The sequence below is a fragment of the Lipophrys pholis genome (assembly GCF_963383615.2).
Source record: "Lipophrys pholis genome assembly, chromosome: 1".
Classification (NCBI taxonomy): domain Eukaryota; kingdom Metazoa; phylum Chordata; class Actinopteri; order Blenniiformes; family Blenniidae; genus Lipophrys; species Lipophrys pholis.
This window is the reverse complement of record NC_137635.1, coordinates 39,570,154-39,685,959: the sequence shown is the minus strand read 5'-3', so window position 1 is coordinate 39,685,959 and position 115,806 is coordinate 39,570,154. Positions and strand designations below refer to the sequence as shown.

The window sequence follows — 115,806 nt, the reverse complement described above, 5'->3', positions numbered from 1 at the left end:
GCGTCCAAGTGCAAGGTCAGCTGACAGAGTTATAAATACCGTGGGGAACATGAGCGCATGTTGTCGCTCTAAGCCCTCCCAGAGTCTAAGAAGAGTTGAGAAAAAGTCAGGCATCTTGTCGTAGAGTTGTTAAAAACAAATTAATTTCACCCTCTTTCATTCCCGTAGTTAATCCAGGACTTTCTAAGCACAGTAAACGCAACAACTCCCTCACGCAGGTATATTACCTACCTACCTACCTATCTATCTATCTATCTATCTATCTATCTATCCATCTATCTATTACTACGGCTTTTCGATGTTCTCCTTGGTTGCTCGGTGGACTTGGGGGCTTATCTATGTGGAATTTGCATGTTCTCCCTGTGTGCCAGGTTGTCTTTGCCCATGTGTCCTCAAGCAATCCAACAAACACTTGAGTATAACAAGATTGGTGACAACAAATTGGGTCATCAGTGTGTGTGTGTGTGTGTGTGTGCGCGTGTGTGTGTGTGTGCGCGCGTGTGTGAGAGAGAGAGAGATAGCGAGAGAGAGAGGCGGGATTTAAAATCAATGAATGGATGGAGGTGGGGATAAATGAAATTCAGAAGAGTGTCTTGTACCTAACAATATGACTGTAAATCATGTTTACTGCTGTTAGAAGAGCAGTAATTGTAATAATTTCAGTTATTGTTTCATTCATATCAAAACGACTTGAATAAATCCACACAGACAGCTATATTCCTATTCGTAACTCGTGTCAATATTTGACACTTTTAAACAGATATTACTATCAAATCAAGTCTTCGAGAGGAGCCAAGTGTAGTTGTCAGTGTTTTCTACAGGACCTCATGATAAACGGTTGTGAAGGCAGCACGATGTGGTGAAGCAGTGGTTTGCTGTCTGTTTCAGATTGAGAATGTCAGGATACTAAATTAGGTTACATCTTTCCGATGTAGAGGTTAAATATTTTTCCTGTGCATGGGTGGGTTTCCGCCAAATGACATGATGGGGCAAAACAAAAAGGTGAATTCAATATTCAAAGATACTTCTGCCTACGTTTAAATTGTGGTCAAACAATAGCGGGCAGCTATTTTCTAAGTCATGGGAAACAAGTAGGCTGATAGATATGCACAGCTGCCAGAAAATTGCTCAAAGTTTTGCAAAGTTATGATGATTTTAAATGTAGATAAAACATTTCAATAAACATACATTAGTCTTGTCATATTTTTCAATGAATGTGAGATGAGGGTTCTCTGTCCTTACTGTATTTCTGCCTATGATTATAGTCCGCATGTCTCCAGATACATTTTAATTGCACATTAAAGCAAAAAGTATTGTTCTCAATGTTTCATATTCATATCCTGACTGTCAAGATTTTGGTGATAGTACTGAATGTGAAAAACATTCCTAAAGTAGTATTTGTTGAGACAAGAGGGATACCAGGACAACTTCGCCCATCTTTGTAGACGTTTTAACATTTCAGTGACACATTTCAATTTCAGCCCTATGAGTTTGAGGAATGTTGTTTTCTTTTTTTCTTTTTACACCTTCCTGCCTTCTGTTTCCAACATGCCTTTGACCTCACATATCACGGGCTCTGAATCAGCGCTACCAGGCACAGGCTCTGTTGACAAGGCCTGTTTAGTGTATGGCATCAATATTAGAAATGGGGGCTCTAAATAGTGACTTCACGTACACATCTTTTGTGGTCGGTTATGATGTAGCGATTGGAGACCAATAATCTCGTACCAGTAACAATACACACATAAAGTAAGATAGCCTCATGAATAAACTAAGACACGATTTCTTCCCCACAGAGTTAATATATATAACACCATCACCATCTAATTTAATTTTAATGCTATCAAGCAACTGGTAATTATTCTGAAAAAATAGATGCAATCAAATCACGTTTGAATTTGATTTAATCTACACAAGTTTGAAATGAAACAATTTCTCAATGCAGGTCATTCGACACTCGACCAAACTTGTGACTTCGCACGTGCGTGTGGCTTTCCTGCAAACAGTTAGCGGCTGGGAGAAGTTTCTTAAGGGCTGTCGAAAGCAACAAGTGTGTGTGTGTGTGTGTGTGTGTGTGTGTGTGTGTGTGTGTGTGTGTGTGTGTGTGTGTGTGTGTGTGTGTGTGTGTGTGTGTGTGTGTGTGTGTGTGTGTGTGTGTGTGTGTGTGTGTGTGTGTTGCAAAGGGCTCAACTCTGCGGAAGGCTTACCTGCACTTGTCAGTGTTCTCACTACTTCCTGTCTCGCCACAACGGCCACATTAATCCGTCTTACGCTCAACACACGGCGAGGCAAACAGGGTGTCTGTGCTTGCCAATGAATGAGTCAACAAATCAGGAACTCAGTGCTCTTTAATGAGCGCCCAAAAAGTTCCTGGATAAATTGTGAGTCATTACCAAAGTAGCATGTGCTGAAAAAGTGAATGTAGTTGTTGATAGGATCATTAAAAACAGACCCGTGTACAGTACAGTAAACAGACAAACGTCACCACATGTTGTTCATCTAGCCCTTTCTGGATCAACTCGGCAGAATGACCCTGTAATCCACTTACCACACACTGTATTTGTTAGTTTTTGGTCTTTCTTCAGACAAAGTGTTTCTGTTCTGCCACTAATTATGCATGGGTAATTTTTGTGTTCTTTTCTATGCACCGTTTTAAAAAGCCCACAGATCTGCAATATTTAGGTGTTTTACCTGTTGAATTATTCTAAATGAAAGATCTTACAAACACTTTGCAACTAACAGGTCATTTATTGACATTAAGATGTAAGATGTAAGAAAGGGTTTCAGGCAGACAACGACACAAATTATTATCTTTAGAATTTGAGAAACAGACACACTCTCGAAGCAAATCGCCCCTTTGACAATAAAACTGCAGCTCCACATCTAAATTATGGTTGTTCAGGTGGCTATGGCAACAAAGCAGTCTATTTCTATAATGTTTCCACTCTAGATGTTTTTTCCCCTGTGGTTATCTTTAGTCGCCCAAGTTGCTGTCAGTTCTTCATATATCCTAGTTTCTCTTAAAGGAAGGGATATTTCATGGCCTGAGTGGCAAGAGACACAACTTAGTCATTCCACAGTGCAGACCTAGAAGATAATGAAACATCAGATTTCCTGCTTTGCTTGTTGAGAGGATGAAAAGACTTGATTAATCGCCCTGCCAGTTGCCTATATCATTGCTTCACATTCTCGGTTTTACTGCTGCACAAGAGCAGATAAGCTGGAGCAGATGTGGAACCGCATGCAAAAAAAAAAAATCAACGAGCTCGCAGGGTGTTTAGTCCATTTTGAAGAATAAGTGTCACCCTTTGTGTGCGCGTGTGCGATCGTGTCTACGTGTGGCTGTCGGGCTTTAGGAAGTTTTTTGATTCCTGCCATGGTTATACTGACATGGCCTTTTTTTGGGATGATTGTGTGTTGCTTTTGGCCACAGACATTGCCCGAAAATTGAATTAAAGACTTCATTTCACAGTTTTCATACAGTATCTCTGCAGTTTTGATGTCCATAGGAAGCGGTTTTACACATCTCAAAGGCCTCTTGTGTTTTTCTCTGGAGCTTTGCCAAGAACCCGACAGTTTTGTGATTTTCAGGAATGATGACTCTTTTTCTCTCTACTAGCTGATTATATTTCAGTGAGCCACAACCAAATTTTCTTTGCTCTTATCACCTGATTACACACCCGAGAGTGACAGCTCAGCGTTTTTGTTTCACATTACAGTTTATGTTGCAGCCTGTGCTGATGGCAGACAGATTACATCCGCGTATCTTGGTGCTACACAAAGTTACTGTGTAAAATAGAAGCTACGCAAGCACAGGGAGAACATGCCAACTCTGACAGTCATGGACCCTGGATGATTACTATGCGAAAGTCAAATTCACTGCATCTCTGAAAGTATGATAGAACCAGGATTATTAAGGACGCTAGAAGTGTTACTTAAAAAATATATATATATTTTCCTTGTCCTCCAGGAAAAGGCCACAGCAAGTGAAACACTGATGGTAGGCTGCATTGATTCACTTTTTAGAATCGCCATTTAAAACACACCAACACTCTCCGAATACATGAAGAGTGTCTGGCTCGGCGTGTCTCATACATTTTGTTTGCACAGTTTTACTTTCTGCTGGGCCCGCCTAAAGAATGTCGTGCATGTCAGGAAAACAACACTTTGTGGGTCCTCTCAGCCAACGCTGGAACAAATTCACTGCTGTTCCTCTCTCCTGCTCGACTGGCTAAATAGGCTATACTATGTGTTAACAAGAGCTCCCCCACCCCCTCTTATGGACTCTTTTGACCTGGGTGGGTGGGTGGCGGTGTGTGTGGGGGGTGGGGGGGATGGACGCAGACGAAAATCAACGTGCCTGTCCCAAAACACGATCCAGGCACATGGTTGCCTGACAGGGATCAAAGGTCACGTCAGTAAAATATGACTCTCAAACTAGCTTGGTCTTCGCAGACGTGAAGCCTGAAGGTGAAAGAGGGGTGCATTCATCTCGCATGAACCAACAGCCTGCACTTGAATTTGAGGAGTAGCACACGCATGTCAGAGGAAAACCCTTTCAGACCTGCGGGAGCAACTGAACGACACCGCTGTGGAAAAAAACCCTCACATTTAAAAAAAAAAACAACAACAAAAAGATAAAAACAAACAGAACGTATGCACACGGATAATGAAGCTTGCTGACCAAGTGAAAAACACCTGACTCTTTTATTATTAGCACAAAGTTCAGTGTGACTTTTCAGCCACTGGTGATGAAAGGTAGTCTGCCCATGTGAGCGAAACAGCGTGACCTTTGAACTGCTCCTGAGCGCCGTGTGTGCGAGGCTTGTTGAGAAATATATCTTTAAGCTGCAGGTGGTATGTGTAATGATTGCTGAACTTCAGTGGACCCTGAGGATCCAGTATGTAATTTGCACTGATAGGAAGAAGTCAACAGTTCAGAGGACATTTTACTCGCTCGCTCTCTACATTTCTTGCGTCTGGATTTCAGTCGGGTTACATGGCGCAGGCGTGAAAATAAACTCCAGTAGATGTAAACTATGAGTTCATGAAGTGATTGACAACTTGTTTTTTTTTTTTGTTTTTTTATGTAGTTGAGTGTTTATTTTTAAGTGATTTTTAAATGTTTTTTGTTCAGAATACTCCAAAACTGGGAAAAACTGTCTGCCGTCTCATAACCAGATGGCATGTAGGCCCAGAAGGTCACTTTGAGTTGGCTTGCAGCTTGTTAAAAAGCACACATTTTCACACAATAAAGTCACTGTGAGAAAAGTATAAAGAAGTCTTAGATAAATGATCATTGTCAGACTGGCATAATGTTGTCAAGTAAAGCATTGTTGACTCTCTCTGAAATTTTTAATAACTGCTCCTTATTGGTTTTTTTTTATCTGTTTTATGTGGCATATTGGAGTAAAAGATAAGTTTCATAACACAGTAGAATAAAAGTACAAGTTGTTCCTCCAGCATCAAACATGAACCCTGCTCCTCATGCTCTTCATGGTTCTTCATGGCTCTTCATTCCTCTCATATCAGTGGTTTCTGCAGGCTCGCTCAGCACCCAAGAAGCCATAGAAAGCAGCAAGCTTTTATTGAGTGTTGAATTGGCTCATCAAGTTTCATGTCAATGCTTCGTGCGGTCACCTTTAAACATCATATATGAATATTCATATTGATTTATGATTTATATCATTTTTAGCTGAACACGTTAACCTCTACTGCAGTCAGGGCTTTTTCTTGTTGTTGTTATGGGTCCGCAGAGAACTTGAGCATTGAAAGGAATTCAAAGCATTGCGTTTCCATTCTGGTTCAGCTGAGCCGACGTGTCCTCATACAGCCCGAGCTCATTCCCAGGATGTCAAATACTGCTGTTATGTCAAAGCAGCTGGCGTCTCGGTGATGTGCACAGCGTGCCCTTTGGCATCGGCGAAGGGAGCAAAAGAGCAAGGCAGGTGAGGTGCAAGAGTAAAAAGGGAGAAATGCTACATGGGGAGGTCTAGGGTAGTCGAAGAGTTCAAATACAAAATCTATACTGAGGAAGCTGCTGCACGTGTCACTCTGTCAGCATATGGACTTAAAAGGGTAAAAGCACAAGTAATGTACTTCTCCTCCCTCAAACTGTGACTTTTGCCTAAATCTGAAACATAAGTGCATTTCTCTGAGAAGCCTGCTGCTTTGACAAAGCAACAGTATTGGTTGCCTTGGGAGGAAGACCAGGTGGTTTCGTACTGAAACAACAGAATAGGTAGCTTTCCACTGACCCCAAAAATGACATATGGGTGTCTTCAACTCCCCCTAAAGGACCAACACATCCTGGAAACCTAAACAAAGGAGCAGGTCATTTCCCAAACTCACATATGGATATGATCATTGGAAAATATTAGCAACAGACCCAGGACCTTCTCATTTTCCCGTCATGGCAACAATAGTGAACATTGTGAAATTTTTAGAGTTTCGTTCTGCCTCACTTGGAGAAGCAAAATCACAGTCTGAGTAGAAAATTATATTGTTTACTACTCAAATTAGTACGTGTGGGACGTGCATCCAGTCAGGGACAAGGCGTCACAACTCAAATAAATCACTTTGATTTGCAGGCACATGTAAGATCAGATAAATCATTATTGACTTTTGCTTTGGGACACAAACAGTGGCCTCCTGCATAAAAGTGGTGTATGTATCCACTACTGATATGCAAATCAATAAAACAATCCATTTCCTGTTTTAGATTAACTCACGTTTTAAAAGACTGATATATTCACTCCGGTTATTTTTGGTAAATGCTTTTTTAGACACAAAGGAAATTTGTTAGACTATTTTCAGGACCGGTTCTCTACCAGCTGACAAGAATTGCTTTTTCTTCTGCTTCTCACTGAAATGGGAACTACATCTGTTTGAAAAGGAAAATTACAAAATGCCCCACACAGTTTCATTAAATTCAGGTCAGAGTCCAAGGTGCTTGTGGTGAATGTAAAAGCAGTCTCTCAATGTCATTTTGAGACATAAATTGAATTGCATTCAAAATTCTTTTAGCTCACTGTGCGTTTGCACAACACAACTTTCAGTATTGTGTTGGTATCAACAAGCTGTTCATCTTCTCATTTCATTATGAGAATATGCCCCAAAACATGTGTTTGAGGTTAATTAGTGACTCTAATTCATTCATACATGTGAATTACTCTATGATGAAACTGCAAGAAAAACACAAACAATTAAAAAATGAAATACAATTTAAAAAAAAAAATCTGTTAGGTGGAATAAAACAGTTATCAAAATGAAATTAATTGTCTGTGCGTGCATGTATATATACAACTGCCTGTTTGTTTTGCTCATATTTGATTTCAAGCATAAATATGAATTTGGGATGTTTTAAGCTGAAAGGCTGGCCCAGCGGTGAGAGCATAGAACTCAGATCAAATATGTGAAGTTGACATCCGCTGAAGTAGAATTCCACCACCATGAACTCCAGCTGCTCCCCGCACGTCAAATCAGTGAACTGAGTCCAGTTGTTTTCTGGTGAGGTCAGACTGCATAAACAAAGGTTGCGTAATAAATTCATAAACAAGAAAACACCGTACAGAGTGTTGTATAACTCAAGTTAATTAAGTGTGACAAATCATCAACTTCACATTTTTGTATCTGTGCACAATGAGTTCTTCAGTACATTTGCTGGAGCAAAATAAAACCACTTTGGCAATGATCTTTCGCACTGACTAAAATACTAAATCTAATTCTTTGTCTAATATTATTGCGCCGTCATCTTAGGACAGCGATTCATGTCCTCGTGGTCAAACTTTGAATAAATGCTCGGAGGGTACAGATGAATGCTGGCTTTGTTACAAACCTAAAAAAATGCATCCTTGGTCGTGCAAGCCAGTCATGTACATGGAGGAGATGACCTTTCCTCTTATACATTGAGTCATATGCAGTGTGACGCGTGTCTATCTGAGGACTTCTGAGGACAACTCACTCTGGCCAGTATGAATAAGGAACGCACCGTCCAAACTATATGAGGTCTGTTTTTATTTCATGTTTCGAACCATGAGTCTTTGTGTTTTTCATTTCTGAAATTTCATTTTGTCTGCTTTGGATTATATTGTCCAAGGAAGCCCTTGGTGACCCATCTGAGCGCGCGGACTCTATGAATGATTGTGATTATCATGAAACAGAGAGTGGAAAACACATCAGTGGCCGATTCATACTCCAGGAAAGAGCTTCGCAGTGGGGGGGGGAAAGAACGCAGACCAGCCTGACTGTATGGAATGTGAGGCAATAAATGCTCAGCGTCAATGTAAACACATATTGCATCACTTAGCCGCTCAGTGCATGTTATCTGTGGAAAAGTACTAGGGTACGCTGTGTCACTATGGCAGATTCCCCTGTTGTTTTACAGCAAAGCCTCGGGGAGGAGGAGTATGGGGGAAGGGCTGCACAGAAACAAGAGGTGATCTGTGAGTGTTTGTGCGAGTGAGACGGCGTACGGTTGCATGTGTGTGTGTTAGAAAAGGAGTGAAGTTATTGATACGTCCCCAGGAGCTTTTGGTACGCTTCATTTTTGGAAATGAACCTTGATTATTGAGAAGCCTTATTGAGATTTTGTGGAGGGAAATATAAAGGTGGAATGATGTCTTTCATCGCTGAAAGTGCCCTCAGACTAATAACAGGGCAATAGGAGGAGACAGTTGTTGTACAAGGCAGCTCCCAGAGGCCCACTGAAATACCTTCACAAGCGGGTCATCTTCTACTTGCAGACCCAGAGCAAGCCTTACGATAATGCACAGCGTTACTTTTCATTGGATCATATTGTATAACTTTCTCTTACTTTTTTTTTTTAGTTTTAGTTCAGTTTGCTTGTTTTGGATTTTTTAAATTTGTGTCAATAATGACAAAACTTGAAACCACTGCTTGACAACTCTCATATGAAGTCATACACTCTGATGGAATGTATCTCTTTGCCTATTAAAAGTAGACCATGTTCCCAATAAGTGCACAAGTCTCCTGATTGACGCTTTTATTTATGGAATCTGGCAAATATGGGAAAATTGCGACACCATATTTAATCCCAGTTCCCACAAAACAAGTGACAAGAGATGTTTAGCAGTTTTTGTGTCACATTGGAGGATAGTAGCACCAAATCGTGTTTGAGATGCATCAACTTGACTTCATAATATCTAACAGCAGACAAGTTAGAAATAAATCATATTTGTGTTTAAAATCATTTTAAAGCTTTAAATCATCAATTATAAGTGATTTTTGGTTATTTTGACCAAAGATTCCTACTGTTTTCAAAAATGAATGTACGGTGGAAAAACGTTGTTAATTTCTGCGTGAAACCACTGAATTACCCTTTAAAATGTCTCTAGATATAAACTTTTCTGATTTCAAATATTTTGCCGAGTGTCCCATAAAGGGTTAAAGATACTTCAAGGAGAATTAGAGGTCACTTGCACTGCGGCACATGTACGTTGATCATTTTTCCACCACACTGCATGACCACGTTGTCTTTATCTGGAACAAAGATGGCAAAGTCTCAGAAGTCAAATGTGTCACGTTTGATGTCAGGAGGGCTTTTGAGAAAGAAGTTTTCTGAAATGCGTTCGATATTATACCCAACAACAAACAAATGTCGCCTTGCAACCAACGCGTTTCCTATTTTTAAACATCTGGCACATCAGCATGACATGGACAGGTTTAGATTTTCCTCTGCATACTTCCCAAACATTGCAGTGAAAACAACAACCCAAAACAAGAACATCAGTGAAATATTAAGAGCAACTCCTGATAATGCGCCGCTGTTGTTGGTTGCTGGTTTTTTGTTCATGCTTATGTTCATTTGTTGGTAGGTTTTGTCAGTATGAAATTATTGTTGAGAATTTAAAACACGAGTGCTACTAAAATAAGCCAGAGCAAAGATTAAGATTAGATTAGAAGTTCAATTTATAAATGTCTGGATCTCTTCATAAAGACTCTATACATGTCTTTGATTACGTAACTAAAGATGGAGGAACCTTTGCTGTGTAAACTGTTGCATCATATTCATGCTCAATAATAACGTCCATTTAGTTTATAGCCACTCATACACATTCGGTAAAAAGAATGTCTTGGTGAGAATCAAACACGAGTTATTAGAGATAAAGTCACTGGTTAAAAAGTACAACTTTAATGTGTTTGTGTGACGTGTGGGGCGATGTTGAATGGCTGAGTCGAAGCCGGAAACCCCTACATTCAGGAGGGTTAGGGTTAGTGACACCTCCTTACATCTCAAAGTAGGTTATTGTACTCCCTGCAGGCTATTTACTCAGAGGATAGTTCGGCTCTACCTGCTCTGTGAAAAGTTCAACTGAGTGCATGTGGACCCACCCTTATTTGTTTGCAGCTCCAGTGAGGCAACGACCTCTTTGAAACCGGTTGGAATGTTTACGTGTGAACATTTCTGTAAAGAATTTACACAAAAAGGTTTAACATTTGGCCGACATTTAGTGCTTTTTTTTTTTTTTTATTTCCTTAAAGTCACAAAATCCCAAAATGGGAACGCACATATCAGATAAGAGATAAGCTACAAGAATCTTCTGATTGTGACTTTGAGGTTCCCAGATAAGACTCAAGCTGAAGACGCTAACGTTGTTAGTTGCAGTCTGGATGCCCGCTGCAGATGCTGACGGTCCCGTCATCTGACCAGCGCATTGATTAGCAGCTAATTTGGATGTTATGTGTGAATAAGACGTCTCGCAGTCCACAAAGAAGCATAAGACTCATCTCATCTCATGATGCACTACATTTAGGTCGTATTATGTGACCGCACAAGTATGATTCATTTGACATAATAGGTTGACCCAGTCAACTTAATTATTCGTTTTAGATTCATATAAACATTGAGTTACGTGATGTTCCAGAGTTGTTGATATTTTTGACAAAGTGCTTTCATCAAGTCTTTTTGCAGGATGTTTATGCCCTTTTGACATTTGTCGTTCTGCTTTCTGTTGAAGTCCCTGCGGAACTAAACTCTAACCTTATGAATACAATATATTTCTAAGTGAAATGTAAATAGCTGTTGAGGATGCAAGTGCTGTATGAAGAGCATTGAAAACAAAATGTTTAAAAAATTTGAATAGTCTGCAGTAGAAAGAGGTTTGATTTCCCAGTCATTGCTGATTAAGAAGATATGAGTAAATGAACGCTTCTTAAAAGTAAAGAAAGTTGTTTAGTTGCCGAAACACATACACATACTTCCAGCAAAGCTGCACTCAAGTGTAAGTCCGGGGGCATTGGCCTGTCACCAGAAATCACATGGGATCCATTCATGCAACCGACTCTCAGTTCCAGATGACGCATTGAAATTACATATTTTGTTTAGCTTGACGTCATTTTCTGTCGTTAAAAATACAAACCGTAAAAGCATATATTACTCTAAAACAAATACTTTGTAAAGGAGGGGTCTTGCGGTACAAACAAAAGGATATGCATTGTAAAAGTAAATAAATACAAATGTGTAAAATGAGTTTTTCCAAGGCACACAACCGCAGGACCTTTCAACTATTTACTTTTTCACCTTTTTTTTTTTTTTTACTCCACACATGCACACACACACACACACACACACACACACACACACACACACACACACACACACACACACACACACACACACACACACACACACACACACACACACACACACACACACACACACACACACACACACACAGTAATAAGGAGTTTATGAAATAATGAAACTCGCATTGATTCACAATTGACCTGTCCACAGCAACCTTATGTCCTCTTGTTGGATGTATCACATTCCTACTCTTACGCTCCTCGTCTGACAGACCTTCCCCTTGTATGCTTTTCTGTGGAAATCGCTGTCAGCTTTACAAATGGCAAGCAGAAAGAAAGCATTCCATGCACGTTCATGCCACAGATACGCCCCAGACCTTGTATGAACACGAACCATACAGGAGCCATGCATGCTCGTAATTTGCAAGCTATCAAGTGGCGCTCATTAGATGCCTCCCAGAGATCAGCCGATCGGCATGCTAATGGTGGACAAGTACATCATTAGAGCTTGTCTCTTAGTTACCCCTGTGGAGATCAACCGCTGTGTAATCTCAGAGCTGTTCAATTACCCAATGCTATTGTAACTGATTTAACTTCTAAATCATACATGACTTCTAAGAATTACAAATTCCTCCCCCCTCCACCTCAAAGAGTGTTCTGGCTCAAAGCATGATGGAAATATGAAGATCCTTCTGGTCTTCAGCCTTTTGCATTTACCACTTATCACACTTTACAAAGGAAAACATATCAGAGAGCAGGCCATGCAATGATACATCTGTAGTGAAAGTATTCAAAACCCAGGTTAATGTGTAACCCTTGTGTGTTTCTGACAGATGGGCTTTTGAAATGTTTTACCTGATGCCCAGAAACCAGAAAAAGTGATTTTCCCCAGTAGTACTGGTGTGCCCCTGCCTGCAGGGTCAAGTGGGGATTCACGTGGCTCGGTCGTGTCTGACAGCTAAAATATATGTGCTGTTAGGTTTAGGAATGCTGGTCCAACATGGGGGGAAAGGGGAGTGTCACTCACTGAGAGCAGATGTTATGCTTTTAATCATCCTTATTGCGCTGAAGCTTTTGATGTTTTAGTACTTGAATTCCAACTTTCATACCAAATGCCATTATGTTTTTCTTTCTTCGCTCGGATGAAAGGGGAAAACACAGTGGAAGAAACTGAAAACAGATACCATCTGCATGATTTATCGATAAATTATTCCGACATGTTCGTGAAAGTAAATCTGTTGTTTTGCTTTATTTATCTTTGTTTTTGAGTGTGCTAAAAGATTAGCTGTTGTTTTGGGAAAAGATCGGATCAGATTGCAAAACTACTCGGCGCAATTCGTGGCAAGCATAGGTTCTCTCATACATCTGGGGAAAAAGTGATGTGAAGAACAAACACGTGAGGAGACATTTATATCACTTCCTTCAAAATATGAGTGCAACTGATTGGGTCGGAGGGGGTTTCTGAGGTCAACTTAGTCTTTTTTTTCTTTTTCTAACCTATCTGCTTTGTTAACTCCATAACTTTTACAACCACTCGAGGATGGCCCCTGTCCTGCAAGTGTTTAATGACTGACAAACACCTCCAAACATTAACAACCACTTTATCAACCGTTTAAAAAAAGCAAAAACAAAGGAAAAGTTCAGCATGTGGCTGAGCTTCAACGGTATGTTTCTATTTGCCAATTCAAAAGACTTCATTAATGTGAGGCTGATATAACAGAATTCATATTTGGCCGTGAGTGTTGGGCCATTAAAATGTTTCCCAAAATAAAAATACAGGTTTGTCACTTGAGTATGCAACACAAACCAACCCAACACAATTCAGTACAATATTAAACAATCCAATGCTATACAATTTGAAATATTATATTATATTATATTATATTATATTATATTATATTATATTATATTATATTATATTATATTATATTATATTATATTATATTATATTATATTATATTATATTATATTATATTATATATAACATAGAATTAAGGCACAAATAGAATATAGAGATAAAATCAGAAAAGAGATAAAAGACTAAATAGGTAATAAAATAACATGACAAACATACTGAAAGAAAAAATCTAACTGAAATTAACAAATAAAAAAATGAATACATGATTAAATAAATACCTTTGGTCAATCAAAAGTGAAGCTGAAAATGTTAGTTTTATGTTTGTTTGTTTTTTAATATTCTTAATAAGTCTCGTTAGTTTATAGCACTTTTGGGCAATCCAACAAGAAAGCATTAAATATTATTCCATTTCCAGCAACAACAAATGTTGAAATGTTGCAGAGGAATGAGTGACAAAACCAAAGATAAACATATGAAGGTCAGTAAGAAATACAAATATTGACCAAGTAAACCTGTAGGAGTTGTTCAAAATATGCTTTAAGCAAGCATAAGTGCCATTATCTTATAGCTTGTTTTCATTCTGCTCTTTAAGCTGCTCTTGTCTTTTATGAATGTCATCATATACACGCATCACAAAATCATTCATACAGTTACAGTTTGGTCGAAGTCAGTGTTTTAGACCTCACTGCAAAACTGTAAGCCAAAGCAAACTGTGAATTTGGATTCATAAATACTTATTCTGCAACTTAGATAAAGTCTTTTTGAGTTTACTTTTAAATTAATTGTGTTTTCATCTGATTTCTTGCTGCTTAAAAGTTTCTTAGTTGTTTGCCCTTGACTTGACTTTTTGCTTTGTTTTCACTCTGTTCAATTTATTTCCTGCTCTCACCGACGGCTAAACAAGACAGCAAAGCTATTCTTAATCCCCGGTAAAGCAATGTACAAATTACATTGACTGTTGTCATCATTAGGTGCTTGTTTCAATCAGGTGTGCACTATTGCTGCGCACTCTCTTGCATATTGTGTAATAAGCTGTAAACAAGCTGTAATAATCCTTCCAGGGGCCGCTGTGTTTCCGACTGATATGTACTCAGTTAGCCTTGTGTCAACTTTGGCTCACATTCCCACCGTTCAAGGTCAGGCTATACACTGAGGTGGTGATTCCAGTTTGAGTAGTGCAATCTGAAACATGACACTGTGAGCAAAGAAGTTTGCCTTGCAGGCTGGAATGAGATATTTTTGTAAAAAAAAAAAAACTAAACTGAAATATTAACATATAACAAGAAAGAAAGAAAGAAAGAAAGAAAGAAAGAAAGAAAGAAAGAAAGAAAGAAAGAGAAAGAAAGAACCCAATCATGTGAGTGTGGCCTCTTTTTTTTTTTTGCACAAGGGTCAAAGGATAGAATTCCAGGTCATCTCTTTGGTTTCACAAGACTCACCACGGCACAGCCACAAGTGTAACCTGAGCTAGAGGTAAACAACTGCTGCACAAGGGAGCAGCGAGGAGGTGTGAAAGAGGGCAGAGCGGTACACCAGACACATCAGCGAGGTTGTTTGGGACTGCCGTCTCCGCTCTGTACTTGACACCTGCAAGGCGACAGACTTCCAGGACATCTCAGTGTCCACCGGCTGGATCAATTTGCGCCAAGGTGTGGTTGTAACAGGTTGCTAAAGACAAGAGGGTATTAAGCAATGTGGGATCCACATGGCTGTTTAGCTGGTGATCAGTTATGAAATGAAGGACAGGATCATTCCATAACACTTTCCCTAAAACCTCAAAGTGTGTTTGCAAAGCACTCTTCTCCTACAGGGTGTGGCAGGAAGCCACTGTGGTAACGTCATGATGCTGCTTTTGGCAGTAACTTGGCAGAAAGCGATTACTATTCTGAAATTAGAAAGACTGAGCCGTTGTGGCGGTAATTTCTGTCTGTCCCGTTAACTAAGCTTTTCTTCTGGACAGTAACTTTTACACTAAACTCCTGTTTGTCAGTGTGGGAGCAGTTCAGTTATCCTGAACTTACTCAGTGTGTCCGACAGTGACATAAATCCAAAGTATCAGCGGTGCATTAGCAGGATATATCAAACAACAAAATATTACCTTAATAAGACGTGTCTCCTGCCTTTTGCACATTTATTTCAGCTGAATTGTTACTGCTTTGTCTAGTTGTTATTTGTCCGATAATCCACCGCTTATTGTTAATATGCACATCGCAGAGCATCTTCCTCCCTATGGCTGGTTCAGTCATTACAGCGACCAACACTATAATGATTAAGCAGGTGGGCATTATCAGGATAGGCCAAGGTGTGGGGTGTAATTTAAAGTAACACATGAATTACTCTAGGTTTTTTTGCAGTAACTCGTGATGAATCTTGACAGGCAAGCTTTTAACTAGCCTGTAACAATTGTAATGGAAACGTTTTTTGTTTTTTTTATCATTTATTTATAAGTTATGTCTGGAAATGGGGCACTTCTTTCAAAGGAACCTCTTTGGCTCCTGTGACCTGATGATCCTGATCCAGATCAAACAGTTCATGCACAGTTCACAGTCACAGTCCACAGGAGATCCGGGTGGATTGAGAGATCACATTCCTCCGTCAGGAACACAGGAGAGGGTGGAAACCGTCACACAGGGTGAAAACACATTTTGAGTTATAGGCTTCACCAGCACTCACGCTGGCTGAATATACATTGTGAAATTACCTAAGGGTTAAGTCACTACGGGAAAAACATTTCAGTATGGCTCGCTATTTCACAACGTGAAGAAGTAACGAGAGGGACGGAGGATGCGGAAAAAGTCAAAAGAGGGTAGGAAATCTGAATCTGAGAAAAACAAATTTTTATGAGACCTCCCCAAAGACTAGCTGGAGTCAAAATGTACTAAACATGCAGACCCACTCCCGAGTCTGGGAGAGGATCTGCTCAATCTTTTTTTTTTCTCTCTCACAACAGGAATTGGTTCATACTACCAAGTGAGCAAACGCCCCTGAATCCATGTTACTACGGCCGGCCTGGTCCCTGGTGCATTGAGCGCAACAGTTCAGAGAGTAAAATTGACAAAGTGATTGTATTTTATTAATTGTCCTCAGGACTGCAGGAACAGCGGGTATCCGCGTTTTAACCTTTAATGAGATATTCAGAGTTCACCGCTGACGTACACAGTGATGTGGACATCGCGCCTTTCAGAGAAAATGCAATTTATAGTACTGTGAGATCACATTAAAAATATTGCTGCGGAGCCATGTTTAGGTGATACGTGTTGATGTGTTCAATTAGATCCATATCTGCCTTTAGTGGCTTTTATATGAACAAAGAAAATGCAATTTCCCACAAAGCTCTTGACCTCTTAGCGAGCCAGAGCTCCTGGTGAGACAAAGGTAGATTACACTGAACAGGCACTAGGAGATGGTAAGCATTGTTATGAGTCTCACTTCATTTGTCACCTGAAATTATCAGAACAAACAGCTTTTTGACAAAACCATGAACGATAAGATGTTTCTGGGTTTGTGCAAATGTAATTAACAACACAGTATATTAACACATTGGAAGTGAAAGCCAATGCAATGTCTAATATTCCACATGTTTATTTTATTTAATCGAAGTCCTATATTGTAAATCGTCTTCATTTTTTGGTGCAGTCCCAAAGCGCTTTACATCATTAATCACATTCACCCACTCTCACACACACACACACACACACACACACACACACACACACACACACACACACACACACACACACACACACACACACACACACACACACACACACACACACACACACACACACACATTCACACACCAATGGAGGCTGCTGCGATCCATTCTAGCAGCTTCTAGTACCTTCACTGGTCCCCTGGGGATTTTAAATTATTATTTTTTTTAAATTACTTATTAGTTTTTCAAGCAGCACGTTGGATTGCACTCTCATACTCGTCTGACTGATGGTGTGAATATGTTCCAGATCACACTCGCAGGTCCTCCGCAGCTTGCCCAACATTCCAAAGATGAAATATAAAACGTATGGTGAAGCAAGCTGCAATTAGTTTTCATTTCCTTTCTCTTGGCTTGAAAATACTCTTGTTTTAATTTATCTGGGTTTTTTTAACGCTGCCTTCTGTTTGAATTTCATTGCCAGAGTTTTGATTTTGGCTTTTAAGTAACAATTAATCATTCATTTTAGTTTTTGATGCTATCTTCTGTCTTCACCTTGATTTCCATTGCTTGTGTTCTGATGTTAACTATTAAAATACCATAACTGTGTTCAGTCACGTTGTCTTGTTTTTATATAGGAGATTTTATTATGATCATTCTTAGTTATTTATTTATTTTTCTATATATATTGGAATATATATCTCTTTACAATATAATGTACTGTAAAGAGAATTACAGGGATGGATGGGTGACTTGTCCGGGTGTATCCTGCCCTTGCCCATAGTAAGCTGGGATCGGCACCAGCGCTCTGCGACCCTGCGCAGGATAAAGCTGTAAAGAAGACGTATGGATGGAGGTACACAGGAGTTTTTGTTGAATATTTCAATATGACTTATTAGTACCTCGCTGGCACTGATTCAAAGTAAAGTTTAGCTCAATGTATTCACAATGTGACGATATTAATCCAACATATGTTACAAGAAATACAATTTATTTTTGTAAAAACATTTGGGCACAACACACATGGAGACTAAAAACACCAATAAGATTCCACAGAAACATTTTCCTTTGGTTTTTGTTATTGATATTGTGACGTGCTTCTCTTCTGAACATGTTTTTTGTTCTTTCTCCCTGGAGATTTCTGTGAATGAGCATGGAAGGAGGATTCCAGCGCGCGGCCAGGTTTACAACCTAAAGTGATTTTTATCTCAGATGAGGGGCAGATACACGGGAAATCTCGACGGCTCAAAGCAATGAAACAATGCAACAGAACTGCTGGGATCAAAACTCATGGCAAGAGTAGAACAAAGACCAGGATATAAACACATAAAGCGTGTACAAACATGGACACCATTATTAACGCATTTAGCCAAAACACAACATCATGAAACATGTGTAACAAAACCAAAACTATGAAGACAGTGAACCATGATAAGATTACACATAATCTCATAATGAAAATAAAAGATAAAATTAGGGATGAGAACCACAGACCGACCTGCTCAGGAACAGGTACAAATCTATTTATTTGTCTTCCAGACACGTTTTACACTCAAATCTTACCTGCAGTTTTGGGTCACATTCTTGTTACATTTCTAACAAATGTGAGTAAAACAGTATCAATGCAGCAGTTTGGAGTCGTTTCAACCCATTTCCATAGGGACTTCAGCATATCACCAGAACATCCATCCATTCCACTTCATCCAACCGTGGGTGGACTGAAGTCGATCCTGGTTATCTGTGTGAGAGAGGCTCGTACATCCTGGACGGGTCATCAGTCCATCACAGGACAAACACAACCAGACACAGACACATATTCACACCATTTTTGCGTCACCAGCCAAACAAATATGCTTGCCTTTGCATTTTGAGAGGAAGCAGGAAAACATGCAAACTCCACAAACTTAACACGTGTGAAACAAACATGAGATATAGCACGTCTAAAAACTGCTAATAATCCCTCACAGATTTTATTGCAAACAGTCGTTTGTCATCATGTACAAACTAAAAGGCCACTAGAAGTTTTAAATGTATCATGACGACAACTTTATTTGTTAGAAGTTTCAAAAGGCATTTTACTGTTATTGTTTTTCACACACATTTTGCGTATTTCCTCAGTTACACTAATCCATGAGAGGTTTTTATTCCGTTAAAACATGCAAGTCAAGCAAAAATGGTTTATCTAATTTAAGATCACATTCAACTTCCTCTGAATTCCTTCAGAAACACATGGGCACTGCAAGAAACATTGACCTACTGAATCTAAATCCTATTCTTAAGATTTTCCTGAAGAGGTTTTTGGCCTTCATCCATTTTCTTGTAGAAATGTATGGCTTTTCATGGGTTTATGCATTCCACTATGTTCACTAGCTATTCACTGAACTACTCCAGATTGTAATTGAAACTATTCTGTTGAGTCATCATCTGATCCTGAACTGTGAGTAAGCATGTTTAAGCAGTAAAATTCTCAGGAAGTAAAACACCCGACCAAAGATCTTACTTAAAACATCCAACATTGTTCCTGAGAGCCACGGAGCCATATTGTGCAGGTTTCATATTGTGCTGCACAGGCCAGCAGTGGTTGCAAACCTGACGTCAGCAAACCCCTTTGGGGCCGCCAGAGATCATAGTAGCAACATTAATTCACTATTAGAGTTTCATATGTCCCAGAAAACCATAATAAAACACTGACAGGAGGAACGGTTGGGTGTCGGTGTAAGGCTTGGCAAATCAGAGGTGGAAGAGGAGATTCCCACAATGTACTGGAGGCAATACAGCGCTGTTCCATTGGGGAAACAAAGAACTGGACTACAGGTAATCGGTGCCAATTTGTCCACATGAGTGTCTCCTAAAGACATCTGGCCCACTTAGAGAATCTGTTCTACCAGGAATTTAAACCCAAACTAATGCCTCACTTTCACTTTTTTTGTCCCATGAGCAACCTCTTTTGTTTCGCGTGTTGCCAGATAATGCCTTGTTAATGTTTTGTTAATTACTGTTGCAGGTTTATTTATGAAGATGAAGGAATATGAAATACTCATCTAACTCTCATTAAACTTATTTTTTTAAAGAACTCCATGTTAAAACACCAAATCAAGCTTTTTTTTCCAGAGATCTCTTTAACGTGAACAGAAAGCTGATGGCCGCGTCATAACCAGATTGAAACGGCCTCCATAAATTAAGCCTTGATCAAAGATGGGTTTTTTCAAGGAGAGCACTTGTGTGTGTGGCCCTGGGAATAGATTTTTAAAAAAAATTTTGTATAGTCTTTAAAGTGTGAAAACCAAATCTCCCTGACACTTTCACTTCATAACGAGGTCAGCCATTTTCATTAATCACCCCTCATAGTGACCCAACAGCTTTGTCATCCAAACTAGTTGGGGGTATTGCTTTACATGAGTTCCATCCCCGACCTGTCACTGCGAGTGTCACGCTGCGTGTGTGTGGTCACATAATGTGATATCTCCACCGGCTCTGCAAAAGCAGCGCGAGAGACCGCCAGCGCAGCAGCAGCCACTTTGATTTTCCGTAGATGGATGAATCACTCTCGAATGAACACTTAGTGACCCACGGCTTAAAGGCTAAGATTAGCCCTGGCAACAGAAGCTCTCTGGGGTCCATAATCGATGTTCAGGGCTGAACACCATGCTGTTTACCTCTGCGCTCACCCCTAGTCATCCTATAGAAGTCACAGCGGGTACAAAACAACCAGGGACACAAACGTGGAAACACAGAGCGAAAAAAGGAAACTGCACATTTCATTTTCTTTCTTGCTGAGAGTTTTATAAAGAACACACACACACACACACACACACACACACACACACACACACACACACACACACACACACACACACGACTGTGGGCTGATTATGAAGGGGGCCACCAGCTTTTTATTTGCTCAAATTAGCCAGAAGATAGTCCCAAACTAACTGCACTCACATGTGTACTTTACAAAGTATGTCACAATGATGGCCTATGTTTTCAAATTCACCATAACTAACTTTGAAAACAGGAGAAGACGTTGGTCTCTTTATGCACGCTGGGGTCTGCTACCGCATATCATTACTGCTTTATGCCTCAAGCACGCACGATGACAGGTTTCATCTGTCATCTCTTATTCTGTTTCAGCAGGTATGCAAACAAGTCTTCATTTCAATAAGCCTGAATTTGATCTCCTTCACTTGTCATCTCAAACGGATTCAGCATGAATGTAACATCTTACCATTCTTTGCACAATAAGCGTGAAGCTTTTCGTGAAAGTTTAGACCAAAATAAAAAGCGTGTGTACTCACTGCTTCGTGTTGTTATCATCCTGTACCCGCCTGCTTGTCCTCTGAGTGACACTCACATGTTCCTTGTAAAATTGAATCAGATGGGAACATTGCGTACACACTGTGCCAGTTTGAATCTAAGTGCTATCAGCTTAGCATGACTCCACTGGAAAAGCACCTGCACAGTATCTAAAAATTATACAGCTCGGGTTTTAATAGGCGAGAAAACAAACACATTCAGAAGTGAGCTGCAAATAGAGGAAATGCTAAAAGTAACATGGATTGCTGGATAGCTATAATTCAGTGCAACTCTCTCCCGGTGTGTAAAACAGTCGTGTCTGGAAAAGCTGTGGAGAGGCTGTGTGCTGCTACCTCAACTATCTATCACAATTCATATAAATGAGCTCAAACTAATTTTCAGTGCATGTGTCTCTGAAGTGTCCTTCACCTTTCTTTCTTTCTTTCTTTCTTTTTGTGTCAAATTTAGGTACAGTAAGAAAAATCAGTTACAAAGAGTTTTATTTGATCTAAGACTGGTTGTATTAGTAAATAGCTATTTACTGTAAAGTAACCTTGCTTTGACTCGTCAATCTACATCTAGAGAAGATAGTAACAATGCAGCAGTCATTCACATGTAGACCACATCAAACTGATGTTAGAGGAAATTTCTGCAAATGCGTTCAGTCAGTCCCACAAGGTTTTGTGCTTAAAGGCAATTTTCATGCTGTAATGTCACAGAAACTAGAGAAGCAATAAGACGTTAACCGCACCACATGGTAGATGGGGAAGTTCATCGACCCTCACCTTTTCTCTCGGGCGTCTTGCGTATTTCACAACAGGATGACGTTAGCAACCACTTGACTCAACTCAATTAATTTGATTCGGTCCCCTGCAACAAAGGGGGCTTTTATATCAGAGTATATCTTAAAATACTTTGAGTGTGAAAATTAAATCAGAAAAACTGAATTCATGCTTACAGTCAACTGACAACCCGGTCAGCTGACAGTTTTTTTTTTTCTTTTCAACTAAACTAATTTAATAAAATCCCCTGTGGGCCAATCGTTCCACTAAACAGATCTTTCTTCTAATCGAACTAACGTCCCCCCTCGTTCCGGTGTCCTGCTTTCAATCGCACACTGCATATAAAGTAATTAGAACAATTAAGAAGTCAACAAATGTTTGGTTTGATTAGTAAATACACGTTAATTTTTATTTTCAGGATGTTAGAGTTTAATTAATATGATGAAAGGATAAGAAATGCATCCCTAAATGAGAGGAGGTGAATTATTAAGGCATATTAAATTCATCTTCAGCTTCACTGATGCCAGCAGACCGGATCAAAACAACAAATTAATTTCAGACGACAATACGGCAAAACAACCAAAGCGTAATTACAGACCTGAGTTACGAAAGTTGAAAAACATCCTGATAATATTTATAGACACAAACAAATAGAATTTGCCAAAACAAAGACAAAACAAGAAGCGAAAACAAAAAAAAACCAAAAAAAAAAAAAACGGAAAAACAAAAAGCTCCAACCGTAAAACCGTGAAACGTTACCAAGTCCAGTATTCAATCGCAAATTGTGTCATATTTCCATGTTCATTCTTAAATACAAGTTGAACACTATTCAGAGGTTTTTCTTTTCCCAGGGTGATCATATCAGTGTGAAATTTGGGTTTTTCAATTTGTGGTTACATTTTTCACACTGAAGCCGCTCAGATAAAAATGACCTTTCTGTGTGGAGATTGCATGAAACTGGTGTGGGTCACTGTGTTTGCCTTGTGATGGACTGGCGGTCTGTTCAGGATGTATTAATTTATTATTAATTTATGTTTGAGAAATTGGCTTGGAGGTGTGGTCGACTGCATGTTCTGCCAGGGGTTTATTCCTGTTTCTTTGGTTTCCTTGCACAGTCCAGAAGCACCCACTTGATGTTTGTTGATGACTCTGAAATTGCCTGTGGTGTGAATGTGAAGGTGTTTGCCCTGCGATTCCCTGGTGACCTGTCTGATGGATTGGTGACCAGAATCAGCCCTTAACTTCACTCACTGTGAACAGGGATTGGCTCCAGTCCCCTGAATCCCTGAACTGGATGAAGCACTGTAGAAGATGGATGGACAGAGGGTCGAACTGGTGTGTACCTGTGTGGCTGGTCGGAGCTGCTCAGGCTGAGGTGCAAAATTATGAGCTTTGATAAAGTTACCTGATATTAGATTTATTTATTTTGTTCATATGAAAGATTCATATGAAATGTACCCTGCTATGTTGAAGAAAATACATTTTTAAAATCAACTTTAAATGCATCGAGGGCTCTTCTTTTCACCTGAATGAAAAAGAACATTTTGCAAAATAAACACATTTTGGTACAATGTACTGGAACATCTTATTCTGAACTGAACTCTCTCTCCATTGCTAAATCATTGGTTGTCACACACACACACACACACACACACACACACACACACACACACACACACACACACACACACACACACACACACACACACACACACACACACACACACACACACACACACACACACACTTCTGTGTCCCTTGTTTGGACTACAAGTGCTGCCAAACAATACTCCATTCATTTCCTAATGTGTCCTTTTTGACTTGTGGACATAAGCAATAGCAACAAGACTAATAATTAATTTGGACTCGGTGCTCACAGTACCTGTTTGGACAGGATAAATTGTACCTCCAGTCAGCAGCAACACCCAAAGTGAAGAAGGAGGCGCGACCATTCAAAACTGCTAAAACTCATTTCATTGTTTGAAGCTTCAGACTATCTCAGAAAAACTCCTGTGGTAGTTGTCCCCACTTATTCAACCTGTAACTCCTCTCTCCTACAAACAGCAACGCTCGAAATACACAAATAAGGCTGGAATATTTACGTCGACAGGATTAGAGTTTCACATTCAACCTAGTGAAGAAGCAGATGTTGTGTGCAGGAGATTAAATAATAATGTTTCAGTTCCAGCTGTTTCAGAGCAGAGGCAATCGCGGGAGCACTAAACGTCTGTGTGTTTGGAACAGAGACACCTTGGACTTTCCATGTCTCATGATTAGAACCATGTGTCTGCCACGTGGAGGCCTCACTGTATTTGTTTAAGAATAAGGTGAAAAGGATTTCTCTGGTTATTTGAGGGCAGATATTAAAGGAACGCTTTGAGATCCACATTCGACATAGTAATGCTGCATATTTCTGTGTTCAGCAGGAACATGCATGCGTTGCAGGGCTGTATTTACCTCACAGTGTCCATTCACGGCAAATAAAAATAGGGATAGATAATCGGACTCACGCTCAAGCAAACCGTTTCTTTATTCCTTTTTTTAAATATCAAAAAAAATCTTTACTCGCTAAACTTTTGGTTGTTTTCTTTTCTTTTCAGTGTCATACACTCAAAATCACATTACTCCAGAAAACCCCCTTTTTTAGCACATGCTCCTTCAAATAAACCAAACTGAGTACAATTTGGGAGATTGTAAGGCTTATTTCTTCACTGAAGGCTTAGTTTTCAATGTTGTCCCGTCAGAAAAATGAAATGCCTCACTGGGAAGTAGACTGGAGCTGGTTCCCGCTCACCTTCAGCGCAATGCAGCGACACCAGGCACTGTCTGTCTGTGTTTAAATAACTCAACATCCGCAGTTTAGCTGGCTGTGTGTTTGGCAGACTCCAGCCAAGCATCCATAATCAACATCTGTGCGCATGACAGAGGATTCTGGCAAGGAAGAAAAGGAGCAGAAAGCTTTAAAAGAAAGGCTTTGCTTTGAGGTTTCAAGATGAGACATGGTAAACAGACAGTTGGAGAGTTGCTGGAGTCTTTACTGGTTGTTTTTTTTATTTATTTTCCAGGTGAAAAACTAAAGGACATGGCTATGTAACACACCTTGGAGAAAACTGTTTTTGCTTTCGCTGCAATGAAGTGAATAAAGTTATATATCCTCTCTACATTATAAATACAGAGACAGTGAGCAATGCAGCAGGAACTTGGTGTACTATATATGTATTTACTTAATTTATTCATGTATTTTTCAGGTGAAGGACACTGCTTTCTGAGCTTCATCAAACCTGGTTATTACCATTTCAATCGCCTGTGTAAATGTTTCTAAACTGAATTTTCCTTTGCAAAAAAGCAAACATCATGTTTTAATCACACGCCGATCACAAACACATAATATTTAACTGTGTGTGTGTGTGTGTGTGTGTGTGTGTGCTTGTGTGTGTGTGTGAGATGCACAAGATGGAGAAATTAGCATTCATGTTTAATCCTGGCCAATATGGAAGAGGAGACCTCGTTACCATGGAGTTGCTGATCTGCTGCATGCAGAAAACCGTCCAGGTGTTAGAGGAGGTTAGTAGAGTCTGAATAAATGATAGTTACCAACAAACCGAGCTGCTCATCACGATGGGAGTTAATCAAGCCAATACAGCAGACACAGTTAGACTACGAGATCCATCTGGCCTGCATAAGCGTGTGTGTTTGTGTCCATGTGAGCATTTCTGTCCAATGATCTTTGTGAGGACCAGTTGATAGTTTGGGGACATTTTGAATGGTGCTACAACTCCTTGAATTGAAAGATTTGAAAGACTAAAATTTGGCTCTGGTTTGAGTTTAGATGAAGCAGCTCATGATGATGCTCAATGTGCAATGGACAAGGACTCATTCTACAAAGTATCAAAAGAATGACAAGCTTTTCTGCTTCTGGTCCAGGTATTTACAACCATTACTTTCAAATTTTACTATTTAAATGTATTTCTTTCTTTCTTTATTTTTTGAAACATTGTCAAATATGAAAAGCTCCAGGCCTTGTTCATGAGGTCTTAATACTTTTCCAAAGACATCATATAAAGACAGATGAATGAAACCAGTGTTCTGGAATGAATCTTTCTTTAGCCCCATTATGAGGGTTGTTAGGTTGCCAGTCCAACACAGAAAAAACAGAGACACACAATGATACTGTGACTTTATTTTAAAAAAAAAACAAAAAAAAAACAAAACAATGGATGAGTCACCTGATACATCCATTGCAAACAGGGAGAACATGCAACCTCAACATGAAAGGCCTCTCAATCCTGAGTCCACAGGACTGCTAACCACCATTATGCTCCAATGAAAATGATAAATTTAGAGATTCCCACCATGAATTTACCACGTGAGGCATATTGAAGAGATTTATCTTAAACAAAGCCAATCAACTGAACCTCCAGATATTCTCTGCGGTGACAGTGTGGGTCATATAAACCCCGTCACCACAGCACCTTGAGGCCAGATGTGTGTCATGATCCACTTAAGTCATTTACTTAAGTCTCTACCTGTTAAGTAGCTTTACATTTGTTATACTTGAGGAAGAGCCGTGAAATCTGTCTGTTCATCTTCCTGTGAAGTGAAGACATGACCACACTCCTCCTGAGGCTACAGTCCATGGTCTTCATGGTTATAATAAACTACTTGTTCTGTTTTGATGGGGAGAAAATAAACTACCCTGTAATGTGTGACTATTAGAACGAAGGAGGTACCATCATGAGAAATAGCTTGGCGGTGTGGGAGGTATCTAATAATGGCGCTATCTCCAGACACCCTGGGACAGGAAGCCATGGCTTTTGGTTTCAGTGTTGTGGTTACCTCGGCTAAAACAAAACATGTATTTTCAGTAGATCCAGAGAGTACATTACTGCAATGCCATAACAGCTATAACTGTTACGGCTCCGTTCTGGCTTGGCAGCTCAGTGGGTCACTGTTAGTCTCTCTCTGCGATGTGTTGTTGTCCTTGAGTGGATGGAAAGGTCTTTTTTTTTTCTTTCTTTTTTTTTTTCAATCTGAAAGGCACCGCTTCAAGAGGAAAAGCTCTACTGGCCTACATGGGACTCGAACAGCCTGAGAGTTTAGAAAAGGTGAGGGGGCACATCTGCTGGTCATACAGATGACAAATTCTACTTCAGGAAGTAAACAAAGTTCTGAGATTTTTGAGTTTTACACAAACATTCAGGAAAATGGCCTAAAGTCGAAATATTTTTGAAACCCAGAAAATGTGGAAATTTCCCAAATAAAAAAATTCCCCCGAGCAGCATTACTTTTGGTTGTGATTTTGTGTAGTGTGTGTGTGTGTTGGGGGGGGGGGGGGGGGGTAGTGTGGACAGGAAGCAGCTATCTACTGTTTACAGGAGAGAATTTAATTAGTAGCATGTACTTTTATCAAACATCAAAGCAAAAATACACAACAGTTCACGACATTCAAATAATAACTCATGGAAAGATACATTGGCTGTAAGAAAGTACTTTTTTAATCTATTCAAACATTTAGTAGTTTCCTTGTAGAAGTGTAGTGTAACGGGACAATGTGTTTGGTGGGGAAATCTTTTCACCTTTAGGACAAACGTTTCACATATCCATGTATAAAGGAGGAATATTTATCGTTAAATTTGTTTCAAAAGCACAACAATATAACTTCCACTTACATCTTGTTAAATCAGGATTAGACCTCTGGAGTTTGATAACAAGTGTATATCCCAACCACATTCTGGACTTCCAGGAAAACATTGAATCCAGAATGTAACAGGGGAACAGAAAATATTTTCACTGCAGTATCGTTTCCAGTTTGATTCAGTACTCATTTACTGACTTTCCTGTGATGTCTGGCAGCTTCTATTTGCTGATTGCAGCAGTTTTGAGGAGTTTGGATTTGCACCAGATCCAATACTGGACTGAAGACGAGGGAAGCTCTCGAGTTAAGTGCTGATCCACTGATGCGCTTCATCAGTCCAAATGTTGAGCTGTTGCCCAGGACCATAAAAATTCTAATTCTAATTCTAAATGGGTTTTATTGAAGCCCATCCTCATATTTTATAGGAAATTGGCTAAAACACATATACAGTGTAAAATCGGTGCTATAGGTGTTATGTAAAGACATCTACAGCGTGTTCTGATTCAGGCAAGCGAGCAGGCATCCATATGGTAGTGTCGAGGATAGAGGACTTGAGCTCAGCTTATATACATTTCTAAACTGTTCTTAAAGCTGGCTGAACCTAAATTGTACAGAAGGTCAAAGATCAGATCTTAGTGACATCATTAGTCGCTGCAGTTTGCATATGTTGAGCGATGAGCCTTCTCTCCTCTGTCTAAGACGTGCTGATGTACATGACGGTGTGACTCTTCTCTTCACACTGAACGGACAAAGCTTCACTTGATCAGACGATGTAACGTAAACATATTGAAGTGCCAGGCTGAGCGTTTGTGCAGTGCTGACAGCACAGGTCATTAGACAAATAGGAGATAAAAGAGAACCAACACTGTACGTGTTGGTGAGACTGGACACGGCAGTTGAGTGTGTCCACTCATTAAGATAACCCCATTATGGAATTAGTGTTGGTGAGAAGTGAGGCTTGAAGGAAGTGCCTCCCTCTGTTGGACTGTTTCAGTGCTTTTTTTAATGCTTTTATTTAATCCATGATGAATCTTTGCCCGATGTAATGTAGCACCAGTATTGTCACATCAGTTATTTTTGGGTATAATACGTTTTATGATTCATTCATTCATTCATTCATTCAGGTTGAATTTGGTATTAGAAAGCCTGTTATACACCGTCACCACCATAGAAAAATCAATAAATCACACATCTTTTTAAGCTCATTATTTATCCACGATTTCCTTATACACTGATTAGATTCTGGTTTCCCAGCTGACACGGACAATGGTCCAGTTTCTTTCAGTTCGTATTGCAAACCAAGGGGACATTTTGCCACACCCCGATGAGAACACTCTTCTACATTTGAAATGTTTCCTCTATTTTCCAAATGATGTTGTTACTTAGGTGACATTGTAAGTTACCAAGGCCACCGCAGCATCTTCCATTTGAAATGTGATCATTTAGTTTTGTTTTCATTACACAACCATACTTTTTTTTTTTTTTATTCTAAACCTGAAAAGCTTTTACTAAATTGTTAAAGCTTTGTGTTTCCGTAATATTTGCAATCATATTGTCTTTACACTCTTCTTGCTCTACACTCGTCTTGCTGACGTTGATCGTTTGAGCTACAGGTTTAAATGAAACAGTAGAAAAGTACTATGGCCTCTGTTTCCCTCTAGTGGCCACATCTAACCACTGAACTTTGACAATAAACACTTTCCCTTTACCTAAAACCATTTTTAGGGGTTTCACTTACATTTGCAATGTAGCTACTATGAGGTCTTTGTACGTTGCATTAATAACGTTCTTTTATTTCAAGAAAAGTCCATAAACGGCCCCATCCATGGAGTTTCAGCGTTACATGAGTGGTTAATATATTATATATTATATTAAGTTAATATGTGTAGCTGAAAGAAAAACAAGGATAATGATAATTTACTCTTATTGAAACATTAGTCACATCTTCATTTCAGTCTTTTTCTCCCTGAATATGAAAACATACTTTACTCTGCATCTTTTAGTGAAGGAAGGATTATGAAGATTATGTCACATTAAAAAAAGAATAGAAAAGAATAGAAAAGAATAAATAAGACAGAACTGGTTGAACACGTCAGATAATTATGTCAGATAATATGTCAGAATTAAATTGAATTTCTTCACCTCGTATTATCAATTTTGATCATTTTTGATAGGAATATAGATCTGTGAGTGTTGTTGTAGTACTACACACCTAAAATGTTTTATGTTTTAAATGGCCCTTCATGGCTCCAGCGCAACACACTATGGAGATTAAACTACACAATTATAATGCTTTTATTAAATTCTGTATTTCTTTAATTTTATTTTAAACAACAACGCCTGTCATTATTACCTGCTGTTTCTATAAAATAAAACGTCTGTTAGTGTGGATGATAATGTGGAGAAAAACACGCACCGAGAATATTTTCAAGTGCCAAAACAAAAACAGCTGACGAACATTCACAGGTACAGATACTAAGATTGTTGCTGCGTAGATATGTACAGGTTTATTCAAAATGTGTCGCTGTATGAAACTTGTGACAAATTAGATGCAAGCAGCAAAATGAGCTCGACTTTATTCTGAGGTATTAGTCTGCATCTGATGTTATTCTGATGTTTCAAAGTCCAAACAAAAGATGGACAGCTCCCTGGTGCTGCACTTTCATATATCACCAGATGGTGGCGCGCTCTTTGAGAGAATATTGTGTGTGTTTGTTATGAAAAATAAAAATACTTGTTGGGTGTAACGTAAATGTGGGAGGTCAAAAATACTTGTTCTACGCAGTCTGCATACTGAGATTGACAAAAAAAAACCCACCTAAACCGAGGTGGATCCAGATTCTTGAGAACTTTGCCTGCTTGAAGTGTCTCCACTCCTGCTGTCAGCAGGCATGTTAGGACAGGAGCGAGCACTCTCAGGTATGCTCCCCTCTCACTGTTATTCTTCTTTAGTAATTTATTTTTTTCATCCCTGAGGCTGCACATTTCTGCCTCAGTTGCTGCGACGTGTATTTTTTGGTTTTCACTTATTATATTAGCTCACACCTTTCTTCACGCTTTCATACTTCAAAAATTAAATCAGTCTTAATATTTTGGATCTAAATCAACTTTTCACTAAGTCTAAAGTATGTTGTTAGGGTTTATTCTTGAAGTTTGTTTTGTGTCTATAGCAAGGCAGTCCCATACAATTATTACAGAAACTGATGAAAGATTATGGTGCTTGTGTGAGGATTATGTGTCTTGGCTCTTGAATTGGGGACTTAAGAAACATAGAGAAGGTGAGTTAGGGACTTTATTTTCTCCTTTGGACTGACACACTAGCATATAGTTGCCAGCATAGTAACTTGCTGTGACTCAACTTTCACATTAGGACCTCAAACTTTTCTTTGGCTTATTATTTCGTTGTTTGTATGAAAACATGATATCTAAAGGAGGCTTTTTAACTCCATTCTGGCTCTTGGGTTTATTATCCACAAATCTGCTGTTTTGTTTGTTTCTACAAGCCTAAAGGCTGTTCATTATAGAGTGCATGAAAAGTTTATTATTCTAAACTATATTAAATACCTGACATACATACTGTACATCTTTTATGTACAACTCAGAGTCACAGTGGGCTGCAGCCGACCTCAGCTTTTTAAACAGAGTCAGATAGTAAGACACTCACATTCACACCTATTGGCAATTTAGAGTCTCCAAGTAACCTGAAACACTAGAGGGAGAACATGCAAACTAATGTTAAAGAACCTTACACAAAACATATACATTTGAAAAATATCATGACTTTTGTTTTAGTGTGTTTAACAGGTACAGGAGCATCTGATATTTTTTTAGAAAATAAGAAAACAATTTAAAAAGAGGGCAGATACCTGACAGATGTAAGCTACTGTCAGGCAGACCGCCGCAGTGCATCTAGATTTAAGACATCAACACACACAGTCTGTGACAGACAGTGCACAACATCATAACCAAGATGTCCCTGATTTCATGTTCATCTCGAGAGCAGCTGTGCAAAAACCCTAAGACATTTGCACATTCAACAGTTCAGTTCCAAAAAAGCAGCTAAAGGAACGTACGTGTGGTATTGTGATTAGATCTGATAGATGTTTCTGCGCAGGAAGCATTTCTATGAGTGGTTTGAGTTCACGTGTACCTCAGACAGGAGAGTCGTTGTTTTCAATATTACAGTTTTTCAGAATAAAGGTCGTAAGCTTTTTGTTATGTGCATGCTATAAATAACTACATTGTGTAATATCATCTTGCACATCGTTTTCATACACAGTGCACTAGATAAAGTATTATGTTTGGGATGCAGTGGCAAATAGTATCGTATCTGAGTGTAAAGTAGAAGTGTTTTGCATTGTGATGATTTCACAATTTTCTAAACGCCACACAAGCAACTCTTATCTCCTGTGTTATTTTGGGTTTGACAGTAATCTATTATTTTTGTTTTGAAGTTACTCACATGCATACATTACCTGACCAAACAGCCTCTATTGGCGCTCACTACAAGGAAGGAACCACTCTTGCACCCTGCATGTTGTTGATGCCCACAATTTACACAATCTTAAGTTCTTCCCTTTGCTGGACCTTCTTCCTGGACGTAGGATGGACACATATCTAACACTCGACACCAGAGTAGCACAGCAACTTCAACATTACAACTGTTGCATTATCTGTTTTTTCATTCGTGTCTTTGTGTCTTCTTTGTCCCCCCTCATTTTGTGATTTGAATATAAAGTAAGTGCAGTTCTGGACTCACACCATTCGCGTTCGTGTTGGTTTTTTTCTGCCTGCGTTTTGTGTGTTTTGATCATAGAGTTCACAGTTTTATCTTGGGTTCTTGTTCATATAAAGGCACCATGCTGATCTTTCTTTTGAGATAGAATTTTGAGGAGGTGTGGAGCGAAAATATCTTGTAGATGATTGTTTTGTATCCCTTCAGAGTTTGACAGATTTGCAGTATTGTTATGAAGAACGAATTAAGTAATTTTTTGTTGTATATTTACAAAAGACTGAACAAAAGCATTTTATATCAGTTTTTGTATTTTCTGTAATCCGTTCGATATAGAAAAATAAACACTAATGCTGTAAAATCCTCCTTTCATACATAAACGTGACAATGATTTTATTTCACAAAACACAAAACACTAAACAAAAGCAGGTGATTATAAATTCAGTGCAGATTTACACTAAAATCAGCATTATTGTAAAAACCTTAGTAAAAAACAGAAAAACATATTCTGAGCTGCATGGGAAAGAGTCTTAGCTCTTCCTATTTGGTCTTTATACTAAAACTGGAGTTGATAAGGAGCAAACTGAAATTCAAATACATGTTTCATTGTTTGATATCTCATTTCTAATTACTATAAAAAAAATTGGTAAAAATTTAGATTTATGGGTTATTGTTGTGGTTATGATTTACAATAGCAACTGTAACTTCCTGTAAAAATGCAGCGCAGTATCCCGTTTCAGCACATCCTGTCTAGAATAGATTTTGCTTTTAGAGCTTGTATATTGAAAAAAAAAAAAGAGAGAGAGAAAGAAAAGCACTGGCGTTGACAACATGAAGATGTCAGTAGCTTGATGACAGATACTAACATACACCAACCTCGACACCTGCGAAATACACACGCTGTTAAACATGAAACACAATTTGCAATCGCCTCCTCGTTTTATCGGCAGCAGCCGGCCGATGCTCGTCCTACACGTAGTCCCTGCCTGACTGCCCTGCGGAGCTGGATGCTGGGTACCGTGGCTGTTTCCCTCCGGCTTTAGTGTGAGAGCTGCAGCACAGGAAGCAGCCTCCTATGACAATGAGAACGGCGGCCCCCCAGCCGACATACAGGGCCTTCCCAAACTCATACCTGTGAATGATAGACAGATCCGGTTCTCACTTAGGGGACATTTATTTTTCCAGCTTTCCAATGTCACCACACTGCAACATTTACTTCAGTCAACACAAACTAAGTCAAGAATCAAGCACAGGACTGAACAAATTAAAGGATTAGTCAGGGATTTGGGGTTTCATGCCTTTTTTTGTTCACAACAGTTAGATCACAGATTGGGAACCTAGATTATGGTGAGGATCACAAATATATCAGCCTCTCTACCCAAGGGCCAAATTATAATGAAGACCCTAACTAATATGAGAATTTGAGCTACTGCTTAAGCAAAATGAGCGAGGTAAAACAAATATTGAATCAAAACTATCTTTGATCTTTTATTGTTTCCTGTCATCAAATGCATTGCCCGGTATCCAAGACTGCATAATTACAAAAGATAACTTGTGTCCCTTCACTGCGGTAGAGGAAGTGGTGTAGCTCAAGAGCAGTGTGGTATTCACACTAAATGACGGAGGAGGACCTTCTCACCTGGAGTTAGTTGGGGTAAACGGGTTGTAGAAGTCCTGTGCTATTCTGTGGCCGTACCAAGATGTTCCCACCAGGGCGAGCAAACCTATTGACACAATACGATCCAAGAAGAAGACTGATTTACTGAGCAGATCGAAGATGGACATTCTAATGCAACTTCTCTTGATTGACATTCAGGAAATGAGGATCTGAAGTGAAGTAATTTACCAGCTATGATGAGGATAACTCCTCCACTCAGAGCCACTTTGTCCTTCTGCTCCGGTGCCTCTGCCATGCAGGTGGTGCATCTCATGCCCACCACCGCCACCATAATGGAAATGAAGCACAGCAAGATGGAGGAACACATGAGCCCTCGTGCACCCTGCACCATCCCTGAAGACGAAAAGAAATACAGCATCAGTGATGTATGTTTCATTTAATGCCGCAAGGAATCGATTTATTTGTTTTTATTATTGACCTTCAAAAGTAAACCAGTTGGAATCCGTCCAAAACTCTTCAGGATCCTTCATCTCGATTCTTTTTCTACTATACTTTCAGATCTTGTGAATTGCTGTCACATATCTTCATATTCAAAGACAGAGTTCTAATACAAGCTTGATTTCTAACAGCAGTTTCACCAACAAATCATCAAGCAAGAAATCTTTTACATAGTTTGTGTCATGTTATGATTTTCACTGCAAGTCTCCTTGTGTACAATCGGTACATAATAGGCGGGAATGTAGAAAACATGAGTCACACTGAGCTGGCATGTACCCCAAATGTTCTTCTTTAATCTGCTATGATTGTTTTGGCCTATAGAAACCTAAAATATTTACATTTCAGTGACTTGACTAATACCCAGTGTTAAAGGGATGTGAAGCTGGTTTTTATTTCTGTTCTATTTCTGTGTATTTCTCTTTGATCTTGCAGCTGCTGGAATTTGACCAACATGTCTGTGCATGCTAGAGGTCCTACAAGAAGAGAAGGGCCTCCTTAATGTCTCAGAACACTTGAATGACCATGGTACCAAACATATCCTATCTTTAACATCGTGTAAATCTATTATTCAAACACGTAACACAAGTGACCTTATACACTTTCTCTGTTTAACAAATTCTAATGTTGCGAGTTTGCATCCTTATTGTTAGGTTTTTTGCAGAAGAAGTACTTGATTTCAGACACAATACCACCAATAATCCCACCATCCTCAGTCGAAGAAGGTTTTGTTTTGATGAGTGTAAGCATCAGTAAATGATATGAGATGTTACCTGGTAGTTGGAGGAGTGAATCATATACTTTGCACTGAATCTGACCGGTGCTCTGTGACACGCAGCTCTTCCAGAGCCCTTCATACATCGCCTGAGCTGTGATGATGTTGTCTCCCGCGTAGGATGAAGCTTTCCACTCCACCATAGCTGTGGATGCTATCGTGCCAATGAAGCCAAAGAAGGCCAGCGTGAAACCAAGAAGCTGTAGCCCAGAATTTGCCATTCTTTAAATCCTCAAAATGAAAAAAATATTCTTAAAAAAAAAAACAATTTTAAATCCACAATAACAAAAAGGAAGAAAAGGGTTTTCTGTGTGTGTGTTACTTGATGCTGTTCCCAGTAAATTTCTCTCTCACAACAACAAAAAAAAAAAGGTGTGTACCATTGCATCCTCAGGGAGTAACCTGGAGAAGAGGGTGGATCCAGAAATGCCACCAGCACAGGTATTAGTCAGGGGCAGCAGGGCGACACCTTGTGGACAGTAAAGTATCCTGCAGTGAATTCAACTTTCTAGACGAGCAGTATTTAATCCAAGGAAATATACAAACGTCCGGGCAATATCGCCTAACACAGCATGCAATCTGTAATTTCTAATATTTAAGTTCATATGGAGTACAGGTTTAACAAAAATGAACTATTTTTACATTCACTGCTTATGACAATTATTCGTTGTAACCGTAATGTGTTGTAATGGAAATTGTAGCAGTTTTTCAGAGAAATTTAATAAAGCAATGATATCAAATCAGACTGTTACTGTTAACAGTGGCTGAGTTGCCTTCTCTAAAAAGCACTGTCTCTTTGATTTGTTAGTTTTGATTTGGTAAACAGTGACTTAACGCTCACTGACTCAAACTAACACGAGAATTGAACTTAAAACCTTTTTATATGTTTGTGAATTGCAAGAGCAAATTAAAAGCTGCAATATTTCTTTCAGTTTGTTTCTTCTTAGGTGAGTTTCAAGAATGTCCTCCTTATCACGGGAGTCACTTTTTTTCAGTCGTGAGCAAATGAAACCATGGCAAGAGTGGGCCACTGAGCAAAGGTTTTGTCTTGCCTAATTTGGGCTTGTTGTCATTTGCACTTTGCATCGGCCGGCGTGTAGATGCACAAGGATCCCTGCAACACAAAGGTATGTTTGGCTCTGTCTGATTCAATGCGTAGTGTGGTTGTTTTAAATGTGTCCTTTCACTAAAGATAATCCTCCGACTCAGACAGACGTGTCACTCCTGAACAGATTCATTAAGGGTTTCTTTTTTCTTGTTTTTGATAGTCAAAACATGGAGAAGGATCTGAGGCTGAGTCTGGTAATGGTGCTGCTTCTCTGTCACAGTGGACGCTCAGAGCAGCAGACCTTTTGTCCATACAGGTGTCAGTGTTTCACTCCCAGCCAGGTCCTCTGTGCTGATGAACGGATGACCTCTTTACCCAGGAATATGTCTCGGGAGGTCAAGGACTTCATCCTCATGACATCATCTGTGGCATACCTGTTTGCTCGTAGTCTGGAAGAGAGCCCCCAACTCACCAAGCTCATATTCCTAAATAATGCACTGCGGAGTGTCCACGCCCAGGCGTTAGAGCATCTACCGGAGCTGCAGGAACTGGAGATCAGCGGCAATCCCTGGCTCGAGCACTTGTTTCTGGGAACTTTTTCAAACCAGGGAAACTTAACTAGGCTGTTGCTCAATTTCAACCGGTTCAAAACAGTGCTTCCAGGTATGTTTGACTCTCTGAGACAGCTGGAAATTCTGCAAATGAAGAGCAACATCATGTTAAGTCTGCCTCCATTTCTGTTCCTGAACCTTAACAAGCTGCGTGTCCTCGATTTGTCCCAAAACAAACTTGAAGAGGTTGAGAGGGAGACTTTTTGTGGTCTTGCGAAGCTGGAGATGTTGAAAGTAAACAACAATCTCATCAGCAACCTTAAATCTGACACATTCTACAATGTTTCCCAGCTAAAAGAGCTTCACCTGGAGGGGAACAGGTTGACACAACTGGCTGATGACATCTTCTCTGTGTTAACCAACCTGCAGGCGCTGAACCTCCGTGGAAACCTTCTCACAAGTTTCAGTGATAAAGTGTTTGGCTCTGAGCCCTCAGATTTGAAGGAACTGAACCTCAAAGGGAACAGACTGATTGAGCTGTCCCCTCTAAGTAGTCTGACCTCGCTGACTGACCTTATCTTGTCCTCTAATCGGCTCTTCAATCTCACCGAAGACGTTTTTAAAAATGTCACAGCCCTGGAGAACCTGGATCTGTCTGAAAACCAGCTCACCTCATTGCCCACAAACCTGTTCAGAGACTTATTTCGCATCACAGCACTCCATCTACACAACAACAACCTGAGCTCCTTGGACGCCAAACTGTTTGAGGACCAGATGCTCATTCAGCAGCTCTTCTTGTCAAACAATCAGCTAGAAACTCTCCCACTGGGCCTTTTTGACCTTTTCGCCACGCAGCACACGATGAGGCTCCATGGGAACCCCTGGAAATGTGACTGCCACATGTGGTACATGCATGACTGGGTACAGAGAAACAGCCAGGACATAGAGATGCTGGACAGGATGCTGTGCGAGAGTCCACCGTTTTTGCAGAAACGGACAGTGGTTTCCGTTGACAGGGACCAACTTGTATGTCATTTACCTAAAGAAGGAATTCCTGACCTGAACGCCTGCAGCCTGCAAGCATCCAACAACACAGTGATCATCAAGTGTAAAACACATGAATGTTCCCCAGTGACGGTGAAGGTGCAGTTTCTGGAAGAGGACGGCACCGTTACCGAGCATATTTTGAAAAAAAACTCAAATTATTCTCAATGTAGCAACAAAGAGATATTAGAAAGTCCGTAGTTTTAACAGTTTAAAAGACTTTGCACTGTGTGCAGACTCTTTCTTCATACTGCGGGTCACATTATATGTTCTGACCGTCACAGTCAATACTGTAAACAAACCTCTCACTCACCAGCTGATAACCAGTATGCGTGGATGCTGCTCAGTGATAAGAAAGGTGGATGAACCTTTAATTTGAAAGCTTCAAGGTTCAACTCACTAACTTGTAACATCCTTTCCCTTCTAACTAAAGCAAAGAGAATCATATATACAGTAGTGTGTGTTTTGCCTTTCTCCGGCGTTCACCTCTGGAAGACTCTCCCCGCACTGACCGACCATCATTGTCTTGTCGAGTGACGGATGAGGAAATGCTTTTCAGCTTCCATAAAGTTTTGGGACAACATTACATAATCTATTAGTTTGAACATTTTCAGCTTTCAGCTGTAACTGTGTCTTGTTCTGCCAGTTTCATCTGAAGTGCTGTTGTAGTTTCAGCGTTGGATTCCCCTACTTGTACACATGTGGTGCTTATCATTCCTCTCATATGTAAGATTTCTTTTTTATTTCTTTTCATTCTGTTTATTTTATTTCAAATCTTTTCAGTCAAAATCTGTTAAATTTCACCATAAAGGAATAATAAGATTGTTTTTTGGTATTTAACCTCAACAAATACAATATTGTAAATATCTTGCTTGTTCTTGGGTTTTCTCTGGACACTAGTTTCTTTCCAATAAATCAATCAATCAATCAATCAATCTTTCTGAAGCACTGTTGCAAACAACAAATGAGACATTAAAATGAACAAACAAACAAATAAATATTGTTTTTTAAAAAGTGTATGCCTTTAATGTTTGTTTAAATATGTTCATTTTCTGTGCTGCCCTATGGAATGACTAAAAGGGTTGAAGAGCGGTGGACTCTACAAAATGATAAACCCAATTCCAATAATTGTGTTTATCATTGGTCTTACTTGTTTCAGGTAAGACCATTTCGAGATCTATGAACCAATAACGGTAGTTTCAAATCAATTCTGAATGTAAGACTTTAAAATTGCTTGTGCAATGGTCCCCTGAATTTTTGTTCAGCTGCAGCTGGTGATATGTTTTTCCTTGTAAGCTGAGTCCTTCAGAAGATTTATAGATACAATATTTGGAAATGTCCATCATTTTCTGCCCTGCAATAATTATGTACTTTAAGCTCAATAGCGATTACAGGGTTATTCTGCACCTGTGTACACCGTAACTTGTACCTGTTCATAGCATATATCCTAATGTTTTGCTTTGGTAAACACAGTATAAAATAACTGTAAAAAGGTACTTTATATTCCTCTGAGAATATACACAAAGTACCAATCCTTAAATCTAGTTTTTGCATTAAACAACACGTGTATGTTTTTCTACTGCATTTGGCATAGATGCATTACTCTGATTTATTTGTGATGAAGAAGCTGTTGAAACGCCACATCATCGAAGAGCGTGGGGTTTTGTTCTGGACTAACTAGTCCTTCTCTGATCACCCGACTGCTCCTGAATGCTGTGAGGGAGGATAAAGAGCGAGGGAGGAGGGCAGCCTCCGCACAACAAGGCACACAGATGGCTACACCTTGAATACAGCACTCTAACCCATGGTTAATAAGGGTCAAATGCCAGGGGGTCAATCGGGTCCTCGTTTAGAGGTGAATGACATCGCAATTCGCCGGACAAAAAGTGGTGGCTGCCTTATTTCTAAAGATTGGAGGCATGGCCTTTAACTGTAGGTAATCCTCACTTGACTGAAACTATGGCGTGAACAGGACATTTAACGTTTAGTGTATGGGGCTGTTACCTAATGAGCAGCAAGAGATATGGATGTTATTAAACCCGTGTCTTCATTCAGTGAACATGTCGGGCTTAGTATGACTAATTTATAGCAGCTTAGCAATGGGATGGGTCACAGTTAATAGTAGGAACATCAGCAGAAAAACACTGAGGGAATTCTTGAGGAAACATGCATGTCTGCGGGACTTCATGATTCAAATTTAATTTAAGTTGTTGCTATAATTTAATGTTATCATTAAAAAATTAAAGCAACTGAAAGGCAGTGCAAACAAAATGTTTCTCACTATTGCTTTGCAGGGAAATGTTTCTTCAAATTTTTAAACTTACAGGTATATTGAATTACCAAAACTGATCATTGCCAATGAAACCTGGACGATATATCCATACAGTGGAAGTAGAAGTCCTGAGATTTTGATGACAACAGCAATAATTGGAACAGTATATATATAGTTCTAATTAATGAAATCATTGAGATTTGGGAGGCTGATTTGCCCCATTATAGAGGTAAAATGTAGACCCAGACTTTACTAGTAAACTGTCTAGGTCCTGGAATTGTTTGTTACATCACTCCTTAGCCATGTGCCTCCACCTGCTTTATCTCAGCAGGAATTAGATCATCAGGTTTAACATGAATGTTGCTCCTCATAAAGACAAAGCTGCACCTTGATCATGTTTTTCACTGTATTGTTCCTTTTTGTTTTAGAAAAAGAAGTTTTTGTATGAAAATGGCTGAACGTTGCACCAAACACAATGACGAGGCAAAATTAATAGATTCAGGTTGCAGAACCAGAGTGAGTTTAATGTTTATTGTCATCATATTGTCATCTTTTGAATCAGCAGTACAAATTAGGTAAAAATAATTATCCTTCAATACAAAAAAAGCTTTGACTATATAGTGAAAAAAGGAATGATTAAATATAAAACATCTATAAATTTAAACTCGACAAATATGGTACGATGCTACAACAGTCTTTTTTGGATAATATTGTACTATAAGAACGACTGAAATTGTTCAATTGTAGTGCAGGACTTCAGAGGCAAAAGATGTTAGGGCGCCAGAGTAAATATATTTTGCTCAGAAAGAAAACAGGGGTACTTTAATGTTGAGTCTGGTTTTGTTTAGTTTGAACATGTTTCATGAGTATTTTCTTTCCAGAATTTATCAGTGATTTTTGACATTTTACCTGCAGTGTTACATGTTCTAGGTTTTGTACTGACTTAAGAACTTAAGGGGATAATAGAGTCATCATCGACATCAAATCACCTGTCAGCATCCAACACTGCCGATTACTCTCATCGCCGCTGCAAACTTACAACAGCAGTGACTGAGTGAAGTCCTGGGAGGCTGACTGAAAAGCCTCCACGGTCAGATCCCGTCTCTATATCCCACTTAGCGGGCAGTGGGAACCACGCTCCACACGGCAGCTCTTTAACGTCGCACAGGAAAAAGAAACCGAGGGGAGGAGACATTATCTGCTGGTACACACAATGTCCAAGTCAACACAAAGCACTGGGGGGTTTCCCACAGAGTTTAGACCGGCCACTGAGGAGGGAGGTGACCAGGGCAGGCCAGGGTGCTCAGGACAAAGAGTGGAGGTCATCTGAGGCTCGATGCCTCAGGCGGGAATTCAAGAGGAGAATTTTTGATCCAAAAATGTTTACTAACGCCACATCGAGGCTGCGGCATCTCTTATTTAATTTCTAATGTTATTGCAGTGTAATCATTCAGTTGGGGGGTGGTGAGTTCAGTCTTCAGGAAAGACAACCATTTAGAAACCTTGTTTACTTGTTCTTTCCAAATTTAACACACAAAGTTTTGTTCTTCTTTCAGCATTAGTTAAATGAGTTCATTCAGTCATGAAATATAACCAAGACCCGTTTCTATTAGGTGGGCAGGTGTCTATTAGGTCCCCTCTCTTGGCCTATGAGAGGGGGACACACATCCTCCATGATACGATGACCCAAACATCTCAAGAACACAAATAGTCCTTTTAGCACACTCAAAATGCGAATCTTACTTACAAACAAGGGTCAATATTTACCCCTCAGTGCACGCAGACCCCTGTATGGAGGCCAAATTGGTGTTGCGGACCAAATTAGGAACAGCTGACCTGATGTGAGTGTTAAGTGGACAAGGAGATGTCACCAAAATGGTAATCTTTTGGCATACTGGTACACTGCCCTTTGTCTTGTCTGTCCCTATAGAAGGATAACAAGAGGCTATAAGCTCCTTATCATCACATTACAATTGTCAAGGATGAATCAGGAACTATGGCCCTCTGGACCCTGCTCTCAAAAACACGATGCTTGTTTTGTGTGCAGCGTCCCAGATGGAGAGGTTTTATCATGCACGCATGCAGCCCCACATTGTATATTCCTACTCCATCTCGAGTGTCCCCACAAAACTTTGCAGTTTGTTGCTTCCTAACAATTAAAATACCTCCCACACTCTGGTCTTCCCGCAGCACAAGTACGTTCTTGAGAGGCTGTTGTTTCACAATAGAAAGACAGGACAAAGCAATGTCGGAGCGTGTTTCACAAACTTTGACTTTATTAAGCTGAGCATCATCATTCATGTAGTTTTTGATAAACACAGCCATTTCACTTTCTTTTCGTGTTTGATCATGGCTCCAGATCACTGATTAAAGTAAATGTTGACACGCTTAAATTCAGACCGAATAGGGACTCTTTCATAACGATGCAAAACCTGTACAAATACCAATATGTTGACACAAGTTCTGATTGCTACAACAGCAAACATGCATATCAGTATTTCTCCAACTCTCGAGAAAATAAGCAATTAAACAGTGAATCACCAATATAATCTGAGTTTGGTGTATTGTGATCATTTGTTCCTTGATTGAAAATGAGTATCCAGTGGCAAGGCAAGACATTTTCTCCTGCTGATAGCAGCAAAACAGTTTCCTTTATAACATAGAAGTCTCAGCTGATAACTATCTGACACAGACACAACCACATTCACACCTGCATGCAATCTTGGACGACACCTTTTAAACTCACATGTATGCATGTTTTAGGACTGTGTGAGGAAAAACCAGACGAAACCATTTTCTCATATAAAAACTCACAAAATTGATCAAAATTGACATCATGACAATATTGATTGAAACACAATGAAGAAACAAAATGAATCAGATGATGAACAACTCGCAAGCAACAGTTTGCCTTATTATGTTAAATCTCTGTGGAAGTAAAGATTACAGTGAGTGCAGTCATAAAGTTGGCCTCAATTTCATCACTTTTCAGCTCCTCACAGCACACACATCTCCAGAGAGGTGTGAGAGCTTTCTTGGGGGGGGGGGGGGGTTGCTGGTCAAAAGATTGAGTTTAAATGGGATCATCCACATGTTTGGATGTCTTGTTTGTAGGGACACTCACAGTGAAAATGTATCTTAATGGTTTGGTTCATGAGCCCGAGACATAAGGCCAAGAAACTGAGGAAACAAGCCCCTCCCACCTCTTCCCACCATCCAGGACAACGTCCCCTTTGAAGAAGTGCGGATTCGTGATGTAAAGTCAAAGTTACACTATTTTAACAGTCACACCACCATTACTATGTGTGGATCCAAAGTCATAAATTTCCCACCTCCAGTGTTAAGAGTGTCACGCTAGTCCTAAATTCACCCCCCGGAAACTTCACTTCCCCTGCCATGTTGTTGAGTTTTTCAAAAACAACCAGCTAAATCAAAAAGGGATGAATTGGAGTGAACGGACAAAGAGTATTGTTCATTCACTATTGATATTGAGTGCATAATCTATTCATTAGCCTTGATGTGAACCACCACTCACTACTTCCTCCCCCCATCAAGCACCATAACAACCTGAAGAACAATACGGAGGCGATTCATCCACAGAGGTGGAGGCGGCGGAGGTTTCCGGTGTCTACAGGCAGGGAACCTGTCACTGTTGCTACTGAGATTGTGAGGGGAGGCCATCAATCATGAAGCGTTGCAAAGGGGCAGGTCCAACCCTGCTTCATGTTTACCATTCATTGCTTTGGGAAAAATACTTTGGGAGTCAAAGTGGGGTTTTGATGAGGGAGGGGCAGCAACTGTGTTAAAAACAGGCAACGCCATGAAGGAAAGCACACACCAGCACAACTGTTCCATCAGCAGGAACTGCTCCATCCAAATCCACTCCAGGTTGTCCATCATGTATGTACCTGTCAATACTTCACAGCTCCTCTTATCTGAAGAGCACTGTCCAGAGTGAAGAGTTCTCAAAAAGCCTTAAGGACCAGGACCTCTGGGAGCGGCCAACAATAAGCCTTCTTTAGTGCACTGAAAGTGACAGCATGGTCCTCCCCCCTCGCAGCTATTAAACCTCTTCCTGGATAAACAAGGGGAAGGCCTTTTATGAAGATGGAGAGGGTCACAAAGAGAGGAGCCATTGAGCCACCGAGGGGCCCGTCTTTGTTTTTGTCTTTCGGAGGATCTTCTCAAAGAATGCTCTGATGGGAGGGAGAGCTCTATTTTCGTCTTTTATTTCTCTTTACTGCCAGTCTTCACTCAGCTGTGCCAAAACAGAGATGTAAACTTCATTGACTGTATCATTCCTACAAAGTGTGGCATTTTAATATCTTCCCAAGTGACATAAAAAGGATTTGATCGTCATTTTGACACAGAGATTTAGATTTGATTGGGTTTTTGTTTTGCCCTTTGGAAAGGTTGAACTATGCAAAGCGCAGAAACATAATAGAGTTTAATATTAAGCTCTGCTTGCAAACAAGCCACCGCTTCATATATTGTGCTATGGACTTATTCCTTAAATTCTATGAATATGAAATCAGAAACAACCGAGTGGTCACAGTGTTTGCCTCCGGAGGTGCCACTGTTGAATGCTGTCAAAGTGGGGCCCTGTCTTTTGGTGATGGGCTGCCAGGTCTGTTGATGGGTTGCCAGATTTAGGACAACATGCTGTTGGAGCTGCGTTGTCTCCGGAGAGTGAATGAGGGGCACCTGTGACCTCTGGTCACGCTCAGCTTGTGGCCCACTGTGTGGGCGCGATGCTCCGGACACACGCTGGGACTGTCAGCGCTTCAACTGTCTTCTAAACGCACAACGACTGGGCCGGCTCTGCTGGGCTGCCACTAATCAGCTCAAGGTTTTATTGTTGCAAGTGAACTCTCGCATCGTCACATCATTTTATATCACATTAATAGTGGCCTTTGTCACAAGGTAGAATCAATGAGCAATCGCCAAGAATTTGCTGCAAAACAAAATCACCACGCGCTTAATCCTTAATAACATGATGACAGACTCCGAACAAGAATAGTCCCCATTTTGTCCCGTCAGTCGGTTTACTATCATGCAGTATACATTTTCCCAAGATTGCACTGGCAGCATGTCTTTTGGGCTCAAGACGACCTCTCAGGTCAGGTCAGTAGTACTTATTTACTTGCTAGAAAATATATTTCCCTTCCGCAGCAAAAGAACTGATCAAGTGTGGACACGGCACACAGAAGGGTCGCTATATTTAGATGGCTGCTCTCCACAAGTCTGACGTGAAGTCAGGTTGTAACTTATACATGTTAACATGTTTTTGCATTTTCACTGTTGCATTACTACATTCATTACAAGCGGGGGAAAAGAAATTACTCTGAGTAGTAAGTAATGTTTTGTAGAGAGGAAATAACAAAGGAACCAATGTGGCAAAAATTGTGGTAAACATTATAAAACATTTTATTCATCTGAAAAAAAATACAGTGATCTTCAAGTTTGTCAAGCATTGTCTTGGCCCAAAGAGGCAAAATAATTGTCCCATACAAATAAAAAAAAAAGAAAAAAGAAAATCATATAAGCAAAGAGAAAATCTCATATAAAATCCATATAAAAAAACACAAATGTGTCTAAACATTTCAGTCAGAAAGATTTTGAAAAACATTTACAAAATGTACAAAAATACTCTTTATTTGTGTGATAGTCCTTTTTTTTTGTTGTTTTTTTTGTGTCAGTCTACTCAGTGCAGTTCCTCCCTACCAGGGTCTCCACACCGAGTCTGAGGTGACAGCCGGTGCAACAGGTGACACGTGATGACTGTTCTGTGCAGTCAGAGGTGCAAGAGCTGCACTAGGAACCAGAAAAGCAAACTGTCCATCAGGCGTTGGCACCACCTGGAAGCCACTGTACAGTTTCATCGCCTCTGGGGAGACGTGCATTGGGGAGCCACTTTTACAAGGCATCTGTGGGACTGAAGCAGCCGGGAGCTGAGTGCCGGTGTGCCCGAGTCCCAGCGTACCAGGAGGAGGTCCGTACAAGTTGACAGCGCTGATTTGGGTCACACAGGCTGCCAGGTGGCTGAGGAGGCGAGTCCTCACCTCAGTGTTCATGCCTTCACATGTGGAGAGAAAACGGGTGACTTCTCCCACACATTCACTGAACCCAGCTCTGTATTTACCCAGGATGGAAGGGTCTGCGTTCACAGCGGCTGAAGAAGAGAACAGAAATACTTAAGTACAAAACGTCACAAAATAAAAACGTGAAATTGGATATGTCATTACTGAGCAGATAGTCTGGAACACTGATTTTAGTGATTCACCCACGTTAACTCAACAGCTGTGGGTGGGCTATAAATCCTGGAGATCCATCTGAACATGTTAACCGTCTAAAGTTACACATCCTGGAGTCATTGCAGGCAACATGGTCAATCCAGAAAGGGGAGTTGCATACCAGTCATCTGGAGTCGCTGCAGGTTCCTGAGGTGCTTCACAGTCATCTCCAGGATGTCAGCCTTCTCAAGTTTGGAGTGTCTCGAGCTCTAAAAAGAGGGGAAAAAGACATGTAAGTCGGGGTAAATCTTCATTAGACCCTATGCATGCAGTGCCCGGGGATCAGAGCATCATCTCCTTACATCTTTTTTGAGTGCGTCCAGGATGAGAGTCTTCAGCTGACCCAGACTCTCATTGATGCGTGCACGTCTCCGCTTTTCCATAATTGGTTTTGACGACTTGATAGAAGAAGAAAAGAAGAAAGAAAAAAACACCAATAAAAATGATTTTCATTACATTTAAAATAAGGAAAACGGATGAATAATTTTGAAACGATAACTTACTTTTCTAGCCTCTGTCAGAGTCCGGGGTTTTTCAGGCGTGGACTCGCTGCTCGCCGGGGTCGCAGCCACAACGGACGGTGAAGTTCTTCCTGAAGTACCGGCTGGCATCTTCAGGTCGGCACGTGGTATCAGAGCAGCGCTGGAGAATAAATCTTTACCAGGAAATAAGTGATATAAATCCACTTTATGGAGGTCTTCCTTCTCCTGGCGTGCCGACTTGCGGGTGACAAATGTCAGGCGTGACTAGTGCGTGCGGGCCGGGTTGACTCACTGGATGCTCACGTTTCCAGCGCCTCGGCCTTTATTTATAGAGCCTCAACCTGCACGCGAGCGGCTCGTGTGCGGGTTCCCCCGGTAACCTCAGTCCGTCCAATGGGCGCGCGGCACACGGTGCCCGGGAGGCGGCGGGCTCGTGCGCCCAGCCGCTCCCATTGGCTACCTGTCAGGATGCTTAAAGACTTTTACAGAAACGAGTTAGTCCCAAGTTTAAATATTTGAAGACTGGCTGCAAAAGAGCGAGCCTCCTGTTGATGACAGCACGAGCCCAATCTGAAATCATAAACACATACTTTTAAAACAAAAAGGTCATATAATGAACCATAGGTTGAATACTTAATTCACCCAGTAGACTTTTGGTTTTGTTGAAAATCACTCACATTTTAAAATTACATAAAATTACCAAATTGTAATAACGTGCATGTTTTCAGTCACCCGTCATCTCAGATCAACCTGCTGTCTCTGTATCATGTTTTTATCATTTTGCAAGCCACAAGTTGAAAATGTTTCAATATCTTCAGGAAGGTTCACAAAAGAACATTGTACAACTCACAGTTTGAAAATAAACACGTTACAACAGCGCAAGGTCAATAAACATAGTGCAGGGTATCAGAATATCAAAATATACAAATATTTCATGGAGGAAGATTTTCACAACTATTTACATTTTCTCTAATACATACAATGATGTTGCAAAGTCATACAGAAGTCAATAATATTATGCAGTGGTGTGGAGTCATAGAGACCACAATAATATACAATAATATATAGTGATGTACACTCACAAACAGCAATGCACAGAATAAACAGTCATAAATAGTACTGTGCATTATTGTGAATTAGCACAGTACTGTGCTGTACAGTTCCACATTGCACACAGGTGAGAGCAACAGAGATACTTGAGGCATAGGATTTTGTTAAAGAAGATTTAACTTTGTCACAATAGGCCTATTTTACCATTTTTATAATTCACTTCAACTTAAAATAACATGGATTTGTACTGTGTGACAAAACACTTACATTGTTCCCGTTTCTCCAACAAAACATTTTGATGAGATGTGTTTCGGAGTTTTATATAAATTATAAGACCTAATTCTTCTACTAATTTTTATGACACAGTAAATTCTAATTTTACTGTCACTGAAATATTTTACCTGTTAGCAGCAAATTCTGAGCAAAAAAAGTAAGATTGGAACAAATATTCAAAAGTCATTTTGATATTAAAAACAATCACTAAGGTTTGGTGACAGATTATAACTGAGGACAAATCAAACAGAAAAATAGTTTGACTTTTGAGGGGTTCCAAGTTTTAAATAATTTCAATTTTATCTGCTTTTTCCAGATTTTGGCAAATAAAAACTAAAATACTAGCGTTCGACTTGAATTTGTGTTGAATAAAGTAGAGTTTTGGTCAATCATCAACCAGATAACATTTATGTCGTGACTTAGATTTTTGTTTTAACTTTACAATATGTGAGACTGATTTCCTAATCATTTGCTTTCTATCTCAAGCGTTTTATTGTGATGTACCTCGCAGGTTCCATTATCACCGTGTGTAACGTGATTCCACTGAGATATTTATTGGGAAACGTCTCTGTCTGCAGCATGTTTATCGTCAGACGGCCCGATCCTCCTTGATAGACTTCAAACAGTCTTTGTAAAGCCTTTAAATCCACAGAGGTGAAATGACCCCAGAAGCAGGTCAGCGTTTGCATCCATGACTTCCCCTCTTCATCTTTGTCCAAACAGACAAATTATAGGTAACACTGGTTTCTCCAGCCAAGACAATATTATACCAAATTAAATTGACTCCTCATATAATTATTCATAATGTTTTTGGGTGAAGAAGTAAATAGCAGTGTAATTTATTTAAATAAATTATGGTTATTTATTCAAGGGCTTCCATACAACACATATCTTGGCAAATTTCTTGCAGTTCGTGTAGAATTTGTTTAAGATTTACGTTAGTTAACATAACCTAATGCATACAAACTGGAGACACCCATTTCAATTGAATTCACTTAACTCAAAAAAGTATTGTTGTAGTAATAACTCATGATTTCTTCAAGATTTTGACGAATATTTTAAACATGATTTGTAAGACAGGTTAAATCTGTCAAGAAAAAAGATTTACTTATTACAAAACCTCAGCAAAACTGAGTTATTTCAATAGTTCAAATACCTTGATACAGAGAGTCAACCAAACCATACCAAGGAGAAACAGCAATATTTTTGGAACAAGACTAAAATGATCAACTTATTAAAACTGGTTCATGGAAGTGAAAGCCTTGAGACATTTAAATGTGGTTACCGAGTTACATCGGGTGTCAGAGCAGGTTGTCCCTCCAGGGGTCACTGGTTTGACCATTCATCTCTCAGTGTGGACTTTATCCGTGGGAATATCATGCTTTTATGATTATTTACTATCCGTTAGCCTGTGTTTTTCCCACAAGCAAAAACAAAGTCGTGAATTGTTGTTGAAATCCACAGACATGTATCCTGAATGCTCTGAAGAAACAAGCCTTTTGTTACCTTTGAATGTGTTTAAGTCACAGTGCCCATCTAAGACTCATCGACGGCTCTGCTGGGCTCACATTAAGCGCTCTGTTAATTGTCCAACTAGATGCTTTTACGAGATGCCACCTAAATGGGCCTGCGGTTCTGCACACAGCAGATGAGAGGGTTTCTGGAGGAGAGGCCGTCGTGCGATGATAAATTACGTCCTATCAGTTCTGTTTTCAGTGAGCCTGCTGCTCTGCCACAAACAGCCCTTTATTGTGCAAATGGTGGCGTAGACATGAGGTTTATAGCGCAGTCCTGATCCGTATCAGTGTGGGAAACCTGGGATGGGACGTTCTAGAAATCACAGGAACAGTTAGAAAACTGCCAAAATTCAACATGTGAGAAGTAACGACAAGCTGAAGAAGACATGTATTATTATTTATTCATTCTCTGAGGGTAAGTTGTTGGCAACATTCCACTTTTTTCCCCAAGAAATTGTTTAAATAGTTCAGATTGATGTTACTTATCATAAAAAAAATGGTTAAAATTAACTTCAACTGATTTATGACGTGGCTGCTTTAAAAATGCTCATTCATTCCTGTAGTTTGCTCTGTGCACACGTATCGAAGGTCCATAAACTCTGAATGATAATTCGAAACAGATACCAAATGCAGTCCTTATAGACCCCTTTTTCTCAAACAAATGTTTGAGGTTATTTGTTTCTTTTTGTGACCGTCAGGTTTAGTTTATCAGACATATCTTATTTTATTATTCAAACAAAAACTTTATCAAGCAGAATTAGGTTTTGAGAAATTTACTTCTGAAAGAAAGCCAGGTTGGCTATAACCTCAAACGAACCTCACAGGAAGTTGATAAAATAGGATTGAAAGTGGAGATGTTATTACAAAAGTGATGTTGCAGAAAAAAAATACTAAGATTAGGTTGTTAAAACAAATAAAGAATAATGTCTCTATATAAAGGATATCGAGAAGAAAAATACCCTTTACCTCATGGTGACAGGAGTATTTGACTTGAAAATGAAGGTGAACGTTAACTGCTTTCAACAAATCTAGAAATCCTTTCCCAGACAAATAATAATAACAAATACAGTTTAAATGATTTATTTTGCAAATGCATTCACCCATAATAAACATGCATACAGGGAAAATAATCAATATGGGAAAATAATCAATCTGTTTATCTTCACCATCTCATGCAGCATGTCCTTTATTTGAAACATAAAGTCACAATCTTTGCTTTTGAAGTTATGGAAGATTGAACAATTGTAATGCACATGCCAGAATACTATTACAGCCCAAATATTCAAAAAGAAAAACCGGAGTCTTATTCATGTGGACATATTCATTTTTGTACAGCTGGGTTCTTGTGTTAACAACTTGTAACACCTGGGCCTTCCAAAAGACACATGAATCATCAGTGTTTATTATTATTTAGTCATTAATTATGACATACATTGTAAGATAATAATATTCCTGAAAACGGTTTTGTGAGGCAACTTGCTGTGAAGAGTAAAATATTAGAAAGAGTAAATATATAATGTAATGCTGAGAATAAAGTTAAAAAGTAAAAAAAAAATAAAAATCAGTATAGAGAATGTTGATTTAAAGTGGCCTCTGTTATTAATTTCATGCTCTGGGTATTTTCCATTCATTATGAGCCATCAGGAACAGCCTCATTTAACTCACACTTTCACCTGAACTGAAAGCTGCATGTCTCTGCTTCCTCCGTCACCACCGTGCAGGCAGCAAAGTGACCATCCTCATCATCAAATACTGCAAAGATTCCCTTTCAACTACTGGTATGAAAACATCTCAGGCCAGGAGGGGAGGGCACGGACAGAAGGGATCACTTAAACATCTCATCCAGCGCTCCGCTCGTTCCCCGTCCCTCCTCCCTTTGAATCACCCCCTTAAAAAGGAAAGGGGGGCCCTCCCTTAGCAACTCCCAGCCCCCGGCTCTGCCCGCCTTTTGTCCCCCTCCCAAACAGCAGTTTCTGCTCCAGAAGCCTTAGACAAGGCCTCCATTAATTGCAGGCCTGTGTGGAATACACGTGGGACAATGGGTCCAACAGAGTGTCCGGCCCCCAGACAAGGCTGGAAACAAGTGGTACAGGAATCCTGCAGAATAGACTCGTCCTGGCTGATGTCACTGAATACATTTACCTACCTCAGAGCACATTCACTCCGTGCTTTGTTTTATTTGGACAAAAAAAAGAAGGGGTAGGGGGAGGCAGCAGTTTCAATGGAGAAGAGGAGCTGGTGGCTCAAGGATGGGGAAATAACTGGTTGTCATGGTGATGTGCTGAATCAAAAATATGGTCGAATTTAGCAGAGGCAGAGATGTAAAAAGGGTGGAGGGCATTAGATTAAACCCTGCGCGAGATAAGAGAAGGCTGAAAACAGAGGTTTAGTTTTTTGAGTGCATTGAGTCCTGTTTATACGGCAATAAAGAGCGGATAAAGGAGCCAGAGATTAGTAGACTCATCTAGGCTCATGTTTGTCAACAACAACCTGAGCAGTTTCAAGTCAGCTTATTCCAAGTCAGTAAACCAGCCTCAAAGTTGATGCTCAGCTATGGCAAGTGAGGCTGCGGAGGAAAAGGGGGCACCATAGCAACTGGTATTTCAGAATAACAACCTGCCATCTGTCACCGAACCTAGTGGGTTCCTTCTTAAAAATACCCACCATTTAGATCTTCATCTCAGAGGCAAAGGCAATGAGATTGAAGTCTTATTGAACTCTGGGTCTCCTCCTTTGAAAAGGAAACCCAGTCATCGCCTTATCCCTCATCAAAATGAAAAACGCTTTTAGAGATGCTAAGGGAGGCCTCACATTTAATTTTTAAAACCCAGACATGAAAGTGTTCCTTAAACCACATTCAGCAGTGAAAACTCTTTAAAGCACTAGTTAGCATGTAGATTATATGCATTTCAGTGCATTGTCAAAGTATCTAAGTGTATTTACATGTTAATATGTTCAGGGATACTATCGTCTTGAAAAGGTATGGGGGGTAGTTTAGTGAACTGTGTATTTTCTCTCTTTGCACCATGGGAATGTGATTTCTTTGTGCCATCATGGTTCAAACACATTCCTGTAAGGCCATGGATATTATGAGCATTGATTCCCTGCAGCAAAACAACCTCTGAACCTGCTGCTCCTGGCTGGAAAAGACATTCTTGTCAATAAATATGCTGTAAAGTTAACTTAGCGAGAGGTTAAACCATACAGTTTTTTACTAGCAGATTCATTCACCTACATTCACAGTAAACTAAAAGCCTCCTTCAGACTGATGCACAGCTGTTTGACGCTTATCCTCATCCAAGGCGAGTCCATATCCATGAGGGTGTTTGTGTTGGGATTTATGAATGTGAAGATGCCCCATTCTTGCCACTCAAGATGACTCACAAGACCAGCATTTTGGCCACTTATGCTGTGAAAGCAGCCTGGGGGATGCCCTTTCAGCACTCGAGGACCTCTGGCTGAGTCCCCTTCACACAGCAGATCAGCCTCACTTGGGAAAAAGTCTCTGCTCTTTACAGAGGGAGCTGTCCTGAGGGATGGCGCGCTCCTCGTCCCAGGGCCTCCCTCCTTCACCTGCCGGCTTAGCGCTCATCACTTATGCACATAATCCCTGGTTAGTGCATGTGATCCACCAGCCCGGGCCCAGGCCCCTGGCCCCCGAGCCTCCCCTGCTTACATGCTTGCTGGGTGGCTCCTGGGTGACCATGGCAACTCTCATCTTCTCATGACAGTTAGGCTTCAGTCATAGCTCTAAGTCCCTCCTCAGTCACCGTACGTCTTTTTCTGGCCACTGTTTTCTGTGTTCCAAAGCCCTCCACTGTTTGTGTGTTGTATCTATGGCTCTGTGCCCCACTTTTCTCCTCTTTTGGGTGTTCCCATGCTTTGGTTCAGCTGAGCTTGAGAAGCCAGCCATAGCTCTGCAACAGTGCAGCATCTTCAGCGGCTATGGAAGCGCATCCACACTATTCAAATCCTAACTTAAAGACTTCTGGATTGACCATCTCTGTAATTGAAGACCTGACCTCATTTTATTGTGAGTCTGATCTGTAAACCGAGATTGTAAGATACACTTGTGCACTTCTTTTCAGGTTGGTCACTGCAGGCTTCTGAGTGCGGCTCATGTTACTCCTGTGCAACCCCACAGCAGCAACCTTTAGTTAGTTTAAAGCGTTGAGTATCGCACAGAGCCTCAGGGGACCGTGATAGAGGCAATCTGGAAATGTTGTGTGGCCCCACACTAACAAGTGTCACAGTGATCCGAACCGGTCCTCCCCCTGTGTGAACGCCATGTGAGAGGCGGCTCCATCCATGCCCCTGCCACCTCTGCACAAGGCCCTCCATTGACTTCTAACCTGATGAGGGACCACAAGAGACAAAGAGCCATGGGGCGGGGTCCGTCCCTCCGACAAGCCTGTGAACAAACGTTAACACGGCTGCAACTGTCCACCCCCTGAATCACTGAATTTATTGACCAACCACAGAGCCCATTCAGGCCTGGAAGGTCTGATAAAGGAAGGGGGGGCCAGGATGCCACGAAGGCCCAGAGAAGGAGACCATGCTTAGGGGACAGGAGGGAGGAGAAGGCTTTGTGACCGTCTGGTGGGTCACAGACCTTTTACCAGACGTGGTTGGCTTTGTGTCATCTGTAAAATGAGGCCGGCCGTAAGTGAGCATCAGGTTGGCCTTGTGTCCCGTATATTTATCAAGACGAGGTCTTTATGAGTGTCCAAAACCTTTTGTACATACAGAAAGCAGGAGTAGCGGTTTACAACTAACCAAGAAAATGCTCAAATGTGCCAAAAGAACAGCTAATGGCGAAAAAAGAAAAAAAAAAAAAAGCATCACAATGTCACTATTCAAAATGTCCTGAGCAGGCCTGCCATGTCAAGCAATGAAACAGTAAACTGGCTGTGTGCACAGGACCAAATCTTGAAAGTACACAACTCAGACAAAAAACATGCAGATAAAAGAGAGAGGAGAAAACGTCTAAAATGCTTGAAATAGCACACGCCTGAGAGCAAGCTTGAGAAAATCTTTTTGAGCGAGTAGCTAGCTGTGAGGAAGAAAGACTGTGTGTTTTAGCTTCTTTATGTCTTTCCACCACTCTCCATCTGTTCCTCTACTGATACAAAAGGAATACAGCGGAGAGTACACAAAAACCCATATTGCTTTGTGGAGAGGCAACACTATCCACGAAACTACATCGCAAACACCGATCGAAAGCAAGACATCGCGGCTCTGTACACATGGGTGTTTACTAAAAAGATGATCCGTACAAGTCACGGAGACACACATGAATTCATGATGCCTCCTCATCCTCATCATGAATATTCCCAAAAAGGCTCTTCCCTGATCTGTGGGAGATTCTTTTCTCTCTGGTACAAGCAAAGACCCCATTCCCTCATTCACAGTCCCCCCTAAATCCACCCATTCACTGCCTATAGGCCCTGATCTCCACATGAAATGATACCCCTCTTTCTCCTCCACTCTCGCGCCTTTAAGCACCCATATGCCAGGCAGCGAGGAGGCTGGGAAAGCCCATAATTGATCAGTAAGTCTTGGCTGAAAGAGTGTGACCAGGGTCAGCCCCCCACGAAGCACGCAAGAGTGGCTTAATATACAGATTTATTAGGAAATGTAATGGAACTTTTGCTGAGCAAACAGAAAATGGATTTTCACATTTCTTCCCACATTGAAACAATAAAAGTGACTAAGATTATTACATTTTCAGTTAAAAAAAAAATTACAGTAATCATCATTTATTAGAAATTCAATTTTGTAAAATTGACTAGAAAAATATGTTTATGACAGAGCTACATAAGAAATATAAAAATCTGACATTTTAATCAAATTTTTCACAGTAAAATGTCAACGATTGACATTGAGCGGTTAATTAATCAGTTTTGCAACGTACCTGTTGTGATGTTGAATTCTATCATTATTGCTATTTCTAAATTACACTTGAAACTTGAAAACAGGGCACATGTATTTTCAGACGCATTCAGGGGACACTGAACTTATTCATTTTGGTTTCCTCTCACACAAATTCAGACGCACTAAAAAAAAATAAAATGGGACAGGCTCATTTCAACTTCTCTCTTCCACAGGAAGAAATTTTAACCAAAGCTACTCCACAAACACAAACGAATGCAGCAGTAAAAATGTTTTGTCATAAAAACAGTATGAGGTGAGCTCAGTAAATTTGACAACACCCGATTCCCATGTTTCTTTGAATTCATACGACATACGACATCGTCTTACTGTTACAGCAGCAACTAAACTGAGTGATTAGAAACAGCAGATTGGATGAAAAAACCAGCCTCGCTTGAATCAGAAACACTTCAACTACTGGGTAGCCTGATTTTACACGTTCAGGGAATCATACTGTGCTGCAGTGGTTTTCTTTATTCCCTGTAGACCTCCCAGCTACCTTGAAGAAACACTATGGACATCCATCAGTGATCTCCGATTTGCCAGAAATATTATAGTGAAGCCAAATGCTTGCAGACACATATTCTAGAACACATTTTATAATGGTTTCCTTTGATGAAGAAGAGGGTCCCCAAGAGGGTCCTGAACCCCAGGATGGTGAGTTTCGTGTAGCAGGTGCATCTTGTATATTCAGTAATATTCTTGTAATATTATGTCTTTTTTGGTGCATTATATTCTCATTTTTCTACTTGTACGTTAAAAAAAGAAGAAGGATTGAATCATCTCAAGTCTGCAGATCAATGTGAAGCACCTTATTAGTAAGAAGCATTTAATGTGGATCAGGATCATGAGGCAGCAAGACAATGAAATAGAGGTATTTGTAATCATTTGCACACTTCCAGTCCTGGCATAATGCTAACTTAGCAGGTTAAAAAAAATAAAGAAATATCGAGAAAAGGCAAACTTTTTTCTGGTACGTGCTACTGCTGCGTGACGCAAGAGTAGGGACAAACTTCAATCTAATTGAAGTGCATTTATTCGTTGTTGTGAAGGGAATCGGTACGGTCTGGTCCCCCACAAGTGTGGGCGGCTCACCGTTTGTACAGTGGAAGTCCTCCGCTTCAGGAGGACTCACCGGAGTCTGAGGGCTTTTAGCTGTAAATGCATCCTCTGAACCGCCGTCATTTCAGTAATCAACCTGCAATGAAACTTTGTTTGTGGGGACTTGTCAAAGCGGGTCTGACACGCAGGTCTGTGGTTCAATGGCGTAGGTGGTGGTGGAGGGTTTGGGGGGCCAGTCAGCATCTTCCTGCAGCTTCAGAGCCAGCTGCCTGTAGCGCACTCGTGGGGGTCGATTTCTGCGACAAAACACCCAAGAGAGGCAGGACGCAGCCCAGCGGTCATTGGCCTCCTGGAAACACATTAAGTATGAAATTCAGAAAGAAAGAACAAATCTCACTAGGAAATTTACTTTTTTTTTTTTTTTTTTAAGAATAGAAAGTGAGCAACACAACTTATTTGTTTAATTAATTATTTGACAAATGACAGAAATGTCCAGAAAAACCATACTTGAAATGTAGCATATTATTTAAAAACTATTTATTTAGTCATTTTTATTGTGTTTGTAATAATACAGAAAAGTGATGCATGCAACTATAGTGAAGTTCATACAACACTGAGGATTTTATTGATGAGAGAGGAAAAGTATAGGGGTGAGAAAACAACGTGTTCAAAAAACTCAGTAGAAATTAGTTTCTCTGTTTTTGACAGCTTATGACACAAGAAACAGATCTGTGGGACACATGCAAAGAAGCAGGAGACTCGGGGTTAGAGAAGACGCATCCATATCCAGACAGTGAGAGCAAACAAAAGCAAAGCATAGTCAAAAGCTTCCCAACCTGCAGTGTACCAGCAAAGGGGGACTCAGTTGGGCGAGTTGCCCCTTGAAACCTGCCTCTGAAAACTAGCCTCCACAAGATGTTGTCAAGGATCAAAATCTGTCAGCAGATCATGAAGATTGAGTTACAGGTGTTGGAAAGTTTCCAAAAAATTTGATGTTGATTTTCTCCCTCGGGAGCTTGGATTCAATATGAAACAATTGAATTCATGCAAATCATTTCACAAATGGAAAAAGGAGATGAGCAATAGAAAGAATGCAGTGTGCTGTACCTCCAGCGTGAGAGACACGGCTGCGTTGCCAATGACAATGATGACCAGCGTAACACGCCAGTCGTGGGGAACGCACACAATCTGTAGGGAAGAGCCGGCAACGCAACACTCAACATCACATCTGCTTCAACTTGCTTCCTAAATATCTACATCCAACAGCGAAGCTGCAGCACGAAGAGAATCTGAATAACATGAGTTTACCTCCAGGAAGCTGTCGATGGCGGGAACAGGATAGAGCAGGATGAAGAGGAGGAACGAGTACAGAGCAATGCAGGACAGCATGAATGGCCCTCAGGAAGCAAAAATACACATTTGACCTTTTAAAAGGGAAAGTTCATTTCACCTGTGAGACTATCAGGTTTAAAAGTGCAACAAGAAATTTACACCAGAGAGTGTAAACAAGAAACATCGACTGGATATGCTAATTACTTCTAAAAGAAAAAACAGATGCATGAAAACAATTATGAAAAGTCTTAAAGCCTAAAGTCTATAAAAATGACTGGAATTCAGTTTATACTTTTTTTGATATATAGTTATTAGACTAAATGAAGGGTCACGGAGACATTAAAGCAGAGCTTCAGCGGGACTAAAGACATCTCACAGTTCTTATAGCTCGGCTGTCTGAAGGGTTTTCCTTTGGAGAAGATGATGGCCACAGCCAGGTACTGGAAGGAGGAGACGTAGAAGAGGGTGGTGTTCTCGTAGTTCTTAATATTTTTGTGGTTGTGGCTGGTTGTTACATTTGCTGAGTAAGAGCCACTCGAACTGGAAACATTACAGGCACTGCAGGGAAAGAGAAAAAGGTTGTTTTACTCTAAATGAGCCTTTATAAAGAAAATGATCTTGAATATATCAAATGAATCCGGTAAATGACATGTACACATTGCTAATTACATTTTCAAAAGGTCTTTGGAAATGTATTGAAATAACTTGTATGAATAACTTATTACAGCTGGCAAGGGAAACAAAATGTATTAGACCTTTTAAATGAAAAGCTCCAAAAGAAAGTTTCTGACAACAATTAAGAATGTTTCAAAACATTTATTTGTGTCTTCTGTCTATAAAACTGTAACTGTAAATGTGCTTCATCCATATTCTTGGAGAAATTCACCATAAAGCCTGATTGTTACGGCTCTGTTGGCTCGTGTGTTTCTGGTCAATTTGTGGCTTTTCAAGTTGTGAACTGGAGCCAGTTTGTGTTCATTTGTGTGTTTGCTTCTGTGTTCCAGTTCAAACTTGTATGTATTTAAAGTTCACCTTATTTGAATAAATGTGTAAAAATTATGTTATAGCTTCAGATACAAGTGAAGGGATTCATTTCTGGAAATAGGTCTGAAAAAAGTGGGGCTGTGTAATTTTGTGCGTCTTATATTCAGCTCCTGGTGTTCTACTATTCTTATGTTCAGGGTTGTCTATAATTCATAAGAATATCATAAACACTGCCCTGAAAATCATGGCTGCTCTCTATTTATACATCTACATTATGAGTGATTTCTATGTTGCATGTTCTATCTATTTTCTATGTTATTTTGTGCACTTTTTTTTATAGATCCTCACAGGAGCAGCACCTGTAATTTCATTCTATTACCCATATAATGACAAAGTCTTATCTAACTGATGTGTTGATCGGTTTTGCAAGAAGATGGTGTAAAATGAGCTTTGACTCACTCAGACTGGGGTGTCCATATCTCGTACCAGCCTTGCTGTCGCACCAAGAAGAAGGCCAGGGCCTGGAAGACGAGGCAGGTGAGGATCTGTGTCAGAACTGAAAAGAGGAGAGGACCCGAGATCAAACCGGACGGTGGGCGACGCAGCACAAGCTCCTTCCACGCTGGATTCAGACTCACTGAAAACAGAAAAATGCAGTTTTTAATGAGCTGCTCCCCAGTCTTTGTAGATCTGTAATTGGTCAGCTCCTGATTCCAAAACTCAAAACACTCCTCAAAGTAAAGTAGACTCACTTGTAAAGGCGATGATGAGAATGATGGCGATGTCGATGAAGAGAAACTGGAAGTCTCCCAAGTTGCTAAGAATCTAAAATATCAGAAAAAGTTGCAGCGGATGATTAACAGCTCAACATTATCATACATCTAAAAGACTCAGTGAACGTCACTATGTCACTGACTCACTACGTCACTAGATTGTAACACAAAACTAAAAACATGCACATTTTAAAAATTGGAGACAGACTCACACTCCATTGGTACTTTGCTTATCTTGCACAACTGTTGCATGAACTGTATCAAAAATGTGCCAGAGGCCCACCTTCATGGTGCACAAAACTCACTGGAGATTCACCAGACAAAATTCCTAATTTCAAGGTCTTCCAACAGACGCACAAATTTTAGGCAACAGTTATGCAAGATGATCAAAAATCCTTGATTGAATAAACATTGGGTCTCTTCCAAATCCAGCAATTCTTTTTTTCCTCTCAATGAGCGTCAAAGCAAAGCAAATCATAAAAGAATGGCGGAGGCCGCTGTACGGGAAGAATGACTTGGTTGAAGACCAAACTGACCTGCTGACAACTAACCCCTCATCCCATCTAATTCACAGAAGCTAAATTGAGAAGGATTTAGGAAGGTTTGAGAAATCTGTGATAACAAGCAAGTTATTTTACACCAGCAAATGTAGGAATGTATTTTAGAAACCTCATTGCAAAATGTGTCCATCCAGTGAGAATAAGCTTTACCCTCTCGAAATCAAATCTAACACACAATCAGCCTTTTCTGTGCACCTCTTGACCTTCTGACACTAAGGTGATAACTACGTCGGTATGGGATCTTCCTTCTACTCGCTGACACCCAAATGTTTACTCAGCAGGCGACCAAAAGAAGGGGAAAAAAAAAGGAGCGGCTTTGGCTTTACCGAGTAGAGCAGAGTGACGGAGATGTACTGGATGATGCTGTAGAGCGCCATGAACTTAAAGACGCAGAATGACGTTATGAGTGCAGCTCGTCCCTCCCTTTGGAAAGAGAGAGAAGGATTGAAGCGCCAGCTCAAGTTGTGTTGTGTTGGGTTAAACTGCTGTGATAAAGTTGGCAAACTCTAATTTTCAAAGCCGGGTGTGGCAAACATACAAACGAGATCGAATCCGGCCTACGTACTTTTACTCATTTAGTTATTGTGGGCCTCCGACTAAGATTAGTGAACATAGCGAGGCACAGATATGAAACCGTCGCTTGTATTGAGATGCTGCGGTGAACATGATCTACGTTTTCCTAGCAAAATAGTAGAGCCATCAAAGTCATACTGCGAGGGTGAGTTTATGAAACTGTGAATGCTCAATGAGATTGACCTTCAGTCATACTTTAATCGAAGGGAAACATTTGAGGTTTAACATTATTTATAGGTCATTATTCTATCATTTTAGTGGTCCGACAGAACCGAGATCAAATTGTTCTGTATGTGGCCCCTGGACTAAAATGAGTTTGTTTTGTTTTTATGAAAGAGGATCGGGTGTCTTTTCTACCTGATGAGGTTGGGGACACACGAGATGTTTGAGGTTGAGGAGGTGAAGGGTGAGGCGACCGAGGCCTCCAGCTCAGACAGAGAAATCCCACTGTGAGCTCGCTTCAGAGCCTGAAAGAGGAGAAAAGGAGCACCGCTGCCTAAGTCATTTATTTCAAGACAAAAGAGATGCATTCTCAAATCTACAGAGGTTGATTTCTAAAGCTTACACGTGCAAAACAGGAAGGGCAAGAAGTGAAAACGGATCCATTTTAGTTTTGACTCACGGGTCAGGGCTTTAATAAGTTCAAAAAATTGTTTTTTTCCAAATTACAGGATCATTTTTCTCCTGCGGGACAAGGCTCTGCTTGTTTACCTCCTCAAGTATTTGACTGTTTAAGTGCTTGAGTCCTTTTCACAGCCACTACTGGCACTTTAAAGCCACTTGAAGGTTATTTGCATAAAAATAAATAAAAAATACCGGAACACTTTTTATAGTGACCCCTATTTTAGTGACCGCAGAGTCCAGTGTTTACAAATGACTGAAACTGACAATCTGAAACCTGAAAAAAGCGTGATAAAAGAGGGGTTAGGATATGTGCAACACATACTTACTCCACAGTCATTAGCACCATCACCACACATCCCAACAGTGTAACTAGAGGGTAAACAAAACATGTGACAGTCTTTGATGTGCATGGATGTCACTGATAACGATGCTATAATTGAACTGCAACAGATGGAGAAAATAGAGGGGAGACTGACTCGATGCTCTGCAGGACTTCCACCAGCTGAGTCTTCTGGTCTGGAGCCATGCGAGCAAACACGGAGGCTGAAAGCGCGAGCTGTGGCGCCCCCGTGTGGGTGGGCAAGGAATTACAGCAGTGGGAAGCAAAACCATCAGTGCAGAAGCTTGTTAAATTAGTCAATTCGACTCGCTGATGTAGTAGTAAACCTAATACAAAGTGGAACATGTTGGCCTGTACCTTTTGGATCAGCTGTGGAAAGTGCTCGGTGATCACCGCAAAAGCTTTACCATTCACGGCAAAGTGATATGTCCCGTCCTCCACATTTATCTCCACAGTCTGTGAGAAACAAAACGCACGTTAACAAGATAACTGTTATGCGTGACTTATCTAATGACATTGACTCACTTCACTGATTCATGCATTAAACAAACTGCTGGAGTCTCTATGAAAATGAGGGACAAACATCTTCAGATGTGCTTGAACATGCATGTATCATTAAAGTAAGCTGAGTAGTCGGACAGTATTGAGAGCATTATTTCGACATGTCATAGTCTGCATCTTCACTAAATCACACTCTGTGGTTCCCATATGATAATGGATCAGTTTACACTTTCTAAGGCCAAGAAATGCTTCATAACGGGGACGTCGATCCCAAGTGTCAGACGACCTTGCTCAGGTGTCAGAATTAAAGCAAAACGTAAATAATTACTAAAATATTTCAGAAGAAGTAATCATTTAGATTCACAGTAGACTCAAGCTGAGAGAGCAGTAAGACGCAGCAGTGAAAGCTGGGCATCGTCCGGTAACAATACTATTTATTAGTATTAAGAGTGTTAATAGTCGTGATAAACCAGGAGTGCTGACCTCTGCATATTGTAATTGGACTAATTTCCCTTTAGAAAGTTTAACTGTTTCATAATAACACACTGATTTGACTAGTATGACTTAGTCAGAATCACAGTGATCTGAACAAAAACATGTGGCCAGCTCTGTGTTACGGGTTACAACTACTACACTTTGACTCTTCTCTCGTTCTCTTTTACCTGATCATCTTGGCCAAGCTGTGCAGCATTTTCAGTGTACTGCCAGGTGATACTTGCAGGCTGGGAGTCTTTGGGAGGCACAGCGTCAGCGATAATGACCTTCTCATGTGGACGGATCATCCCACAGTCACGAGCCACCGATATCGCCGTCAGCATGTTGTCGCCTTGCAAATCATACAATTGGGATAAGCATAAGAAGGTACAGAGAGGGATAATGTTCTGCACATCAGTAAAGCCATTCACTGAGCCTGGTCACCTGTAACCATCAACGTGCGGATGTTCGCTCGTCGTAATTCGCATAAAACGCCGGCAGTCTCCTCTTTTATTTTGTTTTGCATGATGACCAATCCAAGAAACTCCATGTTGGTTTCTATCAGCTCCCTGAAGGACAGAAAACACACATTTCTCAGTTTTTTGCGGCCATTTGTGATAAATGCTTAAAAAAACGCAGGTTTCTGACCATCGGTGAACAAAACAATTATCATTCACTTCGTCATTCTCCCTCCTCCACATTTCCTATAGTCAATGATTTCTTACATTTATCAGAATCACAACAAATCCAGAAACAAACAGGAAGATGTGGTTTTAAACAAACTTGTGATTAGGACAAGATAACCATATTAGTCGTCAATATTGACTTCCTACTCACAATCACACACTGAGATTAAACTTTCTTGCACCGGGTGGGTTTGATTTTGTAACTAGTTCAGTCTGGGTGTACCGATCACAGGAAGACAATGAGAGACATCAGCAAACTCAGATTTTATGTCTTTTTTTTTTTTTTAAGTGATATACATCTTGTGTGGTGTTATCTGTGGACCCAGACGTACCTGCTGAGGCTTTGCACTCTGTGCCAGGAGAGCTTAGACTCCAGCTGCCGATGTGCCAGGGCAATGACCCTGAAGCCCTGCCTGGTGTAGGTCTCTAGTGTCTCTGTGAAACTCTGCGGCACTGCAGAGGGGGACAGAGTCTTCTCAATCTGGCCTTTTTACATGAACTCAGAAAAGAATATTACAAAATGTCCTCCCAAAACCTTTTAAGTGTAGAAAAAGTGTCCCACCTGTTTGCTGTTTGCAGAGACTGGCCACAACCTCTGGTGCCCCTTTCAAGAAGGCGTCCATGTGTTTCTCCCCCAACCTCCGGACCACCACACTCATCCTCTGCTGCGCCGACGAGAAGGGAAACTGTCGCACGATGCCGATCTCATGCGACTGATGCAAAAAGATTTTATATAAATGACGAGAGAGTTTAACAGCTGTTTCCTGTGTACTTGCATAATCACTGCATTTTAAATGTACACCTGTAACATTAGAAATCATGCTTTAATACCAAAGAACAACTTACTGATAATTCAGAGAGCTCCTGCAACAGAAAGAATTGCATGTAATCATACTTCTGAGACAAGGAGAGCCATATGCGTAAAGACTGTGATCACAAACTGATGGTGTGGAGGGTCACAGTACCACGTTTTGAGGTAGTGCGTTGTCTTGCGTTGTTTGAGGGATGCTGTGGTTTGGAGGACGTACAACTGTGGGCATTATGGGGTTGTGGAGGGCAGTTTCCTCCTCTGTGGGCTCCTCTAAGCTCTGAACAATAACAACATAGAACAGCTTCTAAATATTACTTTGAGTCATCCAGTAGCTTCCCAGTTCCACTAAAAGTACATCCATCGTGAAGTATTTGTTGTACCAACATGATGCTGTAGATCTTTGCTTACCCAGCCTGTAGCGCTGAACATCTTGAGGTCCAAAGGGTCTCCAGAGATCTCTCCTTCTATCTTGGTCAACGAGTGGCAGGTTGCCATGCAGGCTACAAACGTTGTGTTCACCAAACTATGTTTAGCTGTCTCAGACTCTGGTGAACAAAAGCTGCGATGGAAAAGGAAGATCTGCCTCAAACACTTCATCTTTTGACACTAAAAGTATGAGGTGTTTTTTTATTGTATCGAGCAACAGTTTTCAAAGAAAACACTCAGGATTACTTAGGATAACTATATACAGTATTCTGTAGATACTTCTCTCATCTCTTTACATTGGAACATCTTACATAATCTATAACTTCCAAGTAAAGAAACTGTCTGGAATGCAAATAAAGGGGAAAGCTACAAAAATATATACCTCAAGTATTAGAAATAAAAAGAAAAAAACTGCTGCCTCCAGATCTTTGGTGGTGTTTGTGGTTGGTGCCAGGAAACTGATCTTCAGAAGTTTCTAAATGATCAACAAAAGAATTGTGACCTCCCACCTGCCACCTTCAGCCCTTTGAATCCCCCACAGGTCCAAACCATCCTCGGTGAGAGTCCCTGTCTGAAGGACAGAAACGAACGAGTAACTGCAGTAAACATCACAGAGTGAGAACGAGGCTCACATGCCAAATCAAGTAATCTGACCGGTCAGTCTCCAGTCATTACTGTGGTAACCTCCTAAAAACTTCACTTTTGAACTTGTGAGATTTCAGTCACATCAACGTGAACTTGATAAAAATGTAATGTCACAAATTGTGCAACAAGCAGCTTCGCTAAATGCTTTAGAATTACCAAAAGCACATCTCGGTTTCCACTATAGACTGTATAATATCTTCTCCAAGTGAATTTGTACGATCGTATCAACATATGGGGAAGAATGGGACTGTAACTAGAAGCAAGAAGCACCTTTGGAAAATAAATAATAATGTATTAAAGTCAGTATTTCTGGTAATCTTTGACATATCCTAGAGGGACTTGTTAGATGAAAAATAACTTCACTTTTTTTTATGTAGAAAACATGCCCTTCATATCAATAAATAGTTACTGAATTAAATGATTCAAAACATCTAATACAGAAATTTGAAAGAAATTGTCTATTATTTTAGAGCCATTTATGGAAGTGGATATAAATGATGTGAGACAAAAATACTTATTTTTTAGATATTCAAGATGTCAAATCCATATTTTCTTAAAATCTCCCATCCATCAAATATTTATCATGAATATAATTCATTTTAGTGTTTTTTGTTTTTTTTATTAAATAACAACAATGACAAAAAAATAAATAAAATCAAAACGGCAAATAAAGTTTTAATCATTAATATATTGGATATTTACAGATTTTAACGTTTATTACAGTTTTTTGAAGTTTACATTTTTTCCACAATCACAGAAGAGTATGGTCCTTTTCTCAGTGCCGTAATGATCTAGTAAGTAAAAATAGACTAGGAATTACAACATTTGTGAAGTGACAGCCTGTCTTACAAAAAACTTTGTAGTAGATTGTAGAAACAAGGTTAAATACATAGTTGGATGTATTTTACATGAAGTGTGACATAATACGCTGTACTTTGAAACTTACAAACACAAATCCAGCGCACACAATGTGTTTCCTGTGTGTGGGCTTACCTTGTCAAAACAAAATAGGTTCAGTTGGCCACATATGTTGATCCTCTGAGGGCTGATGCAAAAGATTCCGACATTCTTCAGACGCCGCTGTGCGTACACTATCCCGGCTGTCATGGCTGCCGGTAAGGCGGGGGGAATGGTGATGGTGATGATGTCCAGGGATTCAATAACGATGGTTTTAGCTGGAACCTGGACAAGTTGAAGAAACAACCATCAACTGGTGATATTCAACGGATTCACACCATTTCCATCTGCTCTTCATGAGTGGGGTTACCTTGTTCATGATACTGAGGACGATGGTGTAGATGAAGCCAATCATTGCCACGCCAACCAGACACAACAGGAACAGGTAGGCGTCGCGGTACAGTTTGAAGTCAGTGGGTTTAGGGTAAAGTATGGAGCGCACGAGTTGGCCCTTCTCCGTGCAAAACCCTGTATGATGTGAAATGTGAGTTATATTGAAGTGCGGAAGCTGCATCAGTCTGTATTGTACAGTTAAAACTGAATCCCACATCAGCCACTAGATGGTCCTCCTTCCCTCTTTGTCCTTCTGTCTCACCTGTTCGAACCACAACAGCCTTCACCATTTCCCCAGCGTAGAAGCGGGTCTGGATGACATTAGTCCCACAGAACAGAGTGTGTTTCTTGTGCTCCTCCATGTTATATTCCACAGCTGCATCCTCGCCAACACAGGGCAGGCTGATTTTGGTCACTGGCACACTCTCTCCTGGAAACCAAAAGAAAATGAAGAAACCTTCATTAGAAGCCAAATCTGAAAATTTTAAGTATTAAACTCTGTGCGCTCCCATGGAGCAGGAAATTTGCAGTCTGTCTGGTAATTACCAAATTGTTGTAAAAGCTTAACTCATACTGAAATACAGCTTTACACCATGCATGTGGTGATTCTAGAGTGACGTCTTGTGAAATCTACAATAGAGTTAAAAATTTTCATTTGACGTACAATGCGCTTCACAAGGGCCGATCATATCTCCGTTAAAAATGTCCGATTGGATGAACTCTATCATTCGGGATGGCTTATGTCACCCTGACCCATTTTCTTAGTTAAGCTGCTATATGTTTAGCATGCTTGGAGACTATCTTTCTTGCCTTTACTGGCGTCTCTGCTCTCTCCTTACTCTAAGTCAGTGCTGTGTGTTAATAACTTCACGTTTCCAGGGTTTCTGGCAAGTTGTGTTGCCCTGTTGTTTTAAGGATATGAAACATCTTCTTTTGTCCTTCAAAGCTGGACGTGATATGATTTTGCCCTTTTCCCACAAATATCAGTGAATTACAAGTGCACTTCATCAGTCACAGGGTTAAAAGCCATATGAAAGAAAATAATACTTTATACAGTGGGTCTATGGACTGATTGTTCATCATTTTATCTCTTCATCAGTGCCAAATGTTTATCAAAGAATTATCATGCAAGTATTTCTCCGTCAAATTCTCTCCTTCTCTCTTCCCGTGAAAGTGTCAAATGTTTGAGGACTCATGCTGCACTTTAGAGCCATTAATTCTGCATCCACAGAAAATGTACAGAATATGAGTTTCTCAGGATGACTCCTTTGAACCAACAGTGGTGTTGGCGAACAACAGCAGCTCTAACTGCTTCCTAAAGTGCAGTATTGTATAGAACAGCATGACTAGCTGCTGGAAATGTAAACCTAGTCTTCAAATCTCCCTATTTTCAGCAAAAATCTGATCTAATTTTGTATGTAAACTTTCCAAACAAACTTTGAAATGAGATACTGAAATTTAACTCAAGTAGCCGTGACAGTACTGTCAAAACTTCAAATAAAGTAAAATACTCTTCTTAAAAACTACTCAAATTATTTCTTTTAAATCACATTTAATTGCAATGTCAATAGCTGGGATTCACTTTTATTTAAGTGTTCTACCATATTAGTCCAAATATAACAGAAGTCCTTTTCTCAGAATAAAGGTCTGAAAAAAGTTTGGTCATCTTATATTTATAGTCTAATATTCAGCTCCTGGTGGTTTTATGACAATTTCTTGACCACACCAATGGACGGGCCCGCAGAAACAAGAGGACACCAAACTGAGCTCGCTTAACAATGAGTGATCATCCTGAGATGACAAACCTCCTATACCTACAGGAATATTGTTGTAGTTAACCAGCAGTTAACCACCATACTTTTTCCCAAAATGTAGTTTATAAAAAATTTTAATTTTAATATGTCTCTAAAGAAGAAAAATCTGCAGGGAATCTGAAATTAGTCAAACTTGGTAAAACCTTTTTCACTGTGGAGGAGCTCTGTGGAAGTCGGAAAGAGGTCTCACCTGTCAGCATGCTCTCGTTTACAATGCAGGTCCCCTGGACTAGTATGGCGTCGCAGGGCATTATCGTCCCATTGGCCGGGATGGTGATGACATCACCAGGCACAAGCTCTGTGGACATGGCCTCTTCAAAATCTGAGATTAAAAGAGAGAGTAAACTCTATGACACACTACACTCTCTCTAAATCTAGCCGTGGGGCACAAACAATGTGAAAGATTTACAGGAGAATTAAAAGAAAACATAACATCTGATGCAGTAAGACCTAAAATATATCACACCACCAACACAGCTTTCAGTGATGCGATCACTGCAGCTTTGAATTACAGTCAGGACTTGTTACCTGTATTTCCTCTGCACACTGTGACCCGGACCACGCTGTGAGCTGCCACCATGTCATGGAGCATGACATATTGCTGAAACAGAAAGGAGAACCATGTTTCTGGGAGCACACAACTAAATGCCACGAGGCAATCAAAGGCACTCTGGTACACGAATGACTAAAAGAAATTCTATCCTCAGAAAAAGACCACAATACCCCCTCCTCCCCTAACCCTTTTTTCCTGAAGCTTCAATATGACTCACCTTCTTAATGGTGTATAATGAGGTAGCAATCGAAATGACTGACATGAAAACGATGGCACTAGCGTAATAGTAGTAGTCCCCAGCAGACCACAGAATAACACTGAAGAGCTGGAAGATGTAAAAAGGGTTCAAGACCTGACGAAATAAGAAAAGAATAGACAGAAAGCATGAGAAAGAGCATTATTGATTTTACTGTTACAAGATAAGAGCGAGAGCTCGTAACTCACTTCCTTTATGAGTAGCTTGAACACAGATGGCACTCGTACCGCGATCTCATTCTCCCCAAAAAACATCCTCCTGAACAAAAACAAAGTCAAACGCAATTAAGCAGGTCTATCGTGTACGTCAATGCTTAGTTTATTATTACAAACTATTGTGTCCAGGGTGCAATGCGTGGACAAAGCCTCCAAGAGTGTTCCCTCCCACTCCTGTTAATTTACTTTGGCCCTTACCTCATAGTGATTAAAGCTACTTCACCAGCAGACCAATAAAAACTAATAAATTAAATGTATGGAGTCACATGGCCGTGTCGTGGTTTTTACTCGCGACTATGAATAATTCCAAGACTAAGGGCAGCAATAAAGTTATGAAATCATCATTTTAACTGGCTCCTTTTTCTCATTTTCATCTGACTTTCTCTCTTTTTTATGCAACCCAGCCTTCAGCATGTACCTGAAGTCCTGCAGAGCTTTAGGAAGCCCGGAGCCGTGGTCAGAATGCACACTTGCACAGCTCATATTCAAATCCTCCAGGCCTCTGGAAAAAGCAGCACAAAATCATTTACGCTGCAGGTGAGCACAGCAGCACGCACACATAAAGTTTAAGATTCATACTGTGCAGACTAGTCTATGGTTTATATTTAGAGTACATAAATGTCTCTAAACTACTGAAAGCACATTGATTTTTCAGCAAACTCTTACTTATACAATTCAAAGTTCTGTATCACATCATTCCAGTAGTATTTAGTGCTGTGGTGGGTGAAGTAGTGGATCTAAGAGGGGGAGAGGAGATGGAGACATGCTTCAAAATCAGCCCATCACTGAGCTACACTCATTCCTAAACGTCACTTCATATATGAGATAAAAGTGATTTAGATGTTTAGATGTTGAAAACATAAAGAAAGAGGTCAATGCAATTTGTCATGAAGGGTACCTGAACATGCTGCCTGTGAAGAAACTTCTCATGTGCAGCATTGACGCTGAGGTCTCCATCTCCATTTGGCAGCTGAGTTTTGGATAGAAGATCCACATCATCGAAGGGTTTCTTCCCGGGAGCCAACATGACATGTGCTTTGGCTCGAAACCACTGCTTGAATTCATCCTGTCACAAAAATATACAGACCCGAGTCAAGAACCAGTCCAATGTGTGACATATTGGAGGCCTGATCTGCCGTCCTCCTACCGTGGACCTGAGCAGCAGCGTCTGTGCCTCCCTCAGAGAGGTGAGTGTGCAGGTTCCCTTGACTCCCCACTCGGGCAGCCAGTAGAACAGAAGCAGCAGGAGGCCACCGGAGCAGACCGCCCCAACGCCCACCAGGATCCTCTTCCACAGACAGGGCCGGTACCCCCACACCTCCTGCACACACAGCGCACAACACACGGCACACTGCAGTGACGATTACTTATATTGTCATTTGGAAAATCTTAGGTAGAACCCTTTCACCACGTGTGTAAATATTAGTGCTGCCCACGTGTCTGTAAGTGCAACAGGGCATTGCGCAGGTCACTAAGCAAAAAAAACAACAACTGTGAAAGAGTGCAATATGTGAGCAATCTCATTAACAACAATTCCTGTGTTTCCAGAATAGAAGAGACACTCCAGACACATTGACCTTTGTTGGGATGGGGTTTATTACTCTCTACTTCACTTCTTCACTTTCCCCTTTCAGCTCTTCTGTAACAATGAGCCGACCAAAGAAAAGACAATTTGACAGTCAGTGCCAAGTCCTTAATGGGAAGTGGACAGCAAAATATTTTTTCACTGAAATCCAATCAACAGCTGTGTGTCTGTAATACCCAGGAACTGATGGAACTGCAATCTGACGCCATCTTAAAAGGAGAAGTTCGGCTTCACATAACGAAATCATGTTTCCAAACCTCCAGAGGACGACACAGAAGGTGCTGCTGTTGGTTTAGCTCAACCAACATCTACATCAACAAATCCTGTCACAGATCTAAGTTCACAGACCAGCACGTCAGATCTATCCTGAGAACTGCCACAAAGAACCTGAATCCAGACTTCTGGAAAAGTCCAATAAAGTACAATAACCCTAAAATATTCATGCTTTGCTACCTATCAAAGTCTAAAACCATCAAAAAGCCTGCCCATTCCTGCGTTATCAAATTATATGATATTGAAATCTTCAATCTTGGTCACTGTGAATTGGTTTCTTACAAAGTTTTTTTTTTCTTTCAGCGTTTTGCACCTGAGTTTCATATAGCAATTGTTATTGTTGTTCTATAATGTGTTGCCAGCATTGACCTGACGATAGACTGGAGATGGAGATTAGCTGTAGCTACAATCTTGCATGTCTCCATGTGTATGTACATTAATATGCACTGTTGCTGTCATAAAGAAAGAAAATCCTCTATCTGATTTGTTGAACCATATTTTAGCAGCTTTTGAATGTGTTTTGACTGTTTTCTGAAGTATGTTTACACCAGTGGTAAAGCAGCTTTTTGGCTTTAGGTTGGGGCTGACATGTAACTGGATTGTAGAGTTTAGACTGGTGTGTGACTATTGTTTTGATTGGCTTTTGAAATGGATTTGAAACTGACACCAAAAGTGCTCATTTCTCATGCTGAAACATGAGAAAACATTTCCACACTCATGCATTTGCATAAACATGACTCAGCCCATTAATAATGAGCAAGCTGCATATTTACTGTTATTATTCATCCTGGACAACAGCCAATCACAAATGGGCTGTCACTCATTTATCCAGCGGGAACTCATAAAGCAAAATGTTCATTGAGCACACGATGATAAAATGTTCATCATCACATCAGAAAACCGAGAAAGACAAACAGCGAAATTTACCATCTCGTCCTCCAGGCCCTCGTTGATGATCTTCACTTCGGTTGTTTCCATTCTGTCTGAAATGCAACAACTGCAAAGAAATAAAAGAAAACATTTTATTGACAAAACACCGAACATGTGTCTTGTTTGCCGATTGTTTTCTTTTTCAACTTAAATGGGGAATTGCCAATCTGTCAGGACAGTAAATATGCTGCAACTTCAATCTCGGTTAAAAAACGTAAACACCGTTTTAAGGCTTCTTCAATACAAGGCCCAAACAGAATCGCAATACAGAATTTCCTGTATTTTCCTCAATGAAACAACCTTTAAATATGTTTGTCTCGCTTTATATTTAATGCCCACTAACACGCAACCGCTGCCATGCAAGGTGCACTTCAGTCACAAAGAATCCTGTGGCACCTGGTCGTGGCAAGTCTGGGGTTGCGACTGGAAGATGATCCCTCGTACCGAGAGAAATGAGACCCAGCTGCTCCGTAAATAAAGATCTGCTTTTCTAGTTAGATGAACTGAGCGCCAATGTCCTTGTTTCTGGTGATAATTGAGAATGCATTTACCTTGATTTAAAGAGTTATTCCACCATTGTAGAGGAATCAGGCTCAAGCTACAAACAGATGCTATATCCATTAGACGAGATCGGATCCCTTCGTCCTCTGAACCTGAGAGCACACTAAACCGTATGATCAACAGGCAGATTTATTGCCACAGAGTTGATTTTTTTATTAAATGTGAGCATATAGAGTTAAGCAGCTATTAAGGTCCCGACAGGTACAACACATGGAAACCTAAACCTCAAAACACAATAAACTGCACAATCCCAGCACGATTGATTAACAGCTGTGCTGACAGATTTATTATTTAAAACCAACAGGATCACTGCTTTTAATAAAATTGACAATGGCTTTTAGTTGTTAGCAATTATTCTGTGCAAATAGGTCACAATACATGGAAACCTTTGCCCTGGCACACATGTTCAATAAATAGTCATACTTCCTGCAGTAATGTTAAGACTATCTGCCCTGACCTCTCAATAAACAGGCCTGTAAACACAGTCTCAGCCATCTTTGAGATAAGATGTGTTGTTTTCCAACTTGGCAAATGAACTTTATAGTCGATTCATTTAAATGAACACCAACACACAAAAAAAGACTAATTGAAAATAAATAAAAATAAAAATACAGATGTGAGGAATTAGAACACGAAGTGTGAAAAAGTTTGGGACGCTGCAGATAAAGTAAATGAAAACAGGATGCAGTGATTTGTAATTGTCATAAAGACACATTTCATTCACAACACTGCACAGATGATTCGTCTGTAGAGAGTAAATCATTTAAGCAAATTATGAAAAAAAAAAAAAGAAAGTTTGTGTCTTATGGCATTTATAGATCTCAAAACAGTGGAGCAACTATAATAAATAGTCATGTGAAAGAATTAAGACACCCTATGAAAGCCTCTGTGTTTCCTTTTTTTTCCATATCTGGACATACATATTTAATATCAATTCTAACAATACTGAAAATTTGCAGCCTCGTAGATAAACAATTGTAACTGAAGATAATACTGTTTAAAACTTTCTGTAAAATGTATTAAAAAGGAAAACAATTTCTGGTGAGGAACAAATTAGGACACCCCCACATTTATTCCCACCTAAAATGGCTAAAATCACACACAGTTGTATCACGTCAGGTGCACATGAAGAGAACATCGTTACTGATTATTTTAAAGGAGGCTCGTCTTATCTAAAGCTCAGAAATGAACACCATTGCTTATGAGCTGCCAAGTGAAAAGATCTCAAAGCAATTTGAAATCATCCATTTCACTGTACAGAAAATAGTCTACAAGTGAAGGACATTAAAAACAGCTGCCAACATGCTCAGGTGTGGCTGTCCAAGCAGGTTCACCCTGAGAGCAGACCGCAAGATGCTGCAAGTCGTCTCTGAAAACCTTATGATGTCTTCATGGGACCGACAGCAGGCCCTTGCTCCTGTTGGTGTGAAAGTGCGTGCCTTTCCTCGGAGCCATGTCAGAAAGAAACCTTAGAGAAACATGAAGGTCAGACTGAAGTTTGCCAGAGAGAACGTAGACAAAGACCTGGACTTCTGGAATAATGTTCTTTGGACAGATGAGTCTAAAATTTAATTTGGGCGTAAACCAAACACAGTATTCCAGGAATAGAACCTCATACCAACTGCGAAGCATGGAGGTGGAAACATGGTGTGGGGATGTTTTGCTGCTACAGGACCTGTAGCCATTGCAAGAATGTTTCAGTGTTGTTAAAAATTACATCAAATATTAATATGTTTAAAAAGAAAAATACACAGGCTTTCATAGGGTGTCCTATTTTTTTCACATGACAGTAATTGCAAGAGTATTTTTATGGGCAGCACAAAAATCTGTGAAATATCTGGGTATTTTTGAGATGAAAGATCGGCGAAAGTAAATATAGGGTGTGTACCGGACAATGTGCTTTACTGAAGATCTGCATGGAATCCACAAATACACATGAAAGCTTTATCATCCAAAAAAGTTTGTTAGACGCAGACGCAGTCCAAAACCAGGATCTCTGATGTTGACGGATGCCTCCACCTCTGTAAAAGATCATCAATCCTGAAAAGTAGAATAACTAATAATAATCCTGTCTAAACAGATCTATTTGGGAGCTCATAGAAAAAAAATCGGACTTAACATGCATCTTTGTCCAAACTTTTTTGAGATATGGCCCTGCCATTACATCAAAAAAAAACAAAAAAAAAAACTGTCTCATGTGAAACAGATTATATTAATTCAGCATATTTGAAAAGACACTTGAGACACAAGGCTCGTTCACACTGCAGGGAAATCCGAACCAATTCTGATTTTTGCTCACAGTGAGCCATATCCGACTTGTTTTGAGGCCGTGTGAAAGCGTCAATTCCGATTTTTCCACACCAGACCCAGGCCTCATTCATACGTGGTACCAATTCTGATATTTTTCTATTATGCAACTGACGTCACGGATCATTGCCGGAGGAAGCGGCACCGCCAAAATGTTAAAAGCTGTGCTCTCTTTTAACCTCACTCTCCTTCTTCTTTCCCTCGTCATTTTGTCTAGATCCTGTCGGCTCATATTTACCAACCACTTGAAAACTGATCTACCGGGGCTGACCAGCGTTGCCAGATATGGCGGGTATCCCCCAGTAACTTTGTTTATTTCGTGCATTTGTGTGTTTATGGCATGTTCTTTATGACACATATTTGGGCTGGTTTTTTTTTTAGGTGTGTGGTTTTTCCGTTGTTTGGGCTGAAAACAGTGAGTCACATGTGGCAACCCTGGTGCCGACCTGCATGTCGTCCATATTTACGTCTGTCAACTGCGCATGCGCTCTGGTGCCCGAACCCATGGGGTTCGATCACGTTCACACGGCAGTGTGACAGAGGTCACGTTTGAAATGTAACGTGAAGGATCATGCAAAAAAGACGGATACCGGCGAAAAATCTGAATTGAGCATCAAGACCTGCAGTGTGAGCGTAGCCTCAACAACTTCTCCGTGAGAACTGTGTACTCCGATAAAATCAGATTTCATCACAGTGAGCATCTCTAAATATCACAGAGTGGCAATTCTCCTGCATAACAAAGGTTAGCGGGCCAGTGGAGGGAGACAATAAACTAAAGAAGCAAAGAAAAAGTGAAATCCGTCAAATCTGAAACTCTGTGGAAAGCAGTAATGTTGAGGAGCGGTCAAATCAATCCGGACTTCATCCAGACTGCACGGCAGGAATTAACACCAGCTGATCAAACAACATAACACTGCTGCACATTGTTGCATAAGAATCCAGGTTTAAAAAGTGAAATGTTTTTTAAACACTTAACGTAATGCCCAGACTCCTTTTCTATGAAGCAAACTCTCTAAATAAATCAATTTCTCGAAAGTCACCACACCACCAGAATATCCCAGCTTAAAGTCCAGTCTGTGTGGAGTTCGCATGTTCTCCATTTGCATGCCCCCCGTTGCCTCACCAGATTGACAAAAAAAACTTTGAGGTGAAGTAATCACATTAATAAATAGCTGCAAGCATGAGAGTATGTGACATCCCCACGCTGGACAAAAACTCAATGAGAAGCTCTGTGGGGGAGGAGATTCATCCATCTGTGCTAGGCATGGTCTAATGCCATGTCAAATCCTACACCGTGCTCACCTCGACAAAAGTCGACAGAATTTATAGGAACCTCAATCCCACCTGTGACCGGTGTCATCAAGGCCCTGCCATCCAGACCCACACAGTCATTACGTACATATTCTACAGAAATATTTACCTCGATGTCGGCATGCACTGGCGCTCCACTTAATCCAACAGCACTAACTGCCCGGTCAGGAATCGTACTGCCCACTCTGTCAGCTCCAGCAACCCACACAACCCTGACTTGGATAAAATGGTATAGAAGATCATCAGATTGAGCTTTATTTGTTTATTGCAGTCCAAACTGAGGTCCAGTGTGAGCAATGCCTGTAAACGACCGTCATGGTCAACAACAGGAGCATCTGCAGGAACAAGAACTCATCCAACCACAGCACCACATGAGCTCCCTCCTTCCTGCCGCCGTCAAACTCTATTCCTCCCTGGGAGAGGTCATTTCACCGGTCAGCTTCTTCCAGGTGTATATAGTGTTTTTAATCATTTTATTCTATCTGATGAAAATGTGCTTACACTCGCAAATTCTGCTTTATATTGTTTATGACTGAGAACCTCTGATCACCAGTCGTCACACCTGCAGACAACTTGAAAATCACAGTATAGTACTTACAAAGCTAACTATGTTATTGTCCCACTTCCGCATCCGCTGGACTCATGTCAGACACTTAGCTGATCATCATCATGCATGTAAACAGAATACCATTCACATTATTTATACAGCTCAGTGTACGCTGTACTATTACAGTCTACATTTACAACAACTACAGTCTGCATTGTTGTAGTTGTTCTTTACATAATACTGCTGTAATCTTCTCCAGATTGAACTTCTTTATCTTATCTTATATTTGAACTGCAATGATTCCAGGATTTCCCAAATTGGGATCAACGAAAGGCATGTTGCTTTGTTAAAAGAAAAGCTTTCGATTATATAAATAAAACCATGATCTTTGTGACTTCATGCATTCACATAGAAACAACTCCCAAATGAGTCATCTTGACTTTGCCTGATGATAAGATAAGAGAGAAACAAATTCCAATTCACATCGCACAATAATCAAGATGAAAAACAATAAGGAAACGAACTATCCACTACAGTCCTTCATCCTTCAGTGTCATTACTCCAGAGGCGACAGGCTTGAAATGAGAAAAACGAGGAAACTTAACTTTTCTATCAGAGTGAGACTCAAAGACAGAATAACCTTAGAATGTGACCAATACGCAGCTATAATTCGTCTTAACAAGATAACTGCTTCAAATTTCGAAAAGCTGCTTTAAATTAAATAACCTTTAAAAAAACCAAAATGCTGCCTGGAGAAGGAGGCTTGACAGATGTTGCTTATTGAGCTACAACGTTACAATCTTTAAAAGCTCAACCTGCACCGGAATCTAAAGTACATTCACAAACCACACTGGATAACAGTAACAAAGCAGTATGCGTTACTGTTGGAGCTTTTATGCCAATAGGAAAGTACACAGCTCACGCAATTCTGTCTGTAGTCGCACTTTGTAACTTTGACCAAGTAAACAAAAACTTATTCAGCAGTTTCACAAGTCGCGCTCCGACTGAGAAACACGTCAGACACGGGCAGTAAACACGCACACATGTCTGTACCGCGAACTCACCGACGTCTCCTGTCCTGAGTGTGATCAGCGTGTCAGTCGTCGCATGCTCTGCAGTGAGACTGAAACGTTGATGCCCTCTGCAGCCTGTACACGCGGACGATCCTGCAGCGTGCGTCCGAGGCGCGAGGAGCGAGCCGCGCCGCGCGCAGTGGACAGGACACTCCGAGTCCCGACCCGGCCCGGATCGGGTTGGATCGGCCCATTCACAAGGAAGTGGGGAAAAACAGGATGTGAGGTCATCACTGGACATCGTGTTTGGGCCCAATGTCTGCGAGTTACAACACATCTGAGCGTGAACTCCACGTAACTACTGCCTCTCCAGCCTCCCATCAGCTGCACGATCGTGTATTTTACTCATGGCATGCTTCAAGATATCAATAAATAGTCTTTTTTTTTTTTGAAGAAAACTATAAAAGTAGTTTGATACTGTAAAAACTGCAAAACAACTGTTGTGGATTCTTCTGAACAGAAGACATTCTGGGAACATTGCAGTGGAGAGGATGTAGGACTCCGACTGTGATATAGATATATATATATATATATATATATATATATATATATATACACTAATAGACCAAATCATGCACAGCAGTTTAGTTCTGAGGTCTGCAACCAGTGGCTCTGGAGCCTCATGTGGCTCTTTGGCCTTAACCAAGTCTATAACGCTTTAAAAAAAAAAATAAAAAAAAAAAGCACAATTAAAATGGCAAAAATGCGGGAAAAAATTGTATAAACCACAAAAAAAAAATAATGCTGGAAAAACCCTGCTAAAGCAGCTTAAAAAAAAACTAAATGACTAGGATTTCTAAACGGGAATATAAATTGAAAAAACACACAAAACTACTTTTATAAAAAGAGCCAAAAATGCTTAGAAATGCTTAAATGTCAAAATTGTATCGAAACTGCTGAAAATGTAAGGAAATGGATTCCTGAATTGTAACAGAAACTTCATAAATGCAATGTAAGACACACTTTTCATATCTAACTCTAGATGAAACCTTAAGAGCTGCATAAGCCACATTTTAAAGGTAAAACATGTTTTGTGGCTCCAGTTAAATTTGATTTGGTGGAAAGTCACAAAAATGGCTCTTTTGGGTACAGACACCTTGCCTTGTCCATCCATTGAGAGTCATTTGAAATTGGGTGTCACTTCAACATGTGGACACGTGGAAGTGGGGAATCAAACCTGCAATTATTCGATTGGGAGACGTAAACTGTGTTTAGTGGCCCCAGTTGAAATTGATTTGGTAGAAAATCACAACAATGGCTCATTTGGTGATAAAGGTTGCAGACGTCTGTGGTAGGGTCAGTGATGATTTAGGAGATGAAAAAATGTCTTGCACAAGTGTTTAACCTGATGTCAGAGGCATGTTGAGTTGTGGTGCTGCCATTGATTTACAGTGATACTCCTTCAACTTTACCACATTTTGTCGCATTACAGCCTTTACTCCGATTCCCCAGAATAAAATCCAGTGCAACACACAATCTTCATCCAAATGAACATCTCTGGCAGGACTTGACAAGGGCTGTTCACAGACGATCATTTGTGGTTGTAATGTGACAAAATGTGGTAAAGTTCAATGGCTATGGATACTTTCACAAGCCAGTGTAGCTCAGACACACGAGAAGTAATCCTGGGTTAACATCATCACATAGTATGTTGGAACAAAACACTAGAAGACAGCTGGTTTGATTTCAACAAAATATTTATCTTTGTGTTTGAAAAATGTATCTTTTCATAACAGTGTCTTCAGTTTTTGACAAAACTGAAAGTGAAAACAAATAATTTGTACATTTGCTAAATAAAAAGTGGAGGTACACAATCCAGTCAAATTCAAAGTTACATCACTTAAAACACTGTTCAAAAATTATTATAGTACTAGTTCCATCCCAAATACTTTAATACAATTAAACCGCATGAGCAGATATATGGTTTGTATACAGTTATACACACTTTCCCCAATTAGTTGTTAGTTTCCACTTCTTCAGCTGCAACCTGGGATGAGTCATCTGCTTTGCCTTTTCCTAAAAGAAACAAATCATTTACTTTTCATGTTCACTGGGAGGATTCCTCCCATAGTCCAAGAACATGCATTTGAGATAATCGGTGACCTTAAATTGTGAATAGGTGTTGAATGTGAGCAGCATGAAGTGGCAGAGAAAAAGGATGGACGTTTTATTTAGAGGTTTTTCTTAAGCGGAGATGGAAAAACCAAAACATCAGTTCCTCGTACAGCAGCAGACGACTGATGGAAGGAAAACAAGCAGCAATCCTCAGCGGAGTGTGGTGTTGTCAATATATGCAATAGAAATACCTCCACGGAGAAGTACCTGACGTAATGTCTGTTCTGTGCAATATTATTCACATACATGTCATAATATTAAATGAGTGGACAATGCTTCTCTGTATTGTTTTAAACAACAGTGTTCATTTACAAACGAAAGTCAAAATGACCTTTGTACCAAAGAGTTAAAAATATAAACAGATGACTGATCATCTGAAATGTGGATGTTTGACCTTCACTCATTATCTTGTTCCAGGCTACCTGGAGTACCCAGTACCCCCAAACAACAAGTTAATTGACTTGAACATGCAAGTCAACTTGTGTAAGGAAGCATGTGCATCTGACGTGCAGCAAAAAAACCAACAAAACTGTAGTAAGTTGTTTTTTTTAAAGCACCAAGCAGACAGGATGAGTTGGCACATTGCTTCTGAATGTTACTCTGTACATGAAACAAATACTAATTATCAGTTCATTATTTTCTTGGTGACATTTGTTGAAAAGGCTGTAATGCAATATTTATCTGAGTGGCCTGATAATGTATCTTCAGCACACATTACATTTACCTGTGGAAGTACAGCTGCCTCTTTGTGGTCAGATCACACAACCATTTTCATTTTGTTCACGATTCAGTTATTCTTAAACTCTCTGTGTTCAAGCGTTACCTCTTTTTCTGGCTTTGCCACCACGCTTCTTTCCGTTCACCTTCGAACCTGCAGATTGACCAGAAGAGCGTTAACTCACAGCAGGGACTTTGGGAGTTATTCAGGAACTCTATCAAATATTCCCATACTTTTCTTTTCCGCTGGGGGAGTTTTCGCCTTCACTTTCGCCTCACTTTTGATGTTTGCTTTGGCGATCTTCATCGGCTTATCAAGAACAACTTTTCCATTTAACGTCAGGGCTTTAGTCAGGTCCATATTTGAGGCAAGTTCTACATAAGCATGTTTTCTGTAGGAGCAGAAAGTAACTCTTTAGTGGTTGTACCATGTTGTACTTTGTTTGGCAGCGCTCAAAAATCCACGAGCCTAATGCAGATTGAAACTGGACCATAAAGAACAGACACACTTACTTGGACCGGTCCAATCGGATATCTTGAAAGAGGAGACTCTGGTTCATTAGGAAAGTTGCTAGAGAATTTTTGATTTCTTCAAATTGTTTTGAGTTGTTGAGGTTGCCAACAAAGAGAGAGAATTCTGTTAGAAAAACAAACAACAAGGTAAATGAATGAAGACGACACTTCTGCATACATCAAGACACTTCACTGGACAGATTATTCAGCAGCCTGTTGTAATACGAGTCCATATCACGATTGACCACGTCACCTGTCTTTAATGGGGAGGTCTCGGCTGCAGAGTCTGCTCTCTGTTTTCCAATCACTGCAGGAGACAGGAAATGTGTTCTCATATTGGTCCAAAGCAGGTCTGGTGAATGTTCAGGGTCTCATATAGGTATCCTGGTGTTATGCCATGTTCTGGATCAAACCAGCACAAGGGCCTCAGATACCAGAAGAGCTTGCCGGAGGAAGCTCTCCTTGACAATCTATACCACGGGGCCATGGAAAAGCAGCTGCAAATGCGATGCAATAATAAGGAGCGAAGTAAAGGCATCGAAACGCTTTGGGTGGAACTGCAGCTTGACATCGATGTTAGCCGGAGTAAAACCAGTGAGTTGCAGTTGCAGTGGTTGCATGTGCAGGTTGGTATAGAAAAACATATCATTTTTGTCTCTATTCCAGAAAATAAATTTGTCTTTATAAAAGATTTAGTAGGCAAACCTTTTTCTAAATGTTCGCCTTTATATTTGGACCAATACAGCAATTTAATTCAAGCATTTTAATTCATGGGACAACTTTGTGGGGTTTGCATTGAGTTTTTCAATATTATTTTACTTAATCGTATAAAGTTGTTATTATTATACTTGTGATGTTTATACTTTTTGAAAAGTAGCAATAATCTCACTATTATTTCTGCATTTTCCAAGATAAATCAGACGTTTACTGCCTGAAATATAATGGAGACACTTTAAGTTCCAAACCTGGCAACCTCTGAACTTTCAGTTTTCACAAAAATGATTCAATCCAATCAGTCTGTCGTAATACGAGTTCCTACCGTTCTTGGTGATTTTAGTTTTTTTGGGTGGTGGAGTCTTGGGTGCAGAGTCTGCTTTCCGTTTTCCAGTCACTGAAACAGAAAGAAAAATGTGTTATTTGATAGGATCCAACTAGTTATTAACATATATTATTATATTCTGTAGGGTTTTTTTGGTCACAAAAATAATAATTAGTGCTGTCACAATTAACGTGTTAATTTAATTTTATTGAAACGTTTAACTCCTGAAAATATTTTTTACGGAATTAACGCAGTTTTGTTTACTTCCGTTTTTTTTGGGGGGGGGTTAACTCCCTTACCGGGGCTGTGGCACGTGCAGCGTCTATAGGCGCAGCGCCGTGACTATAGAGCAGCAAAATACCGAGTGAAATAATATTAAGGCAGAAAGTTTCACTTTAAAAAGTTACCTGATGGCTGATTGAGAAAGTGAAAGACATTAGTTTTACTTTGTAAAGTCTACTTTAACGAGAATAGAAGTAATTCTGCAGCCAAACAGCAGGTTGCCATGTTGGCTGACCAGCAGCCACCAAACTGCTAAAGCCGGAGGAAATACAGGTCAAATATTAATTTCTCCTTTCTCTTTCCCTGGCACTCCTATATACTGTACGTGTGCGCTCGCGTGTACGTGCCATCGCTCTCTCTCGCGTGCGTGTGTATTACAGTTTATTAATGCCACTTTTTTCACGTAATAAGTTTACAACTTTGTTCCTAGAAACAAATTTTCAAAGTGGTGGACCTGCACTCCCAGACCTATGTTAGATGTTTGTTAAATTTTTTTTAATGTTTTTATTATTTTGCTAATCTTGGAGAGAAACACATTCACGCAAAGCTAAAAGGACGTTATAAACATAGTCTTTGAATTTAAATATAGTCACTGTGTGTTGAGTCAACATAAATTCTGTGGTTTTCCCTGAATAAATATCTATTACGAGCTTCGATCTTCAGTAGAAAAGCAATGCGATTAATCGCAATTAATTACAGGATATTGTGCAATTAATAAAAAATTATTTATCGATTGAGAGCACTAATAATACTTTCATTTATCATAAATCTTTAAAAACATGTACAAAGTGGTTTAACGTGAAAGCAGACAAACAAAATAAACTGAGCTGACAGAACTGAACTGAACTGAACTAAAAAATACAGAGAATCTTTATCTGCAGCTTCTCAAACTGGTCAGAGTAATTTGATCTGTATGCATCTATTATATTTCTAAGCACCATTATCAGAGTTGTCAGTATGGGCCTATGTAAGATGTATATCATCTCAAACTACATCAATTCATGTTATTGCTGCTTTAAATGTTCATTTTATTCACATTTCAGTCCATGTTGAGCTCTATAATGTGACATTCATGTCCCAACCAATGTGAAGATTTACCTTCTTCACCACATTTTTCTCCAGAGTTTCCTTTGCTCACTCTTGAGCTTCCAACCGGTCCGGCAGAAACTTTTTTGGCCTTAGCTTTTGCGAACGCTACAATCACTTTGCCGCCATCGATCTCGCAGTCCTCCATGGCTTCTTTGGCAGCTTTGCAAGTTTCTTCACTCTCAAACTCTACAAAACCGAACCTGATGAGAACAAAATGGACGCCAGATATCATAAGAAAACAATAGTCTTAATGGGTGAAGTGAAAACCTTCTGCTACCAACCTCTTTGAAAGTCCTGTCTCTCTATCTATGGTGACTCTCGCACTGAGGGCCCCTTCAAACGCACTTTGAAGCGTCTCTGCAGTCGTCTTCTCAGCCAGATTCATCACAATCAGTGTTGTTGTCAGCACTAAGCAGCAACATTAAAACAAATCATGAATATAAAACATTTAGATGACACCTAAATGCTGACTGAACTTATTTTGGGCTGATACCGGTTGCTTCCTCTGGCTTCGGTTTGTCACAGAACTGCACTTTGACTTTGGTCCGGCAGATTGTAATGCTCTGTGATGACTTCAAGGCTTTTGCGGCTTCATCCACAGCTGCAAACTCAACAAATGCAAACCTGCAGAGAATTAAAGGATTTTTTATTTTTAATATCCATGGCTTCATTTTGCTGAAGAAAAAAAAAAGGGGGGGGGGGGGTGAATTCAGGAAGATGTACTTACATTCCTGGTCTGAATCTGCTCTGACGTATCCGGACACTAACGGCCTCCGGAAAGACTTTCTTAAGGTGTTTTTCTTTTACCTTGGCAGTCAAATTGCTCACAAGTAAAGTGTTAGTTGACGTGGCTCCAGCTGCAAATATTGCAATAAAAAAACATGTATTACTTTTGAAAAAACAGAACTCTTGGTTAAATTTCTTAGTTTTCAATAAGAAACAAAAGAAAACCATCACTGAACTGACTTACCTTTCGTATCAACCTTCCCTGTAGAGTCTTTCGGCATCTTTGATTCTCCCACAGTGTCCACGATCAGAACCCGACCGTTGATCTTCACTCCTTGTTTCCTCTGTAGGACTTTCTTAGCAACAGATTTATTTTTAAATTCCAAGAAAGCAATTCTGTCAAATAGAAGAAAATTGACTTTACTACATATTCAAAAGACTTGTCACATATACAGTAAATAAGACATGTTTTGATTGTGAAGTTCTCACCCCTGACTTGGACTTTCTCCTCCACCAGGAAAACGAACTTCGATGGCCTTGTGGAAAAGTTTCAGGATGCTCTTTTTTGTTGCCTTGTACGGGACGTTTTTCAGAAACAAACATCTGCCATTTCTGGCTGCAAAAGTCAAACAAACTCCTTAACATTTTTTTGTACAATAACATGTTTGTTTTTTTTCAAAAATCCAATTTATGGGAACAAAATAATTGTCAACAGCGCATTATGTAAAATCCAAATTCTCAATTAAAAATAAATCCTATTTTACCTTTTTTGCCCACAGCAGGAACTTTCGCCTTCGGTTTGGCTGCACTTTTGCCGATCGCTTTGGCGATCTTTATCGGCCTGTCAAGAAAGACTTCTCCATCTAACGTCAGGGCTTTAGTCAGGTCCATTTCTGAGGCAAAATCTACAAAAGCAAATTTTCTACAACAGCAGACAAATCACTCTTTAGTTGTTTTGCGCAGCAACAGCAGCACTTACAAATCCCAAAGAGAAGGGTAGAGAGAACTGAACTGGAAAAACACTCACTTGTACCGGTTTAACTGGACGTCCTGAAACACCAGGCTTTGGCTCATCAGGTAATTTTCTAGTGAGCTTTTGACTTCTTCAGATGTTTTGGAGTCGTTCAGGTTGCCGATAAAGACACGAAAACCTTAAGCAATAAACACAGAAAATGATTGAAGACAACATGACAAGACAGATTATTTACCCATGCATTATAATACGAGTTCACACCATCCCTGATGACTTTGGCTGTCTATTGATGTAGTATTGACATCTTCAGAGTCAATTTTTCTGAATCTTCTGAATATTAACTCTTTCACACATGCTTACCTGCTGTCTCCTTGGGAGTCATCTGGTCACTTTCCTTTTCAGCATCTTCACTCTTTTTTTGCTTTTTCCTTTTGCGGGTTACAGCCACTGTGGGAGCACTTTGATTGTCGTCAACAACGGCATCCATTTGAGATCCTAAAAGTGAAAAGTCATTACGACCACCATTCGGGATTATACTGACACGTATAGGAAATTGTTATTTTTGTATTACCTTGTTTGTTTCCTTGCTCTTCCACCACTTTTGTTCCTTCAGTATGAGTGAGAGCTTCTTCTGTAGACCCAACTGCAGTACCTGAAGAGGTCGTCTCAGTCTGTTTTTCTGTAATAAACAATAATCAAAGACACTGTTTAAGACAAGTATTGTGAACCACCATTTTATTTAATAAACATGAATATCCATACCACTTTCCACGGTTTCCGCTGCAGCCACCTGATCGCTGGAATGGATTTTCTCTTCTGTGTGAACATCTCCTCCTTCGACACTATTCTTCTCCCATGACGTTCTTACAGTTGGAGCATTTCCTTTTACTTCAATGTCCATCTGAGGATCTACAGAGAAATGTTTACAGTAACTACAAAGTTTGGAGGTTCTGTTGTAGGTTAACTGTTTTTTTTTTTTTAATTGCCCATAGGTGTTAGTGTGAGTGTGTGTCTGTGCGGTGATGGACTGGCTCAGCTGTAAACAACTCATTTAGATAATGTGGTATAGTAGATGGATGGATAATACAGTCTGTGTTTTCTGCACCTTGTTCATTTTGGTCCTTCGCTGTCACTCCTGTTTCTTCACTTGAGGAGACAGTCTCAGCCTGATCTTCTGAAACAATAATTGGTTAACTTAAAGTGCCAGGAAAAACCTTTAATTTGATCACACATTACTAGACAATGCACCAAAGAGCACAACCAAAATCAGTAGGTTATGCTGCAAGTTAGTGAAACAGGTTGATTGAGAATCTGAGGACAACTAAAGATGTTGAATCATTTAGATGAACATTAGATAAAAATAATATTGCCTATGGAGCTGTTAGTTTACCTTTAATTATCTCAGTCATTGCTAATAAACAATACTTCATTTCCAGTGCACTTATAGATTATCTTTGATTGTCCTTACTCTTGTCTTTCAATAAACTTGCCAATCAATTACTTACTCACAAAAACTCAAACTTTTCTATTTGAGCAAACAAACTTAATATTGATTCATTTTGTGAGGTATATATATATATATATATGTATATATATATATATATATGGAGAGAGATGAAAAATAACAGCCCACATGGAAATAAAAGAGAGTTCGGTCATCTGTAAAGCGCTTAACTGCTTCAGTGTTATTACTGTAATGAAGTGACAGAGCACTGTTCATTCTAAATAACCAGCTGTTAAGAGGAAAACACTTGCCAGGGTTTACGTCGGCCTCCTCGGTCACTTTAATTTGCCTTTTTCTCAATCTTGGAGCCTAGAAGGAAAACAGTAAGAAAACATGACTACATGAGCCTGCTTATGACTTCAAATAAAGCTTGATTTGTTTCTGCTAAGAAAATATGAACCCAATCCTTGACACGTGTGCAATAACGTTTAGAAAAAGGTAAAAATGACATGTTTTAGGACCTTTGAGTAAAAGTAAACGGTCAGCAGCTAACAAACAGTTAGCTTATTGGTTTTACAGCAAGTAAGAACAAATGAAGAAAATCCTCAGACAAAACTCTTGAAACGCGTGTCATCCGGATTGATACAGATGTCGTTTAAAGTGGTTGTCGCGTCTGTATTTACCATGTTTAGAGTGAAACAATCTCCGGATAAAACGTGTTTTCAGGCAACGACACGCACATGCCACTAAATCGGTACTGCCCATGCGCGTCTTGGACTACGGAGGCCCACAAGGAGCAAAAAGCTTCAGGTGTGTTTATGCGATTCAAAGACGTCAGCTTACCACACTCACTTCTCGGATCTTCCGTGTAATTCCATGGACACACGTCGGGGTAATTAATGACTTACATTTTTCTGTGTTTCACACAAAAGGTTTTTGGGTATGTTTCATTCGACCACTAATTAATCGTATAGGTTGTTTTGTTTTTTTTACAGCTAGCTTTGTGGCCAATCAGAATTAGCTCAACTTAACTCTTGAGTTGGTCACATTTTGCTTCAGCCGCATTATTGCAGCTCTTCAAATATCGAAAGTAAAATTAAAAAAAATTAAAAATACTGCGTATCCGTTCTCCAAGATGTGCTGAGCTTCGTTACATTGACCTGGTATCTTATAATATGTTAAACCCCCCCCGGTGAAGTGTAACTGGACGGTCCAAAGGTCCACCATCCACACACACAGGCTGTAAACAAGTCCAACATGAGCTGACCATTGCTTGTCTCGTGCTGATGTGAGGGCCAAGAACACCGATACCGCCACGATGGGGAGCCAGCGCAATGGTTTCAAGAGAGAAGGCTTCGTTTTGTCAGTGGACGTCGGGACGTCGTCAATCAGAGGTCACGTCTACGACAAGGAGGCGAAAGTCCGAGGATCATGCACGAGCAAGGTACCGATGTCTCTCAGGTTTTGATCAGTGAACACATCAGTGCCTGTCCAGCACTCAGGGTTTTTTTTTTTATGTATGGGACGACTTGTGTTGATGCTTGTCCTCAGATCGTTGCGTTGTATCCAGAGGTAGGACATGTGGAGATTGACCCAGATGCACTATGGAGAGGCTTTATCTCTGTGGTCAAGGGAGCAGTGCAAGGTACATCTACTCCTGCATGTCATCTAGTATCTCACAACCTTCTCACCATTCAGTATTCCTTTTATTTATTTCACTGTGCTTTTACTCTTGTTTACAATATGTGTTTTAAACTTTTAGTGGGAACACTGTTCACCCCAATGCAGGTGATTGAGTCTGACCTCATGGTTTGGTTTTCAACAAAGAATAAACAATGAGCGATCTGTTCTTATGCTGAACTTCACTACAATAGTGATCATTTCTATCCAGCAGCTTTCCAATAAGTAACTTCCTTAAGTAGCACTTCACGCTCATATTTTATTTATTGTTTTAAAAGTATAAATGCAACTGTGAGTTGAATTTGAAGGCGTATCTCATGCAGGTGTTGTTTTACATGCAGTAATAATGTGTTGGATGTTGTTTTGGTGAAGTGGTCAGCACTGTGGCCTCACAGTGAGGGAAGCCTTGGTTTGAGTCTGGGCTTGCAGATCTTTCTCTGAGGAGTGTTCATGTTCTTCTCTGTGGATTTTCCAGTTTCTTCTTACTGAAAACATGCATCTGAGGATAATCGATTACTGTAAAAAAAAAAAAAGTCCCGTATTAGTGAATGTGAGTGTGTGTATTTGTCACTCTGATTGTGTTTGTCCTGTGATGGTCTGTCCGCTCCTCCAGGGGGAAAGCAGTATAGATGACGGATGACTGGTTACATGTATTGGTCACAGTACATTAGGCACCATTTATGTTTCTGGTATTGAAAAAAAAACTTCCTACGAAATATAAAACAGTTTTCTTTGATTCACCAATTTTGTTTGTGATGAGTCGTGTTTTTTTTTATAAAGGTATAATCCACTGTTAATCAAAGTACAGTTATTAGTTCTTAATTTGTCAAAACAAAATATAAAACATTTGATTGCATCTGATGGTACATGATACACAAACTGATTAATGTGCAACAATTACGTTATTATTTTGTATTAATTATACTATAACATTTATGTGCAATTACATTATTATAGAAATCATAACATTCTGACTTACAGTTGTAAACCATTTCAACAGTTTTCTTTATTATCTACCTTTTACTCCACTTTTTTATGATATCATAAATCATTTGTAAATGCTTACAATTAGTTAAAATAAAATAGTTTGACAGATTCCATATATGAGGAGCAATGTCAGTGTTCATTTACAAAACTGAACCTGAACTAACCAGGCTCAGACACCGACAGTCATGTATTGCGTTGCCGGTATATACCATCATAATGTGTGGCTTCTTCTTTTTACCTGCAATTGACAGAGTAATTACCGAGTATTAAAACAACAATTCTATACCTCTGATCATAAATTATAGCTTGATTGCCTGAAACTGTTAAAGTCACAAAAGTTTTATTAGAATTCGTCACCATTTATTTACCAATATCACTTTAATATGTTGCACACTTTGCCTCTGTGTCTTTCGACTATATTTTATGTTGACGAGGAACTTGTATTGCAGATGCTGGAGTACAAATGCGCCAGATCGAAGCCCTCGGCATCTCCACCCAACGCAGCACCTTCACAACATGGGACCGGTAAACAATGAACATTCATATTTCTTTCTCTGATCTGAAAACCACTGCATTATTAAACAAAACCATGTTGTATTGTTCTTGAGGTTTATTTGTGTCTTTTTTTTTTTGTCTTTGGTAGGAGAACTGGAGTTCCTTTTCATAATTTCATCACCTGGCAGGACCAGAGGGCTGCAGACTTGGTGAAATCCTGGAACAGATCCTGCACCATGAAGGTCAGGCGGCGCTCTTTCACACTGTTTTTTTGTTTTTTTTAATTCAGTTTGTGTATGTTGATGTTGTGTTTTATGTCAATCTCAGGCAATTCATGGCGTGATGAAGGTTGCCTACTTCCTGACGCGGCAGAAGCGATCCCTTGCCGCGAGCCTCATCGTCTTCTCCACTCAACACGTGACGTTTCGCCTCGTCTGGGCCCTGACACACTACCAGCAGGTGTGTGGATATGAACTCCCCGGTCTGACAGCAGCTGTGATGGAGATTGACCTGCTTGATAAACGCACAGGACAGCGTTCGCTGGTGTGAGCCGCGGTGTTAAACGCTGCTGTCGCTGCCGCCTGAGTGACTCGGAACAACAAAGAGCTAAAAGCACAAGAGGAGTGGTTTCACTTCATAGCAGAATTTATGTAGTTTACATATACAATTTCATATTCCACAAATGATTGTCACCACCTCATAATTACTATATTATCTTACCTTGTGATTGATTAAGTGGAGAAAAAATTCTTTAAATTTCAAGGTGATTTGAGACATTTACTATTGTAAATATTGCATATTGTATCACCTTTACTTGTCTTCATAAACAAAATAATTAGATTGATGAGACTTGAATCGTGTTGTATTGATACTAGATTACAGCAGGAAGAGGCCGTGTCATGTTCCTGTTTTTTTCAGGTTCATGAAGCCATCGATGAGGGGAACTGCTGCTTTGGAACAATTGACACCTGGCTCCTGTTTAGGCTAACCAAAGGTGCGTTTGGTTTCGCCTTCCTCTGAGTCGTATGCCCTTTAAATCTGTGCAGCAATGTGTGTTTTGTTCCATGAATTGCATTTCATACAGCGTGTTACAGGATTTTAAGACAGAAACTTCTTTGTCTGTCTGATCCTGTTGCATCATCGACCGGCTGAGAAGTTTTGAAAGGGTTTGAGCAAACTCAAGTGGGAGGGCTGGCTGGAAAAAACGTCCCAACTGCTTGTACATATTTTCTTGATTTTATTTTTTATTTTTCAAACAATGTATTTATCATTTGTCTTATAATTGTTGTAGGACAAGTCCACGCCACAGATTACTCCAATGCCAGTGCAACTGGAATATTCGACTCCTATCAGGTGCGGTGTTTATTCTTGTTTGGCTATCTCTCCGTGTTTGGTTTGACTTTTTGTGTCTGTCTGTGTTTTTCATGTCCCTGTAATGTGACTGTTTCACAGATGTGTTGGAGTGGCTTTCTCTGCTCTCTTGTGTCTCTGCCTCTCTCTATTTTCCCCGAAGTAGAAAATACAGGGTGAGTCAAGTATTTCCCACAGATTACAACACATTATGTATCATGTCTGTCCTAGCAGATTTTTCTAAAAATTTCATGAATGTGTTAAGATTAGTTTTATTCCTGTTACTAGAGAGAGTCCATCCTCTGCTCACATGAGCTCATTTGCAGAGATAAATATTGGATATTGAGAGTATGCGACGTATCAATATATTTTTATACTTATTAAAGTCATTGCAAGATTTCCATGCTACATAAACATCTATGTAATAATATAAATAATGATAATAATGTACTGAAACACCTTTCCTGACTTTTTATAGCTGCTCACTTACGATGACGGCACCCTGATAGTAACCTCCCATGCACTCAGAGTTTTGAATTAAGACCCATGGATAGTGTCAGTATGGATGTTTGCATTTACTCTAGACCACTAAGTAAGAATGTTATATGATGCTTCTTCTGTGGTTTCTCCCTCGCGCCATAACAGCCATGACTTTGGCTCCACCGACCCATCCATCTTTGGCATGCCGATTCCCATCAGATCTGTGGTGAGTTATCAGGGTGGAGGTCTGACTCAATCTGTTATCTGTGTGGTCGCAATAAAAAAACCATTCATTTGAACCTTTTGACTTGTTGATGCCAGCGTGTCACAGCCATTATGTTGTAAAAAGGAGATTTTAGTTGGTTATTGAGTTAATGAACAATAGGTAATGTGTTTTTTTTTATTATTATTAGAATTTGCACTCTACTCTTTGCTGTAAATGCATTAAAATGACATACTTTCACGAACTGACAAAACTTGTAACTGTTACATATTGAAAACACATTTTGTGCTACTTAAACATGGTAGATTATTATGAAGGAGCTCCTTTGTCTCTGCTGTAGATGGCAGACCAGCAGGCAGCCATGTTTGGAGAGTGCTGCTTTAATGTGGGGGATGTAAAGATCACCATGGGAACAGGCACCTTCATGGATATAAACACGGGGAGCAAACCGCATACATCCGTAGCAGGTGAGTGAGCCACGCCACTATTCATACATGTCCACATCTGTCCAGTACAGATTCCTCACGATCTCTCATGGCAGGTCTGTACCCGGTGGTGGGCTGGAAGATCGGCTCTGAGGTGGTTTACCTGGCAGAGGGCAACGCAGCAGACACAGGCACAGCCATCAAATGGGCGCAGGAGTTGGGTGAGTGACGGCATGCATGAGTGAATCAGTTGTTTTAAATTGGTTTTGGTGCCATGTATGATACTGGTGAAACATTATGAAGCAGATCCATACAAACTCTTGGGTTTGAAGAAATGTCATGCTGGTCACAGGATTTATTATCTATCAGCCGCACATTTTTTTTTATTTTTGTGTCTCATTGCTGTGTTGTTTCAAATGTTTCCTCAATTAGAAGAATACATATATGATCCCCTGCCATCTTCTTTCAAAGCCCCCATAAAATAATATACACATTTCTCCAGTTTTGATCACGTGTATCTTGGATTGTTGTTCTTGTAACTCTTGAATCTGTGCCAAATATATTACTTTTGTATTTTTGACTTTAACCTTTCACTATTTCTCTTCTGTAAATCTATGTCAAATCTCCGGTGGCTCATCCTGCACTTTAGGGAGTTTACCAAGTTCAGCAGCTTCAGAGAACATTGATGATTTCAGTCAAATCTAGAAGACACCCCCTGTCGTTTAAAGCCTTTTCCCAAGAATCTGACACAATTCATCAGGTCTGTGTCAGAGGTTGCATGTGATGCTTTTCTGTGTTGCTGTAGAGCTTTTCTCTGACGTCCAGGACACCTCTGCCATGGCTTACAGTGTGGCCGACTCAGACGGCGTGTGTTTCGTCCCTTCCTTCAGTGGCTTGCAGGTCAATATATTTTGTTTTTTTCTCTCTATGCAGAGTTGGTAAAACTGTCATCCAGAATGCAACAATGTGTATTTTCTAAAGTCAGTACAAGCATGTAATTCTATCTGTTTTTTTATTTTGTCTCTTCGTAACATTGTTGTCTCTTTTTTTTTCTGCCCTCCATTGTGAACTGGCCTTTGTAAGTGTTTGACTTGAATGTTTCTAATTTATGTATGAAGATAATGTTTTCTTCTGGTTGTTTTATGAACAACTGATTCCAGCAACTGCATGCAGTCGTGTACAGTAATTGCACCCTTGATGACCACAAAACTTAAAATGGGCTCTATGATGCTTAAATTCACAGTTTTTCATATTTCACATTGTGAACGTAAATTTCACGTAGATTCAAATGATTCACAGTAAAAATTGCCTGCAACGACTACATTTTTGCCCTTTGCTGCCTCTCAGTACTTCCTTTGTCTGAAACGAGGGCTTTTAGCCTCTGTTCAATTGGCCTCCTTCCCAATGGCCTGTAATTTGACACCGGCCTCTGTGTACTGCTGGGTGCATAAGTAATCTACAATAAGCTGAGTTACACTTTGTGGCATCCCTTCTTTATGAAGGCTGTAATTTCTTCTCAACGGATGAACATGAACATGTTATATGTGTCCTCATTATATATATATATATATATATATATATATATATATATAAAACAAATAAACAGGTCCTCATAGTATTTAGATGTTCTTGCTTCAGGACCATCAGGATGATTTAAAATGTGAAAACAGTTGACATCTTTGTGTCAATGCTTCATTAAAGGCTCCTCTGAATGATCCCAAAGCTTGTGCTTCCCTCATGGGCCTGAAACCCTCCACCACTAAAAGCCATCTGGTCCGAGCCATCCTCGAGTCTCTCGCCTTCAGGTGGGTCTCTTTGAAAAGGAAGTTTCCATAAGAAAAGCTTTACTGTTTTCTCCATTTGTCCTTCTTTACTGTTAAATCCAACACAGGATTGCTTGTAGCTGGTGCTGATTCCAGTTTAAAGGCACAAATGCAGTTTGATAGTCGCTCACACACACTCACATTCATAGCTACGGACAATTGAGACCCTCAAATGCATGTTTTTGGACTGTAGGAAGAAACAAAACACCATCTAATCCAACCATAAAGGCTGCCAAGCCCTGAATTAATCTTCTCGTTTGTGCAGCTCCTACTGTTTTCCCCTGTTCATGGTAATTGATATTCTTTTTTGCTCCGTTATTCTCTCCAGAAATAAACAACTGTACGATACGATGCTGCGGGAGACTCGTATTCCCATCACAAAGATCAGGTGCAGTTTCTCTCATCCCCTTAGCTGGTCTCTGGACGTCTTATTAACGTAATGTAAAAAAAAAAATCTCTGGATAAGCATTTAACTTACATCTGACCAGGGGAGCTTACAGTGGAATATCTTATTGCAGGATTTGGATTTCAGCCAGTTAGCCGGCAATAGCAGACTCCGTCTTGTGTACCTTACTTTGACTAATGCAGTTCAGTTTATTTTTTTTTCTTGTAGGCAATGCATTATGGGTCTATGTTTCTCTCATACTGTTACAGTAAAGTGAGTTGAGACATAATTGAGTGCTCTCTTCCATCTCAGGGTGGACGGCGGTGTTTCTTCCAACGACTTCATCATGCAGCTGACTGCAGACCTGTTCAACAAAAAGGTAGCTCGACCCCAGCACCACGAGATGTCGTGTCTGGGAGCTGCTTTTGTTGCTGGACTGGAAGCGGGTATGCAGACTCAGTCACAACACACACACACACACAAATACAAATATTTATTTCTGGTTTGGAAAAGTAGCTTACTCGATACTGTACTTTCTGTAAATGAGCTGGTTTTTCAGCAGTGAAGCTGATGTTTGCAGCCAGCCGCGTGTGAAGCTCGGATTTTTGAGACATGCTCACTACAAACAGAATAAAACAAAGATGGGAAGACAAGCAGCTCGGGCTAACAGTCAGACGCTTCAGTGTTCCTCGTCGTGCTCACTGTGGTTCTCTAAAAATATTACAACATTAAAGCCATGACAGAGTTTTAGTTGAAAACTTTTGATCAAAAGTCCTATTTTTATTCTTGCTGACTCTGGCAGAAGAAGCAAAATGAAGTTCTGCTATTTGTTATGTAACCTGTTTCCCAATTATTCATGTTGTGTAATTAGGCTGTTATACATTAGTCAGTGCTGAATCAAGTCGAACAGTAAACATAGAGCTGTTGTTTTAGAACAGGTCAGGAACAGGTGGCGCTGATGACTGATTTACATGGTGAATCATTTGTTTTCAGTCAATCAGTGGACAAATGCATAGATAATTAGACCATTCTTAGGCCAGTTTGAGTTGTTGGTCACTAGTGTGGGGCACACGTTGCCAAATTATGCATTTGCTGGTCTGTATATCATCAATAAAATTCCTGTTCTGTCTTTGACTGTCATGGCAGGTTTTTGGAGAAACCGTGAGGAACTGAAAAAGCTGCAGGGCACCGACAAAGTGTTCCGGCCCAGAGGTGCAGCTAAGTTAGACACCGTTTCTCCAAACCGGGAGTATGTCCATGTCCTCCAGAGCTGGGAGAGAGCTCTGAGGCGCTCGATGAATTGGTACAACAAGCCATAGCATTGGACGAAGCCATTTGGGAGGAGACCCTGAGTTCAACCAAGTGAAAAGACAGGCGCATAGATATAGTAACTATTAAAGTTAATCAGTTTCAACAAATAACAAAAATGATCACTGACCAACTATTTCAAAGAACGAGCATGTATGATTTAGTGACATTTAGCCGTGAGGCTGCAGAATACTTACCCCACCCTCAAATTTAATGTAACAAGGAGGACCGGACGGTGTCCAAGAATAAACTAAAAAAAAAAACCTTAAACCTTAAAAAACCTTCATTGTAAATCTGCAGAGCTCAACCTACAGCAGCGCAATTACAACAGTTTCTTGCACATGGATCTTCGTATCCAACTTGAATTCTGATCCACTTTCAGTTATAGTGCCTTTGTGTGCTTCCTAATCATCATCTATAGCTGTTTATTTCTATCTCTTGGAGACAGTAGTTTTTTTTCTATCGCATTAAAAACAGCTCATGGTCCTGTGTATTGACATAATGATACAGTACTAATAATAGTGGTTGAAAGCAGGAAACCATCCCACATTAGCACCAAGCTAAAGCGTCATCATACACTGTTACAGCATGGAATTATTTTCCACATATAAATGTTACCTCTTTTTCTGCTCTATAGATGAGCTGCGGATGCCATTTGTTCCACAAATAAGTCACTGTACCTTCTTTATGTTTTGGGGTTTTTTTTGGGGGGGGGTTCCAGTAGAAATACTGTTTTACACTATACCACATGGGGGCGCTGGCGGCTGTTTATTTGACACCTTTTTAATTCATGAGCTCACCATAGCAACCACATTGCAAATGTTAATCAAGAACTGCCTACTAAACTCATTAATATCAGATTCACACATGATCATCAGTGAGAAAATAAAGAGGGAATAGGAGGAGGAGAAAAGATACGTCTGTTAACCACAGCTGAAGATTCAGAAGCCTCCGCACCACATATGACCTGGTTACACAGCCTGCTTCAAAAGTTTATTGTTTCTGTAGCTGTTTTGTTTTCCAGTGTTATACTGTTTTCCAGTCATCAAGACCTTCAAAATTGTACACAATGCCATGTCAAAATCTTTTATTTTTGAAACCCTGTGTGTTTACTGTCAAAATAATTAGAGGTATTCACCTTGAAATGATATCATTTAACTGAGACTGGAACAAACTGTACATTTTCTTCTAAGTGAGGCTTCACCACTGGATTTTAGGTATTCAAATCAAATGTGTCATTTAAGAGCCAATGATCATCTGTGACTGTAATGTTCTCCACTGGCTATGAGGAAAAGTGGCTACAGTAACTGTTCTGATAACTTGTGTTTTTACTTGCACAGATCTTATGTCATACATGTTGCTCATATGTGATTCAGGATGTAAATGTCCATTGAAAGGGGCAGAACTACAAATAAGGCATGCACTGATGTGTTGTCTCTGTTCTAGTATGGTTGACTACACCCACAATGTCAGATGAAATTGTAATGATTCAGGTGTTGTATGCAGCCTTATGAACTCTGATGACATTGTTTGAGAAGACTAATGGTGCTGTGATTGAATGTGATACAGTTTGCTAAAGAAATCCAGATTGTGGCTGATATCATTCCGAATTGTTTATTCTTGCCCGCCTTGACATTTTACAACTGTTTCGAGTATGCTTACTAAACTTTGTTATGCAAAGTGACCACTATGCGCATTGATGATGTTTTTTGACACTTGAAACCAGGGTCTTGATATGTGAGATCTCTATAGCACTTATAGCACTCTACAGTACTTCATTCAATTTTTGAATGGCACATGTCATCCCCAGCTGCTGGGAACCAACGAATAAGACATTTCTGTATCCGTAAGTGAAACTATCTTTGTCGTTTGTGAATGGGCAAGTATTAAAAACGTGATGCATCCGTCGAAGGCTGTGGTGATTCAGTGTGTCTCGCAGACTCTACGGCAGCTGTGCAGGTGTCACGGTCATGATGAGAGAGAGCAGATGCTGTGCACAGTGTTTACTTCCACATGGACTCCGGGGAGATGCCATCGCCTCGTGCCTGGGGAATCGTCAGAAACACAGGCTGCGAGATGAGTCTCAGGATTGAGTCCCATTGATGTTAGCAACCTCTCTGTGAGGGTTGCTATGGTAGCTTGCGGATGGAGTGACTGAGAACAAATGGGGTGTGTATTCCCGCTCATGGTGCTGGTATGGTGAAGAGGGCGCTAATTGAGTGCACGAAAGGGGGTTTCTCCTAAACAATGGGAGGACTGTGTGTCTGCTCAGTCAGACGGGGAGCAGAAGTGAGTGTTGTGTACATCACACAGATCCATACAGTCTATCCATCCATCCCCCCCTGCAGAACCCCGCACCCACCCAACTGCTTGTGGTGAGGATGTCAATCCAAGCCTTCTTACTCAAACGTGGGCAGGTTGGTTTTTGTTTTTGTTTTCTCTTTAGTCGTTTAATTTTTATTTCATTTTGCCAGCGTGTGCTGGGACTGCAGTGGAATGCCTCCACAGAGAAAAATGTGCTGGAGTGTGTGAGACAGACAGGACTAGCCCATGAATCAGTGCTGGCGGCTCTCACACTAATCAGTGAAATGTGTGTGTGTGTGTGTGTGTGTGTGTGTGTGTGTGTGTGTGTGTGTGTGTGTGTGTGTGTGTGTGTGTGTGTGTGTGTGTGTGTGTGTGTGTGTGTGTGTGTGTGTGTGTGTGTGTGTGTGTGTGTGTGTGTGCGCGCGCGCGCTAGTATTGTGCCTGGTGCTGCATTGTATGAGTTGTGATGGACCCTGCCTTGCAACAAATTCAAACTGACAGCAGGAACTGGATGCAGAGCGACCACTACTCGGGTCCCCCTCCCCCCTTGCGAGCTGAACCCTGCATCAAGGGTCATTATATAACTCTCTCTCTCTCTCTCTCTCTCTCTCTCTCTCTCTCTCTCTCTCTCTCTCTCTCTGACACACGGGGAATGTTCTGTGGGGTGTCAGGGGGTTGAAGGTTAAGCCCTTTAGCATTTTTTCATTTCTAGTATTTAACCCAGCCCTGTAGTCTTTCAGTTCATTCATTGCCAGTCATATTTACCAAAGCAGAGTCATACGTGACAAAACCAAGTGGAATGTGGCTCATCTGTCACGTGTGAAGCTCACATTGGGATATAGATCTGATACGATGCAGAAACAGGCTTTGCACATATTCACCCTAAGTAAAGTGTTATCTGTTAACTATGACACATCTGTTTGCAATCGTGTACTCTCTCTCACACACACAGACACACACACGCAGGCGCACGCGCGCACACACGCACTAGTTTCAGTAGTGCTCAATTGCCATAGCAACAAGGATTGGCAAATGCCCCAAATATCTATGCTCAACCAGTCGTCACAAATAGCATCCTCATCGGCTGCAAATATGCTGATCACTGGCGTCTATGTTCTTATACTATCTGTGTGTGTGTGTGTGTGTGTGTGTGTGTGTGTGTGTGTGTGTGTGTGTGTGTGTGTGTGTGTGTGTGTGTGTGTGTGTGTGTGTGTGTGTGTGTGTGTGTGTGTGTGTGCGTGTGTTTCATAGTGCGCACTCTTTCGTTCTGTAGAGTGATCAGAGGTGCGTCCTTTGCTGTCCAAATGCGCCCCAGCCTAAAGGATTGGTTATTGGTTTGGTGACTCAACGCTTACGACGTGTGTGCAGAAGAGCTGCAGTTAATCTCCAAATACATTGGGATTATATAATATAATACCACATAAGACAGAAAATACCTGTAGTAGAATTTATAGGATCACTCTGCGTCCCTGTAATCCTCGATAAATGCGCGTTATTGGCTGTGTTTTTTTTTTTTGTTTGTTTTTTTTGGGGGGGAGGTTGTTTTTTCCTCTCGTCAGTGCTGAAGGATCCCAAAGACTGCAGACACTTATAATAAAAATGGAGATCCCAGCCTCTTCCCAAAGGCGCACAGCCATTATAATATAATTAACGATAAGAAAGATAGTGTGCGCTCTATTTATAATTTGTGCGCGTAACGGTGCGTCTCTGTGCGTCTCTCCGTCATTAACCAATGTACATCCATCTGGTCGCACTGCATCAGCTGCCACGACAGGGTTTGTGTGGACGTCACTGATTTTTTCTCCTTCCTCACCTTCCCCTTCTCGCTTTTTTTTTTTTTTGTTCCACCAGAGCTTCTCTCTCCTTCTGCTCTCCCTCTTTCTACACCGCCCACTCCTTCCCAACCATTGATCCGACCACTCACCGCCGCCTCGCCGGCTTCTTCGCCTCATTACATCGCCCGCTGCGCTTTTCTGCATTTTTTTTTTCAAGGGAGGATAAACGGCAACGTTTGGACCCAAAAAATAAAAAGGGGGGGTGACATTTTAAAATCATAAAGTGGGGGGAAAAAATCAAAAGACATCAGCATGGCGAGCACCGACGATAAAGCGGCCAGCAAGGAGAACGCGTCCAGCTGGAAGGACTCCTTCTACAACCCGAGGACCGGGGAGGTGCTGGGGCGCACGGCCAGCAGCTGGGGTAAGGATCCCCGTTAGACAGGAGAGTCAATTAGGAGCTGTCTAATCATGTTCACTGAGCTTGTATCTAATCGGACATCCTCTTCATTTCATTTTCCGAGCATTGACGGACACGTGCCTCCTGCCTGTATATGCTGCTGTGCATGTCTTTGTATAGAGAGGTTGAAATGACTCCCATATGGATGTGATAGCAGATGATCCATCATAGGCCTGCATGAAGGTGTAAAGGAGAAGCCTGTACCAAGAGTTTCACTGAGATGAATGGTGCTATCAAAGGTGTGAACTGGTCTCTTCTTGCTGCATTAGCAAAAGTGACCAAGCAGGTCATCCAAGATTTGTATTTGTTTTTTCTTCATTGATGTGTATCATCTGCATTAACAGGGCTATCTGGGAACTGCATTTGCAGCGCAGACACAAGCTGATGAAGCAGCTCATTACCTAATCATAGCTGAAGACAGTGCTACAGCATTCCAGTGCTGAATCTATAGCTGATCAGGCCATACATTTTATGTAATGATTCCCTGGTTACTTCCAGAGTGAGGTAGTAACAGGCCACCCTCCCTCCAGAAGCCAGCTCCTATAGGCTCGCTCAGACTGTCAGGCTGCCTGGGCCCCTGTGCTGCTGTGCAGTGGGATGCTCCATTGCAGTTGCATGGCCGCCCACATTAGCATGCCTGTCAAGGTCAAATGGGATTCCCTCTCTCCTGTTTCTCTTTCACGCACTAAGCAGGTGCATTGTGGGATACTGTTGGGGAGGAATGAGAGAAAGGGGGGGTGTACAGCAGGAGGCTGAGGGGTCCATCCCTTTTTTTTTTTGGTCAACTTAGAGGGCATCCATGCTGTGCAGTGCTGGATGGTGGTGAACCATTTTGAGTCAGCTGTCTCCATAAATGCTGCTTTTTCCCCTCCCTGCATTGGTGAAACGAGGCAGCACACACTCTGAGCACTGCAGCATAATCCCCGAACCTTGTCTGGTTTGAAAAAGTGGGGGTCTCCGGTAAAAAAATGACATCACGTTTGTTAGCAGAAGGTAGCATTGCCTCCTTCATTCAAAATGGTTTCTCTCAAAGAGAAAGTGCAGTAAAAATGCAGTATTCTACAACCTGAAGACGTGGCAAATCAGAAGGCAATGGTTTGACTGTAGTTAAAAAGTGCAATTATTAATACATGACACCCATTCCTACTGTCTTTTTCCCTCATTAAATCTCTTCTCTTTTTCTGCTCCATGTTCATTCCTGTGACTTCCTCCAGCCCTCATCCTCTTGTTCTACCTGGTTTTCTACTGTTTCCTGGCTGGTATGTTCGCCCTCACCATGTGGGTGTTGCTGCTCACACTGGATGACTATGTGCCGAGGTACAGAGACCGCGTCCCCAATCCAGGTTAGTGCCTCTCAACATGCACCACCCAGGAGGAGAGGGGTTTTGAAGCTACTGGAACCGGCAGCATTTCTTTTCCAGGCATCCATTATTCATACTCGCCCCAAAGAGACGCTGTCACAATAATGTGCTACATTACAGCTGCTTTTTGTATCGATCTGTTTTGAAGTTTCTTCCTGAGCGATTATCTCCACTGGGGATTGTCGGCTGGATGTTTTTCGTTTTAAGATGTTAGTCCAGTACGTCAGTTGTTGTGGCCTCTCACCTTTTTGCTCTGAGTTGAAATAACCTGTGTGTCTGTTCCAGGGCTGGTGATTCGTCCCAATTCTTTGGATATCACTTTCAGCAAATCTGACCCATCAATTTATGCACAGTATGTGGAGCACCTGGAGACCTTCCTGCAAAGTAAGAGCCCCTCTCTCTTAATATGTTGATAAATGAAAACGATTGAAAGTTAGCTGGAACAACTTTCAAACCACGCCACCTCGCCAAGATGTTTTTTTTTTTGTCATTGACTCATGCCATATATCTTTATATGTCCATGTCCGTCTGTCCATCAGGGTATAATGATTCACAGCAGGAGAGGAACGAGGAGTGCAGGGCAGGACAGTATTTCCTGCAGGATGACAGCAGCGACATGGCAAAGAAAGCTTGCCGCTTCCAGAGGGCCAGTCTGAGCGTGTGCTCTGGCCTCTCCGACACCAACTTCGGATATCATGAAGGAAAACCCTGCGTGCTTCTGAAAATGAACAGGGTAAAATCTGCTTTTTCTGATGGATTCACACTGGTTTTTGAAAGCTCAAAAATCACTTTACATGTTAATAGTTCATGAAAAAAATGTTTTTCAGTCCCTTTCTTTCTCTCCAGGCCACTTTCATTTTCCAGACAGTTCCTAAAATAAATGTTTTGATTAACTTCTAATTTCGGATCTACGCCTGCAAAAGGCTCACATGCTTATCTCCTTTGTTTCTCTTACTTCATAGATCATTGGTCTGAAGCCACTTGGGGATCCTTATATCAACTGCACAGTAAAAGTAAAGTCTTCATTCTATATGTTTTGCATTCTTATATGTGTATTTTTTCTTTTTGTTCCTTCCATAAAAACACTGATTACCATAAAATTTTCTTTCTGTCGATCTTGTGTTCATTTTTTCCTTCTTTTTGTATGTTTTTGTGTCTTGTGTCTTTCTGCATGCTGTCACTGATGGCTTTAGGGTAAGATGAATATGTAAATTCTTAGGATAAGGCCAGTAGTGAGTGTTAACACATTTTTTGTTATGTAACAGGTCATTACGCAGGTTCCTCTAAACCGTCATCTTTCCATTTTTAGAGTTAATTCAAGTATAATCTGTGTAATTTTTTTAGTCGGAAATGTCACCTTTTGTGATTCACCAGAGCACATCAATTTTTCTGCTTCCTTTAAATCTCTTCCCTGACAGCAAAAGGTCTTTGCTTTTCCATTTTCATGTCCACTCTCATCTGGTCTCGGCTAATTGTACCATCCTCTATTAAACTTCCATTAGATACAATTATTTGATGTAAAATTGTGAATAATATGTATTTGTTTTTGCAGAAAGAAAACCCAGTTCCTATGCAGTATTTCCCAAGTGAGGGAAGAATTGATAAGATGTACTTCCCTTACTATGGAAAGAAAGCTCATGTAAGTATTTATGATCGGTCAGACGCTGTCCAGTAACGCCCTCACCTTGATGTGTTATTGACGGATGGATGTCTCTACCACGATGCAGGAGAATTATGTGCAGCCCCTGGTGGCCGTGAAGCTGCTGCTCACCCAGGAGGATTACAACAAGGAGCTGTCTGTGGAGTGCAGGGTAGAGGGCTCAAACCTACGCAACAACGACGAGAGGGACAAGTTCCTGGGCCGCGTCACCTTCAGGATCAAGGTTATGGAGTAATGGCCAAGATGGCCCTTTGAAAATAAAACCAGTTGAGGCTGCCCATGTTTGCTAAGGATTCGTGTTTAAAAATATTTTAAGAAAGGAGGGAAGTGCCAAATGAAGTCATAAAGACGGCCCTTTGAGATGTTGAAAAACATGTCCTATTCAGACCAGTTTGGCTTCCTGTAGGACAGCCAGTCGTACAGTGATAACAAATGCTGCTTTGTTGACATTTTCTGGCTCTTCTTTCCTTCATGACTCCTTGCTGACCTCCTCAAAGATTCCTAGAACAAGGCTCTGTGCCTGACCCTATCCATTCATACTTCTATCCTTCCATCCGTCCATCTCCGCATTCACTTGTTGCACTGCTCATCCTTTTCGCGCGTTATTTTTTGTTTTTTGTTTTGGGTTTTTAGAATTGATGTGATTAGATAACTTATAGCCATTGCAACCAAGACATTTGGAGCTGTTGTGTAATTGCTGAGACAAGATTTTTATGATTATTTTAGAGCTTCCTGCAGCCAGGAAGAGTGTGTTGTTTTCATCTCTTAAGCTGTATGAAGGACAGTATTATCACTGGTGTTGAGAGGATTTTTATCTTGCTGTGTAGTATAATTGAGAAAGTAGAACATCATCCAACACATCTCCAGAGTATTGACATTACTCATTGCCCATCACAAAGGCTTCATAGGAACGTACCTTGATAATCAAGTATAGCCACTGTATCCCTGTATATGAAATGCCAATTACAAAGTCCCTTTCTACTATAAATACATTGTGAACCTTACCATATTTAGGGAACTATAGATAGGTTTATGTGTTGTGGTCTGCATGGCCACAACCCAGTCTTGTGGTGTCTGTCCGTCTGTCTGTCTGCATGTTCGTCTGTCTGTCTGCCCGTCTTCCTGTTTACTCACCTCTCCACTTGCAATAGCCAACATGTGGGTGAGCCAGGCAGGACTAGATAAAGTTGTCCCGCTCCACCTCGCGGGGTGCTGCGAGTTGATTGTGGATAGAGGCAACAAACACAGTGTACAAATTGCTTTCAAGATGAAGAGGAGATAGGAAAGCATTACGAAAATAAAGAGTTCACTGTAACTATGTACTGTATATCTCTACGTGATCTGTATATCTATCTGGGTCTCAAAGATTGTTTGTTAGTTTTCACTCTTCTTCAGCCTGTTGATCTGATTGTCTGCCAATCTATTACTCTTCAATGTATATATATAAACACTATCTACCATATTTACTTAATTCACACTGTATTTTTGTCACAAAACACAATGTCTGTGTACTGTAAAGAAATAATTTAAGCAAAGATTTACAGGAAATTATCTTATTCAAAGCTATGTTTACACAGTCTTAAAAGGAACCCGCATTTGAAAGAACAACTTGTAACATCTCTTCAGGGTGCCTTAAGACCTGATGAAATAAATTGTGGAATAAAAGTGATTTTGAAGAAAAAAAAAAAACTTTTCTTCTCTTCTTCAGAGTTATGTCTTAACTCATGGTAAGATAAATGTATATATATTATTTTCAGGATCCAATCACAATGAGTCTCATTAACTTGTACCATGGACCTCACTGGTTTTCACACCAGATGCCTTCCCTGCCACAGCCAGGATTTGAACCTAGGTCCCCAACGCCCAACATCAAGACTTAACATGATGTACCACCTGGAGTTGTATTCATAAAACTGATGTGTCGAGGTGGAAGCAGCTGTTCACTCTGCCAACCAAGGAAGATTCAACTGCCACATGAATGGATCAATTTACAAGAATTACTTCATTTTTATTTGTAAATTATTCCATATAGAACCAATTTTGCCTGAGAAGAAAGAAAGAAAGAAAGAAAGAAAGAAAGAAAGAAAGAAAGAAAGAAAGAAAGAAAGAAATCCAAGCTTAATGGCACGAGTAACAGCACAAAAGACCCTGCCAGACTTTTTATCACTGAGCGGTCACAAGCCAACAGTACATGTTTCAAAATATGATCTTCATGAAGACATTATGGGAGCAGTAGATTTTGCATTCTTACTTCACTGGTTTGATTGGGGTTGAAGTTGTTTGCATGTTCTCCCTGGGTATCACGATTCCCTCCCACAATCCGGAATTGTGCATTTGAGGGTTATTGGTGCCTGAAGGTGTGAACAACTCCAGTGGCCTGCAACCCTGAGTTCGATGAAGCAGTATAAAAGATTGATGGATACATTTCATGAACGTTTTTTATTGTCATATCATTTGTAGAACAACGGCTGCCATCAAAGGTTTTAGGGCCATGAAAAGATGAAGCTATATGTGGAGATATAATGATCTTACACAACAAGAACGTAGTTGAGTTCATAATTGGGTTCCATAACATGACGAAGTGGGTAAACCAGAGATTACATCTGGTGAGATATGTTTGGCGCCTCTTTCACATTCAGTGGAGATGTTCTCTCTTCGTGAGAGCAGCCCAAACCTGCAGCCACAGGAGGGAGCCAGAAGTAAGTCTGGCAGAGCAAGCTGTGAGTGAAAGCATTGCTCAGCTGGTGCTGTCAGAGGGCACAAGTGACTGCAGAAAGGCTGAGGTGGTAAGTGAGGCACGCTTAGATTTCACGTTTATGCATCTTGTGACTTTTCTGAAGGATGCTGAATCATTTTAATCAATTTAATCACAAATGGCAGTGGTTTCCACAATGTCAGCAGACATAATGATGAGATTTCACTTTCTTTGTTATTCTAACTTCATCATTCTATATCATATCTACGATATATCATATAAATCAACATATCTAATAAATATGTATCCCACCAATGTTGATCAGACTGAAATGTTTCTGGGACAAGGATGTGATTTTTATTGGTGTATTGTTCTTAGTTTGAAAGTTTACTTTGTTATAATAAACTCACAAATGACTCACATGTTTCTGATGATTCAGAGGAAATGTGACATATTTGACCACGGATGAAACACGATGGGTTACATGCAGAGCAGTAATTTCCCCAAAGTTATCAATAAAGTATAGTTTGTTTTTCATATTTTTGCATCATAATTACATGAACTAAATCACATAATGGACCACTGTAACAACCAATCATTGCCAGGTGTACCCTGCAATCACTTGCAACCCTTAGTTGAATAAAGTCATATGGAAGATGGAGGGAACACTGTTGCTCTAAGTATAAATTCTTTTGTGTGTTTTTTCACTCTCCTTGTCCATTCTTGAAACCCTGTGTTATCTGGTTTGGGTCCCTCTGTTGAATAGTTACCACCGTGACATTCTGAACGGCTGGATCCAAATGTAAGTTAAAGCAAAATGTCCACAAAAAGCATTTAAACGTGTGTTTCTGTGTGTGTGTGTGTGAGAGACAGAGAGAGAGAGAGAGAGAGAGAGAGAGAGAGAGAGAGAGAGAGAGAGAGAGAGAGAGAGAGAATGCACATGTGACCTGTGGGGGCAGACATTACTGCAGGGACATAAATCTAGGACCCTAAATGACAGGTAGTTCAAACGTGTTTTAAGGCTGAAGAAGATGTAGTAATTTTGGATTATTGCAAGGGGGGAGTTCAAGGTTACGGTTCAGCAAGCAGTCACAGCTGAGCTTGAACTAGGCCCGCATGATGTTCCCAAAAGGCATTAAACAGTCGATTGTGAGTGCCTTTTTACAAGCCATTTGTTTCTTTACTACAGAACCAAAACCACCAGGTGGTGCAACCAGTATTTTTCCATGAAATATGATCATATTTGAAAATAAAAGTGACAATGACTATTTTTTTTCTAACAAAATTGACTTGTAAAACTTTGGAAGAAAATGATATTTGTTTGACGTTGCTAAAATAACATAAATATTTAATCAATAAATCATTTTACTAATTAAATTGGTGTGATGACATCATTGATATTTTCTGTCATATTGAGTCATGCAAGAAAGTGACACAAATCGAAGCACGGACCTGTAACTGCACTCCCTCATATCAAGTTAAATGTAAAGAAAGTCTTGTCACACTTGCTGTTTTGATTTCACAGCACCTCCACCTGTCCAGCTCTCACAGTGCTCTCAGGCCATCTCCATCCTTCGCTGTCAACAGCAGTCTGTTCCCAGATCCTGCTATATGTGAGGTAATCTCCTGGGGTTTAGCTGAAGAAGGAATCCACCTTAATGTCTTCTAAGCTCTTACCGTCCTTGAAGTAGTCCGCTGTAAACAAGTGCTGCCGGAGAGAAAATAACATACTAATCAGATATTTTTCATTCTTTCACTTCTCTCACATTATTGCAAGATGTTGCAAAATTTTGCAAGAACTGTAGAAAAACTATCGTCGTAGCTTGATGTGCCATTGTTTTGCATCATTAGTTCACTCCTTCAGTTGTCAATCCCAGAACAGGTAATTGACCAATTTGTAGTATTGCCTTCAAACATCAGCCACACCTCACAAAGACATTTACTTCCAAAATGTTGTTCAAGGATGTTTTCCAGGTCAGCTGCTGATGTCTGCCTGGACCCTTCACGTGGCAGTAACATTGAAATACTTCAGAACCTGACGGGATTTGAAGCTGATTTAAGAAAAGGAGGCGCAAGGATAGCACTGGTTATCGCCTTATCAGCTAAGAGTTGAACTTGCCAATTTGCGGCAGCCTGAAGAACAGCCTGGCTGTAGTCAGCATCCTGAACAAGATTAATGTAGCTGACATTTTTAGGTTTTACTCCAGAGTCCTCGGCGACACTTTCTCCATGGTTATATATAGCCACAAGTACATGCGTCACACTTAACTATTTGGGACTGGTTCCTGGAGGTAGCATGTAATTAAACATCGTGGCTCCAACAAATGACAATATATGAATGTTAATTATCAGAGGAAAAACATTTTTTAAAAGACATATAGCTTATTTTATTCACATAATACAAGGTTCAAGGAACATTCTGCTTTATGTTTGACATTTCTACCTGTACCGAGTCCTCTCCTGTTTTTATTTACAAATACATATCCAACATATTTATAACATACGTTACCTGTAAAAACTCAACCCTGCCCAAGAGCTGGACATTTAAAAATAAGCAAATAAGTATCTTGAGACAAGTAAACAAAAATAACAGAGTTTCTTTGAACTAACCAAAGTCTCGGGACTCAGGAATCACTGAGGGGGCTTTTCCACCAGAAAGAACCAGGTGCTCGTCCGAAACCACTGGCAGGACTTAGCACCAGTTCTTTGCCTTTCCACTGCCAAAGCCCCGGCCAATCAGGGGCTAAACTGGTGCTAAGCTGGCCCCACTTCGTTGCTGGGCCAGAGAGGGGCCAGACCGGGGCCTGATAAGTCATCAGCTGGGGGCGGAGTTATCGCCGGAGGTATCGCTACCTACAAGACGGACCATCAGCAACCGGGCTTTCGGAAATCTACAGCGAACACGGAGCCCCGGAGTAGTTATAGAGAAAATAATAAAAATAACGCATGCGAACGATTTAATAAATCACTCCCTCAAGTTATTAATACGAGGGGACGAGATAATTGAACCCACGATCATGGAGCCGTGGCTCTCGTCGGTGCTGCAGAGCTCCTTCTCTGTCCTGTCACCTGCGTCCGATATATAATTTAGAAACAGTTTTCTATTGTCGTTTTTTTCACGCTTTTCATGGTAACATAATTTTTTTGGAAGGGGGGTTGGGTTTTGGGTTTTGGGTTTTTTGTTTCTCTATGGCCACTCCGGGGCTCCGGACAAAAGCAAGACGGACGTGAAAAATAACCAATAAAGCGACGAGGAGACGCAGTGTTTTCTCGCTCTTTGGTCTGCGTCTGAGATTCAGGCCAAACTAGAGGGAGCAACCCGGAGCAAACCGATGAATACAGTCCATCTCCTCGTACCTGTATGCACGCTGCCAGCGCTTCGTTGGTGAAATCAGTGACGTACGACGTTTTGGAGTGGTGCAATGACGTGGCTCTCGCTTGGCTCCGTTGACAATAGAAAAAGAACCGTTTTTTTGGCGGTGCTCATTTAAGACCTGGCCCTGGCACCGGCCCTGAACGAGCTCCTGGTTCTTTTTGGTGGAAAAGCCTTATGAGTGAGACCTTTTCCTCTTTATCAGGCTACGTTGTATTATTCACACTCGTCCCAAGCTACAATTGAAGCCGTGAATTATCACAGTGTTTCGGGGCCATGGAGATTGAAAACTTTCCCATTCCTGGTGCAGGAATTTAATGCCCAACTCCTCTAAATGTTTCTCCTTCATAAGCAGCATTGACCTGCTAGTTCTCCTCTCATGTTTCCTCCTAACGTCCCAGGGCTAGAATCTTCAATTCTCACTATTTTGAGCCTTTTAGCACCAATAATAGAGCGACTCAGGGAATAGGTGACGGGTATTCTTCATTTTCTTTAAAACGATTCTAAATATTTATCTTTTCTTTTCTCTGTGCATATATTTATAATATAAATACTTTATATATATACAATACATACAATCTCCCTTTTATCGTTTTCATGTACAAAACTACAATGCTGGGTCACGGGATAATCACTCCCATTGAAATTAAATGAGGTTCAAAATGATAACATTTCACTATTCGTAGTCGTTGGAAAGCACTTTTCTTTGTAGAACAGTGTCACCTCATGATGGGATTAATAAAGGGCATAATAGTGCTAAAGAACTCATTCTTTGGTGTAAAATGCCATTCACTGGCTTTGTGTTTCACCAATTTGAGTATCGTCTTTAATGTTACAAAATGGTTTCTGTTCTTCGCTTGAATTTAGAGAACTTCAAAGTAATATAGTATTTCTAGGACCCGGAACATTCAAGTACTCCTAAGATAGCGTCCCAATGAAGAAACTTTATCAAACTTACTCCTACACTCATTCATGCAGCATGTGGCAAGTCTACAATGTTACATACACATACCTTCAAGACAACCAAGGAGAGAATGTTGAAAAACATCCTCACATCCTTTATATTTTGTTGAGCTTTGGCTCAAGAGCAGATGATCGCTAAACCCTGAGCACCCCTGTAAGAGAGGGACGGTGCATCTTTCTCAGCAAAGACTTCTTACCTCTCAAATATCTGATCTTTTTTTTTTTTAACATCCGTGTGATCTTGTTTGTGACTGAGAAGATAAATGATTGAGCGTTATTACTGGTAATTGAGATCTAATGTGGCTGCTCACAGCACTATACACGTGCCGGATTTCTTCTCATCATCAAAACCTCCTCCGCCCTCTTTCCTGTTTGGATCATTGAGCTCGTCAAAGAGTCCACTGTCAATCATCTCATGCTGCCACTGGATGGGCACAGCACCAGTGCTGAACTCCTTAAAGAATTTGTCGTCCTTGGCATCAAACTCAATGCCCTTGATCTCAGAAAACTCTGCAATGTCGCCAGTGTCCTTAGCATAGACGACGTTGGGCTTTGGGGTCCATGGAGGATCCACCAGCCCTGCTTCCAGCCTCGGAAAGTTGATGGTCTTGAACCACTCGTGCTTCCTGGGATCCTCTATGTTGTTCCTAAAGAAAAGAAGGGGGAAAAACAACTTTACCATCTGGGTTTTACAATTATGCTAGTATGCATATATGAGTACTCAATGGTTGCTAGTAGTGTATCAGGAAGTCATTACATGTCTTACTCTGTAATGTCACAACCTTTTTGGTGCCAACATTATATATGGATCAACTATGAAATCAGTCAGAGCCTCTTTATACCTGAACAGAATAGAAGCACTTGTTACCTCATGCCCAGGCGCTCCTCAATTTTTTTCTTGAGGAAGAGCTGGATGATGTCTTTGGTAGCGGCATCAAAGCACTTGTGCTCCCACTTTGGCTCCTCATTAATGATGCGCCGCTGCACCTCCTCCTTCTCCACCTTCTCCTTCTTGCTCTCAGGGCCTTTAAAGGGGGTGTAGCCGGCAACCATCTCATAGATACTGCAGCCCAGGGCCCACCAGTCCACTGACGTCCTGTATGGAGTTTTTGTCAGGATCTCGGGAGCCATGTAGGCCCCAGTACCGGCCTGATCGAGAGAGAGGAGATAGGAGCAGGATGAAATCAACGATATGTATGTGATTCCCCTTTGATATGTTTTATATGATATGTCAACAAACAAATGCAAATTTAGACAACGTGTTTAATAGTTTACATGTTATCCAAACCCTTGAGAGATCCAAACATTCTAATCAAGGCTTAGCACTACTCTTTTTCCCACTCTGGTGCCCATAGTCCTTTTCCTACTCCCTCTCAACTGTAACGCTACTTTCTCCCTGCTCTTCTGCTTCACCCCGATGCCACCTCCCTTATCTATATGACCTCACCTGCGGTCTCGGCACAGGAGCTTAATCCTAATGCTAAGCCTACTACCTGTCAAGAGTTGTATGTGTCTACACACTGACAGAGTTGTCCAGCCTCTTATATAAAGGCTGACCATTTCTGGGTGCTCGAGCCACTCCTAGAAATGCGTCCAAATAAAACAACTGTGTTCAAAAATGCACACATACCATTAACAAGTCACCCACTGTTTGTCACCACAAACAAATCGCCATGAGTACTATTGCACTGTTCTTACATTGTTTGAATGTAGCAGCACCAAAGACACATGCGCTCAAAGTATTTCAGTTAATACTTTACGGTATTGAAATTGTGAGTGTGTAGTTGCCATGTTTTTAATCCGTGTTTCAGATTTATGTATTTTTGGTCAATCCTTAAAGTGACCTGAATAGTGACTTTACAGTTTGTATGTGAATCTGTCATCACTCAGCACAACTGGTGGTTTCTTGATCTAATCTTTGCTTTCACAAGAGTCACACCAGACTCAGGACATGGGGTTGTATAATCTAATTAGTGATTACATGGTCCAGTATGAGTCTCTATTGAAAATTAGATGTAAATGCAAAGCTTCTTTAAATTTTGATATTTACTACAAGACAATTAAATTAACCAAAGAATGTCACTGTCTACCATTCCCCCTGGTGGCCTTCAGCTGCACAAAGTACTGTTTCCCATATGAGCATTGTTATTTAACAGATTTGAAATAATCTGGAGTATATCACTCTGTAAACTCTCATGTCTAAACATATTCAGTGTAACTTTTACCTGGATCTGTCAATCTAATCAGAGACAGACTTGTGTAATGCCCACTAAGAGGATTAAGGGACCAAAGCCAGCCCTGCTTGTTTGAGGTTAGCCCAGTCATTCTGGCCGGCAGAGGAGCATCAGTGCGCTGGATAATGAGCTTATTGGACTTTCATAGAGCCGGGGGCTTACTCTTTGCTCCTGCAAGTAAGCTCAAAGAAACCCCAGTACAAACTGCTTCAGCTCTTTTTCATCTGTAATATTCCTTAAGTATTATACGATATTAAAGGAAGAGTGACAACACATGGTGAGTCCCAGATCCCTCTAGAAAATTGCAATAACAGTTCATACTGTGACATTTACATTCAGGTAGCTCCCATAGTAGTAGAATATAAGGAGCTATTTGATAACACAGTGTCTGTGTTTGTCAATTATAACCTCTCTAACCTCTAAGGTCTGATGTCTTTGAGCAAAATGGTGTCCTATAAATGGCCAAGCAATAATCTGACTGCTAAAGGATCAAATGAGTTATATAATGGATTCACATTGCACAGATCTTTAGGCGATCCCGTAATCCCTGTCCGGATTTAAAGTGAAAACCCTGCTAAGATTGACAGTCTGTCCAGAACCTGGGATCAGTTTTTATCTCCTACCTCATATGCAAATAGAAGACACAGACGGGGATGAGAGGTAGATAACAGGGCACTTGACAAGTGATGGACTCTGTTTATTGGTGCGTTTTAGTACATGTATGTGTAGTATGAAGATGATCACCTGAATTAAATATTAAGAAATAAAGAAAAGATTAAAGCCTGATTTTTGGTGTATTTTACATGAAAGAGTTGGATTTAAAGACATAAAACTCCTCAGGAATATTCTTTTTTTTATAGGTATATAATATCAAATCTGTCAGTGAAGACATCACTGAGCTAGACCCTCGAGTGTTAAGTGAATTCAGTTGCATTAAATGTGTAGAACATAGTGTTGTTTGTCTTTGCAACCAGATCATCACTGCTGTGTGTATATTGACTTACCATTTGGGTGACAGTCTTCTCTTTAACAATTTCGATGGCCAGACCCAAATCTGAAAGTCGGCACTGGCCTTGGCTGTCCAGCAATACGTTCTCTGGCTTCATGTCACGATAGATAATATCCATGTCATGCAGATGCAGAATGCCAGTGGTGATCTGCGCTGTGTAGTGGATGATGCGCTTCATCTCGATGCCCTTGTCCACACCTTTGCCATCATAACCAATGTTGTAAATGTGATACTTGAGATCTCCTCCATTCATCAGGGTCATGACAAGGCACAGGTGGGTCTTGCTGTCATAGGCGTAGCCCAAGTTGACCAGAAATAAGCTGTTGACCTTCTCCAAGATTTTCTTTTCCAGCAGGGCCATCTTCTCACCTCCCTTCTTCTTCAGCCGCTTTTTACAGAGCTTCTTGCAGGCATACATCTGGCCTGTGGTCTTGACCTGAACAGCACATACCTGGACAAAGACAAGTCATTTATTCATTTGAAAATAGGATTAGTTGTTACAGGTGGTTCACAAAATTAAAGTTTGGCCTTTTAGTAGCAGGCTGACAAACACATCTGTGGGCAGCACTCGCCCCTGAGCTGCACTAAACATTACAATCTAAAAGAAAATATGTCATTGCCAAGAAAACCCTCTGAAAGAAATAGATTTTTTAAAAATAGTCATGCGTGCACTTCAGTATTGTCACTATATATCCAACAGAACAGATATGCTTACCACCTTGAGTCTTAAATCTGTTGCTGCATAAATGCCATATTTTCACGATTCATACAATCAACGACAAAATCCCTCCTCTGAAGGGACATTTGTCTTGACTCAGTTTGATAGATTTCTCTTAAACCTGGGTTTGATTTGCAGTCAGTGGAAGAGATTAAGGCAAGAAAATTGGTTCAAGATGTGACCTTAGCTTGACCCTTGCCAGTTGTGCCTTGGCACCCACTCTTGCACCCTTCCACTCACATCTTTAACTAAACATTTACTTCCCTTCTCATTCCTTTACTACCGACAGATAGATAGATAGATAGATAGATAGATAGATAGATAGATAGATAGATAGATAGATAGATAGATAGATAGATAGATAGATAGATAGATAGATAGATAGATAGATAGATAGATAGATAGATAGATAGATAGATAGATAGATAGATAGATAGATAGATAGATAGATAGATCGATCTTTTTTTTTAAACTCTCGACAATGTTTTCTCCTCTCTAAAACCATGCTCTTATTGTATAGTCTTGCAGCTAATGTAATTAAAACACTGTCTTATACCAATTCTGCAGTTTTAGGTTGTTTTTTTAATTGATCATATCTTTATCTTTTGTGGCTCTTAAGTTGTTTGATTGCTTCAGGTAATATTTAAGTAATATGACTGAATTTCATTGAACATTGAGAAAAAATAGAGTATATCCCAATGTTGAGAGTTCATAATACTATAAAGTTATAAAGTCATAATACTAATAAAGTTTTGAAACACTTTTATCTGGAGACATTTGCATGCTTACCTCACCAAAGCCTCCTTTTCCCAGAGTTCGGAATTCATAGAAGTATTTGTCGGAGAT

At 40.4% G+C, this 115,806-nt stretch overlaps 8 protein-coding genes across 12 annotated transcripts in view; 3 read left to right on the top strand and 5 right to left on the bottom strand.

Moving 5' to 3' along the window:
• Window positions 1-32,763: 32,763 nt before the first annotated feature.
• Window positions 32,764-35,791, bottom strand: cldn1 (claudin 1). Its single transcript, XM_080485243.1, has 4 exons — window positions 35,386-35,791; window positions 34,346-34,510; window positions 34,139-34,223; window positions 32,764-33,631 (listed from the first exon to the last, which is right to left on the bottom strand). The coding sequence occupies exons 1-4, from the start codon at window positions 35,606-35,608 to the stop codon at window positions 33,469-33,471; spliced, it is 636 nt and encodes a 211-aa protein (XP_080341369.1). The 5' UTR covers window positions 35,609-35,791; the 3' UTR covers window positions 32,764-33,468.
• Window positions 35,792-36,491: 700 nt separating this feature from the next.
• LOC308123798 (uncharacterized protein) lies at window positions 36,492-39,038 on the top strand. The gene is made up of 2 exons (XM_080486480.1): window positions 36,492-36,514; window positions 36,656-39,038. Exon 2 carries the CDS (start codon window positions 36,663-36,665, stop codon window positions 38,229-38,231), a length of 1,569 nt encoding a protein of 522 aa, XP_080342606.1. The 5' UTR covers window positions 36,492-36,514; window positions 36,656-36,662; the 3' UTR covers window positions 38,232-39,038.
• A 6,984-nt stretch (window positions 39,039-46,022) lies between these two features.
• Window positions 46,023-47,206, bottom strand: LOC308120676 (transcription factor HES-1-B-like; the record flags this gene model as incomplete). Its single annotated transcript, XM_080481435.1, has 4 exons — window positions 46,023-46,474; window positions 46,717-46,804; window positions 46,898-46,993; window positions 47,099-47,206. The coding sequence occupies 4 exons, from the start codon at window positions 47,204-47,206 to the stop codon at window positions 46,023-46,025; spliced, it is 744 nt and encodes a 247-aa protein (XP_080337561.1).
• An 8,320-nt stretch (window positions 47,207-55,526) lies between these two features.
• Window positions 55,527-72,606, bottom strand: LOC308107531 (polyamine-transporting ATPase 13A3-like). Its single transcript, XM_080459909.1, has 32 exons — window positions 72,553-72,606; window positions 70,915-71,088; window positions 70,666-70,833; window positions 70,434-70,504; window positions 70,186-70,269; window positions 69,741-69,810; window positions 69,514-69,648; window positions 69,272-69,344; window positions 68,934-69,065; window positions 67,192-67,359; window positions 66,907-67,064; window positions 66,633-66,821; window positions 65,504-65,565; window positions 64,977-65,127; window positions 64,723-64,845; window positions 64,604-64,621; window positions 64,320-64,470; window positions 64,090-64,210; window positions 63,516-63,640; window positions 63,260-63,423; window positions 62,454-62,552; window positions 62,233-62,312; window positions 62,083-62,125; window positions 61,490-61,599; window positions 60,886-60,982; window positions 59,979-60,051; window positions 59,686-59,863; window positions 58,619-58,800; window positions 58,219-58,307; window positions 58,018-58,098; window positions 57,747-57,845; window positions 55,527-57,259 (listed from the first exon to the last, which is right to left on the bottom strand). Exons 1-32 carry the CDS (start codon window positions 72,601-72,603, stop codon window positions 57,077-57,079), a joined length of 3,702 nt encoding a protein of 1,233 aa, XP_080316035.1. The 5' UTR covers window positions 72,604-72,606; the 3' UTR covers window positions 55,527-57,076.
• A 7,427-nt stretch (window positions 72,607-80,033) lies between these two features.
• Window positions 80,034-88,019, bottom strand: LOC308111202 (nucleolin-like). 3 transcript variants are annotated; one of them, XR_013935434.1, is made up of 20 exons: window positions 87,936-88,019; window positions 87,564-87,621; window positions 86,914-86,982; window positions 86,571-86,717; window positions 86,380-86,487; window positions 86,169-86,303; window positions 85,863-85,986; window positions 85,600-85,757; window positions 85,325-85,451; window positions 85,080-85,231; window positions 84,837-84,966; window positions 84,603-84,733; window positions 84,391-84,517; window positions 84,119-84,309; window positions 82,739-82,810; window positions 81,953-82,196; window positions 81,700-81,823; window positions 81,421-81,578; window positions 81,293-81,340; window positions 80,034-80,370 (listed from the first exon to the last, which is right to left on the bottom strand). XR_013935434.1 is itself a non-coding variant. In XM_080466015.1 (20 exons), exons 1-20 carry the CDS (start codon window positions 87,936-87,938, stop codon window positions 80,309-80,311), a joined length of 2,178 nt encoding a protein of 725 aa, XP_080322141.1. In that variant the 5' UTR covers window positions 87,939-88,019; the 3' UTR covers window positions 80,034-80,308. The 3 variants fall into 3 exon arrangements, 2 of the variants coding, with proteins under 2 accessions (XP_080322141.1, XP_080322142.1); XM_080466015.1 differs by having other exon boundaries at window positions 81,953-82,006; XM_080466016.1 differs by having other exon boundaries at window positions 81,953-82,006; window positions 86,914-86,979; window positions 87,936-88,005.
• A 41-nt stretch (window positions 88,020-88,060) lies between these two features.
• On the top strand, window positions 88,061-98,317 carry gk5 (glycerol kinase 5). 3 transcript variants are annotated; one of them, XM_080471413.1, is made up of 17 exons: window positions 88,061-88,144; window positions 88,546-88,696; window positions 88,804-88,897; window positions 90,369-90,444; window positions 90,563-90,656; window positions 90,742-90,873; window positions 91,333-91,408; window positions 91,706-91,767; window positions 91,867-91,940; window positions 92,410-92,470; window positions 92,808-92,934; window positions 93,009-93,113; window positions 93,698-93,792; window positions 94,594-94,697; window positions 95,044-95,103; window positions 95,413-95,546; window positions 96,247-98,317. In XM_080471413.1, exons 2-17 carry the CDS (start codon window positions 88,571-88,573, stop codon window positions 96,417-96,419), a joined length of 1,593 nt encoding a protein of 530 aa, XP_080327539.1. In that variant the 5' UTR covers window positions 88,061-88,144; window positions 88,546-88,570; the 3' UTR covers window positions 96,420-98,317. The 3 variants fall into 3 exon arrangements, with proteins under 3 accessions (XP_080327539.1, XP_080327538.1, XP_080327537.1); XM_080471412.1 differs by having other exon boundaries at window positions 88,451-88,696; XM_080471411.1 differs by having other exon boundaries at window positions 88,061-88,696.
• Window positions 98,318-100,269: 1,952 nt separating this feature from the next.
• Window positions 100,270-105,642, top strand: atp1b3a (ATPase Na+/K+ transporting subunit beta 3a). The gene is made up of 7 exons (XM_080486111.1): window positions 100,270-100,911; window positions 102,162-102,290; window positions 102,594-102,692; window positions 102,848-103,041; window positions 103,271-103,321; window positions 103,861-103,947; window positions 104,036-105,642. Exons 1-7 carry the CDS (start codon window positions 100,800-100,802, stop codon window positions 104,201-104,203), a joined length of 840 nt encoding a protein of 279 aa, XP_080342237.1. The 5' UTR covers window positions 100,270-100,799; the 3' UTR covers window positions 104,204-105,642.
• A 4,990-nt stretch (window positions 105,643-110,632) lies between these two features.
• grk7a (G protein-coupled receptor kinase 7a) overlaps window positions 110,633-115,806 on the bottom strand; it is a 5,912-nt gene continuing 738 nt past the window's right edge. The window contains exons 1-4 of the mRNA XM_080459665.1: window positions 115,750-115,806; window positions 114,238-114,693; window positions 111,868-112,148; window positions 110,633-111,646 (exon numbers count right to left, since the gene is read on the bottom strand). The exon at window positions 115,750-115,806 is cut by the window's right edge and continues 738 nt beyond it. Coding sequence (XP_080315791.1) covers window positions 111,307-111,646; window positions 111,868-112,148; window positions 114,238-114,693; window positions 115,750-115,806 — 1,134 coding nt within the window. The 3' untranslated portion in view covers window positions 110,633-111,306. The remainder of the gene's footprint in view (window positions 111,647-111,867; window positions 112,149-114,237; window positions 114,694-115,749) is intronic.

Coding starts and splice junctions, on each gene's coding strand:
- cldn1 (XM_080485243.1), bottom strand. CDS start 35,608: ATGGCAAATTCTGGGCTACAGCTTCTTGGTTTCACGCTGGCCTTCTTT. Junction 34,511..35,385: donor TTCACTCCTCCAACTACCAG/GTAACATCTCAT, acceptor TTTCGTCTTCAG/GGATGGTGCAGGGTGCACGA. Junction 33,632..34,138: donor TTTACCCCAACTAACTCCAG/GTGAGAAGGTCC, acceptor TATCATTCACAG/GTATGAGTTTGGGAAGGCCC.
- LOC308123798 (XM_080486480.1), top strand. CDS start 36,663: ATGGAGAAGGATCTGAGGCTGAGTCTGGTAATGGTGCTGCTTCTCTGT.
- LOC308107531 (XM_080459909.1), bottom strand. CDS start 72,603: ATGGAAACAACCGAAGTGAAGATCATCAACGAGGGCCTGGAGGACGAG. Junction 70,834..70,914: donor CGCTGCTGCTCAGGTCCACG/GTAGGAGGACGG, acceptor TTTTTGTGACAG/GATGAATTCAAGCAGTGGTT. Junction 70,505..70,665: donor TTCACAGGCAGCATGTTCAG/GTACCCTTCATG, acceptor TCCCCCTCTTAG/ATCCACTACTTCACCCACCA.
- LOC308111202 (XM_080466015.1), bottom strand. Junction 82,811..84,118: donor AGAAAAATGTGGTGAAGAAG/GTAAATCTTCAC, acceptor TTTCTGTTTCAG/TGACTGGAAAACGGAAAGCA. Junction 81,341..81,420: donor TCCCCCAGCGGAAAAGAAAA/GTATGGGAATAT, acceptor GTCAATCTGCAG/GTTCGAAGGTGAACGGAAAG.
- gk5 (XM_080471413.1), top strand. CDS start 88,571: ATGGGGAGCCAGCGCAATGGTTTCAAGAGAGAAGGCTTCGTTTTGTCA. Junction 91,409..91,705: donor CCTGTTTAGGCTAACCAAAG/GTGCGTTTGGTT, acceptor TAATTGTTGTAG/GACAAGTCCACGCCACAGAT. Junction 95,104..95,412: donor ATTCCCATCACAAAGATCAG/GTGCAGTTTCTC, acceptor CTTCCATCTCAG/GGTGGACGGCGGTGTTTCTT.
- atp1b3a (XM_080486111.1), top strand. CDS start 100,800: ATGGCGAGCACCGACGATAAAGCGGCCAGCAAGGAGAACGCGTCCAGC. Junction 102,291..102,593: donor AGACCGCGTCCCCAATCCAG/GTTAGTGCCTCT, acceptor TGTCTGTTCCAG/GGCTGGTGATTCGTCCCAAT. Junction 103,948..104,035: donor ACTATGGAAAGAAAGCTCAT/GTAAGTATTTAT, acceptor ACCACGATGCAG/GAGAATTATGTGCAGCCCCT.